Raw genomic sequence first — 111,093 nt, forward strand, 5'->3', positions numbered from 1 at the left:
AAAGTTGGGTATCTTCTTAGCTCGATGAAGATGCTTGCCAGTTGTAGAACGGATTGAAATTTTTTACTTTCTTATTAGAACACTTGCTTTCATTATCAAAGAGTTCTCTACCAGAGTAGTAATTGGAACCCTGACGATGTTAGTGTTTGTGTTATGCTTGATGTCATCGAAATCGCTGATTTTCTTACTGAAGTTGTTGAAGCCGGCGACGAAATTCATCTAGCTCAATATCATGTAAATCTTGCTCACGTTCAACATACCTTTCAATGTTGCATTGATGAGCAGCTTTTTGAAACCATACACTGATGCCAACTAAGGCCAGAGAGGTATTGAAACTTGGACTAAAATATTGAAAAAGAAAGGGTATGTCGGTGCAATCGATTATGGTGAGGTAGAAACCCCACTATAGAAATATGTGATAGTAGTTGGATGAGAAGCAGGGATGAATCACTCTCTTTCATTGGGCGACCACTCCAAGCATATAGCTCTCTCACTCTCATCCACAAACTCTAGGAATCCGTCAAAAAGAGGAGAGAGAGAGAGAATTGAGAGAAGGCAAGAATAATTTTCATAAGAGAATTCTCATTAACCAGTAACTCAAGAATCTTAAGATGATTACAAGAGGAGCTCTAGTAAGAGTATATATAAGTTATACAAGGGGACTCTTTTCTTTAACCTTCTAATATGGAATTTTAGTTCTATTCTAACTTGAAGAATCCTAAGTACTAATTTTTCTAATAATATCAAAAGTTCTCGAAAAGAAATCTTACAAAAATCAAAATTTTCTAAAATTTTGAGATCTGAAAATCAGATTTGTAATACCTTGTAATAGCGTAAAAAAATCTGATTGTAAGGGGTTGTTTTATGGAGTCGGATAGGGAGTCCTTTAGCCCCCAACATCAAACTTTTTTAACTGATACAAAAAAATAATTAATTATCAAAACTTAGACATGTCTTGAGACTTATATGTACGGGACCACAACCTATATAGCTGGGACTTGCGACCCATGGGGCTGGGACTTGTGATCTGTGTTGCATCATATATGTATGTCCTAGGCACTCCATCATCAAATATGAAGAGGAGAAAACATGCATTGAATTAGATTTGCATGGAGGGAATCGGTTGTAAATCTCTTGAAACCTCCTAGCCGCCTCAGAGACTTCAACATCCTCCCCAAAATACCTTTTTTCGGTGATCATCCTCAACACCTTCCAAAACTAGTCCTTGTCATTAGAGTCGATAACAAGCCATCTAAGCAAGACCATGACCTCCTCTCTCCATAAACCAGAGAACAAGTGGAGTCGAGCTGTTGGGAGGATTTTATCGGTTCCGCCAGTTGTTGCCATAGAAAGCCCATACGATGGTAGTGTATTTGTAGCCAAGGTGTTTCACGGCGAGGAGGCAGCATGGTCGGTGAAGATGACATTGTTCTTGGAGTGGCATTCCTCAGTGGCATCGTGGTCTAGGATTCGAAGCGTAGAGAGATAATTGGGCTATAACTGACGAAGAGAGCAGGAAGGGAGAAGCGGAGGGGTTTCTTTGGGAGATGGAGATGGGCAAATATGGGGAGAGAGGGAGGACAAGGTGGTGAGTTCTTGCTTGGTGGAGTAGGGTGAAGAGGATGAGGAGAATTGCTAAGAAGATGGCTGCGTAGTGGATAATATCCATGTTGGTTTGGTTTTTGGACCGTCAAGATTTTTATTGTCTAAATAATTTCTGCAAGAAGATAAGAGTCATTGGTTAGTCTGCTTCTTAGGAGGAACTATATCCTATACGACGTGCTCATTTCTATAGTAATGCATTGAGATGAGCGGTTGATGAATGGAGCTCATAGAAACGAGTGGTTGTGATTGGGGGCATGAATGACCACTTAGTGCACCCCATATGAGATACAATTCCTTCTTTAGTGGGCTGGAATTTCTAGTTATTATGATAATATATATATATATATATATATATATATATATATATATTATCATAATAAAATATATGGCATGACTTCTTTCCTTTTTGTCCAGAAATAAAAGGGGTGCCAGTAAGAAAACCGGTCAGTCTTCTATTTTCTCACAGAATTTTTATATGGTTAACATTTGAGCAAGTCTTCAAAAACTGTTTATTTGGCAGTATTTTTATTAAATTATTTTTTCTTTCCAAAAAATATTAATTTGACAACAGCCTTTAGAGGAAAACTTTATCTTGTTCATTTTTTCTGCACCGCCCACATGCATTTGCTTTGGAAAACTAAACATATATAGAACGTTGTTGGTGCAGATGATATTATTTGTTTTAAAAAAATTAAGTCAAATTAGCTTCAGGGCCGGCTTTATGCTCTCGGTTCATCTCTTTCTTGGAAACCATCAAAACTGATAATAAGATATCTCGTGAGCTGCACTTTTTTTTTCCCTTTCTGCCGTTTTCTAAATATAAATATCCTGTTTGAATTTATCAGTTTTCTGATAACTTGAATATTGGATTTCAAATTAAGAGGAAGTTTGTTTCTCAAAAAGAAAATAAAGGATCTAGAGGGAATATATTTTTAAGCGTTTAGCAAGTGAAGAAAGCAAGACCCACAGTAGCTCATCAAAATAGAAAAATAAAATCAGTAAAATTAATTAAATAAAGATCGTACAGTATGTGTATGTGTATGTGTGTGTGTGTATATATATATGAATATTAGGAGAATGTTATACTTTCTTTCTGTAATTTGGTTGAAACTGTAAATTCATATCGAATATATCATTTATATATTTTAAAGGACTAGTTCAAGTCTGGGCTACAAAGAGAGGAGCTACATAAGGTTGGGCATCAAAATGAAGTAAGAAAGGAGGAGGAGAGGAAAAGAGATTAAAGTAAAGAAGAAAATGTTATAAATAATGATCAAATCGTTTGCTCCAATTCTCTCCAGTTATTTTGTTTGTTCTTAATCTTTTTCTTTCTTGTAAAAACATTATTAATCTTCTTGTTCTGAAGCTATCAATAAAATTGCAAGCTCAAGGGAGTCAGAGTTGGCCATCAACAAATTGGTCCCAGTGATTCTCATGAATTAAAAGATTGTGACTGTTGGGGGCATGTTTGAAGAGAGATTAAGAATTGCTTCCCCTGGTAATCACCAACACACCTCATCATTGAGGTGGTTTGTGGATCCTTCATTGCAGGGCTATTTAGATAGAGAGCATATTTTGTTATGTCACATACCACTACATGTTTCTCCGGGCCGATCGTAAAAATTTTCTATACTACTACCACAAGACCACGAGATAATAATAATAAAAAAGGGTTGCATGTGAGACGGCAAGCACTAAGTTGGAGACCTAAATTTTCCATGCTGTAACTAAAGCTACCGACTCACTGTAGTTGAAGATGAATTGATATTTTTCTGCGAATCTTGTCGGTCCTTCTCTTGGCGTCTTAAACACTAACTTCGATGGTGCAGTTTCTGCCCCCAATATTGAATTGGTAGGAGTTTCGATGGGAATGTATTTTGTTGTTACTTATGGTGATGCTGGATAAAAGGTGATTCCTCAACCATCTGTTGAAGGACATATATAATCCATCTACTAAAGGGTATTATGGCTTGGATGATGACGAGGCGGACTTTTATGGCAACCCATATCTACCATTGTTATTTTATTATCATCGGGAACCTCAATTTCCGAATTTTTTTAAGGTCAACTTCACTCGTAGTGTGACTGGTGGAGCATTATGGACTAAGTTGTTTTTTATTTGGTGGAGCAAATTATCAAATATTTCGATTGCTCTATGTAATATTATATATATATATATATATATGATCTGCCTATCTTATAAAAAAAATAGTCAGACGATAAATTGGTTGGGAGGCCGTGCAATAATTGGAGATTTTCTATCTAGTTTTTGTTTTTATTTTTTCTTTTGTCTGGATCCACAGCTCTGATGGCTGTGGATAAAAAAATAAACGGGATCCTAATGGCCAGTTTTAATGGGCCAAGGGCGGCGCCTCAAAGTCTAGGTTTTTTTTTTTTTTTTAATCACCGAGGTGGTAGCACGATGGAAACAAAACTTTGATTTTATCGGAGTGGCCCAGGTTCGAAATGCTGGGCATCGATTAATTGTGGAGACCGGATGCCCCTCGCCTGATTTATTTTGTAAAATCGCAATCTGGTCTGCTGATATTTAGGTGGTGCAGGGGTGACGTACTCACACGTGGGGTAACCCATGGGTAGAAGAGGGTATAAATAAAATTTGTCTACCCGCATCGAATATGGGGGGCAGTGTGGAGTTGCTACTCGGGAGTAGGGAGAGGCCTTTCTTTTTCCCTTCTTCCCTTTCGTTTATTAAAAAAAAAATAAAAAAAAAGTCCAGTTTTTTTTTAAAAAAAGGACCGAGTGTTAGGTCAAACACAAAAAAACTATATATCGTCATCGCTTACATCACATCGGCTTGAAGTCCGCCTTACACGCAAACGAAGTGATAAGGAGGACGCGGAGGCAGTCCCGTGGCGGAGATCAAAGGAAATGGAAACGGCCACCTTCTACTACTGTGCGGTGCTCTTCTTGGCCCTCCTCTTTACTTCCAAAAGCTTCTTCCAATCCAAGAACGCCCGTCTCCGATGTCCACCCACCGGTCCCCTCGCCCTCCCCGTCGTCGGCCACCTCCACCTCCTCCGCCAGCCCATCCACCGCACCCTCTCCGCCATCTCCGCCCGCCACGGCCCTCTCCTCCTCCTCCGCTTCGGCTCCCGCCCCGTCCTCCTTGTCTCCTCCCCCTCCGCCGCCGAGGACTGCTTCACCGTCAATGACATCACCTTCGCCAACCGCCCCCAGCTCCTCTCCAACAAGTACTTCGGCTACGACTGCACCACCCTCGGCGCCTCCTCCTACGGCCCCCACTGGCGCAACCTCCGCCGGATCGCCACCCTCGAGATCTTCTCCCCCGCCCGAGTTTCCGCCTTCTCTGCCTCCCGTGCTGCTGAGGTCCGGTCGCTCCTCCGCCACCTCTTCGGCGACGGAGATAAAGCCGAGTTCAGGAAGGTGGAGATGAAGTCGAGGTTCTCGGAGCTGACGTTTAATGTGGCCATGCAGATGATAGCCGGGAGGAGGTACTACGGGGCGGAGGCCACGGAGGTGGCAGAGGAGGGGCGGCAGTTCCGGCGAGTTATCGAGGAGGTGTTTTTGGTGGGCGGGGCATCGACTTTGGAGGACTTCTTGCCATGGGTGAGGTGGGCAGGGTGGAACAGTGCCGAGAAAAGGATGGCGAGGTTAGCGAGGGAGATGGACGAGTTGTTCCAAGAGATGGTGGAGGAGCGAAGAAAGAAGAGGGGAAGAGAGGAGGGAAAGAAAACTATTATCGATGTTATGTTGGAGATGCAGGAGGCCGAGCCTGGTTACTACAAGGACGAGATCATCAAAGGAATAATTCTGGTACGTTCATAGTAACTTCTTTGATTCGATCTACTTCTCTCACCAAGAATCATAAACTCTATTCAAACTGTTCTCTACAGTGGAAGTTTTTCCCCGTGAGAGAGACGGGGGAAAAAATGTTTAAATGAATAGAATTCCTTCCTTGTTTATTTTTCTGCCTCCACCGATTCTGGCAAGAAATTAAGGTGGGAAGGTGACATTCATTAAAACTCAAAATAAGTTGGCGTGGTACTCCTCCATCCTCCATAAAATACCAACCACTAAATAAATTAATGTATCATCCATGAATGTACGACGTCAACATTAAAATACAGTAACAGAACCAAAGTCCAAGCAATTGATACCTAACCATGCTGGGAAATAAAAACTTCACGTGCTCCTTGGTCGATGTACCCACGAGTAGCACAACTAGACTCCATCTTCGAGTAATTAAACTTGGTGAGGAGAAGTACCTCACAAACGCTCCTGGATGAGTTTGGGACAAAGTTCATGAGGTATTACTTTATAACATTTCTCATCCATCGGAGACAATTACGGTGATTAGGATGATTGTTATCTCCTATTTGAAATACAATAAAATAAGATAGGAAGCTCACCCATATCCCTTGACCATATTGGAGGCCCTTATTTTGAATCCAGAACCAAGATTAATATCCTATAATAATAAAAATTGGTGTCAGGTCAGTGTGGGCTATATCTGGGATAAAAAACAACATCTTCTTCAAATTAAATTGCAGGAAAAAAAAACAAAAAAATAGGACCTTGGTGGCCTTCATCTAATGATTTTATTTATCTCGTTTTCGCACATCTAACAATGACTATCATTTTATTTCAGAACCTAATATCAGCGGGAACGGAAACTCCTGCTGGAACCATGGAGTGGGCATTGGCCTTGCTTCTCAATCATCCAGAGGCATTAAAGAAGGCCAAAGCCGAGATAGACAAGCAAGTCGGTCATGCCCGCTTCGTCACTGACCATGACCTTCGCAATCTCCACTACCTCCAGAATGTCATCAAAGAAACTCTTCGTCTATTCCCAGCAGGCCCTCTTCTCGTGCCGCACGAGTCATCCGAGCAGTGTGTCGTACAGGGATATAGTGTTCCACGCGGCACGATCTTATTGGTTAATGCTTATGCTATACAAAGGGACCCACGGCTATGGACGAATCCCTTGGAATTTAGGCCAGAGAGGTTTGATGAAGTGGACGCAGAGGGATACAAGAACATCCCCTTCGGGTCTGGAAGGAGGAGGTGCCCGGGGGAGGGCTTGGCCATGAGAACTATGGGGTTAGCCTTGGGGTCTCTGATTTAGTGTTTTGAGTGGAAGAGAACGGGGGAGGAGGAGATGGACATGACTGAAGGCTTGGGGCTCACCATGCCCAAGGCTGAACCCTTGGAGGCCTTGTACAAGCCATGTGGAAACATGACCGACGTTCTTTCTCAACTATGACCATGCTCAAATTTATCTCCCTATAATAACTATTTTTATGATGTATCCGTACTTTAAATTTATGTGAAATATATGCATAAGTTGCAAACCAGTGGAGCATAGAAGGATGAAATCTAATTGAGTGCAATGGTTTTCTTTGGCTAATTTATTGTCTGTTTAGTGAGGTGAGAATTAATGCATTAATTTGAAAGAAGTTGTGCTACTTACTGGCCTTTCGAGCCAAACTTCTTTCATATTGCTGCTACATCTGCTTCACTGAAGTAGCATAGTCTGTTTTGGCGCATAAGTTACTCCTTATTTCCATTGCTTTTGTTGATCTCAATAGTGATTTAGGATTTTGTTTTTATTTTACCTTTGATGAAAGGATATATTCAATTCCTTTTTTTTCTCATACTCAATTCACTGATTGAATCTGGCCTATATATTGAACCGACATTATTTTCCTTTGGAAACAAAACGCTGATGTAGATTATTAATCCATTCAATTTAGCCCATAATTTGTTGTTGCTTGGAGGCATAACTAACCTCATTCAACTCATGTTCACCTATAAATTGTAAACTTAATCCATTCCACAAAGACCCTTCATTTAGGGCCACAAATGAGTTCGGTTAACCCCTATCTTGACCTGGTGCCATCTGGATTTCACCTGGTCCAACCTATTACTTAGACTTGTGGTTCAAAAATATGACTTGCTCGAAAAAGCGGGTCAATCTAGGTCATATATTTTCATACTTTATATGATCCATATAATAGTTGGGCTAAAATGGTCCAATTTATCCTACTAAGCTTGGTCTAATCTGATTGAATCCAAAAACCCTTTGCTTTAAGAACCCTTAACCATATAATTATCGAATTCCACGCAAATGTTTGTACGATGGGATTAAGCTTTTTCGTCTATATCGAAGGTCCAATAATAGTTAAATAACGGCATAGATATATGGTAGCAGAAATTTATATTAATTTTGGTTTTCTAATTCTTTCTACTTGTTATCGATGTCCTTATTTATTCACCTTTTAAATGTATAATGAATAGTATAATTTTTTAAAAAAAGTTAATTTCATTAACCTTGATCCTATATTTGATTTGACATAGAACCTAGTACATTATGTTGGGTCTGCGCACCCACCTTAGCCTGAATTATCAAATTGATTTAAAATAAATTTTCTTATACTTGACCCAACTTGATCCCGTCAGTCAAATGGTTTAATTTGGATCTAGAACTTGAAATAACATGCGGTTAGGTCTAAATCACGCTTTTCCTAGTGACAACTCAACCAAGATACAGGGCTTCCTCTAATCATTACCGAACAATTCGAAAAGTTGATTGGAATGTTAATTCATTTTGGATTCTTAAACTAGATCCAGATTTGGACCCAGGAAGCCTCTTCATCAACTCAAATTCATCTTTAACAAGCTGACAGTCCAAAAAGATTCATCAATGTATAAATATCATTTCCTTTGCTCAAATGGCATATAAATCTGAACAGCCTAATTAAACACCACATCATATACTTGTTTGTAGACATACTCACGTATATACGTTTTCGAAGAAAGAAAAGATGTCTCACCTGCATTGTATCATTTTATATTTGGTCCTATACTCAACTAAATATATGTTTTAAACATAACTTTATTTTTTTTGGAAGAAAGGGAAGAAGTCCCATGCACTTGGAATATAATTATTTAGATCCAAATATTTGGAGATGCCACTCGAGCCTACAGTTGCTCCTTGCCAGGGAGAGGAGTGTGATCATTGTGATAAACCCTATTTTACAACTATTTTATCCATTGTTATGCTCAAAATATTTCATAAAATATTTCACAAATATTTCGTCCAAATCATCGTGACAAACATTATTTGACGACTGATGAGCAAAGGGACGAGTTGTCAACTCCTATTATTTATGTAGACTGGGGCCGGATAACCTGAGTGCTTACATTTCTTTGGAGCCAAGGTCCTGGCTTTCCAGAAATTTGAGCTCAGCTAATTAATTCTTAAATAAGTGAAAAACAAGAGTGAATCCAAATCAAGAGAACCCACTTAAAAAAAAAAAATGCAATCTGAATCAAATCTAGTGAGGTTAGCGGCCGGCTAGCTTGCTCCACGGCACAAGGAGTTTGAAGAGACCCAGCGCATGCAATGGCGAGGAGAAGACCAGGGAGGAGCGCAATGGCGTTTGAAGGAGCGAATTGTCATCTTATACATATGTAAATTATTGTGATAAGTTAGGCGGTTGAATTGTTTATTAGGATTTTTGATAACTTATTTTCTTGATTTTGGAATAATTTGAAGAGGAGAAATCATGCATTGAGTTGGATTTGCATGCAGGAATTTCGGTATACTGTTCCTGTGATTTATTTTTAATTGGCACTGTAAATTTTTTAATTAAAAAATAATGAAACAAACTAGTGGAATGTTTTGAGAGGTTTAGCAGTTGCAATAAAACTTGGTGGAAGGAGGAAAAAAATTGAGTTAGGAAACTTGTCTTTTCGTCTCCATTCTCTGCTACAAGCGTGTGCAATCATCTGAATGTTTTTTTTGGGAGCATGCTGATGATGGCAATATTTCAGTTAGAATCATAAAATTACATGTTGATCCCGAAGATGGATAGAGTCATAAAATTACATACTTCAGTTAGATAGGTTTGTCGATGGGACATACAAAATCACCATCTACTATTGGTCATATTGTTAAAGGGGGAAAAATTTTAACGTAGTTTGTGGAGGTGGAAGTATTATGGACTCAGATCGATGTCGAACCACAAAGAAAATATAAGCTTGAATTCTCATTTTTGAGTTGTCCCTTGGATAAAGTCATAAAATTTGATGAAATATAGATTGGGTGTCTATTTTGTTTATTTTTAGCAGAAAATTCTATGTGGCCTAACAAACGAACTTTGTTTGGTATATGAAGTACCGGTTGATGTAAGTATGAACTAACCACTTAGAAAAGGATCTCTTTTGACAAATTTTTGTTTGCAGTTAGCATTTAACCTCTCAGAGGGTGGGCCTTAATGCAGCGGTAAGGTTTCTCTATTGTGACGTGGGTATAATGGCTTTGAATTACGGGATATGTTTCTTTTCATGCAAAGGTAAGGCTGCATATATTTGACCCTCTCTAGATCCTGCAATGGTAAGAGCCCCGTGCACGAGGATGCCTTTTGGCATTAATCTCTCAAGTAGTATTTGCCGCAAGAACATAAACACAAACTCATTTCAAGATTCAAGGCCAGGTGGTCGGCTAAATTAATTAAAATCTAGACATGACAGTGTATTTACTACCAACCCTATAATGTGTGGTGCAGATTTAATTTGATTAAGGATCCCGAATTTGTATTTACTACCAACCCTAAAGCTAGGCGCAACATTTTTATCTGATCTGAGAGTTAAATATGGTCTTGCTGAAATGAAACTTAAGAAGGACCATTCAAGTTATATAGGTAAATGCCTGTTTTGTAGGAAAACCTAGCATACATATTGAGACTTGATTTAAGGTTTAACAGAAGTACTATAAGCTTGATTATCAATCACTACTGAAAGAATCATTTTTCTTGAGTATTAATGCTCATATATATTGGTCTGTTTCAAGTTCCCATTTGTTGTTTTAATTTCAAAGACCTACTTGTGTAACCTTCTGTGGAAGGGGATGATACCACATTTTTGTGGTATCAATAAATGAAATATTATATTCTATAAAATTTCAGGTGGCCATGTTCCAAAAAACTGGGAAATGGTCTGTTATCTGAGCTTGCAACGTGAGAGATGAACTCACAGGCAAAAGACACTACAAAAGAAAGTAGATGTCCCGGCGCTTTCTTGGGTCTTTACCGACGCTTATAAGCGTCGGTAGATCTCCTGGCCACGCTCCCCGAAGCGTGGGTAACACGTCGGGCAGGTGGGCGTGGGCTCGGTTTAGGCCAACGCGTCAAGAAAGCGTTGTCGACCTATACTGACGCTTTTAAGCGTCGTTCCTCGCGGATGCAACCGACGCTTAAAAGCGTCGGCAAACTTGGACCGACGTTAGGACTAAGCCGACGCGATAAAGCGTCGTTAAAGGCGTGCCATTTTATTTAAAGGCCTGCCTTTTCCGACGCTTAAAAGCGTCGGCAATAAATTTTTTTTGAAAAAAAAATTTTTTGTAAAAGTAATTTTTAATACTCTGTGTACATTAAATTCTAACAAAACAAATACACTGAATCACATATATAAAAAAATACACGTCACAAACAAGAACTTTGATTACATTCATATTATCATATTTGATTACATTGTACTTCAAAAACATTCTAAAAACATACATCTCAAATTCCTAAGTACACAATCTACGATATGTATCAAGGGTCGACGGCATCATCTCTACGAGTAGATGAAGTATCATCAACCTACAAGAAAAAAAAATATTTTAGAAACTAAAAATACGAAAGTCATCACGCTCATACAAGAATACATTATAATTACATAAAATATTCAAATAGATTTAGTTATGTACCGGAGGAGCAAATCTCTGCAAAAAGGATGAAATATGGTCAAGCTGATCCTGCAAAGATTGTATCTTCAACTCTTGGCTTTGCTTCAACTCCGCCATATCAGTCATATGACTCTGCCTCATCTCCTCTATCCTTGTCTCATATGACTGCTTTATCTGTGCCATCCCTGTCTTCAAACTACAAACCTCTGCAGTGCTAGTACCTTGTCTGGCATCTTGGGTATATCGGCTCACTGCAGATAGCTGAGTGGGGGTAACTCCGATACCGTAACCCCTCACGTGACCATAACGTTCTGGGCCCATCAATTCAGCATAGACCTGAGCCTCGACGCGACTGGCCGCGTCGGATGATGATGACTCCCCGACACGCTCTGAAATAAGATTTGTAGCTCTTTCCTATATCTCTCTCAGAAAAAATAACAGTCAGATTAATATTTTAAAAGAAGTAAAATTAATAAAAAAATTATTATCAAATAAAAAATGAATACATACAACTATATCTCTCGACTCACCCGGACAAAGCTGCCATCTCGGTGGGTGTGGGTCATCTTATAAAACTCTACCTCACCAGGCTCCCTTCCATGCTCTACTATCTACACATACGGAAAGTATATTGGCAAACTATATATTATGATACGTGCTATATGTTAGTAAAGTTTCAAATAGTTTCAAAAGAACTTACGAATTCATTTCTACGTCTCGCATAACTCTTCGAGCCTGAAGTATGAGGAACTGCTTGAGATGCTCGTGCAGCTCTACCAATATTAGAATATATCTGACAAAATAAAAGCACACAGTATAATATGATTCAATGTATATATTTGCAATCTATATTAATAATAAAGATAATATAAGATATTGAAACAATATACGTGACCTGTCCTCTTTCAGAAAACCAGTAGTGAACAAGCTCCCTCCACTGCTGAGGGTATACATCAGGAGAAGTCACACGAGCAACCTCTTCCTCTGTCATACCCTCGCGCTTGAAGTCCGTCTTCAATTTTGCTTTATATTCTTTTCATTTGCGGTTGAGGGACTTTAGCACCCAATCATGGCTCTCTGGAGGGAGTACAAACTTACCCTACAATAAGATACAGAATGTTATAATAATATTAAACCTCAAAAGTAAAATTATGGTAGTAAACAAATTAACATACAGAAGGTGTCAAATTAAAAAGAACAAATTCAATTCATTACCTGTATGAGTCTAAGAAGCTCAACCTTATACGAAGGAAGCATGTCATTCCACTTCGTATAGTTGAGCGGACACAGCTGACCCTTGCGTGCAACCGATCCTAAAAAGCTTGATAGAAGACTTCCAGCTCTATTGATGGGCTGCCCCAATTCGTTGCATCGGATGATGATCTTCTCACCCGGAGGAAGCTTCCACACATCCTTTGCTTGAGTGGGTCCCCGTCTCGTCCTCACTGTCCCTTGTCCATCTATTCAAATTAAAAAGTCTTAAAAAGTTGAAGACAAATATGAACATAAAATATGAACTTTAAATCGAATTATTCTGGATCCGAAGCTCATCCTCCGGACAATCAGCAGGAGGCTCGTGCTGAGATCCTGACTCATGCTGCTGGTGCTCACATGGCTGCTGGGACTGCAGGGACTGCTCAGAAGTAGATCCCACCTGAGAATGCTGGAACTCCACATCTCTAAATCGTCTCCCTCAAGGCATATTGTTACCTGGTATGCACAAAAAAGAATCAATATTTGGTTAAATGATAAATTTATACTAAATAAAGGGCTAATAAAAGAGAATATAATATTTGGTTAAATGATAAATTTTACTTACCATTATGAAACTACATTCTCATTCAACATCCATCCTAATCAAACTCATTGGCGCATTTACTTCATCAGTTGGCACAACATTATAAGGCATACACTGAGTATAAGTATCATCATCCTCCTCTTCCAACCTTTTTTCAATATCATACAAGTCCCTAGGTTTCGTCTTAATAACAAGAGACCAATTTTTATCTTTTGAGTCTTGCACAAAAAATACTTGTCAAGCTTGAGATGAAAAAACAAATGGGTCATCTTTCAATAGCACACCTGTATGTATCAACCTTGAAAAATTTACTAGTGTGAAGCCATTTATATCTTGTCTCAAACCTCTAGGTGAGTTTATATCCACCCAATTACATCGAAATAATACTACCTTAAACTTTCCATAATAATCCAGCTCATAAATATCTGTTAGAGCACCATAATAATTTTTCCCATCCGCCTCAACCATTACTCCACTATTTTGGGTTTTTCTAAATTTCTTACGCTCTTTAGTATGAAATTTAAAACCATTTATAATAAACCCATTATATCTGTTGACAATATTATTCAGACCTCGAGCAATGACTATTAACTCCTCAGAACAATTCCTCTCCATCATCACCGGTACTGTAAAACCCCCCCCCCCCCCAAAAAAAAAAAAAAAAAAAAAAAAAAAAAAAAGGAAAGGGGCGGATGGGCCGGCCCGAAAAGACCGGGCCCATCCCCCTTATCACGATCGTGCCTAGGGCACGATCGTGGAAGAAGGGGAAACGCAGAGAGAGGGGGGCGGCGGCATTAGACGGGATCAATCGCCGGAGGAGGCAGATCGTCGGGGGAGGCGACTCGCCGGAGGGGATCGAGCGCCGGAGAGGGAGATCCGGCCGGCCGCGGAGGGGGGGAAAGCCTTCCTCTTTCCTTCGGTGAAGACCCTCCATTTCTCCGCCGATTTCTCGCCGGAAAGGCCGCCGGAGCACCCATCGGACCGAGGTAAGCGTGGATCCTTTCTTTGCACTTCATTGTTTGGATTTTGGGTGGCTTTGGTGGGGATTTGGCCGGTGAGATCATCGAAGAAAGGTCCGAAACAGGGTATCCCTGTTCGGCTCCTCTCTTCCGGATTCCGTCGCCGTCGGCCGCCGGGATTGGCCGGGATCCATGGTTTTGGGCATCGATCGGGTTTTATGGAGATGGGTGAGGGATTTCTAGGGTTTTATTGGGGATGGGGATGGTGGACCGAGGGCGTCCCGCACGGCTCCACCTCCTTCTTCCCTCCCTCTCGCGTCGGCTGGCCACCGGCGGCGACAGTGGCGGCGGTCGGGGGCCACTGGGGTTGCCGTCGGGTGGGGACCGAGCCACTCTAAGGAGGCTTTCGGTTGGAGAGAAGAAGGAGAAGAAGAAAAAGAAGAAGAAGAAGAAGAAAAAAGAGGAGAAAATAACAATAATATAATAATAATAATAATAAGAGGAGAAGAAAAAGAAGAAGAAGAGGAAGAGACTTTTTCTTCTCTCTTTCTCTTGGCCGGCCACCATCGCCGGTGACTGCAGCAGGGGCGGCCGGCGATGGTTCGGCCAATGGTGGCCGAGGGTGGGGAAGGTGAGGGCACAGCCACCCCGGCTGTTGCCCTTGGACCAAAGAGGTGGAGGAAGAACCCTTCTCTATCATCCACCCTTCTTTTGGTCTTTTCATCGGGACCGGCCATCGTCGCCGGCGTGGCAGCGGCCACGGCTGCTGACGACATGGGCCGGTGGTACAAGGATGGGAGTCGGGCCACCCCGACTGCCCTAGATTTGGAGAGATTGAGATGTTTGGGGATCTGGTTATGGACCCCATAGTAAATATCAATTATGGTTTAGAATATTTAAATATTAAATGATTTAGTTTGTGATTTGTAATTGATGCTGTAGGGGAGGAGACAGTGGTGCCAGGAGATTTTGATCAGGGGACTCAGCACCCCAGCGAGTAGGTTGTGACTCGGATCCGTGTTTGAGTCAGTCGACAATCTTTGTAAGAATCCCTACATCTGAGCACTTCTATGCATATATTGACATTTTGGTTGGATTTATTTTACGGTTGTGTTGTTATTGCTTGTGAGCTGATATGACACATATGAGATGAATGTTTATCAACATATTTTCATTATTATGTTGTTATTGTTTATGTGTTGATGCGGCACCTATGAGGCGTGCATGTTGTTTTTAATGAATATATTGAGATATATTCATTTGGGAAGAAATAACATATTTTTGAAAATTTATGAAAATATGTGATGTGATGGGAATGTGATTGAACATGTAAAACTAGACATGTAATATGGGTTGGACTAACCTTGTCATGAGATAGCGGCCACGAGCTGATGCGTGGGATAGCCTACACGGGCTTACGGATAGCGGCCACGAGCTGATGCGTGGGATAGCCTCCACGGGCTTACGCGTGGGATAGCCTCCACGGGCTTACGGATAGCGGCCACGAGCTGATGCGTGGGATAGCCTCCACGGGCTTACGCGTGGGATAGCCTCCACGGGCTTACGGATAGCGGCCACGAGCTGATGCGTGGGATAGCCTCTACGGGCTTACGCGTGGGATAGCCTCCACGGGCTTACGGATAGCGGCCACGAGCTGATGCGTGGGATAGCCTCCACGGGCTTACGCGTGGGATAGCTGCCACGAGCTTATGCGTGGGATTTGTACAGTCTTGGACTGGGACATGATCTTGGTTAGTCCAACGCCGGAAATGAAAAGTTTGAAAACTTTGGAATTTGAGTAATACGGGAATGGATCACATAATGTGAAAAAGGGATTTGTGTATATGTACTGATTACATATATTTGTTGTTTGTTGAGCTTTTGAAATGATGAAATGATATATATATTTTGATACTTGATTATTTTATGATTTTGTTGTGTGTGGCTGTTGGGATTCTTACTGGGCTGGAAAAGCTCATACTACACTTCTATTTTTTTTCAGAGGCACTGGATTCGTAGAATCTGTCGGATGGGACAAGAAGTGAGCTCGATCTGAAGTCAGACTGCTAGATAGTTAGAAGTCAATTTATCTTTTAGTTATGGACATTTGAATTTATGTAATCATTCAGTACATTGTAGCTGGATTTGATTGAATTACATTAATCTTTGGTTTTGGCATTTATGTGGATGTTGTACCTTTTAGGCCTTGCATGATCTTTAGGGCACTGCTCTAGGGATCATGCGGCCGGTCACGTGCCGGACCCGGGAGTTGGGTTCGGGGCGTGACAGAGTGGTATCAGAGCTAAGGTTAAGGTATCCTAGGGTTTATGTTCAGGTGAGTATCAGTGGAGAATTATGATAGATAAACTATCAGAGATTTGGTTTATAATCATATGAGATTGTAACAGAAATGATATTGTAATCTAAGATTTAAGACCACTAGGGACTGTGGCCTTAATGGCATTAGAGTTTGACGTTTAAGATCATTGGAAAATGTGACCAGTTGGAATCTAAGCATATGTTTAAGATCACTAGGGATCGTGACAGAAATATATCATAGCTTAAGATTATGATCACTTTGGACATGACAATTAAAGTCAGTGCTTAAGCTGTAAGATCACTGGGCATTGTGATAAAATGTATGCATCGGTTTGGTTTTCGATGCATACGGAAGGAAAGTATAAATTGTCTTTGATCATGATAAGAGAGGTTTGACCTAAGATAAGTGTAGGTCAACAATGGTATATCGAGTATACCATGTTCAGATATTATTTAAATGACTTGAAAGTTCAAATTTGATATGGGTTTTGATGTGATTGTACTTTTGGTTTTGCTGCTAAAATCATTGGGATTTGCATGTTGATCTTCCATAGTATTGAAGTGAGCTAAGAAGATTTCATATTATTGAAAGGAGTGTCCTTCGAAGTTGAAAATGTGTGGATTATATCTGATATTGGTATGTTGGATATTGCAAATAGGTCTATTTCCTATTGATGTATTTGATTATCTTGAGGCCATAGAGTATGCATATTGATGGGAGAATTCTAATTATTTAAATTCTCATGTTTGGATTGGGCTACTGAATTTTACTTATAATTGTAGAAGACTAATTGATGTGTTAATTTAAAACTCAAGCCTAGGTTTAAGATTTGAGCAGGGATCTTTTGTCATTATTGATGAAGCCACTAATAAATGTCATATTGAGTAGAGACTTCGGTCATGAGATGCTTACATGAATTATCATATATAGCATTACTGATGGATGTAAAGAATCTTGGTGAAGGAAGATCAGGAGATCGATCGAGTTAAATTCTAATCATAGTGTATTGGTTCAATGACTTCTAACCCATTGAATTTGAAGTAAATTCTGTTGGAAGGAAAATCAATGTAGATCTTCTAATTAAATTGCTAAAGGAATACAAGAATTACCTCCCTTTAAATTAAACCTAGATATTTTGGATTCTAAGAAGGTTGTGGAGATCACGTAGTGACCTTAAACTTGACTAAAGGATTGGGGGTTAGTTATGGTAAGTATACTCTATATAAACCGAGGACAAAAAGATCTAGAAATTTTGCTCCATTTCTACTTGAAAATTTAAAATTTGAATTTTCTTAGTCTCGATGCAAAGTGATACTTTAGTCAGAAATCATTTTGTGACTGCTTTGCCTAAGACTCCTCGGGGTAATGATGCAGTGTGGGTGATTGTTGACCGACTGACCAAGTCAGCACATTTCTTGCCTTTCAGAGTTGGTTTTTCTTTGGAGAAATTGGCAAGTATGTACATAGAGCAAATTGTGAGGCTGCACGGGATTCCAGTTTCAATTGTGTCTGACAGAGATACTAGATTTGTGTCACAATTTTGGAAGAGCCTTCATAAAGCTCTTGGTACAAGACTGGACTTCAGTACAGCTTTTCATCCACAAACTGATGGACAGTCGGAGCGCACTATTCAGATATTGGAGGATATGTTAAGGGCTTGTGTCATGGATTTGGGTGGTGCTTGGGATAGTCATTTGTCGCTGGTTGAATTTGCCTACAACAATAGTTATCAAGCCAGCATTCAGATGGCTCCTTTTGAGGCATTGTATGGTAGGAAATGCCGATCTCCAATTTGTCGGGATGATGTGGGAGAAAGAAAAGTATTGGGCCCAGAGATAGTACAACAAACTGTGGATAAGATACAGGTGATCAGAGAACGACTCCTTATAGCTCAGAGTAGACAAAAGAGTTATGCTGATAATAGGAGAAGGGAACTGGAGTTTCAGGTTGGCGATCATGTTTTCTTGAGAGTATCTCCTACTAAAGGTGTGATGAGGTTCGGGGTTCGTGGCAAATTGAGCCCTAGGTATGTTGGTCCGTTCGAAAATATGTAAATATGTAAATATGTTGGTATGTTCGTTTGAAAATTTATGAAAATATGTGATGTGATGGGAATGTGATTGAACATGTAAAACTAGACATGTAATATGGGTTGGACTAACCTTGTCATGAGATAGCGGCCACGAGCTGATGCGTGGGATAGCCTACACGGGCTTACGGATAGCGGCCACGAGCTGATGCGTGGGATAGCCTCCACGGGCTTACGCGTGGGATAGCCTCCACGGGCTTACGGATAGCGGCCACGAGCTGATGCGTGGGATAGCCTCCACGGGCTTACGCGTGGGATAGCCTCCACGGGCTTACGGATAGCGGCCACGAGCTGATGCGTGGGATAGCCTCCACGGGCTTACGCGTGGGATAGCCTCCACGGGCTTACGGATAGCGGCCACGAGCTGATGCGTGGGATAGCCTCCACGGGCTTACGCGTGGGATAGCTGCCACGAGCTTATGCGTGGGATTTGTACAGTCTTGGACTGGGACATGATCTCGGTTAGTCCAACGCCGGAAATGAAAAGTTTGAAAACTTTGGAATTTGAGTAATACGGGAATGGATCACATAATGTGAAAAAGGGATTTGTGTATATGTACTGATTACATATATTTGTTGTTTGTTGAGCTTTTGAAATGATGAAATGATATATATATTTTGATACTTGATTATTTTATGATTTTGTTGTGTGTGGCTGTTGGGATTCTTACTGGGCTGGAAAAGCTCATACTACACTTCTATTTTTTTTCAGAGGCACTGGATTCGTAGAATCTGTCGGATGGGACAAGAAGTGAGCTCGATCTGAAGTCAGACTGCTAGATAGTTAGAAGTCAATTTATCTTTTAGTTATGGACATTTGAATTTATGTAATCATTCAGTACATTGTAGCTGGATTTGATTGAATTACATTAATCTTTGGTTTTGGCATTTATGTGGATGTTGTACCTTTTAGGCCTTGCATGATCTTTAGGGCACTGCTCTAGGGATCATGTGGCCGGTCACGTGCCGGACCCGGGAGTTGGGTTCGGGGCGTGACAGAGTGGTATCAGAGCTAAGGTTAAGGTATCCTAGGGTTTATGTTCAGGTGAGTATCAGTGGAGAATTATGATAGATAAACTATCAGAGATTTGGTTTATAATCATATGAGATTGTAACAGAAATGATATTGTAATCTAAGATTTAAGACCACTAGGGACTGTGGCCTTAATGGCATTAGAGTTTGACGTTTAAGATCATTGGAAAATGTGACCAGTTGGAATCTAAGCATATGTTTAAGATCACTAGGGATCGTGACAGAAATATATCATAGCTTAAGATTATGATCACTTTGGACATGACAATTAAAGTCAGTGCTTAAGCTGTAAGATCACTGGGCATTGTGATAAAATGTATGCATCGGTTTGGTTTTCGATGCATACGGAAGGAAAGTATAAATTGTCTTTGATCATGATAAGAGAGGTTTGACCTAAGATAAGTGTAGGTCAACAATGGTATATCGAGTATACCATGTTCAGATATTATTTAAATGACTTGAAAGTTCAAATTTGATATGGGTTTTGATGTGATTGTACTTTTGGTTTTGCTGCTAAAATCATTGGGATTTGCATGTTGATCTTCCATAGTATTGAAGTGAGCTAAGAAGATTTCATATTATTGAAAGGAGTGTCCTTCGAAGTTGAAAATGTGTGGATTATATCTGATATTGGTATGTTGGATATTGCAAATAGGTCTATTTCCTATTGATGTATTTGATTATCTTGAGGCCATAGAGTATGCATATTGATGGGAGAATTCTAATTATTTAAATTCTCATGTTTGGATTGGGCTACTGAATTTTACTTATAATTGTAGAAGACTAATTGATGTGTTAATTTAAAACTCAAGCCTAGGTTTAAGATTTGAGCAGGGATCTTTTGTCATTATTGATGAAGCCACTAATAAATGTCATATTGAGTAGAGACTTCGGTCATGAGATGCTTACATGAATTATCATATATAGCATTACTGATGGATGTAAAGAATCTTGGTGAAGGAAGATCAGGAGATCGATCGAGTTAAATTCTAATCATAGTGTATTGGTTCAATGACTTCTAACCCATTGAATTTGAAGTAAATTCTGTTGGAAGGAAAATCAATGTAGATCTTCTAATTAAATTGCTAAAGGAATACAAGAATTACCTCCCTTTAAATTAAACCTAGATATTTTGGATTCTAAGAAGGTTGTGGAGATCACGTAGTGACCTTAAACTTGACTAAAGGATTGGGGGTTAGTTATGGTAAGTATACTCTATATAAACCGAGGACAAAAAGATCTAGAAATTTTGCTCCATTTCTACTTGAAAATTTAAAATTTGAATTTTCTTAGTCTCGATGCAAAGTGATACTTTAGTCAGAAATCATTTTGTGACTGCTTTGCCTAAGACTCCTCGGGGTAATGATGCAGTGTGGGTGATTGTTGACCGACTGACCAAGTCAGCACATTTCTTGCCTTTCAGAGTTGGTTTTTCTTTGGAGAAATTGGCAAGTATGTACATAGAGCAAATTGTGAGGCTGCACGGGATTCCAGTTTCAATTGTGTCTGACAGAGATACTAGATTTGTGTCACAATTTTGGAAGAGCCTTCATAAAGCTCTTGGTACAAGACTGGACTTCAGTACAGCTTTTCATCCACAAACTGATGGACAGTCGGAGCGCACTATTCAGATATTGGAGGATATGTTAAGGGCTTGTGTCATGGATTTGGGTGGTGCTTGGGATAGTCATTTGTCGCTGGTTGAATTTGCCTACAACAATAGTTATCAAGCCAGCATTCAGATGGCTCCTTTTGAGGCATTGTATGGTAGGAAATGCCGATCTCCAATTTGTTGGGATGATGTGGGAGAAAGAAAAGTATTGGGCCCAGAGATAGTACAACAAACTGTGGATAAGATACAGGTGATCAGAGAACGACTCCTTATAGCTCAGAGTAGACAAAAGAGTTATGCTGATAATAGGAGAAGGGAACTGGAGTTTCAGGTTGGCGATCATGTTTTCTTGAGAGTATCTCCTACTAAAGGTGTGATGAGGTTCGGGGTTCGTGGCAAATTGAGCCCTAGGTATGTTGGTCCGTTCGAGATCTTGGACAGAGTTGGAGAAGTGGCATATCGTTTGGCTTTACCACCAGCTTTATCAAGTGTGCATAATGTATTTCATGTTTCAATGCTAAGGAAATATATTCCGGATCCGAACCATGTGGTAGATTTTGAGCCTATAAGTCTGCATGAGGATCTGACTTATGACGAGTACCCGATACGGATTGTGGATAGAAAGGATCAAGTGTTGCGACGTCGGACCATTCCTTATGTAAAGGTGCAATGGAGCAACCACTCCGAAAGAGAGGCCACTTGGGAGCTCGAAGAAGAAATAAAAGCCAAACACCCTCAACTCTTTGGTATTCCAGATATATTAATTTCGCGGACGAAATTTTTTTTAGGAGGGGAGAATGTAAAACCCCCCCCCCCAAAAAAAAAAAAAAAAACAAGAAAACAAAAAAAAAAAAAAGGAAAGGGGCGGATGGGCCGGCCCGAAAAGACCGGGCCCATCCCCCTTATCACGATCGTGCCTAGGGCACGATCGTGGAAGAAGGGGAAACGCAGAGAGAGGGGGGCGGCGGCATTAGACGGGATCAATCGCCGGAGGAGGCAGATCGTCGGGGGAGGCGACTCGCCGGAGGGGATCGAGCGCCGGAGAGGGAGATCCGGCCGGCCGCGGAGGGGGGGAAAGCCTTCCTCTTTCCTTCGGTGAAGACCCTCCATTTCTCCGCCGATTTCTCGCCGGAAAGGCCGCCGGAGCACCCATCGGACCGAGGTAAGCGTGGATCCTTTCTTTGCACTTCATTGTTTGGATTTTGGGTGGCTTTGGTGGGGATTTGGCCGGTGAGATCATCGAAGAAAGGTCCGAAACAGGGTATCCCTGTTCGGCTCCTCTCTTCCGGATTCCGTCGCCGTCGGCCGCCGGGATTGGCCGGGATCCATGGTTTTGGGCATCGATCGGGTTTTATGGAGATGGGTGAGGGATTTCTAGGGTTTTATTGGGGATGGGGATGGTGGACCGAGGGCGTCCCGCACGGCTCCACCTCCTTCTTCCCTCCCTCTCGCGTCGGCTGGCCACCGGCGGCGACAGTGGCGGCGGTCGGGGGCCACTGGGGTTGCCGTCGGGTGGGGACCGAGCCACTCTAAGGAGGCTTTCGGTTGGAGAGAAGAAGGAGAAGAAGAAAAAGAAGAAGAAGAAGAAAAAAGAGGAGAAAATAACAATAATATAATAATAATAATAATAAGAGGAGAAGAAAAAGAAGAAGAAGAGGAAGAGACTTTTTCTTCTCTCTTTCTCTTGGCCGGCCACCATCGCCGGTGACTGCAGCAGGGGCGGCCGGCGATGGTTCGGCCAATGGTGGCCGAGGGTGGGGAAGGTGAGGGCACAGCCACCCCGGCTGTTGCCCTTGGACCAAAGAGGTGGAGGAAGAACCCTTCTCTATCATCCACCCTTCTTTTGGTCTTTTCATCGGGACCGGCCATCGTCGCCGGCGTGGCAGCGGCCACGGCTGGTGACGACATGGGCCGGTGGTACAAGGATGGGAGTCGGGCCACCCCGACTGCCCTAGATTTGGAGAGATTGAGATGTTTGGGGATCTGGTTATGGACCCCATAGTAAATATCAATTATGGTTTAGAATATTTAAATATTAAATGATTTAGTTTGTGATTTGTAATTGATGCTGTAGGGGAGGAGACAGTGGTGCCAGGAGATTTTGATCAGGGGACTCAGCACCCCAGCGAGTAGGTTGTGACTCGGATCCGTGTTTGAGTCAGTCGACAATCTTTGTAAGAATCCCTACATCTGAGCACTTCTATGCATATATTGACATTTTGGTTGGATTTATTTTACGGTTGTGTTGTTATTGCTTGTGAGCTGATATGACACATATGAGATGAATGTTTATCAACATATTTTCATTATTATGTTGTTATTGTTTATGTGTTGATGCGGCACCTATGAGGCGTGCATGTTGTTTTTAATGAATATATTGAGATATATTCATTTGGGAAGAAATAACATATTTTTGAAAATTTATGAAAATATGTGATGTGATGGGAATGTGATTGAACATGTAAAACTAGACATGTAATATGGGTTGGACTAACCTTGTCATGAGATAGCGGCCACGAGCTGATGCGTGGGATAGCCTACACGGGCTTACGGATAGCGGCCACGAGCTGATGCGTGGGATAGCCTCCACGGGCTTACGCGTGGGATAGCCTCCACGGGCTTACGGATAGCGGCCACGAGCTGATGCGTGAGATAGCCTCCACGGGCTTACGCGTGGGATAGCCTCCACGGGCTTACGGATAGCGGCCACGAGCTGATGCGTGGGATAGCCTCCACGGGCTTACGCGTGGGATAGCCTCCACGGGCTTACGGATAGCGGCCACGAGCTGATGCGTGGGATAGCCTCCACGGGCTTACGCGTGGGATAGCTGCCACGAGCTTATGCGTGGGATTTGTACAGTCTTGGACTGGGACATGATCTTGGTTAGTCCAACGCCGGAAATGAAAAGTTTGAAAACTTTGGAATTTGAGTAATACGGGAATGGATCACATAATGTGAAAAAGGGATTTGTGTATATGTACTGATTACATATATTTGTTGTTTGTTGAGCTTTTGAAATGATGAAATGATATATATATTTTGATACTTGATTATTTTATGATTTTGTTGTGTGTGGCTGTTGGGATTCTTACTGGGCTGGAAAAGCTCATACTACACTTCTATTTTTTTTCAGAGGCACTGGATTCGTAGAATCTGTCGGATGGGACAAGAAGTGAGCTCGATCTGAAGTCAGACTGCTAGATAGTTAGAAGTCAATTTATCTTTTAGTTATGGACATTTGAATTTATGTAATCATTCAGTACATTGTAGCTGGATTTGATTGAATTACATTAATCTTTGGTTTTGGCATTTATGTGGATGTTGTACCTTTTAGGCCTTGCATGATCTTTAGGGCACTGCTCTAGGGATCATGCGGCCGGTCACGTGCCGGACCCGGGAGTTGGGTTCGGGGCGTGACAGGTACCTAAAAAAAATTATGGAAGTAATGATTAATTTCTCTCTAGAAAATTTTTTTAAAAAAAGTTTAATATATTAGACATCTAACCTGTTTGAAAAGCCATTCTGAAAATAACTCAACCAACCATCGTTGCTCAATCCTTGGTGTAGGACGAATGTTATAGTTGAGACTTCGCTGAGCTATTAAAAATTCTCTGCACGATTAGAAAATAATTAATTAAAAGCCAATATTACATTCTTCTGACATGACAGTAAATTTAGATTTTAAGTAACCGTACTAACCTGTAAGACTCGGATATTATCTCAAAGTGCAAGAACTGGTTTAATACCTATATGAAAGCATATGGTATAATTCTGTCACTGTACAAAACACTGTCCTCTCAGAAAAAAACACCATGGCAAAGAAAAAGTACAATATTTACTAAGGCAGTGAAGATGAGAGTAATCACTTAGTATTCTTCTTTAATTCAAACAATTAATTAAAGAAATGTTGAAATTTCACATGATGTGCAGAAATCCAAATAAATGACAAATCAAACAACCGAGAGGTAACAAGATACAAAAGGATATAAAGTTCTAATGTGCGGATATGTTACCATGGTAACATTTCTTGTGATTTACAATCAAGGAAATACTACAATACCGTGACTATTAGAAGGCATCCTTTAGGACCTGTGACATTAGAACTTTATATTTCAATATTTCTGGTTAGGATGACCATACTGGACATACTTCAATATTTCAAGGAATGTACCTATTACATGTTATAAATCAACATAGAACACCATGTTTTTAACATTAGAACACCGACAGAATCCAACAAATATAGCCTGCTTCCCAGACATAATAAGTAGTGTGCAGAAGATCATCATCAGTGGGCTGAAATTGAAAGAAACAATAGTTTCTGCCTTCCCTTGGTGACAATAAAGCCTAAATTCCACCCAGAATATTGAGAGTATCTTATCATGGATATCTGCAGATGCCTAATTTGGACATGTATTTCCTCTGAACAGTAATTAATGTGTTAATCGTTTTTTCTCCTCTGTCAGTTAAAAGGTGATGCCTATTTACCCCTTCCATAGTGTTTCCACTCATTCATTGTTTCCAAGAGGCCATCTTTATAACTCCTCCATCGTTTCTTCATCTTTCCATGTCTCTTTACATGATCCCTGTATGTTCTTTACTGTTTTTAGCTCTTCAGAATCTCCATTTTCACCAAACTTTCTTAACTTTTGGGACATTGAATATCAAAATTTGCCCTTGCTCTGTGTATTTGATATCATAGCAACATACTACTCCCAACTATATCTCGACCAGGACATTCAATAGCTAGCACAAGCAATATTTCATCCGGTTGGTGACCATGCATGCAGGCTTTAATGGCTGTAGTATGGGAGGTTAAATTGATGGGTCAAAATCAACTCATGCAGTTTTAATAAGCTGTAGGTAGGCTTTAATGCCTACCTACAGCTTATTAATTCCATACTATCCATATAGAAGTGTAAAGCAATTGCATCCAGATGAGCTAATAGTTAAATCATATGCATCTGTTACAGCATCTGAAAACAAAGGAAAATAAAATGACAAGACCAATCACTAGAGAAAACAGATAAAAAAAAAAATCATAGGAATGTTTTCTCTGGGTGGTAATGAAATCCAACCTGGGTTTCCCTTTAAATAAAAATCAGATAAAAAGAACAGTACCTCGTTGCTTCAGGCCGGTCGGTCGACGCCGGTCTCCGAACAAGAGGAATACCGCTCGATCGAGGCTTAAGGCCTGCTCGTACGGCGCCGGAGAGGAGGGAGGAGGAGGAGATCCTCGTGCGGAGGCCAAGCAAGATAATCATTAAAATTTGGAAGAAACGCCAACGAACACACGAACAAAAGGAGGCGGAGAAGGAGGAGAACAAGCGAGAAGGAGGGAGCGGAGGGAGGAGGAGAAAAATACCTCGGGCGGAGGGGTTGGGGTCGGTCGGTCGGCGCCGGAGAGCAGGGAGGAGGAGAAGGGGTTGGAGTCGGACGGCCGGCACCGGAGAGGAGCAAGACGGAAGTGACGATAGCGCCGGAGAGGAGCAAGACGGAACCTAGGGCAGCGCCGGAGAGGAGTACGGAAGCTCGAGCAGCGCCGGAGAGGAGAAATAAGGGCTCGATCGGGGTCGGTCGCTGGGTTAGGGTGGTGTGCTCGCCTTCGACGACGCTTATACGCGTCGTCTAATATCGACGCTTATAAGCGTCGTATTATCCCGACGCATTTAACCGTCGTTGTAGGTCCGGAAGAACAATGACGCGTAATAGCGTCGCCCTATAACCAGTTCCCACGCTTCCGAGCGGCAGTTGGAATTGAGGACTATGACGACGCTTTTAAGCGTCGTGGGTTCCTTTAATTTGCCGACGCTTCTAATAAGCGTCGGCAAAAGTTCTTGAGCCAGCCAACTTTGCCGACGCTTTTCCATAGCGTCGGCATTCAAGAGTCGGCAAAGATCTTTTTTGTTGTAGTGAGACAAAATGTGGATACAAGAACCTGATGGACTTTGAATTTCTAGGGGCATTAAGATGCCATGACACAACACGGTTGAGTTGCAGAAAATGTTGTCTACCTTGATAAAGTTTTGACAGACATATAAAATTATAAAGTGTTAATATAGCTGGTTGTATAATTTGGTAGCCATGTTACAGTATAAGCCTTAGTTACCAGAAGAAGGTTGGGTGTGGTGCCGAGAAGTGGGCCTCTACAAAAATTAATGAGAAAATATTTAGGAACTGGATGCGGTTACAGGTTTCCGAAGAAACTTGGTACATTATAAAAAAAAATAGTTTTTTCCGGCATTTTTTATAGCCTTTACCGACGTTTATTAGCGTTGGTAAAATTCCAGCCGACGCTAGAGAAAGCGTCGCAAAAGCATCGGCGATACCTGAGTGGAAAAAGTTTTGTGATTATAACTTGTATAAGCTTGTTCAAAATCTTACGCAGCGTATAGTTAAAATGGGGGTTTGTGATTATAACTTGAGAGATCCTCAGATCCTTGATTCTTTCAAATTGCTCTATTCATTTCTTTTTCCTAACATGGTGTAACCAGATATTCTTGTTGACAAGGTTTTTTGATTTAGATTTTTCATCATTCTTTCTAATGCCTCTAACCATCATTCCAAAGTTCTGAGTTAAATTAAGCATAGAGAATCACAAACTAATTGTTGTCATAATTCCTACTAGTTCAACTCTTTTCCAGATACCAGTTCTGCCTTGCATTGCTTCTTTTTCATTGCACACATTGTTCCAGCAAACGTTCCTTCTGCCATGTGATCAGTCTCAACTATAAATTCCTTCTTTGCTATAATGCATTAGATGTGGAAAGAAGAACTGAAGGCATATTGAAGCTAAAATGGAGGGAGAGATGGTGTAGATCATAAATATAAGCATGGGTAGGAAACAAGAATGAGCTACGTACATTTGTAAATGTAGCACCAAATGGAAGTGATAAGGCTTGTTGGTTATAGTTAGGCTCTAGTTCTCTTGCTCATTGTGATGCTTTATGATCTCGCAAAATGTTCATTAGTCATTATGCCATGTAGAAGCTGGAGCATAATAAAGAATGAAGCTTAGATCCACGTGAAGCTGAAGAACCACTACAAGAAAAACTATCTTTCCCGACTTTTGTCTGCCGACGCTAAGTAGAAGCGTCGGTAATTTTTTAGGAAGTCTCGCTTCCGCTGACGCTTATAAGCGTCGGCGGAAGCAAAAATCCCTTTTTTTTTATTTTTTTTCCTCCCAACGACGCTTTAGAAAGCGTCGTCGGAGGCCATTATCCCCCCCTCCCCTCCTCCCTGCAAATTCCTCCCGATCCCTAACCTATCCAGCCGCCCCCCTCCCCTTCTCTCTCCGCCGCTCGCCCCCTCCCCCCTCCTCTCTACAAATCCCCTCCCCTCTCCCGATCCCTCAAACCCCCTCCCTTACAAATCTCTAACCCCCTCCCGATTCTCGATTAGATTCCTTCCAAGAAGCGAGAGAGAGAGAGAGAGCGGCCACCCAGGCCCCCGATCCCTCTTCTCCGGCGTCGATGGAGCTCGATGGAGCTTCCTCCCTCTTCTCCGGCGTCGGCTTCATGCCTTCTCAGGCCACCCAAGCCCCCGATCCCTCCTCCTTCTCCTCCGCCAAGGTACCCATCGCCTCTCTCTCTCTCTGTAGGAAGTCGAAGTCGAAGTGGGAGAAGAAGCAGCAGCAGCAGCAGCAACAGGGCTCCGCTGCTGCCTCCGACCAGCCCCCGGCCAACCCGCCGCCCAAAGAGGGCGAATGGCCGTGCGATTCCCCGTCAGAAAAGGATGTTGCCCCGGTGACCTGGGCCGATCTTGCCCTGACGCCGGCGGCCACCCAGACACGTCCTCCATCCTCCGCCGAGGAGCAGGCGAAGGCCGCGGCGGATCGGGCGCAGCAGAGGGGCCTGAAGGCCTGCAAGGACTTCTTCGCCAAGAAGGACGGCTCCGACGACGGGGAAGAGGAGGAGGACTCCATGGATGAGGACGAGGAGGTCGGGGAGGGAGATTTCAAGTTCTTCTTGGGGCTTTTCGAGAGCGTTGGGGAGTTGCGGGAGTATTATGAGAAGAACCGGGAGAAGGGAGACTTCAGCTGCTTGGTTTGTGGGGCGATCGGGGTGAAGAAATGGAAGAGGTTCGGGGACTGCGTTGGGCTCATCCAGCACTCAAACTCGATCTCGAAGACGAAGAGGAAGAAATGGAAGAGGTTCGGGGAAGCGCACCGGGCATTTGCGAGGGCTGTGTGCAGAGTGCTTCGGCGGCGGACAATCCAGAAGCGGCAGAGGCGGAGATGGCGGGGATCATGAGGAGGCGACAGCGGCCACGGCGATGGCTTCGGCGGCGGTTTTCTTGGGTATTTTTATATATTTATGACGACGCTTTAAAGCGTCGCTAATTGAACTGGTTGAGGAATTTTAGCGACACTTAAAAGCGTCGCTAAAAATAACCTTTAGCGACGCTTTTCAAACGCGTCAGCAATTTTTTTTCCACTCCGACATAGCCGACGCTTTGGTGACGCTTTGAAAAGCGTCGGAAAGAAAATTACCGACGCTTATAAGCGTCGGTAAAAGCCTCAAAAAGCGTCGCCAAAGCTCCTTTTTCTTGTAGTGATCAGAGGATACCTGAGAAATATTTAATGCTTTGGTGTATATGCCACCTATAAGCTCTTCAAATATGATATCCAGCATACATTGGTGAAGATAGTTAATTTATTTATTAATGGTATTCTTGAAGTTAGGGCTTAAATTAGTCACGAACTTGATATAGTAAACTTCCAACTTTCTTCATTAGTGTTTTCTTCAATTCTAGCAAAGATAGTTGGACTGTGCCGAATTGGCTGGTTTAGGATGCATCGAACTAGCACAATTGAGCCTTTAAATTCAAGATGGCTGGCTAAGATTTATTAAATCCCCATTTCATCCTCGGTTCGCTCTTATTAACCCGCCCCCTGCTTGTTTTTTTGCTCGCGATGAGTGCTCTGTTGAAATCACCACTTGTCCTAAAAACTTAAACCGATTAGATGAGGTAAATTTATTTATATATTTTATATTTTCTTACATGTCCTCCTCTCGATAGCCGCTCGTGATAGTCTGACAACATCTAGTTTGCCATGGCTTCCCTCCCCCTTCCTCTCTCTCTCTATCCCTCTCCCTCTCCCTCCCTATTGCTCTCCCTCTTCGGCTCTTCCTATGTCGGTATGTCTTGGAATGGCACATATGGATTCGTACTATGCTAAACCAATTGTCAACCAGTACACCATCCAATACTGGTTCGTATTATGGTGCTTTTTTTTTTGTAGAATTTGCTTGCTACTAGTCTAGCCTAGACCAATTAGTGAGTTTCTTGTCTTTTATTTGCCTATGTTTTTTGTCTCAACTTGGGTTCAAAGCACAAGTAAATTGTTCTTTATTTGCCTCACAAGTTCTGTTGCTCATTGTGGAGCCTTCATCAACTCATTAGTCATAATTGCAATTTCATTTATACTAGCATTGCAGTGTTATCAAGGCCGGATGTTTAATGTTATGGTTATCACAGTGCTATCAAGGAGTTGCTTCAAAGGCCTTGCGTCATAGTTGTTAAAAATGTGGCTCATTTTTTAACCTCTTTATTTATTCTATTCACAAAAAAGAGATGCCCGAAATTTATATTCATTTTTTTTGTTAAAACAATTTGTAACTGAGCTAATTATTTTATAATTTTTTGAGTTCGAGACTATACATAATATGTACGATACTGGTGATTTGTTTGTCCTCCAGTATAATATAAAAGCTTGTTCTATCATTATCGTCTTCAAGGGTAGAAAAATATAGTTGATTGGATCAGTATTTTAACAAGCATGAAAATGATGCATTGGTGTAGATCTTTCTTCTTAAATAGTGATGGTTCTATTATTGCTTCGTAGTATCAACCATTGAAATAAGAATGCGTCTAAACAGGGTTAATTTCAAAACGTTACTGCAAGCTACCAATGTGTTTGAGTACTTTCTGGTCTGCTAAAACAACAGTCTTCTTGTGCTCGCAGAACCATGTTCATTAGGTGACAAGAACTTTCAGTTGCTTTTTATGAAAACTCTCATCTTGCATGCTATATTGTTCCAGTAGTTTCTCTTATATCATTAGTCCATCTGTTCTTCTTGTTGATTTCTTGTCAAAATCAGCTGAAAGAAATTTAACTCAGGCCTATAATTATTGGATTGTCTGCATTAATACTTAATTTCTGCTTATGCAAGCAGAAGTCAAATTTGCTATCCACCAGGAGGATAATATATCATTCATTCAGTCATCCGTCTCTTTTACGTCTGGGCCACCAGCTCGGTCGCGTTCTTTGTTAGGTAGAACCATGGAAATTATTTGATGGCATGCTAATTAGTTGTATAAATTATCTCTTTTAGCATGACTAAATGTTTACTTGCTGTTGACTGCATGCCACCTACCATCTTTTAACAAGATAAATCTAATGTTTCTTTTTTCTTCTCAATTCAATCAAGCAACTAGTTCTTCTAAACAGCCATGATGACTTCTTTGGGGTTTATATAGGAGACTGATCACATTATATGCTTTCTTATTGTATGACAAAGCTTGAAGGTTGTTGATGTTTTTTATCCAGGGCAAAACCGACCCCAGGCATCTTGTCAATTATTGACACATCTTGACGTGTGTGTGTGGGATCCACAACGAGTCACTCTCTCTTCTTTCTTAGTCGTTGGGGAAGTCGATTTCTTTTGTTTGGTGGGATGTCTCCTCTAACGAGTGGGATCGCCTCAATTTGTTTGAGGTCTTCCCCATTTTCTCCGCTAATGAAAGTGTGGCAAGCTTTTCAGGCCAAATATGTATTCAAAAAGGCCAACGGGGTTGTGAACTGAATGGCTGCTTATGTGGCCAACCACTCTAGAGGCACCCTGTGTGCTTGGGAGGGGAGCTGCTTTAGACACTCCGTGATATGTTATTTTTTTTATTTTGTTAGATGTATCCATATTCGTATTGCTTGAAATACTTGCTTTAGCGAAAAAAAACAAAGTGTGGCGAGGCATGAAGGCCATCTCTCATGAAAGAGAAGTATTGAGCTCATTTCCATTGCACCAAAGGTGCACCCGGTCAAATCATCTACCCTCCATTTTGGTGGGTCCGATAAATCAATAATAGCTAGATATGCGGTTGGGTCTACTCTAATGCATGCTCTGATTCCAAGTAGCTTTGAGATCTCTTGTTGACCTCAGTGAGTATACATACAGAAGAACTGTTTATGTAACAATAAGACCTCATCCAAAAAAACTAATCGGTTTGTTCTGATACTATTTGTAATAATCTATGATCTCATCCAAAAAAGCTAGTTGGAATGTATTATTTGGATTCCATAATTTTATATAAATACCTAAAATCTATTTAGTACATAGCTAGTATGAGACTAAATACACACTTTTACAAATTTTCAGTTTAATATAATTTTATGACCAAAAAAGTTAAAGAGTCCAGCTTGATTGATGTAAGAGTGGAATATTGTTATTTTCCTGAAGAGCTAGAAGGCTGTCTTCACCAATCAAGGAAGGTCGTTTTCTTTTTGGTGGAAATTTTCACAAGGGTGTCGGTGGTCCTTCGACCGTGACAGGGATAACCATGGCTAAACCGGCCTCGTGACCAAGATTCGTCTCCTTCCCTATGGATGCACGTCAATTCGACAGCAAAACCTACCTAACTGTCTCCTAGTCCGAGATCATCGAGGGTCCAATTTTTCCTGTAAGCTTTTTAAGCCTTGGAAGTCCGAGATTCAAACTCATTTCTAACATTCCTAATTGCCTTAGTAGCTAGTGCTGCAGCTTAGAGCCCATGCTTCCTGGTTCATATATAACCCACTAGTTTTTTGTATTTATCTAAGGCAAATGAAGGCATGTTTTTATGGTTATAATTAAGCTAACATTTAACATTAATGGTGAAGAGCATATGATTATAGACACGGCAGTACAGCATGCAAATAAGATTAGGATTACAATCAACCCCACAAGTCTCTGTCCAAGGATTTTATAAAGGGGCAGGGTGGAGCCCAAGTGTCAACAAGTCATACAATTAAACATGGTACGGTGTCTTTAACCATTAACCAAGTCAAGCACCAAAGGCTGATAAACTTGAGTCCCTTTATTTTCTAACTTTGAAAAAGAGCGAGGAACAAATGCATGTACTTATTGTAATCAAAATCCATTTAATTCCAAAGCATGCATTAAAAGATACACACACACACACACACACTTATGATAGAGTAAACCCCACAAAAACAACAATGCTTCGCTTCTTCCGAGTGTTAACATGCCCTTTGCTACAGAACCATAGCATATATATATATATATATATATATATATATATAATGTTCAGGGATGGTCCTTTGTATACCCCTCCGTATTCCCTTCTATTCTCCTATAAACTTTCTTTCCTTTCTTTTTGTTTTCTTGATAGATGAACTTTCTTTTCTTCTGTAACTGTTCCCTGACACAAAAAAACAAGGAAGCAGCAGCCCAAGGCCGGGAGTTGAGCCCCAAGAGTGAGGACACAAGAAAAGAAAAGAACACAAGAAACAGTCACTGAACCCAAGAAGGAACGCTTGGAAGAGAAGAAATTAAGAGTGGCCTAATGCTTGGTAGAGGAAGAGGAAGAGGAAGAGGAAGAGTTGGAGCAACCCATGGCTGGGAACCACAAATCAACGCGGTTGCTGTTTGCCACGTGTTCCGTGCATGACACTGGGACTAGGCACAGCCCTCGGCTCCTTAGATCATTTGTCCTCGCCTCCACCCCTCTCCCCTCCTTCATTATAGGTGAGTCCAAAGAAACAAAGTGCCGAGATTAGTAACAGAAGAAGAAAAGAGATTTAGAGAGAGAGGAGTGTGGCCTTTACATGCAGGTGGGCAGAGGATGGCAGCCGTCGCAGGTAAGGAGAGCTCAGAACCTGAAATAAAAGAACAGAGAGGAAGAGGAGGTGAGACCGTGAGAGGAATAGTAAATGAGAGAGAGATGCAACACACGCACCTGGACTTGCTCGTGGAGGAACCGGATGTAACCAAGGGATTCGTGTAGAACCGAGGCCGTATCCGACTGCGTTCCCCACAGTCAAAGTCAATCAGACCAGAAAATTTTGCACCAACTAGTTTCTCACTAGCTAGCTACTACTAGTATTCTAGATTTCTAGTAATAAAAAACAAGAATTTCTTGCATTTAATTCGGACTGTAAAGAAGAGAAGAAGGAGAAGAAGAAGAAGAAGAAGCAGAGAGATGCATGCATTAAACTAATTTTAGAAGGGATTGATGAGATCATTCACCTTGCCAAATGGTGAAACCAATTGCTGCAATGCTATAATTCTCTCTCCTAGCTTCTCCTTCCTCACCTGATCCCCTCTCCCCACCATGAACATTTTATTAATTAAAACAGAAATTTTACTATAAACGAAACCGTTAATAGTTCAACAACCATGAACCACAAAAAAAATCATAGATAAAAAATTAAAGAGCAAACCTTGATTGAGCCGTGGCTAGGGGAACCCTCAGTCTTAAGCTTCTTACTCGTGACAGAAGTGTCGGCAGTAGAGTTACTAGCTGTGGTTGTCCTCCTTCCTCCACCTCCACTAGTCCCAACTTTTTTCTAAGAAACCAAGTTACTTTGCCCACCATCAGCTATTTTTCACACTCAAAAGCCAAGATTAACTAACGGCCGGAAACGAAAAAGACACAAAGCATACCTTTGATGACTTAGAGCTGATGACGGTAGCAGGGGTAGTGGTAGAAGAAGGAGAAGAGGAGAGGGAGGACAGAAAAGAATCACTTGATTTCTGGGCAACCCCATGAAAGGGAACAGCGTCCTCCTCTTGCCCACCGAAATAGAGCATATAAGCCGTCGTAGGAGGAGGAGGAGGAGGAGATATAGAAGAGAGTGGCCCAAAAAGGTACCCCTCTTCCTCTCCCGAGCAGCCCAACATCGCAATCAAACTACCCTCCTCCATTTCCTCCCCTCTCTCCTCCATAAAAAGAAGCTGTAGAAGAAAGAAGACCTGTCAAAAACCAAGACAAAAAGAACAGTGTTCTCACGATATTTCAAGGGCTTTTAGCTCTCTCTCTCTCTCTCTCTTACGCACACACACGCTTGTAGCACTGTGGACGCCTTGGAACAACCCGGTTTGGCTCGAGAAAAAAAGGAGTGGGAGTTGGAAGGAGTAAAGGGATGTGGGCTTTTTCTTTATCAATTCCTTGCCTAAATTTCGCTTCGCTCCTTGCAACTTCCTTCCGCCTCTCATTGCCGCGGGTGGACGTATGGACGGTCGTGGTACGTTGCATGGCGATGGGTGTGTATGCGTTCGAAGTTTTTTTTGGGTTGTTGGTGAATTTATAACTACAAGAAAGCCTCCGGGCCCAACGCCGGTACCATGCGAGCTCCCTCGCCGCGTATCACGTAAAGATTGGTTATTTACGCCATAACGCCGTGAATTCTACCGATAAACTCACATCATACGGCATGGAGCTTTCTCTTGGGTACATTGTTTGGGCCCCGTAGCAGCACTTGATTTTGTTTTTTCTTTTTTTACAAAAACGAATGACTCTTACCATTATAATACGGACAGATTTAAAAAAAAATCAAAAAAATAATAAATTTCAAAGCACTTATGAAACGATCCAATTCTCAATTTTATTGGACTTTCTGTAGATATGCTTAGCCTAAAAAGCCACATCGCCACCGACCATAGTTCAGATGTCTCATGGATGGCACCCACCTGTCTTATACCGTCAGTGTCTCCTGAATCCAGTTGATAATAATAGCTGTACCGTTTGCAAACAGTACTTCTCTAGCCCACGATATGCGCCTCGAGGATAACGCACCACTTGGCTTTACATGAGTTAGATTCGGATGCTTCGAGGATGGCTTTGGGGTTGGTGTCTCTCCTCTCGGTCAAAACCGCCACGCTAGTCCTATAGAACTAGAAACCGTGCCCCAGTGTCTCATTTGACTGCAGGCTCATGAATTTATTTCTTATTTATTTCTCCTTTGTCTCGAAACTCTCGTTATGGGTGGGGGTCTGGGGGAGTAGGAGACTAGTTGTGGGTGATCGATCACCTCCCTAATTAAATCGTTGCTTCTTGGCCCGGGGTTTGACAATTGAGAGCTAATAACACCAAAAAAAATTGGGAGCTAATGACCCATTATCGCCAGATTATCAGCAACTCTATTGATGAGTCGTCAATAACGGTAGGTTTCCATATTTGATTTGGTCCTTGTATATTATTTGATGTGGAGGTGATAGAATTGGTTTAGCCTATAAATAGCAAATATTATACTCTAAGACTCTAAGTGATTTGATTTCCTACGTTTATTTAAAATTAATTATAAATTAATTATTTGAGTGGACTACCTACACCACAAATCATGGAGTTGGAGGCTTCTAGCTAGCTCGAGATTATAAACCAGATGCTATATATAACAACAATGTGATGGCTATTATAAGCATTACAATTATTTTAATCCAAAAATAATATGAGAGAATATATTTGGACACGCCTCTCGTCTGAATTATTTTTTTTGATGGAATGTGGAGGAAGTAAGGTATTTTTCCTAGTCAATTTAATTAATTTAAAGTGAGTATATGTACAAAAGAAAAGAAGATTCGAAGAGATATAAGGAAAGAGAAAAAAAATTAAAATAAAACTAAAGAGGATACATAAGTCCAAATTTGACGGTATCCTTCAATTATTTTCTCTGACCCCAAGTGTTTCCAAAGATGAAAAAAGTGGACGATATCCTTGAAGGTTCTCTTGCTCCGGTCGAGCCAAATATGCCAAAACATAGACATGCATCATCCCTTGTTTTTCTTAAGATTGGTTAAATATACCTTTTCCTCGAAGGCATCCACAAAGAATGAAGTTTAGGTGGCCATCCTCTTAGTCTAGATAGTTTTGATGAATGAACATCTAATGCAAAGATGAGAAATACATTCCATATTACAACTACAAAGAGGGAAGTTTGTACTGATAGTTCATCCCTTTTTGGTAAGGATCTCGTTTGTGTGAAGTTTGTTCCCTTTTTTTTTGTGAACCGGCTTCTCACTGCATACGTCGGTGAGAGAGCCCAGAACAATCACAAGACAAAATATGATCTAATGCCTGTGGCACACGATCGCAAGTACCCCAAAATACATACCTATAATGATGGGTTGTATAGGAGGCGACCCAGAAGAAGTTTGTACTTCAACGCATGCGAAAGAAATAGCTTGGCCTCCTTTGGCACTGGTGCCTTCTAGATGACTTTGCAATAAGGGCAAACAAGTCCATCACTATCGACAAATCTATAGTAAGAGTCAACTGTGAAAAATCCATGTTGTGTGAGCTTCCAGATAACATTGTGCCCCAAACTCTTGCAGTATATTAACATTTCATGAACATATAAGAAATTCTCAATGATATAACAACCTTTGATGAAGGCTAATTGGGCCTCATTCATCAAGTGGGGAAGGAAACCAACCGGTCTGTTTGCCAGGACCTTCGAGATGATTTCGTAGAGGCTATTTATAAGGTTTATCGGTCTCAAATCTCTAGCTATGAGTGTGCCCTCTTCGTTTGGAATAAGGGTGATGAAGGCATATTATCATGAAGGAGATTCCAATATTTTTGACAAAAAGAGAAGGCAAACCTATCCAACTTAGGTGCCTTGGAGCCGTCTAATGAGAAAACTGCTCTCTGTCTTCTCCGTGCTGAAGTTCTCTGCAAGTATGCTAAGATCCCCAGCCGGTACCATATAGTTTACCCCAATTCACCGCAATGGAAAGAGAAGAAGAGAAGCCAAAGAGGTCCATACAGCCTCACACCTGCATAAGACTACCATTGTAGGTATACTCTAGGACTGCATATTATTAGCATTCTGGATACTTTGATGGACATGTTTACAAAAGAATCATGCTAGTTATTAACATTAGTTGTGTGATGCACATATCTAGATATATTGATGAATATGAGAATTGGAATCTCTTTCTTAATTGCCAATACATTATCTTTTATTTCTTAGTAAAGATGTTACTATATAGAAGCTTATTTCATAAAACAACAATGTTTAAAAAATTATGGATAGCAATGTAGGAGCACACATATATGTTTTAAACAGTAGAGGAGTCTAGCCTAAGGTCGCAACTTGGACAGGTTGGGCCGAGTTGAGGGCAAATCTAAACCCAACCCACCCTATATGTCTCCCAATCCTAACCCAACTCAAATTTAAACCTTAACTTCATCCATTGAGTGGTTTCCGTGGCTATATTCGGGTTGAACCCAACACAAATTGCACCTATTGTTTAGCATGGTGAGGCTTCATGTGGTAGGTAGATGGCTAACATACAAATAGTAGGGACAGGATACAATTGGGCAGTGTCACAGTACTCGTCCAGGTATTAGCTCCCACGAGAATAAAAACAAACAAACGAATGAAACCAATATATAGGAATGCACTTTTGAGAGAAGATATGCAACCCATTGTAACAACCTAGCATCTCACCCAAAATGGCTAGCCAGTATTATTTGGGTTTCTTGATTCTGTATAAATATCCAACATCTACTCAGCGAATAACCGATATAGGACTAAATATATACTCGCACAGAAATGTATTATTTGGTTCCTTGATCCTGTATAAGTATCCAACATCTATCCAGCGAATAACTGATGTAGGACTAAACATACGCCCGCACGGTCCTCACACCCCTGCAACAGTCTTAATCTTTTTTTATTTAATTTTCTAAGCACATGATCCGGACTCCCCTTCTCATGAGATAAGTGCCGACAATGAATTGGACTTCGAGCTTTTCTCATCATATACAGTATTAACTAGTCTTTAGCATGCGCGTTAGAGGTTTTCTCATCATATACAGTATTAACTAGTCTTTAGTATTAATTAATCAAATGAGTTCTTGGAGGAGGAAAACAGGCATACCATACCGCATGCCAAGAAGAACAGCAGAAAGCTTCAGCCTACTAGACTCCAAGCTCAAATAATAAGGAGAGGCTTCAAAGTCCATTTCATATGCTAAATTATAGCATTTCCCATTGCCCCAATAGTTAATAGAGATTTCAAGCACATCCAATCCATCCATGCATGATAGATATTCAAAAGTTTAATCTCATACTTTCCTATCTATATAAAAAGTTTTGATGAAAAGAATATTTGTAGATTTAAAGCTTGCATAAAAACATTGAAGCAAGCATTTAAAGTAGATGGATGATCGAACATGCGCTCTGCTCAAACTATGCGTAATTGTAGCCATCTCAGCAATTCAATTTGAGTGAACTATAGTATATGAGATAAGTTGCTTCGAAAGCATTTACAAAAATGCTAATTCCTAATTATAGAAATGAGATGCGACTAAATCATGGATGTTGCCCTTATCTAGCATCATGAGCTACCTTGTCCTGGATATAATACATGGTTTAAGTATTCAAAGCATCCACTTAGTTTTAAGTATTCAAAGCATCTGCTATCAGAAGTTAATGTAAACTGCAACTCGAGAATGGTGATTAGATAGAATCTTATGGCATGTCAACCGTTGATCCAAGTTCGAACCTTGTTTTCATGGATATTGCCATAGCCAGAGCCTGCACAAAAAAAAAGCAAATGTGAGTACTGAACTTATCTTGAATTCTTCAAAAATTTTGGAATCCTGCTAATATGTGCGGGTTTGTAGATTTACATTTTTGTTAAATGCATGCGACATGAAATAGTTTTCTTTTCATTTGTATCAAATATTAAGGAAAAATAATATTCCGTACCACTATATTCACTATCTACATGGTTTTAATTCATTGCTGGATCTAAGAGAAAAGAAGAGAAGAAAGAAGAGAGTGATGATGACAACTCTTCGTTCGCAAGCTGTCATGTGAAACAATTCTCGTTTGGAGATGTTAGGATTTACTGGTGGAAAAAGGAATGAAAGGGTGACTGAAAAGAAGAGATCAAGAGACAAAGACGAGGAAACCTGAAAAGGTTTTTTTGTAACTGAGAAACCACCACACATGAACAGGTTATTTAATTGCATCTCCTAGACTTCACTGATGAACCAAGGGAAAGATATAATAGAAGAGAAGATTTTCTTTGCTCCAGAAAAAAGAAAGATAACAGAAGAAAGAAGAAGAAAACAAAGGAATGAAAGGTGGGAACGAAGACAGCCCGTCTCCCTACTAAAGATTTGGAACAACTGCTTCGGACGCAACCTTTTGATCCTATAGTCGGACTTTGCTTGCTAGAGTTCATGAGACCTTGGAGAGGGGAGCCTGAAAACTACTTTCTCATTTGAGGCTCACTTTACAGATCAATTGAAACCCGGGCCTTTAAATGTCTTGATGCATACCTTTTGTTTTTTTTTCTTCCACAAAAGATTTAGAGCTTAACATCAAATGAAATTTACAAAGTTATTTTCTTTCTTTGCACTTTTCTTCAATTCACTGAAGAGTTGGGTCCTGTCAGATTAGCTAAATCCATAAAAATCCAGTCATCTCACAATCAATCGATTCAGAAAACATGACATCATTCCATTCTTAGACTGATAATAAGAATCTAGGTATGCACTAATGCTTTCTAATCCTGTACATGAATAGATGTATCAAAAAATTTGTTGTCACAAGATTCAGCAACTCACACATGATAAATGAACTCCCTTACTGGTTCTTCAATAAGAAATTCAAAAGGAGCTGCCCACTCTGTAGTTTTTCCATTTCTCAGTTGGAAGCCTAGAAGATTATGGCCCAGGCATAAGCAGTGCCAAGCAGTTACAATCTGTGCCTATACTCAGTCATCTACTCCAACCCCTTTCTTTTCAAGAAGAAGGAACATATGAGAAGTGATCCACTACGTTTCATGAAGGAGCACTGGAGCCACGAATGATTGGGCGGATTGCAGCCTTAAAATCTTCGTAGAATTTTTGCTCTGAAAACCTCTGAGCATGCTTTCTTGCAGCTGCCACGATAGCAAGCCTCTTAGTCTCTGGCATCTTTAAGATCTCAAGGATAGCATCAGCATATTCTTCTTTGTCTGAAGCTAGAAATCCTGTTTGATGTCCATCTTCTTCTAGAACAATATCCATTTTTGGCCCAGCTGAATTATGGGCTGACATGGAAACGGTGTTACTGGGTGTCATGAAGAAACCTAATTTTTTATGAAAGGTGAAAGGGATGTTTCAAATGAGGATATCATCACACACTCACCAATAGGAATAGCACCAGCAGCCATGTACTCCACGACACTGATGCCAAAATGTTCATCTATCATAGAATGAAGCCCGGCTACAGCACCTCCCAGAAGCTGCACCAACTCCCTGTTTGAACATAGGAGGCAAAGAAACCAGAAATATAGCAATTGATAGGGAAATGGAATTCTCTGAACAGAAGGGAAATGGAAGTAGATCTCTATATGCGCCAAGACCACTGGAAGCAAATAACTGAATGAATATGAAACTGTAACGAAAGACAAAATAACATGTGCATCACACACCCATGGCCAGAGGTGGACTTGGGAAGTGCAAGTGACTTGCTTCTTCCATATCCCATATGTTCCAGTAACCTTTTTTTTTATTTTTTTTATTCCTATTCAGAAAGGTGGTGGGAATGTTAGTGCCCTGGTTTGAACTTAAGACCTCTCCCTAGTGCAAGCACCAAGGAGAGGAGTGCCAACAGCAGGAGCTGATGCCTGTTGAATCCAACTAATCTAAAATCAATCACCTTTAAGTTTATCTTAGTCCTTCCTATTGCCATCCATCATTCAGATTCTCTCATCTGAATTTTTATATCAAATGGTTCCATTAAATTGGTGTTCAACTCAGAGGAAAAAAAAAATACTCATGTGGCTTGATGGTCCTTCCTCTGCATATGCAGGGTTGCTTTGTAGTGGTTAAGCTTGTTTAAAAGGTTGTGGTTTGTGTGACAAGGGACAAGAATTTCCCACTGCTTCTGCACTAATAGCATCTGTCACTGCAGCTCTCAGGATATGGCCAGGCCAAGTGAAAGAGTTATCACTGGGTCTGGACAAAAGTCTCTTCAAGCCTTAAAGTTCAGTTGCTAAATGACTACAAACCAGCCTCATATATGTAAAATTTCAAACTTCCTTAAAAAAAATAATGTAGAAACTAATACAATGGAGTAAATGTCAAAATCTAATATGGTGCACATTTGCTTAAAATCTAATAGATACATGTCATCTATGAAAACTTGACAGTAGATGTGATGATTATTTTTTTAATCATAATAATAATAATATTATGATTGCAAATGATGATGATGATGATGAGCTGACAGTTTTTGAATTAATGTAGACAAAAGAGGTCAGGATGCCATGCCAACCTGTATGTCACATCCTTGTGGAACTCCACAAATTCATCCATGTCTAATTCACTAGATCTATCTTTAAGCTTTTGTAATCTTGCTTGGTCCTCCTTATTTCGACAACTACCGACAAATTGGAGCTTTGGTCTAGGTAACTCGAGGTCTAGTCTTTGAACAGCAAGTGAGAATGCCTCCAGCTGAAGAGCATGAGCCTGACAGAGGAAAAAGTGGTATGATGGTAAATATCAGGATATTCTCCAATCATGAGTGCTCAACCCATGAACATAAATATAGTAATACAATATTTACAAATGTACCTTTTCTGGGCGAAATTGGGCAACAGATATAATGACAGGAGATTTGGCTGGCCTTTCCAAAGGAAGCATCTGTTAGAACATCCAACAGTTACTTCTCATGAGCGATGGTTAAATGCAACCAGACTAGTGGATGACTCAAATGGATCTATAACTTAGGGTGAAACAATCTTCACATGACTGCATGTTATTTAAGAGACGAGTCCACATTTCAAACATCTACAGAGAGCATAAAAATGTACCTATTTAATAATTATTATAAAACCAAATATTGAAGCTATAGTTACCTGAGATTTAGATATATGGTAGCATGTTATAGTTACTCAAGACAAACTATAATTACTCAGAGAACTTTAAAAACAATAAACCATTTCTTTTTCTGTAGAGGTTGACCTCGTAATCGTTAGTCACCCCATGCCAAAGCTGCTAATTGATCATAGAGTTTCCAAATAAAAAGCTTTAAACTTGCAAGAGACATGTACAATTTTCAGAGACTGGTTTTATTATGTACAGGAACTTGTTACTTCTAACAAATGGGGGAGTTTTAAGCAAAACTAGAAGAACTTCAAGGAAACTTTAAGCAGTTTTAAAGAACTTGCTTTTTGGCAAGCCAACGTTTCAAGTGTTGGCTTGTCAGGCCAGTACTGGTATCCAGCATGGCTCAGCACCATACCTGTTAAACTCTATTTTTCATTTTTTGCAAAAATATTTTAAGTACTTTTTCTTTTCTTGTTGTTTTGGCACAGAATGGCCATGATATGGCACAGTTGGCATAACACACCATCTGTTGTGCTGGAAGGTGACCGGCATGGGTACTAGTGCTGGCACTTGATTTTAAAAATAACCATGGGCCCTAGTTACTTCAGAGGAAGAGACTTCGAAGGAAGTCACTGGTAGTACTCCAGTCTACAAGGCAAACTATCACAACTTTGTTGACTGTTTCACTACCAGAAACATATAATATCATTTTGCAATCGTCTAATGGAGCCCTAACAAAGTTTATAAGTGTTGTTAGCATTTGAAGTTAACATTTGTTAGCATGGTTCGCCGTACCGGCCTGAACCGGGCAGTATGGGGTATACCGTACCGGTTCGGTACCGGTACCTAGTATGGGTGGCATATCGATACTCGGTACACCGAAAAGACCCCGTACTGTACCGTGCCGATAGTGCTAGTGTAGCACTGGTACCGAGATGGCGAACATTGCTTGCTAGGAAAGCCAATGATGAACTCAAGCCTCACAACTATCTCTTTTATATTATGAATATAGTGTGTAGAATAATAAAGATCTAGTATACAATGGTAATTCAAATTAAAAACCTTTTTACGAGTCACATTTACCATCACCATGCTTGAAAGCTCTAATAGACATAGAAGACAAGTGGGGGAAGAAATCTAATAACCAGTGCTTTATCTGTCAAGGGAAAAGTCACTAAATAACAGACCAAGAAGCATACCAAAAACATATGAACAAACATACCAGAAGAGCTGAAGTATCACATGGAGGATATACTCTCCTAATACGTTCAGGAATCCTCCACAACCTTTCAATATGAGATCTTGTCCACGATGAATTCACCATTGCAAGATGTGCACAGGATCCAACCAACCCATACAACCAACTAAAGAATGTATAGTAGAGGACTTTGCATCGGGATAGCCAAAAGCTGCCTCAAAATAAAAAGACCTATAAGTAAGCTAAGATATGCATGTAAATTCATTCAAGATAAAATCAACTATATAAAGCACCAAAGCTACTAAGACAAATTTATTCTTAAAATTATGACCCTCAACAGGCAAATTTTGGATTTTTTACAGATGATAAGGATTATCATTAATATTTATCTTTTTTGGGGTTTTGAAAAAGTGAAAGTTGTATGCGCCAGCCCTCATTATATCTATCAATGGTGACAAATGAATGGAACATAAATGAAAATTTGGTAAATTATCATTACAAAAAATAATGCATAAAATGGCAAGATGCTCCAAATGCGTTATTGCCTCCCTCTGAGAAGCCATTTAGTATCCATAATAATGCTAAAAAAAATTCTTTCACCTCTTTATGGTCTGGCTAAAGTTGCAATTTTACTGCAACTCATCTTATATACCAGGAAGAACAGGTAAAGCTGTCCCCATATAAATTTTTAGTATGTTACTGTTGCTAAACACAATGAGGTTCGGAATATAAGCAGTACGACCAAATCTGAGTAAAACAACTTATCACTCACTGAATCTCAACAGACAAGAATACATGCACAGACACACACACTGATCATTGTGGTTATCTGACTGAAGGGTAACAAAATGAAATTGAAGGCCATGTGCCATCTTTGACCTTTCTAAAAGACAGTATCAACTTCTCTGATGAATCATTTCTTTAAGAATTGGCGTGATCAAACATTTGTACAGTGTAATCTAATTAAATGGGTGGAATATGAGGGGTAGCATGCTTTGCATGTCAAGTCCAAACAACAAGACAACAGAGCGGATCCTAGTATAAGATACACACCACGCTTCAACACAGAAAGAAGAGAAAGGATCGGAAAGAGTTGGAAACAACAATAGAAAACATCTCAAGTAGAACTAACAAAAGCTGGAAAATGAATCCTTCAAAACTTTGGCTCATCATAGATGTATTCTTAGCCTACAGCCTCCCTAAAAGAATTTGTAGGGAAATAGAAGGAGGAGGTTTTTCACAACCTAATAAAGACAAGAATAATCCCATAGAAACATCGTTATCGACCAAACAACTTCTTTCCATAAATCATTTGAAAAAGTTGGCTAAAAGATAATGTGAAATTCAATAATATAACCAGATAAAACAATTCCCACTTCGATTTACAAAACATTCACTAAAATTTTCTTACTTTAGCGCAGGAATTTCTACACAATATTAATGAAGGCAACAGGGGCTGGAGTTATGAAAAAGGAGACGGAGCAGGTTGAAATAAGAAGAAAGGTAGTCCTAAATACAAATGCATGGCAAATGAGGATTAGTAAAACCAACTTATGGTTATGGTCATTAATTTGAGCAGGTACAAATCTTCGATTGATAATGAAGAAACTTACAAATAAAAGAACTCGAAAAAAATTATGATCAACTAACTACCAAGATAGCGTTCAATTACAAAACCCAAGTAGATTCAAGAGGACTCAGAATGAAATCCCTATTCCCCTTTAACCTCAACATGGTGAAAGATAACACCATACCTGCACAAGAAACAGAAAACAGAACCATCCAACAAAAATCACTAAACCGAAATGCACTTAATTTTCTCCCAAAAATTAACATGTCTGTCCTTGAACCAACAACTAAATTTCTAAAGATCTCAAAAAATATTGACTATTTTTTGTTTCTTCGGTTAAGTGGAAATACCATTCTAGCTTTCCAGAAAGTTAACAAGGTTCTCTGCCCCCTCCAAGATATATCAAATCATTCTCTCTCATCAAGTCATGTCACAATACCCTAGAATCTTGGATGTGCTTTCATCATTTACAGCACAGAAAATATATTTCCTATCATCTCTTAATCCATTTCCTAGCAAGTAAGGACATTCTCCAAGGATTCCAATCAAGAGAAGCTTTAGAGTTTGAACTTTCCAAGTTACTTTCAGGTTTCCAGTTCAAAATCCTATGTTGTTTCCCACCGAGTCTCTGACAATCAGGAAACCACAAAGGACATACCGAGAGAGCCTAGTCAGACAACCATCTCCAACATCTCTTGTTTTCACCAAAAATGACAGTGATCAAGACCGGATGAGGTTTTGCAAGGCACCTAACTTCTTAACTTCAAAAATTTACAGTGTTCATTCCAAGGACTGGCCACCATACCATCACATCAACTCTCTGTTCACAAAAACATGAAAAGAAGCCTCTCTTGCCAAGGTAATGAACTAGAGTTTGCAAGAAGTGCTCTACAAAGCAATAGAAGAAAACCACCGACCTATGTAACCATACTTAATTATTTTAAGTGCTATGTCATCATATCATGCTTTCTCGGAAGAATGACATAAGAATATATTGTTGTAACAAGAGAACAATATTTTGAAGGACTATAAATGTCAACCAAGCAGCTAGGGGACCACCTAGGCCCTAGGTTCTAGGCAAGCATCTAGAGGTCAAGATGGCCCAAAAATAATAAATCGAAGATAACCAGTAAGTATTAGGAAAAACCTAAAAGAAAAGGTAACATATGACATCAAAATAAGATGCAGTAAAAATCGAAACATCAATTAGCTAAAGCTACTAAAATTTCACCCCCCATAATCAGACATGATGTAAAATGTCAAGATAGCTACCTAGGCAACCCGACCTAGGCAGGTTGCCTAGGCAGTCAATGTAACATCTTTTAGCACATTGCTTGAGAATTTTCTTCCTACCATCCTAAATAAATAAACTGGGTCCTTAGTAGACAAAATATTGGTCTCCTAGAACATCACGCATTTAGTTTAGAATATTCAGTTGTCAAACTTGTCCAATTTCCTCTGCTTTCAAGTCATTCCACTAGACATTTGATATTAAATCATTACAAACTCAGAAAGCTCCAATTATGATTTATCAGACAGCAATATTTTATGCAAGCAGGTTCCATGCATTCCCCTCTTTCTTATCAATTTCTGGGATAACTGGTGCCCCCCCTCTTGCACTCAAATCCACTCTAATTTCGATATTTGCTTGATGCAGCTAAAATAATTATTATACTCATACTCTTATTCCCACAACTAGGATCCTTATGACTTAATAGGAATGGCATGTAGTGTTTTCAAATTTAAAGGGCATCTTTGGCATATACATTACTAATAAACTTGCAGATGGATTGTTAAGATGTTCCAGTTCTTAGAAGAAAATTCCAACAATCAATAACTTCCAAAATCATAAGAACTAGTTTCAATCTCTGTCAATATATTTTGCATTTGAATGACATACCTTTTGGCAACCAGAACATCGTTGTTGTACATTGAACTACGTTGGCGAACACGAGAGACCATGTCTGAGCTTATAGTTGGATAGTGGGTATAGCAAATAACTTTGCACCCAAACACCCGAGCAAGTGGGTATGTAAAAGCATAACCACTCGTGTCAAAATAATATTGGGGTGTAAATTTGCGTAGAGCCTCCCACGAAAGATAAACGGAACCAAGACTCTGTCCAATCATAGTGAAATGGGGATAGGTCCGTTCATCAATCCACTTCCTTCTAGACAAGCGAACAACCTACAAACGATAGTAGGCATAACAAGCGTTCAGTTGATTTAAACAAATCAAAAGCTATAAAATAAACAAGCACACGAGGTGTCCATTTATCAAGTTCCAATCTTGAATTTTCCCTTGAGAGTTTTAAATAGCAATATAATGGTAATATGAATAGATATTCTTTTACCTTGCTTGCATAGAAAAATTGCAAGACTGATCACCATGTTCATCAAGAAGAACGTTAGCAATCAAACTAACTGAAATAGATGCAGCCAATCAGTTTTATCAGAAGACAACTCTATAACTATCTGGTGGTAAGGCAGGATCCAAAGTAGTATAAACAAACAAAAGAAAGTAATTTGTTCTTCCCAAGTTGGCCATATCAAAGCCGCCCTAAAACCTTTAATCTATAAGGAATGAAATATTAGCCACAACCTTCAAAATTCCACACCCGAATCTACAACTTCAATCTAAAGCAAATTGCATAAACTTAGAAGTCGACTAATAAATAATAAGAAATCATAGAATCCATTAATTAAGTCACTGGAAATCCAATGAAAAGTGAAAAAGATTCGATTTTTAAGCCAAAGAAGCAATCTTGGGAGGGATACCTGAGGTGGGCGAAGGAGCTTGACACCGAAGCGATCGAAGGCCCGGGCTGCGAGGCTCTGCGGCGAGGCGTCGTCGCCGGTGTAGACGGCACAGTCGAGATCGGGATTCTCCTCCTGGACGGCCCGCACGGCGCACCAGAGCACCCTCTCCCCGCCGCCGCCGTCGTTGGTGTAGGGATGGAAGAACCCCACGGCTCTCCGCCGCCGCCTCCGCCCCGAGATCACGGCCGCGAAGAGTGAGGCGAGCGTTAGGGCCAGAAGCGTCGATACCAAGGTCAGCAATAAGGCCCAGATCGCCATCTCCTCACCCCTTCCCTTCTCTCGTCTCGACGGCGACGCAGCGAAAAGGGCGACAAGATTTGGCCTTCCGGTAATGCTAGGCGGCACCCTACAGACACACAATTGGAGAAGGGGTTGATCGTTTCATGGGAGTTGACGCAATACGCCAGCTGCCACGCCAACATCGCGTGGGCCCGAGGAACATCTTATGTGAGTGACCGGCGCTCCATAACGCCGGAAGTGGGTGGGTAACCAGAAGAAGTCCGAGTCCAGACTTCTAAGATAACGGAGTGGAGAGGGCCAAACCGCTATAATTCTATTCTTTCGAAATTTATAAGCGGAATTTACAAGCGCTCCGTCTTATTCAGATTGGGGAGGGGTTCCAACCAAACAAACAATGTCCCGCTGTAGTGGTAGCTAACGGAGCCTCACTTCCAATCATGTGGTTCCGAATTTAAAATATGTAGACGTGGATTAAATTGAGAAGACCGGATGCTTCCTGCTCGGACATGAAATTTGAAATGACTACTGGTCCATTAGTAGACTCGATGGTGCCAGATATGACGTACTCACACGGAAGATTCGTACCGGAGTCTAGAGGGGTCACCGAGCCGGCTCACGGATGGAGAGGGTATGAGTCAAACCAACCGGGATGTCCAACACACGGTCATTTCCGCATGCATCGAACATTCTCCTGACGGGGTGGGAGCCCAGTGGAGGCTGCTACGCGGAGGTGGGCTTGTCCCTTCCTCCCCCCTTCCCCTTCTTTCAAAAAAAAAAACAAACAAACAAATAATGTGCCAGCCAAAAATAAAAAATATCTCATATTTAATTAATTCTTAAAAAAATAAAAAATAGTTTTTTATAAAAATAAAAATTTTATATTTTATAATATATATATATATATATATATATATATATATATATATATATATATATATATATATATATATAGAGGTAGGTTATGAAAAAGTCTCATTTTTATTGGCCAAGAATTGAAAAAAAAATTTAAAAAATATTTTTAAGTTTTTAGATAGAATGTAATAAAAATTTTATTAAAAATATAAAAAATATTTTATATAATTTCTTTAAAAAAATAGATGCTCAACTAAATATAAAAAAAATATAAAAATTCTATGCATGAGCTAAAGGCTTGTCTGATTCGCGGAAAAAGAAGGGGAGAAGGTGTGGTTAACAGAAAAGTAATGAGATGTCTCTTGTTTGGTTGAAATTTTCAAAGAAGAGAAACAGAAAAATTATATTCCTATAAAAATATAATTCTCACATCTTATAGGAAAGTCTTTCACATGAGAAATATAAAAAAGTTACTTTTTCGTAAGCCAAAAATCACTTTATTTTTATTTTTTTTCAAAAAAACCCTTTAATATTAAAAAAATATACGAGCCCTTCCCGCGAACCAGACGATCCTAAACGAATCCTAAAGTTAGATAATTTTCCGAGCTTCACCGACCTAACTTGGATGTCTATGATTGGTTGAAAAACACCAGAGGCCCAGCGGCCGCCATCTACTCTTCCCTGCACTGCACAGGTTATCAATTGTCATCACCGCCTTAAATTTGTAATTGGCATCCCAAATCACCATCTAGTATCCAGCACCCTGCAAAGTTCACTTGGTTTGCTTAAAACACAACCTAGAAACACATAAGAAAACATTAGACGCGTTATGGACACATCACAACTCCCACATGAGCGTTCAGCATACTGCAAGATCCGCCCGGTCTGCTTTCGATATTAATAATCATCTAACAACAACGTCGCTGTACGTATAAGATTTCCAGCTTTCTGCAGCAGATTTTCTTCAAGAACTACTACAAGCCTTTATGCATGACAAAATTCACATTTTGGCATCCATGCAATCTAATATGGCACAACTGAACGCCTCCGTATCAAATCATATACATTTGCCAGTCAATTCTAGACTTCACTTTCATCACTCACAACTCAAAATAGGATATGGCAACAGATCATTTTTGGATACGAGAGGAAGAGGATAAATTCAAACAACTTGGATGAAAAGGCCAGTCTACTTTTGTTTACTGAAGCAATCAAATAATGCCGATAGAAGAGTAGCAAGTCATGCTTGTTTGATTACTATTACATGGATGCTCCATCAACAGCCGCCATACATTTGAAAACACAGGCGATAAACAGCCGCCATATATTTGAAAACACAGGCACCAAAAACATACAAACACAGCCCAGAACAAACTTGTGGCAATTAAACAGTACAGTGTGTCTTTAAGTAGCAGTTTCAGCCTGTTGGAAAATGCAGCACGTACATGCTATCAACAATCTAAGCATGATCCATGACCTTTCTCGCGACAAGTTTTCATTGGATAAACATACAGATCTTATACACCTGCAAGAGTTCCTGTGTGCAAGAGTTCTGCATGGAAGGACAGGTTGGGTAAGATAACAAGCCTTGAAAGTAACTCAAGGAGGAGGCATTATATGCACCGGGATGGAGAGTTCAAGTGCAAATGAAGCATTCAACACCCTGAATGAAGCTACTATGCAAATCTTAATTTAGGCAATAGGCTAAGCGATCCGTAGCAAACAATCTGTAGCAAGAATATACCAGCATAGTATGGCTGTTGAGATGAACCAGTAGAGATCTATGACATTCATAACAAATTACCATCCCTCCAGCATCAAAGAAATCTGACCATGTCGACCATGCAAGTAGGCATATGAGTGTGATATGAAAATATGAATACAAGGATGTACAACTTGACAATCCTGCAGGCAGCAGTCAGAATCGCTCCCTACCTCATCTCATAATAATCACCTAATTACTAATCTACACGACTGCCTGAGCTTGCATAAGACTCATATTTCCTGGCTTCTAGAACTTTTGGCTCAGTGTGAAAACAGATTGCAACAAATTCTATTTGTTTTTGTGTGGGATTGTTCTCCAACAAGGAGATCAATAATGCTTTATGGCATGTCCGTTTAAAATGAGATGGCACCATACTTTTGTGCTGGTAGAAATATTTCATCCACGAAGGAAGAGACGAAAGTCTTAGAGATTAACTATCCATCTAATGCTCTCTCATAAGCCAACAACAGAATTAGCCTGGAAGCTAGCATGTGCAGGTTGAGAAAATGAAAGAATGGTGCAGCTCCAAACAATTGAAATGTATTACTGAGTAAAAACTAGACTGGGCTTGTTTCCATGGTACATGAAATCACCTGCTAATTTGGTATCTTACCTGAGAGAATAATTGCTCGGTAACAATTTAAAGAAGAGTAAACATTAAACATCAAATCACCCGCCACAAGCCACTTCCCTGGTGACAAATTGTGATGTCAGATGGTATTTTTGTATCCTACTGTGGCCCCATCCATTCTGCCTCAAGGAATAAGAAACTAGAAAATAAAGAAAAGAAGAACAAATCCAATTTGTCAAGTATAGGGGGAAAAGTAGAAAGTATTGACTGCAAATTCATCTTTGACCACTTTAACATTAAACTCGTACATGTCCCATCTATTTATTCACTCATCCAATAAGAACAATAAGTCACAACTAGGGTTCATCCCAAACTTTCAAACTTCATTGTTCATGCTACAGTTTTTAGAAAGTAATCTAGACACACAAACATAAACCAGAACTAAAATAAAAACCATTTCATTTCGGTACATAAACCAGAACTAAAATAAAAACCATTTCATTTCGGTAGGACACTAACCAATGCCAGTTTTTAATCCATACCACATTTGATTCAGTAATATTTCCAGATTTTTTATCTACATGACAGCAGCTAAGAAAATGTTTGTGCTGCAAATTATTCTGCTCATGTTCCATTAGTTTTCCTCCAACTAGAACTTAGTGAAGTTAACTATGCAAAAAAGGAAGTATTGCATTTCTGGTGATATGATCACAAGATGAAGAGAAGAAAAAAAAAGCAGAATATGTCGGATTTATAAGAATGATGAAACAACCAAACTTGACTAAAGTTTGCCAAGAAAACTTTGGGAGTTTACATATTATCAGCCCAAATATTCATAATATAAACTACACTACACAATGCCCTTGAGGACTCCGCCCTTGAGGACTCCTCTCATAATAGTAAAATCTGTTGGCCAAGTTACCTAGAAAATATTCAAAAGTTGTAAATAACTGATCTTGAATTCATCTTTTGAAAAAGGATTTGATTATCAAAACCTAATTCCAGGATGTCAAAACATCCTTAACTTCGTGAGTACACTAAAACTATATTTGATTTCCAACTGCTGATTTGATGAATGCATGGTTTATCCAACATCTGGCATTCCCTTCTATGAGAAGGAAACGATGGATATGATGTGAAGGAGGAATCTATCTCATCATGATATTTAATCTCATCATGACAGTATAATTTCACAACTATTATGAGATACAATCAACAAAGCAACTAGGTGATCACACATACAAAGCGATCTAAACCAAGTTAGAACTGGCTAAAATGACGTAAAATCAGCATTAAAGTTATTTTTTCCAGAGATCAAATAAATATTTTATTGATTTAGAAGAATGGATATGATGTGGAGGAAGCCTTGTTATGATATCTGGCCTTTCATTCATCTGACTTCTTTCTCTCACATAAAAGATCTCTTTAGTAAATATGCAACTTCAAGGAAAATGATGCAAAGAAGACATGCTTTCACAAGAAGCCCCTTTGTGGAGAGCTTAATATCAACCAGAATATTGCTATTTCCGCATTTTACACAATGACTAAGAGTGGGCTAGTAATCTTTCTCTACATGATATACATATACCACTCCTTCATGAAAACATCTCAAATTAATATCCATGAGAATGTATGGAATAAAATTCCTAGTGAAAATGAATTCACTTATTATTCAACCAAATCTAGAAGCATAATGGTATAATTTTACAGCTATTACTACATACAATCAACAAAGCATCTAGGTGTTTTCACCAACAAAATGATCTAAACCAAGTTGGAAATCAGTAATGATGGAATAAAATCCACATTAAAGTCAGTGATCTTCCAGAGATCAAATAAAATATTCTCTTGGCTTAGCTTTTCTCCAAGAATAAACTGCAAACAAGATCTTTCTGTATCAGTGGTAAGTAGTTTCCATACAGTATTTAAAGCACATGATGTTACAATGGATGCATAAATTAATCAAGGTTTTACATTTATAGATCTATATTACAGAGGCATACTAACAAACACCACGAAGCTTACATATTTATGGAGGAACCAACCTTCCAAACCTTCCCTGCTCACTGACGAATCACGGAAACAACATGCGGGACCTTGCGATCATCAAAAGGGAGGCAAACATACTCCCAAGCAAACTCCTCAGCAATCTCCTCTGCCAGCTCCCCATGCAGCGCCTTACAGTACATATACAACACCACATTGGTCACAAGCCCATACAGCAGCAGCACCGCCGTGATCCCAGAGCCAAAGACAGTCCTTGCAACCACTGGCACGACCTCCTTCCAATTCCCTGTCGTCTCCACCGGCCTCCAGAGACTAAAACCCCACAGCATCACCCCAATCCCGGTGACAAAGAAGAGGTAGAGACACAACACCGCCCACCTCATCCCCTGCACCAGGTGGGCGCTCCTCCGGAGCGGCCCGAAACCCCAGCTTGATTCCATGACAGCGATCGCGCCGGCAAGCGACCAATTGATCTGGAAGTAGATAACGGAAAGGATGGTAATGGCGGCGAAGATAAAGCAGGTGAGGGGAGCGGCGTGGGGGAAGTGGAAGAGGTGGGGGCGGGAGACGGCGCGGAGGGAGAGGAGGAGGAGAGAGGAGAGAAGGAGGAGAAGGGCGGCAAGGGGAAGGAGGGAAGCGAGGAGAGTGAGGAAGAGGCGCGCGAGGGGGCCGGGGAGGGAGCGGAGGGCGGGGAGGAGCTTGACGGGGCGGCCGAAGAAGCCTCGGTGAACGCTGCTCGCGACAGCGGCGGCGGCCAAGAGGGCGACGAGGAGGGCGGCGGCGGCGTAAGCGAGGGCGAGGGCGGCGTCGGCGGGGGAGGTGGAGGGGAGGTGGTGGTGGAGGCGGAGGAGGGATCGGGGAGGGGGGAGGGGGTGGGGGTGGAGGGTGGATAAGTGGGAGAAGGGGGGAGGGAGGGGGCGGCGACGAGGAGGGAGGAGAGGGGGAGGAGGAAGAGGACGGTGAGGGCGAGGAAGTGGCGGGAGTGGGCAGCAACGACGCGCTTCGTCTCCAAGATTACGCCGGTGAGCATGTCCGGCCACGACGAGGCCACGGTCACCGCGTCCATGGTGGTAGTGGTGGTGGCGACGGGCGGAGCCGCCGCGTGGCTCGAGGTTTTTGCTTGAAAGGGAGAGAAGAAAGCAAGGGAGAAAAAGAGGAAGGAAAGAAGACGAAATTGGCAAGAGGCGGACGGCACACGAAAGAGATCGGCGGTTCCTGGTACTTTACTTTATTGTGTTATATGTCTTCCAGAGAATTTATAAATATTACTGCTTACATTTGGAAGAGAAGAGTTTAAGGACGGACATGTTGGGTGCAGTTATCAGTTCCCTGTTTCGTATTTTTAATTAACCTGAATTTTTTGATTAGATCCGATGCGCGATTGACCTTCTGATTGGCTTACATATGTGATTCTTGAGGCGTGATGTGTGGTTGAAGATCTATTTGGATATGATGTCGTCCGGCTAGACTTGGAAGTGATCGAGCGTCCTCATTGATTTTTTTTTGGTACACTGACTTCTCGCACCACATATATATATATATATATATATATATATATATATATATATATATATATATATATATATATATATATATATATATATATATATATACACGAGTAAAACCAATAAAATTAAAAAAAAGAAACTGACTAAACAAATAGAAAATACCTGCGTGATTCATCCAGAGAAAACTCAGGAGTGACTTTGTTGATTCCTTAATTGGAATCGGTTGCAAGTATAGATGTGGACAGGAAAATAAGCATATTTTATTTTAATAGGAGGAATTTTTTTTTTTTTTTTAAGCTATAGAGGGAGAGGGTCTATGGGGCCTAAATTGTTCTTGCATGGTAAAGACCTGGATTGGTCCTTCTGTTTTTTTTTTCTTTCTGAAAATAGAATTTATTATATATTTGCAGAGGATTATAGGATTCTGAAAACCTTTTGTTAGTCTAAATGGTTTTTAACAAACAGAAGAATATATGGCCGCAACTCTGTGCTCATTTTATGAGAAGATAAAATTTGTGGCTTTCATATAATTTGTGAACCACTGGAGGACCCATCACAAAATTTTATTTTTAAGGCTTCATATATAGGGACCACATAATAGTTCTATAGTGACCATATGGAAATATAAAATTTTGATCCTATAACCAATAAACAGCAAAGCAACCTATCAAAGGACTAATAGTGGATAGTCTTGCTAATTATATAGATGCGCAAAACTTGAATTTAAATATAATTAATGAATTACATGAGAATCTATCAAAATTTCATTACTCATGCTTCATATAATGGCTGCAAAACAATTTTGTGATAAATAAACTATAGAAAGACCCATCATCATATTTTATTTATTGTGTTTCATATAGTGATCAAAGAGTGGCTCACTCTAAGCAACAAGAATTTTGAGTCTTCATATAATTATTAAAATACAAAGGAACATGTCTTTAAATTTTATTTCATATGCATCACATAAAAATCTTGAAATATAGAATTTAGATTTAAATATAATAAGTGAATCATCAGGACGGGAAGAGGGCCAGGCTGGCTCGATGCCCCTCAAGTGGGCTGGCTTCAGGTTAAATTGGGCTAGACCCAAGACAGTTTGGGTTGTTTTAAGTATAAAATTAGGGCCACAAAGAATTCTGAGCGAGGACCAATTCAAATGCTTGGCTCGGCCTGAGCCTGACTCGAAGCTCAAGCACAAACCAAGCATGAAGATCAAGCTAGAATCAGGTCCGAAGCCAACCCAAAACCAGGTTCAAATATGACCCCAAGCCCAATCCAATCCTATATCCACCACAGAGGAAGGTTTAGGTGAAAGACATCGGCAGCATGGGTGGCTGCCACCTTTTGCTCCGAAATATTCGAGCTATGGTAGGTAGAGATATTGCCTTCCAGGCCAAGCATGTCCACAGAAAAGCCAATGGAGCTACATATTGGGTGGCCTCGTATGTAGCTGATCACTTTGGAGGAGCCCTCTGGGTTAGTGAGAGGGAGCTACCTAGAGCACTCCAAAAGTCGTTATCTTTTTACTTTTTTAGATGTCTTCATACTAGAAGTATATGAGTCATCTATTGTAGAAAAAAAAAAAAAAGGTATGTTCCTAAGAAAATATCAAAAGTTAACTAGTAGATTCATCAAGCATAAGAGGAGCTTGCAAACAAGGTTGGGATAACACCAAATCTAATGTTATTACGATGTCATGAACACTATTGTTTGCTACCATCAAACTGCTGCTCATCCATATCAGTGGAAGAAATGCTATGTCTAGTATGTTGTGATATTTTTTGCTCATCAATATGGGCAGTGCTTACTTTCTTCAAGGTTCTTTTGGGCACTTCCACATGCAATTATGTCACAATCTTAAGGGCAGAACTGTGAATGGTTAGGAGGCAAAACCAAAGTTTTTTTGGTTTAATTTCCTGCCATGTATTCTTGTTCAGCTATGGGAAACATAATTTTTCACAGTTTCAATATCAACTATTAGAACCAATTCAATCAAAAAACAAAAAAATCTACTATTAGAAGAGATTTTGCTTACTTCAAAGAAGAAAAAAAAGAAAGAAAGAACAATAGTGTCAACTCATCTTTTCATATATTGACTCATTCCATACATGTAACAATCGAAGATGATGAATAGAGTATCTCCACAGTATATCAAGGACAAGCAGCTCTTTCTCATCACTGGGGATGCCTTGAAGCCAAGCAAACATATTGGAGAAGCCCCATAATGTTTTCTTAGTGAGGGAAACTGGGAAACTAATGACAGGAACTGTCCAAATCTTGCTGAGAAAGGCCATGCCTAATGAACCCAGCTATGACGCCGTTAGTTTAGTAGTTGGCCTATCATTCTTCAAGAACATCAAATCAATACCTCCACTCCAAGTCTGTAACCAACGCTTGACCCAGGGGACCCACCCTTTTCCAAAGTTAAAAAGGCAAAGTGGGGAAAATCCAATCCTTCCCTTGCTTTCTTGTACCAACCCTTTTTCCACTCCAGCAATTTCCAAAAGACAATCTGTTGGCCGTATTACACAGAGAAATTGCAACAATGCAATAAAATAAAAAAATTCAACTTTAATTTATATCTAGGAAGCTCTAGAAAAATCAGTTTGATAGACAAGATTGAGACAAGACTTGCCCCCTCTTGCGAGACTGTGATGATCTTATTCCCAATATATATAAATTATAAAGGCCAATATATGGGTAGAAGAAAGAGAAAGAGATGAAGGATCGGTCTGGCGCGGCTTTTTGACTACCCTTTCCGACGACAATCCAAATAAAGGATTTCAAAGAAGAATCGTTGAGATCGGTGGCAATTCTTGGAGAAATCGTGAACAATTTTCAATGAAGAAGAAGGAGGTTTAAGTAAATGAGATCCCCAAGTTCTAGATAAACTCGGATTTTCTCTGAGAATCTTCGATTTTCGTCAGAATCGGAGGATCAGAGTCTTCTCCCTGTCTTCATCATGTCACAGGGCATGTTATTTTTGGGCCTGACCTCTTCGAGCTAGCCCATAGGTCCATGAGCGGGGCTAGTCATAAGTCGGGCTAGGCTTGGACACTCCGGACCAACCCACAAACTCTACAGAAATCTAGGTTATTACCATTTTCGAGCTCTACAAAAGCGATAGAGTGGTTCCGGCCCTACGTGATGTTTCGAAAATAGCGTAGCAACACGACGAGATGTCTGACAACAAACATATGTGCTCCACCTTGCCATGTGACATGCACGGTACGGCTGGCGAGCAACGCTTTGTCGAGTGTGCGCACACATATGGTTACTAGTTCAATTCCCTCCAAGCCCGACTTGGCGTCAAAGGATGAAATTTCTATAAAAGCAATAAAAAATTGCTTTTACATTTCCAACATGGAACTAAAAAAAAGGAAAGAGTTCTAAGAAAGGGATAACGATCTCTAGCAAGACGCTACGCTTTTTCTTTTGCAATGTGAGACCAATCTATATCCCTCCATTCAGGAGAACGCCCACCCCACCATGGGCACGGCCACCACTATCGTAAGAAGCTCCATTCATGCTTTGTTCCAGAGCTACCGGTTCTTCACGTCCATTGCCACCTTTTTCGTCTTCCCGGTCTCAGCTTCCCTTCTTCTCTCCCAAGCACTTATCCCCACTTCCACCGTCATCCTACCAAGCCGCGGGCTTTCCTGTCTCCCAATTCTTTTCCCTTCTCAACCTCAAGCTCTCTCAAACCATCTTCTCCTTCACCTTCGCACTCCCCTTCACCCTCACCTTCGTACTCCCAGCTAAAGCATCCATCATTCAAACTGTCCGTGAATTCCCCCGCCACAGGCACGCCCCTCCCCCCTTCTCTTCATTTCTCCACCACCATTGCTCGCTTCTACTGACCCATCTCTTCAACACTTTTGTCATCCTCTCAGCCAAGGCCGCCATGTTTTCCCTCTTGTTCCCTGTCTTCAATGCTGTGGATATCCTTGGCTTCTCCTCAAGCAACTCCCTCCTCTTCCTCTCAGCAGCTGCTGCGGTTCTCTATTCCGTTTATCATTGCCATTGCAACAGTAATCTGCAACCTGGCAATCATAGTATCAGCAATGGAGAACAGCAGTGGGTACCTCCCGGTCGTCAAGGGCTCAAGGCATGCATGCATGCTCATCAGGGGCTGGTTCGCAACTGCATTAGCCCTCGCCCTGCCTGCCAATCTGGGGATGGCGGCCGTCGAAGCTTTGTTTCAGTACAGGGTAGTGAGGACATACCATCTGTCAGAAAAAATCACTCTATCAGTTATCTAGGAGCCCTTCTCGATCACTTACATGTATTCCCTCATTGTTGTTATTGATATCATCATGAGCTGCATGTTCTTCAGGAGCTGCATGTTGGATTGGGAGGGTAGAAGTGATTGCCAAACAGAAATGGAACCAGAAAAGACAGATGCTCCGCAAGTCTGAAGTCAGACATCATCCCTTCTCTCTCTCTCTCTCTCTCTCTCTCTCTTCATGATCCTCAGCTTTCAGATTGTTCATGGACTTCAGGAGGATCCACATCCAAGCTACAGCAGAGCATCATAATCATCACATAGAACACTACTCTACAGATGCTGCTTTGATGAGGCAAAATAATCATGCCAATCCAGGAGAAGCATACAGAGATTTTTTTTCCCGCAAACTTCATATGGTGTCACAGATCATAGAAGCAATGGGAACAAGAGAATTTTTCTAGGTAAACCTTTTTCCTGTTGCCTGAATTATAAGAAGTGTAATGAATAACTTTCCACCAATATGTAGCAAAGAAAAAGGCGAGTTCTCTGCTAATCTGACACCAAATTTCCAATAGTCCGTTGTTGTTGGTTCAAGAAGAGGGGCACCTTTTTAGGGAAGCCTCAGCAAAGACTTATAGCATGCGTACTACAACCGAACTCTGTTGTGGAAATTATTCGTGCAATTGTAGTAGCTGCAGAGATAATTGAGAGCATAAATAATGCCATAGAACTTGGAAGCAGATTTCTCATGTCCAGCAGAAGATGCTTGGAAGCTTGACAAACTTGATGTTAAAGCCGGTGGCATGGATCCAACTTGGAATGCCAACCAAAAAATTTCCTTTATAATGGCAAGCAACAGAGAGGCAATAAAGTTTTGGAGTACAACAGGAAACAAACGTATAAACAGAGCACAGGAAAGGCAAGAAAAATAACTGCTAAATTTCAAGATTGAACATAGCAAACCATCCGGTACAGTCTTGACCACAATTTCTAGGCCAGATAACTCTACATACGACCAGAGCACCTGTAAACCGAACAATTTTTTTTCAGAATCTCAGGACAGAGAATGGCGATCAAGTCACCAACTAAAATGATTCCAACAGCACACTGACTTAGCAATCGCATGATCTTTACTCCTAATGAAATGAAAAGATACAAACCTCAGCCACTATGTTTGATCAAAGTAGTTGCCTGTCAGATTGCATGCCTGCCAAGGATGATACTTCCGATTTATCTACCATGTAACCCTGACCTGAGTTGAAGATCAGGTTACTCCAATTGACAGATCTATGCACAATTCTGGATGGGACCTGATCACTGTCTTCGCCGCCGGATGCTTCATACCCATCACTGGTTGATCTTGAGAGCGGAATTCCCTTATGGACAATGGCACATGCCGAGAAGGATTTGGGGCCCTTTGCATCTTCGGCTCCAGAGGAAGAGACACGGAGTAGATGGAGATCGGGTGAGCCCAAACTGCTATCTGGAGAAGACGCAACCATTCCCGTAGATGACATGGCTTGGCTTGTCTGGAAAGCATTCCTCGCTTCGAGCTGCAAAGGTGCCAAACTGCTGGATGTTTCCAGAGCCAGGTCACTGCAGTTACTCTCAGTAGCACCGGCAGATATTTTCGCAAGGGGTTCTAGAGGGATGCCAATAGGCATCCTACCTCTCTTGTTAGCCTTTCTCCGGTTGTCAGTCTTTATAACCGTCCGATCGCTGCTGCTGCCAAAGCTACTATCTGTTTCTTGCCCCAGTGGTACCTCTTGTCTTCCAATAGGCTGCAGGATTTTAGACTTCTTCCTTGCTTGTGCAGCTGCTTTTGAAACTTTTTCTGCATCCAATCGTGCCAAGGTCCAAGGACTGATTTTCACAGTTGCAGCATTCCTTTTCCTTGCCGACTCTTCTGTTACCATTTCCTTGCTGGCAGAAGTTGTGGACATGCTAATTTCGGGAGGAACAACATCAAACTAGAACAAATGGAAATGTTAATGTTAAGTCCCTATTACAGAACCTTGAGAAAGAGGCAGCAATAAGGTGAAGACAAGTTCATATAAGAAAATTTTCTCTTTGCAAGGCAAATATTACACATGAAGGGACTAGAAATTTTTAAAAGGAAATAACAAATTTCATATCCTACAACATGCTGAAGTTGAACAATGGTGTTGCTCTTTCTCATCTTCTTTTAAAACATTGGCTGTTCATAGCATCAATTCACCTACTCAACAAAGCTGTAGTGCTTAAAAACTCACCTAGCTCACTTTTTCTGCGCATAACTTATTCTTGCATATGACGAAAAATATATTGGGCTTCTCTAATGTGATAGGTTTAAGCCTTTAAGGTGATTAGCTGAGTGATGAACCTGAAGTCAACATCTCAATAGATCTTTTGGTTGTAGAGGAGGACTCTTTATACAAATCTGTTCCCTAATCTCTCAACAAATACCAATAAGTTACTCTTCAGTACATAAAAGGAAAAGATGGACTGATAAGTTGGAGAATTTGACTTAGAAGAACTTCGAAGACCGGGAAGTGAGCAAGTTATGGTTCATCTTTTTTAAAAAATATAAGTTCAAAGACTTCAAATTGCCCTAAATTTGATGTAAAAGTCAGTACCAATCAAGGATCGCCGAACTGGTACCGGTAGCCATACCGGTCGGCCACTGGACCGGTTCGGTACTGGTTTGGACCGGTTCGAACTGGTACCAAATCGGTACCGCTGGTTCGGCCTCCAAAAGCTCAAAAAAAATTTGGTCTAGCCGATACTAGCCGTTACGGGCCGGTTTGGACCGGTACCATTTTTTAACGCCGAACTGGTACGGGTTGAACTAGCCGGTACGGGCCGGTTCAGCATTCCTTGGTACAAATACATAAGCAAAGATTAGTGACTCAATTTACTCTCAACACTTCTTTCTCAAAAAAATAAATAAATAAATAAATAAATACTCTCAGTCTCTACACTTTCATTTTATGATAGGTGGAACATTTTGAGTAAAGCTACGATTGGGAGGCTGAATTTTCTTCTTAGATGGGGATTACTTTTTGAATTTACAAGCAACATTTTTCAACTCGTATAAGTATTACATTACTTGTGCTCATCAGTTTGAAGTTTGCCATCACATATAGTTTTTTTGGTTGCTTAGGTTGCATCAGCATACACAAGATCCTTGCCTCCTTGATATTGAAGATTATGATGTATTACAAAATATCCAATATATCACCACGTATTTGAAAGGCATGGAATTTAAGCACGTGGCAAAAGGTATTCGAGGACAAATGACTTGGTTGCTTTAAGGATGAGATAATCAGAACTTATTGATATAGCTAATAATATTTACTCCCTATTAATCAAATATTAGTCAAAATAGAGTTGAATCATCTGCTTCCTTTAAAAGGCCTACATTCATAAGTATGTTTGCTCAATTTTACTTGATTTTGATGGTTTGAAGACTTAGGGAAGTGTATCTAATATTCGAGTCATAGATTGTAACAAGTTTGAATAGAAATTAGATTTCTATTGCACAATACAATGGAATAAGAAGAGATGGGCTATCTCAATCACTAAGGGGCTATTAGGTGGCGCTATGAGTTTTGCAAAATAGAAGATCATAAACAAGATTCTCTGCAAGAGAGAGTTCCCATAAAAACAGGGGAAGACCTTTCTTTATTTTTGACAGATGGGAGACCCTTTTTCACAAAACTCATTTTTCAGGTTTTATGATTCGGCCAATTTGGACAAAACAAGTTTTATCGAAAGAAACCAAACAAACATTCTCGGAAAACTCGTTCATTTTGTGCTTTGAACAAATCCATTTTAGTAAAACTTATCAACCAAACAGCCCATAAAACATAAAATGTTCTTTTGGAAGCCATTAGGACGGCATTGAAAGTTGGCAGAGTGGTCTATAAAGAGTGGATTAATGTGACAAAAAATATAACCAACTTCTTTCACTCTTTATGCAGAACAATGGCATGGCTGGTTCATGGAGAAGGTGTATAGATCTTTTAATATAAATAAGAGTGGACTGATGTGACAAAAATATAACTTCGGATGGTATCAAATTGGGTCTGATCCAGGTTTCACTAAACCCAGACCTATACACGTTGAGATTTCAGGTCTCGCTTTTGGTCCTCCATTGAAGGATTGGGTCAGGTCCAGGTTCAGGTAATAAAAATGTGCATTGAGTTTGGGTTAGGTGGAGGCCGGGTCCAAGTAACCATCAGGTATCAAGCAGTATATGTTGACGAGTTAATCAAGCTAAAGAATCCATACTTTCAGAAGTTTCTCAATGCAACATCCAATATACGTTACAAAAATTAAATGATGAACAACAAGCAGTTGATGTTTAACCATACAACAATGATGATTAAAATTTGAAGAGATACACTTAGACTTAGGTACGGACACCCAAACATGGTCGAACATGTCATTACTTTTTATTCTTTCTACCCCTCTAAATTATAGAACAAAATTTCATATACTAAGAGTTTACAAAATGAAGGATAGATAAATAAAAATTATATTTTATACATGCCTATCTATGTGGGTATGCACATATGTGTGTGTGTGTGTGTGTTTTAATGTATGAAACCACGCAATTCTGTGGGTTTTGGTCAGGTCAGGTCTAAAAATATCAAATACATACCCAACCCCAAAGTTTCAATGGGCCTGACTTTGGATCCATACTCGACCCATTCAATATTGAGATTGGGTCTCGTCTTGGTTGGGTACTGAGTTTGCAGGCTGGAGTGGGCCCTTAATATAACCAACTATGAGATGATTGGTTTGCTCGCTACCTTGGAGACACAAAAATTTCTCTGAATATAGGAACTATATTATATCATAGTGCTTTTTTCTCTTTTTTCCCCCCTTTGATGGAAGTCGAGGGGAACCCACCCAATCATGCTATATCATAATGTTGATGTTGCAGATATACATTTTGACATTTGACAAAAGTTAATCTTAATAAAGTTCTTTTATCTTAAAAAATAAAATCTTAAAGAAGATAGGACAAAGAAAATACCTGATCCTCAAGAAATAATCGTGGAGGAGTGCACCATGCACCACGATGAAATGTAGTGAAGGAACTAACACTGCTAAGTCCAGTAAGAGAGCTGACTGGAGACATTTGAGGGCTCTGCTGACCACCAACACCTTGCTGCTCCTGCTCCCTCAAGGCTATGATGTAATCATATGTGCTGATTCCCTGCTTCCCAAAGACATACATGCCACCTTATTTACCTCAGGAGAGAGAAAAAAAAAACTATGCTGGTCTTAATAATTGTAGAAATCATAATCAGGACGGACAGGACATTGGCAGTTCATGTAGTTAGATGCAACCTTTTGATTTGTTCAAACAATTTTGACTTATCATCATCAATAATTGTACATTCATCATTCAACAAAAAAATGAATAATGGGATAAAGAAAGCAGTATGCAAATGAATTGTTTTCCCTTTTTATATACTTTCCTTCATGTTTAAGACTGTATTTATTGTGAGTAAACAAGGAAATTTTTAATCAAACAGTACAAAAAGGCAAATGAACTGAAGCCAGAAGAGACCAGCAAACAGATAAGAATACAAAAAAAATTCTTGAACTGATTAGAAGAGAACATGATTCACATCACTAAGTTTGTTTTCAACTCTGATGCACCCTATCATGTGTCTGGGTAATTGAAGATCCATTACAAATTTCAATTCATAAGAGGAGAAAATCTAGAGAAGTGTACTGGTTAAAGATTACCAAGTTAAAACTAGATTGTAAGTTCATATTAGCACTTAATGCAAGAAATACAATTAATGGCTTGCGCCCATGTCAATGCATGTCTAGCACTTGTGTGGCGATGAAACAAACCAGCTATTACATAAAGTAGGAGAATATTAGGTTCAGTTTTCACCATAAGAATGCAGATAATGCCACAGTTCGTCACTAAAGATTACCTTTTTAATCAGAAGAACATGGAAGAAGAAAAGTTGAGCAAGCGGCAAAGTGGCAACCATTGCTAAGAAGGTGCAAAAACCCTGCCAAACATACCATCACAATGTTAACCAACAAAATCAGTATACCAGGACACCGTCCAGAAATTGCACTGTTGATTTTAATCTCAAGTCAGGAATTTTAAAGAGAAAATACGGAATTGTGACATTAATATATTTTTTTTGGAAAAAGAATTGGTGTGTAACTTAGCCAAACATATTAGCATTATCCAAGTGGATCAATGGATTCTTAAACAAATGGCAAGGCATCACTAGAGTGGAAAAGGAAGGATTTTACAAAACTTACCACCACAACAATATATGGTACTAAAGAGAAACTGCTTCCCAACTTTGAGGCTATCTCTCCAGAAAATCGCTTCCGCTCAATAAAACTAAGAATCAACACAAGGACTCCTATCGACCACTGTAGAATAAGCTGCAGGTTCAAGCCCAAGGTGCATAAATCACGCAGACCTGTCAATAATCAACCAGAATGAAAAGGACCCAGAACAAAATGCTATATACAACTCTAGACTGCCAGCTAGGGGTGCAGGTCTAGGTCGCCTCATCGGGAAACTGGACATAAATGTGCAGGTCACTACAAGGACATGAACACCCAAGGGTATGGGATGTTTTCAAATGCCATGGATCCTGACAAATGAGGGCTTATGCTTACCAGAACAAGTGCACAAACCATGAGAATGAAGAACCTTCGATAATTTCTACTGCCTATACAGTTGTTGAGCCACTACAAGAGTAATGGAGTAGAAGACGTTAGGCTGTCACCATTATTGGAAAAGGAAGGAATGGAGAATATTATGGTAACCAAAATCCTGTACCCTGCAGTGATGATCAAAGCCATCAACACATTTGTCACAAACTCTACAGTGCTTACTATACTTGAACACCTGCACAATGTCCACCAGAGATTGTTCCAAATCATAACCACATCTAATATAAGAGGCACATTTTTCCCTTGAAAGGGAACATGAAGCTTCTGTTACCATGTACAAGAGAAAGGTATGAAAAACATCAATGCAACTCATATATCAGTTACAATACCAATATGCAAGAAGAGTTGAAAAGGTACGTGATGGTGAAGCATATATTCTAGGTCTATGCCTCTGCACTGCATGAACATATATATAAAGTAAGCAAACACAATCATTTGCAATGATATGAAGAACAAAGCTGTGGATATATAACGGTCCAAAGGTACATTACAAGCTATTCAGTTGATATCAGATAAGGAGCTAATGAATTTTCTCAGCACAAATGCGCCAAAAATACAATTGCTAGCAAGGAACTCAGACAATTTTTTGGAAGGAGTTTGATGAATTAAATTGAATTCCAAGGGAGATATGTGTCATGTAAATAATTATTTAAGAGATAAGGTGATATATGGTAGACAAGGTTTGGGAAAGATGAATTCAGAAGACCTTAAATTACTTGTAGCCTGTGAGTGGGATGAACATCTAGGGAGTTCCAGAAATATTAGATGCATTATGTATATAGTTTATGTGAAATATGCCATCATCATTATAACTGACAAACCTTAACCAGACCTTTTATGTAACACAGAAAAGAAGAAAAAGGAAATGTTATTTTGCTGCAATTTAAACTAGAACAACTGCATCACCAAATGAAAAAGAAATAAGGTGGCAAGAAATTGTTACGTACGAAGTGCAAACCAAACAACCTGCATAAGAAAATTATTCTGCAAATTAGACAGTACACAATTTTCGAAGGACAAATTAAGAATGTTGCAGTTTATAGGACCCAAATATTTAACCATAGATCATCAACAATAATAAGTATAACTGCAAGATGCCTGGTGCATACCTCAACTTCACAAAGGGTGCAGTAAAACATGCCATCCTCACTTGGTTGTCGCTCAGAAGAATGCTCGTGTGAATGGCGCTGGCTACATACAAAAGAAAGAGGGCGCCAGCTGAACAAAACCATCAATATATGCATACACAAGAAGATGGTTTTTCCTTTTCAGGTTTGTCAGATGACTTTCCGCCAGTATCATCAGCGTGGTCCCCTATCAAGTGGTTTAACTCCTGTTGTTGTCACAGCATGTGCTTCATTGATTGAGGAAATTAATTCAGCTCCTTGTCAGCATATCTTGGGCTGAGTCTGCTTTCCATTGTCTTCTATATTAAGAATTACTTCTTTTGACTTGAAAATTCCTGGGTCCCCAGGATCTGTGGCAGCACACCAAGCGTACAGACAAAAGACGCATGTCCACCTGAAAGTTCCCACTACATCAATACTTTTGCTTGTTGCAACAGGTATCTATCTTGCAATACGATCACCCCAAAAAAAATAAATAAACTTCCAGAACATGATTCCTAGTATTCCTATTTATTGACTTTTGTTTGAGAACGGCCATTAGTGTGCAGCGAGTTACTCCACAGAAGTGATGCAAAAATGACCAGCATCAAGACTCAGAGATCTAATATTTTAACATAGAACTCCTCAATTTGGAGTTAGGCTTTGCAACCTTTGGGCTATGGTGCAGTTTGTCCAATATATTGATTTCAAAGATGCTTCAGAAATATATAATGATATCATGCTTATGAATGTCTTCCATGAAATAAGCAATATAGCATGTGTTTCAAATAACATAACTATCATATGATTGCACGTTTGTTTAACCCATTGTCTACTATAACTAAAAAGCTGGAAAACATAGAGATTACTGCAAATCAGGGTAAATGTATCATTCCAGGATACTAGCTATAATCTGGACATTCAACGTTACCGACCGAACCCCTGAAACTTCTGCAAAAATTTAACATATGAACACTTGTGGACAGAGTTGGTAGGTCTGTCTCCCAAAAGAAATTCTCTATAAGAATCTGCTCCCCAATTCATGCAAATATCTTGTTAAGTGATTGTACCTTGCTTCCTTTTCTTCTGTTGTCTCTCAGACTAGTAGGTATGCTTGTGTTGAGCTCATAATTTTATGTTATCAATTAAATACTAAGCCTGATACAAGTATCTAATGCAATGCTTGGAAGAAAATGATATGGTACGCAACGCATACTTAAGGAAATTATACACTGTAGTAAGATGTCCACAAAACTACCACCAGGTGCACATATCAATCTCAGAATTCCTAAATAATTATCCTTGTAAAGAATATCTAACACAGACTTCAGCAGCATGCTAAGAGCATCAATCCCTTTATCTTATATCATGATTGAGCTAAAACAAGCAATGTGTGGCGTGATTAGGCAGCAAATGAATATAATGAGAACAATTAGGTTCATACATGAAGTTGTTATTGTGAGGACTCGTGCGGGCGTGTGTTTAGTCCCACATCGGTTATTCGCTGGATAGATCTTGTAGTTAGTTTACTTTTCTTTGAAGTCGATGAACATTTGAAGATCTTGTAGTTGAACTTAAATTAATTATCTGGACATGTTGGATATGTCAATTTGAATAAATTAATCAGTTGTGGTTTATTGGATTTTTGTTTATCTTAGGCCTTGCATGATCTTTAGGGCATTGCTCTATGGCTCATGCGGCCGGTCATGTACCGGACCTGGGTGATGGGTTCGGGGCGTGACAGTTATCTAACAAAGATCGGGAAGCAAAGATTGCCAAAGTGTCATCTAACTGATTTTGTCTTTCAGAATCTACTACAGGAAGTTAAACCAGTTACTCGAGAATAATCAATTTTAGATGCTTAAGCTTTCTGAATCATAGTCCAAATCAACAAAAAGAGGTACAAACTCAAAGCCCTGAGGAAATGTGCTAGCGGGAAATAGTTATGAGAAGGTGAGTGGGAATTAAAGATGAAACTGTTTACAGGTATTGGCATGGAGCTGATCCGAAAGATACCCAACTGTAAATTTTTCCATCAGCCACAACAATAACTAAGCACCAAACCCCTGTGGCCTTTGGGCTAAAGTAGCAGACACATTGAGGCATCCCAGCCATTGATGAAATTTTGATAGCCATCAAAACTGAAAAAAGGGGAAAAACTACAAATTTTTCGCCAAGCGTTCTTTTTGTCAAATTTCACAAAAAGCTCTAATTTTTTCAATTATTAGATGAAATCCATATCAGAGGGGTGTTAGCATAACATTCCATTTACCCACGTTAGCAAGAGAGTACCTTCGACCGGATTGGTTCATGCAAATGTAAATCAAAGAAGAAGAGAAGCACAATAAAATTAAAAAAAAAAATCAAAAAAAAACCCAAGTTAATGAAGCAATTAAAACAAAAGAAGAAGAGAGCCACAACAACTGACAGATTAGCAAAAAAAGGGGGAAAAAAGTGAAAGAACTTATAGTTTCGCATGACAAATGAAGATAAAAAAACAATGGAAGAAAAGGTTACAGGGATGAGCAAGAAAATTACCAATGGAGTGTAAAGCCCGATAATGACATACTCAAAGAGCTTCCTTCCCACGAAGGGGGCAAAGAACACATAGAAAGCAAAACCCAGAGCCAGAAAAACAGCTATTGCCACCACCTACACAAAGAAATCAGAGAAGAAGATCACCAACCATTTCCAAGAAGTAGAAGAAAGAGAAACAACAAAAGGAAAAACTTAGGAACACACCTGAAGAGGATGGTAAGGAAGCTGCCACCCATGCTTCCTCATTTCCACCTTACAGAGAGAAATGGGTTCACTCTTCTCTTCTCAAGAAGAGATGGGAGTGATCACAGCTGCAACCAAGCAAGCAGCATTCTTATAGTCTTTCCAGTCCAATCAGTGGGAAGGAAAAATGAGCAATGGGGGGTTGGGAGGAGGAAGGGAAGAGCTGAGGGGAGGAGAGGAAGAAAGGACATGAAAGACCACAGAGGAGAGTACTTCACTGAGATGTTACACTATAAACCTTCCTAAGCCAATAAGAGATTTATGGGGCTCTTCTCTGCTCTCTCTCTCTCCTGCTTTTCCCATGGGAGCAAAGACCTGTCAGGTGTGCCTGATGTTAATTAGTACATGGCTGGAATTACTTTCTCTTTTCCCTCAGTTCATGATTAAAGTTGCCAAAAGCCCCTTCTCTCTCTCTAGGCTCTTGTCATTACTCCTGTCTCTCTCTCAGGCTTTGCGATACGACTGGCTGGTGAGGGTGTGAGGAAATGCAGTGACTTTTAGCCATTGCACAGTCGCACGCTTGCTTTTCTTCTCAATCCACCAGAACTTTGGTCAAAAAGGTGGCACGGACGGCTATCACCTCAAGGATCCTATTCTTGCGATCTTTTCCCGATTTTTATGCGTACATGGCTTGATCCTTGGGGTGAAAATAGAGGGAACAGAAACACAATGCTGTGCTGCACTTTGAATGATGCAAGTAGAGCCTGCTGCTAAGAATAATTTGCTACCGCTAATCTTGGAACTAATTAGACTTGGACGCCTGCTCTCCATGGAGTAGGGAAGGTAGGAATCCAGTTCATTGCACTGGTTTCTCCTGCTTTTTCTTCGGACGCAAACAAAAGCTGGCCATTGTGAAGTATGCTGTTTCCTTGCTGTATTCCTGTAACCTCGTGGAAAGTTGGTCAAGACTTGAGAGCAGGACTTTAATTGTTGAGGCATAGATATAATATAAAGCTTTACACACCAATTGGGAGGGTGTGTTACATCTTCTTCACAAGCGCGGATCATTTCGTTGATACGTATGAAACAGGATAGGCTCTTTGTGGGCCTTGTACGAGGACTCAAACAGGGCATATTAGTCCCGCATCAGCTATATACTAAGTAATCTTAAATTTAAATATAGAATAAAAAATCCGAATAATACTTTTTGATTAATTTTTTTAAACGAAGCTCTTAAATTACAAATAGTATTAAAGTGAACCTAGTCTTTTTGAATTAAGCAAGAGTTAATCATAGTGATTATGGTTAGATTTATGGTACTTGTGATTGGATTTGAATAGATTTGGATCCTTAGCCTGGCTGAAGAAGTATGTGAGGATCTATATGAACATGTATTTAATCTCGTATCGGCTACATAGATAGATTTTGAGTAATTAGACAAGATCGAAAAATCCAAATAATATTTTTCACCTAATTTTTGTAGATAAGATTTTCGATTGTTACACCTTGCAAGGTTGAAGATAAATAGTGACTAAGGTTTGGGTTGGATGGACTTCACATGGCTCTGCGCTTCTTTTGGCCATTTCTGGTAAGCGATGGAGCTTGCTCACGAGAAAGGACCAGGGACAGTGCAAAACTGAGACCTGGCTTTGTAGCAGCCCATGTCTTCTACTGCCTGACAGTCTCTCCTTCCACCTACTGTGTCCTTGATCCCACCGTGTCCCCCATACGATGGACCACATACCCTCCTTTTTTTTTTCTCTAGAAAATGAAGGGAGGAAGACAAGCTTTCCCCTCACCAGTTTTACTATGTACTGTTTGAAGGGGCTTTAAACAATCACAATGAAAGTTGTAAGCATAATCCAAGAACTAAGCTTGCCCCATTCTTGATATGACCAAGGACCCTCCATGAGTTTTGACTGATAGGTGTAAAATAATTGCCAACATTGTGTAGTTGATTTTAATCTATAAATTAGCACACCCTGGTAATTACATAGAACTAGAGCTGATTAAGTTGATACATAATGGTAGATTCATCCTTGTACTATAATGCACTGAGGACAATGCACTTTGTTATTGCATAATATTACAGTGACCTCATGAAGTAGGGATGATGGTAGCTGCTAATGCATGCAGTGAGGTCCTGTTTTCTAATTGCTATGGCATCATTTTCTTCAAGGGCACATGATGAAAATGGCTGTCATCGATTTTCCAAAGAACTGGAGAATTTTTCCTAGATAGTATATACTGTTCTGAGGAGTGTTATGATCAAAAGTGAGAGATGATCATGGCATGATTGGAGAGAAACTTGTTAACTGTTTGTAATGACAGAGTCTAATTGCCCCAACAATATACCTTGTGCTGTCCCCTGCCCTATTGTTTGGATTGCAGAATTTTAATGTCACGGATTTGAAATCTCCTTGGCATATCAAAGAACTAGCAACATCTATTTGATTAATTTTCTGTTGGGTTAAAAGAAAATGTGTGTGCGCTTTTGATTCTATAGGAACTATCTTGGCAAAAGCTTTGCCTCTTTTTGAGACAGTTAGAAGACCGACATTTCAGAGGAATTTGCTTTTTTAGCGCCCAAGATATTCTGAATTATTGATCAGCACATGATATTCCCCTCCATAATTTCATATCTGAAATGTCAAGTAGCTGCAAAATAAAAGACTAAGACTCATTCCACATTTTTCGCACCTTTGTGAACTTATTCGACATCAATAGTGTCAAGAGCGTTGTAAGTAACAGCTGGTTACTCAAAGTGGATCCCTCAATTTACTGATGAATAATCAAATATTTTCACTTTTAGACTTGGTTACCAATGGAAAAGATTCATGTATGACACTTGAAATCATCTTCACCCTTAATTGTTAGGCCACCGCCATGGATTTTGTTCTTGGTGTAGCTTAGGGTACTCTTCTCGAATTTCTGAGGACACCTATATCAGTTAGTAGAACATAACATGTCCATAGATCTCAACGTCCTTGCTTTCTCCCTGCCCATGAATATCAACAATAGCCATTGTCATTCATCTGATAGCATATGAAGAACCAAATATTTCTCTAGCAAGCAACATTGAAGTTCTCAAGTAAAAGTTATTCAATTAAAGAGAAGGAAATGAATGATAAGCCAAATCCAAGAATGTTGAATTCTACTAGTTTGACAGAATATTCTAACTAACATGCCAGACCCATAAGCATATAATCATATTGTTTTAGATGTACCGCCTGCAGAGCATAATTATCAGTTCAACAGCGATTCATATTTATGACTCCAGTCACTGAGATCGCAATATCTAATCATTTATGTTGAGTAAGGAGCCAAGAAGTGTTGCTTTTTTTTAAAAGTGTCAAGAATTTGGGCTGATGTCGTGGCTCAAAACCATGACCAGATTGACTTTTTGGTAGGTGTAGGAAGGATAAGTTAAAATAAGTGAAGAAAACTCAGTCAAACTCAGTAGTAAAAAGGAGATAGTGGTCATAATGTCAGCGAAACTGCTTGAAAGTTCTGGTCCTGCATAAGCATAAAAACGATCCTGATGTGTGCGTGTCTGTGTGTGAGAGAGAGATGAATTGAAGTAGTGAAAAGGGATTTTCAGACAATTTCCATTTCAGATTACATTATCTCCACATGACGCTAAGGCGAAGGGAATATTTGTCACCACAGAAAAATGAGTACACACATGAAATGCTAATTGCAACTGCCTTTTGAAATGAGACGTCACTTTTACCTTTCTGGAACCATGATCTGCGAACAGCTTGGCGGATCTGCCGTTCATGTTTCTCTAGAAGTTCGTCAATCTTATGAGTCTGAGAAAGTAGAGGCCCAGAAAACTCAACTCTGTCTCGATCCTGGTACTCCTGAGATTTTTCAAGTGGACAGTTAAATTCTAGCTATATTGACAGAGTAGTAGGAAAAAAAAGGTAGATTAGCTGGACCAGTACCAAGATGCTATGCTTAGTTGATTTTGCATCTCTCTTGTAAAGTGCATCCAATAAATCCCGAGAATGATAAGAATCACAGGAATCAAATGAGTCTGGCTTTCCTGGATGCGACCATTGGTTCAAAATCACATGCTTTGCAATCTCATATTGCTCTGGAATTTCTGGTTGTGACCATTGTGTGAGTGTCCCATGCTTTGCAATCTCATGTTGCTTGCAGCTGTTAGAATTCAAATGTGGTGCATGTCCAGTGTCTCTGTTAGCTTGTCCCTTCAGGTTGGAAGGAATTTTTGTTGGCAAGATATTCGAATGATCTAGTGCACGAGATGTGTGGCTTCTTGAGCTGAATCTAGAATGAGAATTGATATATAAACGGTTTTCTTTTGGTTTCTTGCCCATGCAAAGCCACTAGAAGCAGACACCTGCAAGGGACCTGAGGAAGGAATGTCTTTTCGACAGGTCTCCTTTAAATATCGACCCTCATCTGGGGGATTAATTGCTGGTACTGGCTGCAGATCTACAAATAGTCTAGTGTTACTTTTTACTGTTTGATCTCTCTTGGCACCACTATTATTGCCTCCATTTGTTTTCCATGAGTCCTGCAGGAAAAAAAAAAATTCTGTTCTCTGAATCATGTAACTCTTCAGAGAAAGGGAGTGAAGGTGGTGGTAGAGAGACCTTTCGGCAAGATGCGGCTCTATTATTCCCGTCTGGTTCCTGTGAAGTTCTATACATTCTTGAAGTTTCTTGTGGCTTCTATACCACATGGCTTACTGTTGAACCCTTCTCCTAAAAGAATTCATAGAAAACTGGTTAAAAATCTAAAAGGCAAATTGTCTAATGAAGGTATCAAAGATAAGAATTTAGATTTCCTTTACTGACAAAGTTGGAATAATGGTAACTTTGGCTTTGACAATCACATCCTCATTTTATGAGTCACTCGATCAAGGTCGCCGTCTCGGTACCGGACCTCATACCGGTGTCACACTAGCACAGTGTCGGTACGGTACGGTAGTACGAGATCTTTTTAGCATATCGAGTGTTGTACGCCATCCGTACCGGATACCGGTACCGAGCCGGCACAATACGGTACGTTCTATACTGTCCGATTCGGGCCGGTACAACAGACATGCACTTGATACATTAATAACCACTGATGGAATTTATAATATTCAAATATGTTTCATCTGATTTAGTACTTATGTGCGGCTAAGTTCACATAAGGGTTCACTTAATTGTTTAATACAAAAAGAACAAGAGAAAGTTTCTGGTTTTGCAACTATGGAAGCAAAATATTGTAAACCAAATATTTGCATAGGATCTTAGATGCATATGATGTTAAATTTTGATAGACAATCAATTTTTTAAGGTTAAATATCCATGAACTGAATATAACTTGCAAAGCATGAACCAGACAATCTAACACATCAAATAGGAGAACAGTTGATAATCATCTTTCTAGAAATCAGCTTCCTCTTCTTCTTTCTCTTTCTCTTTAGGAAAGGATTTTTTTCTTGTTTTGGAACCTCAAAGTAATAAGACTGTTAAAGCTTACCTGTGCAAGTCCTCACGGGCTTTTGCATCAATCTCCTTGTTAGGTGGGTATTTTGGCAAGCTCGATGGATCACATGCGTATGGTTTTGACTTGAAATACTGAACAAGAATGAGGAAAAAAACATCAAATGGTAATTGCAACTTGACACACCAACATGATGCCCAAATATTTTAAATCGGAAGTAGTTATAATAGAAAATAAGGTAAAAAACAGAAAAATAAAATCTCGGACAAGTAGCCGCAAACATCACTGTCATATTGAGGCGATTTCTTATGATAGATAAAAGCAGTAAAGGAGAGAACATTCTAGCTTAAGCATGCCTTCTGGGGCCAAAATGCTATCGTGTACAGTCATATGCTGAGCTTTTTATATGCCAGAGCTTGGGCTACCACCTAAGTTTGTAGTTGTAACAAGTTCTCCTAGATCTGATAAAGGTCATGAAAGTCCTTGAACTCCTGGACCCCTTTGCTTCAAAGATTAAAGACCATATTCTTACTCGGAGAGAGAGAGAGAGAGAGAGAGAGAGAGCATAGGGTAAAGCTTCTCATATTGTCATAGAGGTCAGCTTGAAATAGATATAAGTGGCCATCAAAGTTGTATTCCCTTTGCTAACCAAGTAGCTGGATTGAGGTCATGACCAGTAATAATTTGGAGCGGATAGGATCAGTAGGCATTGTAGAACTAACATTAATATATGTTGGAAAAAAACTTTCCCACAAATTTATTGTGCACTAGACAAATATATATTTTTTTTGTTGGGGACTGAAAATTATGACCTGATCCTTTCAAGTCTAGCATTTAAGTGCCACAATGCATGATTCCATCCACTTATACATAAAGAAATGCATACAGACATATGATCAACTGATCATTAACCACTGTATTAATGTGTCATTGTCGCTTACTTTGCACATATTACTTGCACTTAATTGGTAGTTAATGCCTCAAAGGACTATATAGTCACAAATGAACCGCTTTGAGACTTGGCCAATCATGCAAGCAGCTAGTATCCAAGCTATGGACCACCAATAGTACTAGATAAAACTGCACCACCTGCTGCTTGTTTGCATTTCTCATGATGCAAGCAAGTCATCCCACAACCACGAGCCAGATGTGCAGCCACCAGATCATGCTCCAAACTGACATCCTTCCACTCACATGCAACATGGTTTTAAGGTATATTGTCTCTGAAAGAAGGGCACTTGGTAGTATTTCTTTTGACTATTCACATGTCATCAGTTTTGATAATCAGAAACATCCATCTCCAAGTATATGTGAGGACTTATGTAGGCTTGTCTTAATACCGCATTGGTTATGTACTATGTAGATTTTGGATATATATACAAGGTCAATGAATTCAAATATTGTCTAGTCTTTTTAAGTGAGGTTCTGAATCATTACAAATAGTATTAGAGCAAACTAGGTCCACGGCCCATATGGACTAGGGGTCATTGCAGCATGGGCCCTTTAGGATTGACCACAAGCTAATTATGGTGTTTGTGATTGGATTTGGACTTTTTGTCTAGCAAGAACGCTAGGACTTAAATGGGAAGAGTGTTTGAGAACCCATGGGAGCATATGTTTAGTCCCATATTGAGTTATCCGCTGGGTGGAACTTGGGTATATATATAGTATCAAGAAACCCAAATAATACCTTCCGGCTAGCCTTTTTGGATGAGGTTATGGGTCATTATAATATGCATATCAATAGGGATGGCAGACACAAACGAGAACAATGCTAGGTAGATCACTCTACCATACAAAAGTTGTAGAGTATTGTTAGACCACAGTTGTTTCAGCTTGTAGTTGATTTCATATTGCTTAATCTAGGTGCTACCTGATGGGAAATTTTGGGGGAGACCTTCTCCAGCAAATCTCTGGAGAACAAGAATGTAGAAGACGCACTAGGAAGAATTCCTCGACCAAGAAAAAGCCCAGGCAGGTGTGGTCTAGGAGGATATCAACCATCAAATCTCTAACGAAGACAGCATATAAGACATTTTAGGCAGAATTCCTCAACAAAAGAAAGACCAAGCAGGTGGGACGTCGGAGTAACTTTTAGATGCTTGAGTTGTTCGGAGAAATGTACTAAATCTAAAGTTAGAACAGAGCACAACCATCAAATTTTTGTGTATAGGTTCTTTTTCCATCAATCCGGATTCTTGTTGGGAGCGATGGAAAAAATGAGCTATTTTTGGATCACTATTTGGTTCCTCTGTGATTCATTATATCCTCTTCGTTAATGTATAATTCCGTATCAGGTTTCATTCTTTTTCAATCAAAAACTGCTGATCAGAGATATTTCATAAAAAAGTGAATAAAAAATAAAACCACTGCAACTATATGCATCACTGCAATTAGACAACTATATGCTAAATTATCTCATATAAAGCATCATAAGAAAGAAAACCACACTATAAGAACCACACTATAAAAGATGAATATATACCAAAACAGGAGAAAAGAATTCCTATATACAAAATTACCTCAGATGCAAGAGCTGTTGAGGCTGTGCCACGCTTATATGGTTCAATAGACAGAAAAGTTTCTAACAAGCTAAAGGCACTTTTTGGTAAAAAGGTAAGTGTCCCTCGAAGGCGACTCTCATAAGGTTGTTGGGGTTTAAAAAGCGTTGCATGGAGCAACTTGGACTTCTTCCAATATTCATCTGGTGGAGAACCACATAGCTTAAATATCTTATGTATTTGTTCAACCTGAAAATAACAGAAAGATAATTAAACTTCATAACTTAACATAAGGTAAGTTATGAAAGAAATATTAACACAAATTAATATGTGTGCACATATATAACGGAATGTATTCAATTGTATATAAAGGAACAAGCTGTTGGATGGTAAAAAATAGTTTTCGCAACTATCAATCGTATGTATTCCACTGCATTGCTAGATGGCTGGTGCTACATTTTTAAGAGTCATAAATGCAAATATATTATCTAGTTTTTTTAGTACTATTCTGAATCTATTTCCTGTGGTTTATATTATGCACCTATATTCCTGAGCTGTAAATTTTGGAAACAATTCTCCTCCTATGTTTGATTTCATATAAATCTTGTTGAAGTCAGACATGCACCCATTGCAATTGTCATCATTCAGGTACTGTACTGATCAACCCTGGCTAACTCTGCAATTGAGTGATGGTATGTTTTCTTCACTAGTTTCTCAGAATGTATCTCATTAAGTTGATATGTTCGTAATATAGTCCATAACCCAGATCCTTAAAGAAACTACAGGATGAATTTTACACTGGAAATGCTGGGAAGATTCGACATTTGCATGTTGAGCTGCCTTCCATTTACTACCGAGAAAAGGAAGGATCTTTTATTATCTTTTTCCCATAATATGTTGTTCTCTGGTTCCTTTTCACTTCTAGTCATTTTTTCCCTTTTTATGCTTTAGTCAATTGAATTCTGTGGTATTATTTAATTAAAAAAGAAAAGAAAAGAAAAGAAACAGAATTGTCATGGTTCTGTCATATCATGGCTAATCAATGGACTTGTTCTTATCCCTAAAAGTAGGAAGATAATCTGTTGCATTTTAAGAATAAAGGAAATATGCATATGATATAAATAATATAATAGAAGATTACAGCTAAGATGATTACCTCAGTTCTCCCTTGTAAGATAGGCTTCCCAAGACACACTTCTGCAAACACACAACCAACACTCCACAGATCCACAGATGCTTCATAGTCTGTCGAACCCAGAAGAAGTTCGGGTGGGCGATACCATAGGGTCACAACACGGCTAGTAAGCGGTTGTTCTTTCCCAGAATCACAGAAGTTTGCTAGACCAAAGTCGGCAATTTTCAGGATGCCCTCATTATTAATCAGAAGATTTGCACACTTGATGTCACGATGCATGATCCCACGTGCATGGCAATGTTCAAGTCCAGATAGTAATTGTTTCATATAGCATTTGATCTACAATACATATACACAGTAAAGTATTTTTCTGCTTAGGATCGCCTGTTCCAATTCTTCACTTTATAAATTTCACATACTTGTTGAGAATGTGGGCAAACCTGTGATTCACTAAAATTGATGTTAGGACAAGCTGACAACCCAGCAAGATCATGCTCCATATAGTCGAAAACAAGATATATACTAGAGGACAATCGAGAAGTAATCAGTCCCTCCAATTTGACAATATTGGGGTGGTCCAGCCTGCGGAGGATCTGGATCTCGCGTGCCATAAACCTAACACTCTCGGGCTCATAAACATCAAACCGGACCTTCTTCAAGGCAACAATCTTTCCTGTGTCAAGTTCACGTGCTTTGAACACACTGCTATAGGTACCTTGTCCGATCTTCAGATGCAGTTGACATTAAATAAGATCTTATCAGCAAATAGACATGTAAAGAAGCAAAAAACATAGAATGTGTAGATGCAATGTACAACCACTTGATGTCATCAGCAAGAAAATCATCCCAATATCGTACAACAAAACAGTTGTCGATCTCAAGAAAACATTAGCCGAAATCAGAACATAAGAACATCTCGCGGTCTCCTAACCAGTTGTGGAGATTACCAATATATACATCACTATTTTCTGAAAAATCTTGCAAACCTTTCGGATCTTTTTGTTGATTTAAGTCTATAATGATGCATTACAATGGCAAAAACATAAATCGATATTCTCTCATAAATCACAAGCACTTTTTCCATAGCTGTTGAATATTGATGTTGAGGCCATAATAGGACAATAGACAACAGAAACATCGAAGAACCACTGAAGCAATAAATCTAGAAATGCGCAGAACTTTATCATAAATCCATGCTGCACCTAATATAGAATTCGTTCGATGGATTGATCTTTAGGTGATATGTCGGATCCCTAATTTTCCTAAATCTTCCATGTTTGCATAAACAATCTTGTGATTCAACATGCATTAGAGTAACAAAATTGCTTACCGTAAATTCTCCTCAAAACAACTGCTTACCATAAATTCTCCTCATTACCTTCTCCAATTTCTCAAAAGACTCAGCTTTACGGGGCACCCATCCCTGAATGGCTTCTCCAGCAACAGTAGCGAGCCAAGCAGGCCACCCGGCAGCAACCTGCTCTCCCTCGATGTACCGATGCAGATTCCCCAGCCGAAAGCTCATCGAATTGCTGGTGCTGTTGATCTTCCCTGACTCCCCGGACTCGCTGCGGTCCCCGAACTCATAGCTCCCGAGCTTCGGGCGGTTAAACAGCGATGACGACACCCCAAGAATCTCCCCTGAGGCGTCTAGATTTCCCGACACGCCGGCCGAGTCGATGACCGGTGTCACGGGGGCCGCATTCTTCGACGCCACGCAGCCCATCGCAATCTACGTCTCCTATGGCATCGGCGGGGGGTGGGGGGGCGCTAGCGGCGGCGGCGGCGCCGGAGGACCTATACCAGGGAACAGGGGGAATGATGAGAGAGAGAGAGAGGGGATCCAAGAGAGACCCAGGTGAGATAATGGATGGAGATGGGAACAGAGCAGAATCGGGGCGGCAGAGGATGGGGGCGGGTCACGGCATGGCTAAAGATAGGAAAGGCGGGATTTTTATCGGCCGGGTTCTTCCACCTTGTGATGATGGGGTGCGTCGCCCTGTATCGGATTTCCACCTCGGCCGCGAGATTGGCGGGAAACGGGAGGAGAAGGAAGGGTGTGATAGGTGGGATTCTTCAACGAACCCACCCCGATATCAACGCGGGAAGTGGAAGATGGATCAAAGGCCAACATAGCCGTTGGAGGCCGGAGGCAATAATATAGCCGTTGGAAGTCTGGAGAACCAAATCCTCTGCCATCTCATGTGCAGTGTAATGTTTGAGACGAACATGGAACGCCAAGAACTTGGAATTGGGTTTGGTTGAATTGTTTGTTCTGTTAATGGCACTGGTGGGAGGAAGAGAGGAGTCAAGAGGAGGCCCAAGGGAGCATCCTGCTTTCCAAGGACTGAGGTTGAGCTCTACTGACATTGGGGACCATAAAATATAGCTTCTGTGTGGGCCCATCTTTTGCCTATGGCTAAGAGGCAGAAATACCTGCCACAAAAGCTTATTTGTGGGGTGGTTGGGTTGGGAGTTGAGATCAAAAACACAGATTGCTGTTGATTATTCTAGTCACTGGGTGATGGGCACCTTCTTCTTAAAGTGCATGCACCTACTTCTCATAAGCTTGTGGAGAGTGCAATATGTATATATATATACACACACATACATACAAGTTAGATTTGGATGATAGGGTGCTCCATCTACTTTCTAATATCTTAACTAGGATAAGAAATTTATGCTACTTTCACATCTAGGCATGTTTCTGTTCATCTTCTGCACCAAAACCAACCAATTGATGGGTCATCTACTTTTAATAGTGCTGCAGGGAATCTGATTAAGACCTCCAATTTCTTGAACCAGTCTAGGTTTGTGAAGTTAGAAATTCCTGGTTAGTTTGCAAAATTGTTCCTATGAGTTTGGAAAGGGTGAGATTCTACACCAAGAGTTGAAGTAGGTACTTATGCACCTACCTGCTCTTTATGTTTAACTAATACATTCGACACAGAACACACATCATGGATGCCTCGAGTAACCCAATGTTATGGGTGTCCCATGCATGAGTCCATCAATGCCGACACTATAATATGCAAAGAAGAGAAGCTCGAGAACTTTGGCACATGCATCTCTTTATGCATCTTCTTCCTTTTTTTTTCTCTGATGTTTTTTCTTTTATTTTCTTTTAGTATTTTGATCAGGTCGTTCATCCAGTATCAAGTTATGAGCTGACTTGGATGCTTTAAAGTAAAGAAGTGGACAAGGTGGGTTGGTATCTCTTGACATTTTGCTCCCGACTGACCATGTCATGAAACAGAAAACTATGTATGGTACCATGGCTTTGTCACTCCAGAAACCAACTCTATTTACCAAGACCAATTCTCATAAAGGTATCTTTCCCATTTGAGGATTGAGTTTTCCTGTAAGAATCAAGCTTTTAAAATAGATCTTCTGCTATACCAAGTCAATTGATTCATGGATTCTTTCCATACCATGAAAGCTCAACCATGGATATGATAATTTAAACCATGGCTAGAAGTTTTTGCTCAAAAAATACAACCATGACTTGCAGTAAATTATTTTGACACCTTTTTGTTTCAACAATTGGTTAGGATATGAAGGATGCTAAATATTTCCTGCAAAAAGTTAAGATTTGGCATTCAAAGTGAAGGGTAGACTACTCTTCTTCTGTAACCTTCAGCAAAGCTCCTTGGTACCTTTTCTCTGTAGGCACAGCACTCTGCCACAATAGTTCTTCCCTCTTTTGCTTTTGCTTTTGCTTTTGCTTTTGCCCTCAACCTCCTCTTTCAGGTAGCATATGACAGGATGCAGAGACAAGTTATGCAGGAGGACGAACACAATATGGAGACATAAGAAGAAGAGTTCTTAGCAAGTAAATGGAGGAATATGACCTTACCTTTGATTGCCATTGCACTAACCAGCTGGTCCAACTGAATGGACACCATTCACGCCGACACAAGGCTCGCCGTCTTAATACTGGACCCCGTACCAGTACCATCTTATTATAATATTGGTACATGGTGCTATATTAGACGGCAAGGCGTATCAAATGTTGGTATGATGCGAAACTATGTACTGGCTAGGTAATAGTATGGTACGGTACCGATTAGTATAGCAAATCTTGCACCTATATCTTATGAAATGGAGAATAGTTTTGAACTACATTATGCTCGCACCCACTTTACCAGGTTTGAAATTCATAGTATGTGAAATGTGCCTTGCACTGCCCTCGCCTGTACCTGCCAGGCAAACTGAATCAGTGGCCCCATAAAATACTCGATCAGATGGTTAGCAATCTACGATGCATGTTATAATTTATCAGCCTGCATGACACATTGGAGCAAACATGACACCATCAAAAAATACTTCATTGCAACTGAAATGAGTATGATCCTACGACCAACAACCACAGGTTGTTGTCATTTCCTATTGTTATTGGCTGAAAAAACAAACCAATTTTTTGATGAAATAAAAGTTGGTAATATTTTGCAGTCATATTATCTAATCATCCAACTGCAAGCTTCATGATATCACAAGCTAGCACCTTCTTGTTCAAGGACAGAATCACAGCTCATGTTAAAAGTCCATCTTACCAACAAGATAAGGACTGGAATTGCATGATGTCCTCAGAGGAGGGCTTATTTTCCAAACCCTGCTCATTGGAGTAGCACTAAACAACTTTGCATATTTAATACTGAGAAGCTGGAATAAAAGAAAATCAATAGCAAAATTTTGAAGCGTGAATCTGCAAGACAAGGAAATCAGACATGTCCAAAGAACATAAATGGGATCATTGGTCTTTAGCATAGAAACTGAGTGCTATTAAAAAAAAAATAAAGGCATTTAATAGAAGTCATGATCAGATTATGACTGAGCATATGTCTTAAATAGCAGTTCAATTAGTGGCAGTGGAGGAAAATTCTATAGATCTCATGCTCACAAAATGTATACAAAATCTTCATCCAGATGTTATTATCATTACGTGGAGAACCCGCAAGCTGTATCACTTTAATCATCAGCATTCTGACAAGAGGATGCAAAAAAGAATGGACAAAAGAAAAGAACAACAAATGCATCAGGAGTCACCGAATCAGGACTGTAGAAAATGATAGGCTTATTGACTACAACAATACATGACAATCATTTAATTACAGGATGCAACCATCCCTTCAAAAAATTTATCCATTTTCTCACTCTGCTGCCATTTTGGTGTTAAATTAAGGCCTTCTTTAGTCTGTCATGATTGCAGAAAGTGTTTGCACGACATTCACTCAATAACACTCATCCAGGCACAGAAAGTCTAAGCAATATCATGCTCCTTTTTGAGTGGATGAACTGCAATTGGCAGTTGGACATTATTTCTAAATTCTGTTCTCTGAAGGGAAGGTTGGTTGTTAGAAGTGGTATTTTGTGCTCTTTTTTTTTTGGCACAATGTCTTGTGCTTTTGGTTGTAGACTGCTGGTAGCAGCACCAGCATTCGCAGTGGCATGGATGCTGTTTCTAGCTTCTGGCACATCATGGTTATGTTTCCCCTCATATGTTGTAATAGCAGTTTTAGGATCTGTTGAAGACCTTTCAATGTGCTTCCACACATTGCATCCCACATTAGTGCACCTGTAATAACTCCTGCAGATTGCAATAGAACTATCAGCTATCTATGTTTCTAAAAAGATCAAATGTTTTTTTACCAAGTCAAATTAAGACACATGAAGTACATATATAAATTGGAAATGTCAGTGTATATGCTTCCGATGAATGTCTTCACGTAGTGGAACTGAAATCTACTCCTAGTACTGGCAGTTATAGCATACGAGTCAGATTGGATGTGCAACCTTGGGCAAGGATTTCCTTTGACCACTTTCTGTCCATATTTGTGCCACCTCTAACCATCATCCAAAAGATCAACTTCACTTGTTGTTTGCACAATAATCCCTGGTTATGTTACCGTCTTGTGTGAAGTTGATTCCATCACCCTGGTGTCCATGTTCCTGCCCAATGAGAACCAGAACTTTTCAGAATACCAGGTGCAAAGTAAGCATAATACAGTTATGCAAACAACCAAACTTTCAGCAAACTAACTATACCCCAGATGGTGCACCACTCCTCCATCTGGGAGGAAGTTCTGGGTTCAAACCTTCAAACATGGTTCCCAAGTGTTTGGCTCAAGAAACACTAAAGGTGGTGCAGTGGTGCCCCTGCTACCATTCTTGAAAAGGAAAATAATAAATAGAACACGACCTTCGTTTTGGATCTTGCATGCTGTCACCCCCTTCGTCCGTCCCTGGTTCACCATTACCAACTTCACCTTTACTAGCATCTGACAATTGCTCAGGTGTCCCATGGCTGGAATCTCGATCTCTCTTAGATGTAATCTCAGTTGATTTGCTGAAATGTGCAGTGCCAGTTTTAGGATTAGCAGGAAAATGGAAGGTCCCATCGAATTCATCGCATCTGCTTGGCGAAGTACCAACATTCCTTGCCACACCTATCTTGTGGGGGCAGCAGATGATTATGCTGGCCCTTATAAATTATCTGTGTTACTTGGCCATCTCTTGACTGGGCAGTTTAAATTGGATATGTACATTTGTAGTAGCTTCTAGGAAATTCACCATCTTTCACCTACTTTTGCCCGTATTTGAGCCAGTTGCAGCCATCATTGGCCGGATTGCCAACGTTGAGAGATGTATGCTGAGATTTATGATCAGAATGGGAAACATCTGCAGATTTGACAGTAGTGCTATTTGCATCTAATGACAAAGGTGGCATCTGTTGCTGTGATAATGTATTGATCAAAGAACAAGCTGGCTGTGTGAAGGAGGTTGACATTGCTGCTGAGACAGATGGATATTCTGCTTGATCTTGCATGTAAGAATGAGACTCTGCAGCCTGCCCTGTGATCTGTGCCGGGGCCTGTTGATGAGGTAAACCGAAGTATCCATGCAAATATCCCACAGACTGACATGTGAATGCAAGTTATGAACTTGTTTCCCAGGAACATCATAAGTAGAAACTTGGGCCGGGAAATGTTCTGTGTTTGAACTCAAATTTGGTCTTCCCACTTTCTCACAAAAATAAAATAGAATAAAATAAATAAAGAGACAGAGAAGATATAATAATCAGGATAATATCCAGTTACTTCAAAAACTATGATAAGTTCCTTCAATGTAATGAGAGCCAAGAACTCCAAAGAATTTTAGCTGGAGAAACCAATCTGAGGGGTCATGTCAGCTAATTTTTCCATAAGCTCACCAATTTCCTTAGGACAAGGCTCTCAAAATGAGCACATCAAAATTTGGCTTGTCAGTAGCGGCTTACACCTTGATAATTAATCAACTTCTCGACTCCAGAGAGGGCAAAAGTTATCTCTAATTCTTAAAATCAGTTAACACAAGCAAGTATTTGGATTTTCCAAAAGCTTTTTCAAGTTCGCATCTTTTATAACTTTCTTGTCATTTTGGAATTTACGCCATTGACACCAACATGAAAAGAAGGTTTTTTCATGGGAACTCCCCTATCCACGACCCAGCATTCAAAATGAGGCTTAAGAAGTGATTCAAATAGTAAATGACCAATACTGATGGGTTCGTAGCTTTCGCATCCACTCCAGAACTTTCTCACGTATGAAATTAATACCAACTTCCAAGAAACTAGGCCTCCTTTCAGTGTCACCTTTCTTTAACACAGTTAGAAATCATAGGTCTGATAATCAATAAACAAGCATCTACTTAGTATATGTGAATGGACTTACTTTTTGTTTTAAAAAAAGGTTTTTTAATTGTTACTAGTAGGATCCACAGAACTAACAACCAATTCTCCTCTGCCATGGTCGTCGCCGGCGGCGGCGGAGCTCCTCCGTCACGCTCCGCCATCTATCCTTTTCGAGTGCTCATGGCGGAGGGAATAAAAAGACTCTATTTTTATTTCTTTTTCAGTTATGAGTTTGATGTCGAGGCTTCGATCGAAATTGGATTCGGTTTTGGATTTTTTGGACTTTGTGGAAATCGGAAGCCAATGGGAAGTCTACGGCGCGCAAGTTTTAGAGAGTGGGAGGGGACGGGGGTTAAATTCCCTCCCAATTAAACTCAAATGGAATTAGTGACGTTGACATGAATATTATATGGCGGAATTATCCTTACACTGATATTTCTCAATTAATAACTTCTCTCTCGCACATGACTTTATGTGTACGTAATATCTTTTATTTTTTGCCATTTTTCGTGTTAACACGTTTCCTTATATAAAATCATAAAAGAATAGCTTGGGTTGATTGCATGGCTATATTTTTATGATTTTATATAATTCGTAGAGATTAAGTTCTAATTATGTAAGTCTATATGTTTCTGAAGTCAAAATACTAATAAAATTCGATAACTTTTCGTCTCAACAAAATCTTAAAGGTGATGATTGTGATGTGTTTTCACTTGGATCTCTCATTTGACTTTATCTTTTAAAGATTATCTGATTTGAAAAATAATTAAAAACTTAGATTAGAAAAAAGTAGAAGCATCTATGTATGCTAGATTAGTTGCCATGCTTAGCATGTAAGGTTCAACCTCATTGTTGCTAGATAATTTTACTGGAAATATATGATCGATATACCAACTTGTTATTTTGTTGGTATAATATGCTCAAAAATATATAAAAAATAAATTTTTACTACATAATATTTAATGATTTTAATTTTATATGGCAATGGGATTGGTAGAATTAAAAACATAGATATAAACTTTTTACCAATCAGGCACCAATCAATGAACATAGAGTCAAATTATGTCTTGTTTGAAGATCATAATGCATGATTACACAATGGGGTCAGGCAACTTGTAACCATTTGTCAAAGAGCGTTTTGCAGTTGATCTACCAAATTGAGACATTGAGGCTTTAAGTTTTGTTCAGCTGGGAGCTTCCATCTCCGAGTTTCTTCAATGTCAACTTCGACGGATGCATGTTAGATGGCAGCAGGAGGGGCGATGTGGGTTTCGATTAGAGGCCTAGAGTATAGGCTCCAATCAGAGACCGAGACTCCAAAGTAATTGTTGCTGGTGGATAACAGATCTTTGACATTTTCTGTTCTTCGGGCGGAGATGAGGGCAGCTTAGGCTGATCTGTATCAAGCCCGGCGTATTCTACGGGTTAGCGCAGTTCTGCTCGAGGATGACTCAACTACGGTGATCGGCTAGATCCAAGAGGCACCGGCGATATGGGTGGCTGCCACCCGTTGCTCCGTAATATTCGAGTCATGGTAGGTAGAGACGTAGCTCCAAGACTTGTTATTTGACTTCCTTGAATGTATTCATACTAGAAGTGTATGAGTCATCCGTTCTAACAAAAAAAAAAATTGAATAATGCATTGTTCCACTATAATAGTCGCTCATCAAAACCATTATTGACCATTAAGTAATTTTTCAAATTTTTAATATCAATATGTTCAGCAAAATAATAGCTGTTATAAACCCAGGCCATTTGTAATTCATTGGTGGAAAGTCTAGATTCAATAATTTTCCAATCCCAAAAAAAAAGGTCCTGAACCTAAACCAAGATTTGAATAAAGACATGATGTCTACATAATAGATCTTACCAAAACCAGCATCGACTCGTATAATAAATGATTGCTATTTATTCAACAATGGATGATTTTATTTTTTTCTAATGACTATTGTAAAAGTCACTATAGTAGCATTATAATGAAAATATATTTGAAAATTACAAAATAATGACATTATTTTTTTAAAACATTCTTTATTCAATAAAATATATAGTTTTTCTGATGGTATTTTTTTTGGAAAATACTATTTTATTTGGTAACAATATAAATATATTTAAAGACCATGATATCCCCCCACAACCCGGATTCCTAAAAATAAAATTCAATAGCTATGTTCGGGGTTCTCCAATTGGAGTTGTCAGTAGGATTCCAGTTCAAGACGAAATGAATGCATTGCAAATTGGGCTGCTCTGCGTCACGCGGTGATTCAATTAGGTGTTAATATTATATAGCTGTAAGGTGATTTGAGACAGCAATTTCATGAAAAGTGGCACAGCCTTGGTATGCCGATATTCATCACACGCCATTGTTTACCCTAGCAAAATGAAAGTTACACATATAATGTGTGAAAACAATCAATCTACATAAAATGTAGCCGGTTTTCTCTGTGCCATTGTGTAACAAAGGATATTGTAGTGGCCAACTGTGAGGATTGTGATTTTGCTGAAGGAACCCAACCACTCTAGCACACCACAAAAAAAAAATAGCGAAACTTTGGATCAGTCTCCATCACCAAGGTAAGAAGTTTTCAATATCTTGCTGAGACCCTCAATGGGGAAGCATATAGCAGTCCTGATGATTGGCTTGGTACCATTATCCATCTAAATGATCTAGAATTATTCTGAAATTATTATCAGCTAGCCATTGTTGCACTTTTTTTGTAACATCATTACATTGAATACAGCTGCAACTTTCACTTCGATCCATGAGGAACTTACAAAACGAAGACAACGACCGTTGCCAAAGAAATACGATGTAAATCAAAGCTCAAGTCATCCAAGCATGCCTTCCATGTTTCTCACTAAAGCAAGTTCCCAAATCTACACTCAGAGAGAGCCACCAAGGATAAGCAAGAAAGCCTCCTACTCTCCACAAGTGGCGAAGCAAAGGGCCTACCTTTGCAAAAACAGTTATAGTACTATTGAAATTATGTCAGGAAGCAACTAAAGACGTATTATACCTTGCAAAATATAAACCAAGCTTCATCATAAGTAAGAACTCCTTGTGTTTACAAGCATTTCCAGGAATGTACTAATATAGAGGCACAAGAAAAAAAACAATAACTAATAAGATGGATATATTAGGGCACTAGGACCTTACGGAAGGAGTTTTAGAGATGGATTGTGCAAGGATCACCAAACATTGCCCGTGGTTCATGTGACAAAAGCCAGATTAAGCCAAGGAAACAGTAACCACTTATATATCTTCAAATCTGAGAAATCTCCATTATACCCCTTTTGATCAACAACATTCTGAGGTGCAGAGACAAGTTACTTGGGGCCAATATCCTTTAGCGCACAAATCTGTTCCTCACCCATGGCAGTCATCACAGTCACGACCAGATCTTTTCCTTCGGCAAACCCATCTTTGATCTATTTTTCAATGGCAAATTGATGTCAGAAGAGAACTTTTAATTTCAGAACAAATATGATTTCTGATGATTTTCATCCCAAAACTGTTAAAACATGTTCAAATAATCAAAACTAGTAAACTATAAAAATTCAAACAAAAATGCAAAACTAGTAAACTATAAAAATTCAAACAAAAATGCAAAACTAGTAAACTATAAAAATGCAAAACTACTACTTTTTGTCTTTCCTAATAAACATATAGGTTCAGGCAACCAGAAACAGCACAGCAAGTGGCATCTGACTAAAGCAGAAAAAGAAAGCTTGTCCAACAAAAGAATCTGAAGATAGAGACTACCAGAGTTTAATGGTTATGGAATGCAGCCAGTTGAAATAGAACATGGAACATCACCCAGATTGTAAATGAAAAACTACAAGCTGAACAATAAAATGACGCTTCAATATAGTGAATTACTTCACTAATCCTGTCATTTGTTTAGCAGTCACATCTGGGTTAGATGATAAGATGAAGTCATGGCTCAAAATTCAGATTGTTTAGAAGTTACAGGGATGAGGCTCAACTCAACATGCTTCATGTATAACAGAGCCAATTTGAGCCCAATTCACATATTCTATATTCCAAAATCCATAATCCGTTATTAACTATATTAATTTATTAGCTAATAAGCAGGGTAGACTCCCAGCAACCAGAGAATGCAAGGAGTCCTGGCCATTGTATAAATACCCAGGGCGGTCCCCACCATATTATAATCACTTCGGGTGAGATCTTGAGGATGCACCACTAAAGATCCACACATATCAAAGTGGAAGGGTATGACACTGAGGCAACAGTCAGGTCATATAATGCAAGCAAGTTAGGTCAGCCTTGTACCAAGTCCTCGAAAAGGGGCATGAACAGAAGAACAGTGTAATTTTCTTTTAACTCAAAAGGGGGGAGTATCAACCTTATGGAGTAGTAAGTATACCCCTGCTAGTACTGCCGCAATGATGCATCATTGAATGACAATTGTGCAGACCAAGTGCATGGACATTTTCTTTCTACAGACAACAAGCATCTTGTCAGCAAATAGCTTAAACAGCTATGAATTTGCATGCACCTCTTCCTTTGCACATAAAAAACAAAGGAGTTCATAAATAGCTCAATAAACCTTCCCGCAATTATGGAGGTGTAGACTGGGGGTGACTAGGTGTTTGAACAATGATCTAATTTATGGCAAATTTGGATGATTCAAGAATTATGAGTTCCACATGATATTATTTTTGAACAAAAAAATTCACAAAACTTATGTGGATTGTAACTCAACATATTTCTTGCATCCTTGGACCTTGCACCCTTGAACTTGTTTACACATGAACAACTGACCATAATTGAAAATTCTAAGATCTTATTCACAAGTTCTATATACTCTGGCCATAAACAACTTGCAAGGGCAAGGCAGCATAGACATCACACATCACCAATGTGGTCCTATCAAATAATAAATAGAAAGTGGAACCCACAACATACATTAAATATACTAATTATTTTACCATCAATACCAGTACCAAAGAATTATTTCCATAATTCAAATATTGAAAAGATTGAAGCTGAAGAATAGTGAAATTTAGATTTCTTTTTATTTTTATGCTGAAATTTGCAACAGTTATGCTTTCATTATATCCTCAAGCTTACTTCCCCAAATTCCCACTCCATATTTCTACAATTGAATGAACTGTTTCATGGATTTTCATGTTTCATAAATAACTGTTCCCATATTTCTAAAATTGAATATGCATGACTGACCTGAGTAAGAAGATTCTCATCAGTTGGGAGTCTAAGATCATCTTTGGTGTTACCATTTTCAGTCAGAAGACTCACCTGCATTTGCAGTCAAGTGTCAAATACATATATGAACCAAGCAACCGACACTAAATAACCAAGAAAGAAATTGAGACTTACAAAACCATCTTCGGATATATCAATCAGCTGATAGTCAGTACGAGCGACATGTGGAACCTGCAAAAGAAAACCAAACATATTATGATGTCCCATTGAAAAAACAAGCATTCACCTAAGATGGTATTAACAGCAAATTGATGCAAAGATACTAACATCGCAATTATGAGACGAGGGCACAATATCCTCAAGCTTTTTTGCAGTGAAGATGTCTATGCCGACAAAGTGGCATTTTGCATGACCATGCTTCCCAGTCTTTGAGGTTGAAACCTCCACAACCTGGAAATACAGTAACAGAATAATCACTTACGACATCACAAAAATCCAAAAAAAGAAAAATATGGCAGCAGATCACAAAAATAATGACTACCCCGCACATAAGTACCTTCAAATAGCCTACAGGCAATGCATAAATTTTGCAAGTCTCCCACACAAAACAATAAACAGGCAAAGCACACGCACATAATCAAAATATAGGATACATAATATTTAATACATAAAGTTAACAGACAGTCACATGCCTCAAGAGAATATACAACTGATATCCTCTCATACTTCAAAGAAATATCAGATAGAGCTGAAGGTAGTATTAATAAGGAAATTAGATAGTTCTTTTTCAAATTTTTCTTCAGTTCATTTCAAAATATAAGAGCTGACCCCAAAGAGCTACGAAAAGGCTAGATTGTTATAGTTATAGTATAGTGACATCCCCATAAACCAGATCCAGCACCACAGCCTCTTGCCCTCCAGATCCAACTTGGCAATCTCTGCATGGACTTCCCTCACAATAAGCATATAAGGCTCCAAAGAAGACAGCGGTATTTGGACAGATATCAAATATCATAGAGACATACATGAGCCCAATCACTTGAGTGTGAACTAAAACATTATTGTGGTCCACTATTTATAAAATCAATTCTCAGACCAAAATTAATTATGTTCTAGCCCATAACCAAGTATGCCTCGTTGGGTTTCTAGTTCTCGATTTTTCCCTTGTTCAGCATAATTTTCAAGGGACAATCATATTCGGACAGAATTATTCTCAAGAACAAAGCTCCAAAATGAACCAAACCAAGTTATAAAGCTCCATGGTTATCAATCCCAATGAACTAAGTTTTGCAAACATCAAATCTGACAGACCAACTAATCCTAAAATTATACACAATATTAAATGCATCTAGCATCACACTATTCTACAGATGCAATTAACTGCTAACCACATGCAAGTTGCTTATCTAGGGGGGGGAAATTATAACAGATATCATACTCATATACAAGTTGTCCTTTTCCTCAAAACATTTGTCCCGCTTCAACACATACACCTATCAACAAAAGAATTAAAGACTAGAAATGTCACTCCAACGTATCATCACTAAAATTAGGAGGAATAGAATCAAAACACCCGATCCAGTCAAGCTGCCTAACTAGAAACCCAAACAAAACATATGCAGCCAGCGAATGCATGAATTTCACTAAATATTCTCAATATCGGATAAAATTCAAGCTAAACCACAAAGTCCACCATAAAAAGAGAGCGCAAAGAAAGGGCGATAAAAAACATCGAATCATCTCAGAAAGCGATTTCGTCTCGAAAAAAGATAGCCGACTCAAAGAAAGCAGAGGACGAAAGAGATCGGATTGAATCGAGAACAAACCTTACACGGCCTCCCTTTGATCACTATGTACCCGTTCTTCCTGATCGTCCCAGCCTGCTGAGGGAACGTCTTCGACGCACCTGCATCTGCCTTCGACTCGAAGTGGTGCTCCTCGTCCGACATGATCCCTGAATCGAAGAGAAGTAAACAAGAAGGACAAGGAAAACAGAGATTAGATCAAGAAGAGATCCAAAGATCGGAGAAGAGGAGAAGAGAGGAGGCACGACAGCGGCGTCGGTTACCTAGTGGCCGTGGAGGGGGGCGATGCGGGAACCGAGGTGATAGGCTCTGAGACGGAGAGTGCCCGGGATTTGGCCGCGACCTAGGGTTTCAATAAAGCAGGCTGGCTCTTAATATCGCCTCGCGTCCGGCGCATATCGACGGTCGGATTTGAGGTACACGTGGATGGCTGATCTTGGGAGGCATATTCTCTGCGTCGCAAGTACGCGGCGCAGCGCCGTGCACGGCGCCAATCACGACCGTTCATTTCTGCCGGCTTGATTATAAAGTGAACGGTCGTGGTTGGCGGCGTGCAAGGCCACCTGGTGCACACCACGTAGGTATGAGTTTTTGGTTATCTGGAATGGGACCCACCGTACTATCTGAATGGAAGCTCACGTGGCAAACGATGAAGTTCGAAATGGGAGTCTGCTGTCTGCTCCGAGTTTTAGGATCGTCGCGCCGGCAAACGGTGGGAATAATGGAGCCCGTGAGATGGCCGTTAAACGGTTGACGAGGGGGACGTGGCGGATGCGGAAGCGGCGGCAGCGACGACGCTGAGGTCAGGGAAGATGAAGTTGGACTTGGAGTGGACGCCGGAGAAGACCGTGTCCTAGAGGTCTGAGGTGAGGCGGGTGGAAGTGGAGGAGGTCGAAGGGGAGCCTCGAAAACGGTGGAGTGTGAGGAGGCGGCGATATCCTCGCACACAGTCTTGAGCACGACGGACACGTCGCGCTCGGTGGTCAACTGCTGGAACACCTGCAGCACGACGAACTTCACCAGGAGCCCGGCGTCGAGTGCCGCCTCCATGAGGTACGCGTCCGCCAGCTTCGCCACCTTGGCCAGCGCCGCGGCCCCACTCCTTGCCATCGCCGCCAGGACCTCCTCCGCCCCGACGAACCGCTGCACCAACCTCAGCATCAGCCCCACATTCATCAAGAAGCGACCATCAAGGCCGCGCCCGCCAATCGCCCTCCTCCTCCTTTCCTTGCCTGTACATTTCCTTTTTCGCCATGTCTTCACACCATCCATGCTACGTCGTCCCATGATCCTTTGGAGGAAAGATTTAGTAGAAGCGATAGAAGATCACTATCAGTAATCAGTATATCATCAGCATACCCAAAGTGTTGTTGCTCTTGGATTTGAGGGTAAAGAGTAAATAATCTACAATTGATTGAGTGAAACCAGCCTTAGCTTGTACGCACACATCCATCATTCCTAATTCCAATTCCCAATGTTAGAGAGAGCTGGGTAGGAGGAGAGCTCCAGATCGGTTCAGGTCGTTTCAAGGAGGGTGGACTGGGGCTCTAGAATAGCAGGGAAATGAGTCCGCGTATGGCAATTGCTTCGAGCTACGAAGGGGATGGAGAGCTCGGGTGCAATGATGAGTTTGATTTGTTTTGGGGTGAGCAGTTTAGAGGTAAGGGCTTTTGGTCCATTGCTTTCATGAATTCTCTTGCTGCTTCGATCAAATTATGACAGTACAAAGATATCCTTCCCGTCCTGGAAGGTGCTTGAATCCATTGCATGGGCATGATGTTATAGGCACAATTTAGATTCGTTAAAAATTTATGACGAAAAGCCTAGATAGCGAACCCCTTCATGCATTCTTCACCAATGAATCCGTTGCAGATATTGATGTGATGCCGTATGAGGTACGGTCTCTCTTTGACATAAATTAATTTATGGTAAACACCAAAGTTTCTACGGCTAACTAAGCTTCAAACGTTATAGTTTGCCCTTTGTTTGACCAAACAATGCAGCATATATCGTAAAATGTACAGAGTTTTTTACTGAAGGCAGTAATAGAGGCCCAAATTAGGACTGAAGAACATGTACACCAGCATTCCATGACTATATTTACCTCTCAATTGACTCTCAAGTAAAATTCCTGTTCCTAATTCTCTCTATGAAATCATTAATGTGAATATGGAACAGTTAGAGGAGAAGAGACATTACCAGGTGGACATCTTGGTCGACGGCACCGCCTTGTTGTCCTTCCCCACCCTATCATATTTCTCCCATCAACTTCCAGATCAGTGTTAATGGGATCCACTGGTGGGGAACTGATCTGAGTGTCTGATAGGGTGACAACAAAACTTCTAGGCTGCCTCCTTCCCTTTGCTTGGGAATGCAGGCCATTCCGACCAGCGTCCCTTCTTGTTAAGCCTGTCTTCCAAGACTTGCCTGATGCTTTCATCAGTCCTCCAATAGTTTGAAGGTCCTCTGCTACTTCATGCCTTGACAGTGATGCAAGGCCTGGTAGAATATCTTTCTGAAAGTCCCTTTTCTGCCGCCGCCTTCTTGCCTGGCCTCTCCGAGGCCTCATCAGAAGCAGCGAAGCGGCACCAGTTTCTCCTTCCTTTCTATTCTCAAACTCTTTTGGCTTACAGCAGCAATTGTCCACCTTAATTTCTTTGAGCTTCAGTGTCATAGCCTCGAAGGAATCCAATCCGTTATCATCTGAAGATTCATATCTACCATCTCCACCACTCCTTGGAACTCCTTTGTCTGCATTGGATGAAACCACCTGTGCAAGCCAAAACAAGGTATTCCATTGACCGGGAGGCAATGGATGACATGTGATTTCCTCTAAATGGCTATATATATCCACTGACATAGCAACAATATTCTCTGCTGCCTCCCTTACAAACTTGTCATGAGAGCATTCTGTTTGTTGCGAACCATCTGTTTTGCTCGGTGGCGTAGATCTGTGATGGGACAATATATTCCCCTCTTCCTGCGAAATTGGTGCTTCCAAATTGTTCTCAGAAGCGACTTTTTCAGAAACTCTTTGTACCGGGAGTGGCAGTGGACCAGCTGCCTCACTTTTAGGTGAGAACTCTGATAGCCTTGGGTCATCCATACAAGTTAGTTCAGCATTTAGATTGATGTGGTCCCTAAAACTCATACTAATGTTTTCAGACCACTTTTCCGTGATTGAACTCCCTATGGAGATTGGTTTCTCAGAACTGCGCTCCTTCATGTCACAGGTCAAGTCAGTGAACCGTATGTCTTTCTCAATGCACATGCTTTCATCAGTCAAAGAGCATTCCTGGCGTGAAACAGCACCCTGCTGAACCTTCTCAAGAATAGGAAAGCCAAGAATTCTTCGACTGCTAAAATCATCAGAAATCTCATTCTTCTGCACACTAATCTCCATGTCCTGCAAAATTGACGTAGAACCCTGAGGATTACAGAGACTTAGACCAGATTCCTTATCTTGTTTCCTATCAGATTTTGGAGCCACAATATGGGAACTGGACATCAGCTGAGAATGACCATGTGTGAAGCCCAACTCCATCTGAGATGCATGTTTTTCCAAGTCAATAGATTCATCACAGGCTGGTTTCTTACTGAGCCAAGAGATTCCTTTCGAGGACTCCTCAAATTTCTGCTCTAGATTACATACCACTACATGCTGTTGGGCGGTAAGATCAGTTTGAATTCCATCTGGAAGTGCTGGGTTCAGATTTACATCTTTTGGTGACTTCACATCTGTGCATTGCAAATCCTTAGAACACTTTTGGGGTCCGTGACCTATGGAGTTTCCATAAGCTGAACCATCGCCAGTATCATTCTGGTTTGGCTTACCAAAAGTGATTGATGGTAGCTGTAAACATGGTGCACATTTAGAATCCAGCCCAAAATCATCAAGTGATCTATTTAGATAAGGGGATGCCTCGCTTCCAACTCTTGGGCGTGAATTTGAATCCCTACTGGTTTGCCATTTTTCACGATCAGTGCCTATGTTCTTAATAGTTACATTGGATATCCTGTTCTGCATACTCAGAGTTGTTGAGCCGTTAAAGCATGGAGGTGCTCGAACTGCAACCGGAATGTGGTTTATGCAGTTCACAGGCTTTGTCCAAGATGAAACCAGGGAAGGTGCAGTAGTGGAGTCCGTCTGAGGAAGAATTGAGAAAGAAGGCATTGAAGGAAATATCTCTGCTGAACTTTTTGAGGTGGCAAGATGAGTACTTCCAGAGGTTTCAATACCATAAGTTGGCCTTTGTCTGAACCATGTATCTGTTTTATTTTGCTGTGGTAAAACAATTCCATGTGAATTCTTAAGCTTCAGGTGTATGGTGTCAGATGACATGAGGAATTTATCATCGGAGAGACTTGGACTGAAAAAAACTGTGCTGCTCCTTCTTTGCCCTGTGAAATTAATTGTCGGAAAAACAAAGATGAAAAAGATAGAAACTCACATATAGAGCACAAAGTATCAACAGAAAAGAAATAAAGATAAGAGTCTACTTATGCGCTACCCTAAGATTTAGACAAAAAAAAAAAAAAGAATAAAAGAGAGAGAGAGGGAACCATATTCACTGAGAAAAACAAAGTGTCTGGCAGAATTGAATGTGAAGCTACAGGTCATTAATCTTCAGAGTGGTTTTCAAAATAACAACGCAACAAATGTGCACAAAGATGAACATCCCACAGCTAAAATTTCCCTACTGGTTGAACCACTGCGGTTCAAAATATATACCCCACTTGATACGAGTCACATTTATATATAAAACCAGTGGATGTAACAACTTACTTTTCTTCTTCAAATCTGCATGTTCATGAACTTCACAAAGCCAAAAAATAAATGTAAAACAATAAGTGGCAATATATTAAGCATTGATCTCGTCATGTATCAAGGCAGTAGTTGGTAACAAACCCCAACCCTCCTTCCATGTGAACCTACAACAAGCAGTTGGCACATACAGTGGTACTGACTGATGCAAACTGTAGTGGAGCATGAAGGGCCAACATGGCCGGATACATGGCAACACAAGGACCAATATGGTCGGATACATGGCAACACTAGGACCAATATGGTCAGATACATAGCAACACCATTTAGCATGGTGATACTAAGACATAACTGAAAAGGGTCCTCATTCACTCTTTAGAAACTACTTCTACAATCATTCTATCAAAAAATTTAGTAGATTCAAATACAAAAAGAAGACATTCTGAAATAGGGATCGACCAGAGACTCAAAGAACCAAGACATGGTTCTAATAAACTTTATCATTTAGGTTTACGTTAAAGTGGTAGTTTCATTTTTTTTTTATGTTCCATCAATAAACCAATCAATATTATACCTACCTAAAGAAAAAAAAAAGACTAAGAAAACTCAGCTAATATACTGATATCGTACTCACTTATCTCTTGGGATATACTGGTTTATATCTCCAGGATAATAACGGCTGAAATTATGTACATACAATGTTAGTGAGTGTGCAATATCAGTGCGGACTGTTATCTCGACGGAGATCTCAGTTGAGATGAAAAATTTTGGTTGATGCAAGTGAAATGAATGCACTCTGTACCCTTTGCAACATTGATTACAGAAAACAGATCAATCATGCCATGCTCTACATTTGTAAATCATTGAATCACCCTTTAGGGTCTAAGAGAATTCAGATGATAATATATATATATATATATATATATATAGCCAAAAATAAGAGAATTGTCACTTCTGATGAAATGCATTTATCCAGGACATGTTTAGAAAGGGAACTACAAAAGTGATAATGATCTGGACCAAGGTACGCTGAACCGGTTCGGCAGACCATGATCTGGACCATTTCAAGATTAACATCAATGGAAAAAATAAATAAACTAAAGGCATTATTTTGACACCTAACTTCCCCAAAACAGGTCAGCAAGATCTCACCACTTTCACTATTGAAGAATGGCCATTCCTGTCTTATTTCCTCTTTATCTGCAAGCAAGAAGTTTGAACTAGACCCTTCATCACCATGCCTGTCTTTAGAGAAAGCACCATGTAGGCCTAGGACATTTGTGTTGAATCTTGTTGACAACTGATGACCTTGATTCTTTTCACTGTTAGTTCTCAGGCCAAGAAAATGAGTGGAAGTTGAATTTGCTTCTCCTCCTTCAAACCATATATCTTTTATAGGTTTATGCAAATCAGCCAAGCTGTGAGCTGACAAACTATTTTGTGTCCATGAATCTGGTACCATGTTGTCCTTTTTGCAATTAAGACCCTCGCTAGTGCCTAAAGTAAGCTTTAGATCATTCTCAGGATCAGAGCCGAAAGTTCTTCCAGGCGGAACTGTAACTCTAGATGATGAATCAGCAAAACTTTTCTTTCCTGATCTTTCAGAATCTTCACCATCAATATATACATCTGCTGGAAGTTGTAGGTTCAACATTCTCCTAGGAAATTTCTGAAGCTTAGAGTCGAGCAATTCACCATCTTTGATAGAGACTCCATTTTTTATTGAAATAGGACCAGATTGCAGATTACTCTCCTTCAGAAAGCTTAAGGAGGACCTTATGCCATCAGTGCTTGCAAAAGGTGCTCTGTCATAACTGGTGTTCGCTACAGGCAGGTGAGACATCTGCCATATCTTTTTGGTGCCTTCACATGGCATTTGAGATGAAAAAGAATTTGATTGAGATGTAACAGATGGTACAGAGTTTCTGTACAACCCATCCTTTTGATGCTCATCCATCAGGTCCCTCTGTATTCTATAAAGACGGTGCAGTTCATAGACCTAGATTACAGAACAAGACTGCAATTTCAGTGACGGCAAACTTATTGAACAACTAATTCATATATTATGAAGAAAAGAAGAAGAGAAACCGAGATTTATGCTTTCTGAATTTTGTTTTCTTTTAGAAAAAGAGCCTATGATGCTTCATGAAGTGCACAGGAACTTAAAACGAGTAGGAACTTTCAAACTCAGTCATATCATGGTTCAATTGGGTTCAAAACCATTAAGCTTTAACTAAGATGCGACAATCAAGTCATGCTGCTCAGTCAACAGGGATGACCGGAAAGATAGAAGCTAACAAAATGGAGCATGTTTTTCCACATCAGTAACAAAATCATGGTCTTAAACAATTTAAATTGGAAGTGTGAATATGCTTACCTGCTTCCTAAATATGGCTTCATGTTCGAGCATCGTCTGCTTTAGCATTTGTTTATCATATTCTGAATATTCATTCACTGGCCTCAACATGAAACCACTGTAGAGATGTCCACTCAACATATTATCTTCGTAGCACCAAGACCAACTACTGCTTACATTCTCATTAAGATCGCTCATGGGATGATATCCTGAAGGTAGCTTTTGTACTGTACTTTTGTTCCCATTCCTGCAAAAATTATGAAAAAGGAGTCAGCAAAACCTCTTAAGAACATTATTCCAAAGAACTTCAACATAAAATTCTGACATAGGTTGAGAGGATAAAATGTACAATCTTGAGGTCTTGGAATACATGTGGGCAACTCTTAGAAAAAACAGAAATGTCTATTAATGAACAAAAACATTCTGCAATTAAAAAGAGGAAATTTCCAGTTCAAGACAGAAACCACAGGAATTCCTACTAACAACAACACTAACATATTCTTTTCTTAATTCATAGTTTACTTTGCAAGAAACATGATATAAGAAACTCAGCAAACAAATATGTATTTCTCAGAGATGATGCTTGCTCATTTTTCAGCATTCATCACCCAGGACTGTAACTAGTTTAGAGTCCACGGATACATATGCATGCATCTGTAAATACATATCGCGCGATAGGTACCCTAGTACATTTTCAAGTGTCCCAGTTATTTCCTGAATAATGTAAAAGAAGACCTGATGGAGGTTGTATTAAAGAAAAAAAATAAAAAGATGGGAGTTTTGCTATGTGGAGAAATGAAAACAAGAAGCTATAGGAGGCACCATAATGGTGAAATGAGAACATGGAGATACTTGCAACCCTGGTCACAATAAACATATTCGAAAAAAGATCACAGGAAACAGATAAAAAATCAAGAAATTGTTACATAGGCTTCTTTCTTTTTTGGCCATGTATGCCCCATCCACATCCAAAGGTAATTATCTCTTCATATGCTACTAATTGAGTGACATGAATTCTTTAAAACCATTAATTAAGCATAATGTTATGAACCGATGGATGTATGGATGGATAGACAGACATGTACATAGAGATGGGATAATTACAGTGATTATTTTTCTTGTTTCTACTTAATGTTGAAAAGTTTTATTTAGAAACTTGAAATCCTAGGCCTCCCCCTTTAAGACCTATCCGAGAGACAAATTTGCTCAAATTAATGTCGCATGCAAGCATATATATATGTATTGATCATAAACAATATGATAATTATCAAAAAGTAGGAGTTAAACATTATCCTATGTAAAAGATGAAATAAGTAATCAATGAGAAGGCAACAGACACTGGAGACTTTTATAATACCATGATGCATATTGCCATGTCCATAAATAAGTCACTACAGTTACCAGAATTAATATTATCAACTATCTCAACATTCTTGAGCAACGGGCCTAGCTTAAATTATATAAAGATATTATGGTCAAGGGGGAAATGATAAACTTAGAAAATGACTAAAAGCTGGCTAACTTAAAACTTTCAATGCTGCCTGATGGACCATTGACTTATGAATGACATATCTTTATGTTGATCAGTAAACCGACTAGTTCATAAAATGACCTGGCAAAATCATGACCAAACTATGTACATATTCCGACCTACCATCATAGCATATAAAATAAAATTTGTGAATGCATATCTTGATTGGTAGTGCATATGGTCCCTGCCATCATGTTAAGAAATGGTGGATTCAACCTGATCTTTTTAAACTAAGTAGAACAATTTAGCACTTCAGATAAGTGGGCTTCTTCATTCAAGATATTTTGAAACGCCAAGGTGTACGAAGGTGTTGAATTATAAAATTCCTATTAATGAAAGGAGACTGTTAGCACTTGTTCAATACTTAGCTGGTATAGCAAAAAAAAAAAACAGCCCATAACTTGTTGGTATTCAGAATTTTCTTCCCCAAAGTGCAGTAGTTTAGTGTTAAAGAAAAAGCAGTAAAATATTAAGAGATTTGATTTTCAAAAGCAATCATAGTTCTTGCTCCATGACTACAGCTCAATCCTGCTGAAATATTAAGGAACGATCATGTTTCTCCAGCTTTCCTCAGTCTCCCGCATTGCACCATCAACTACCGATGATGCAAGCAGATATTTTTAGTAATTGTGGATTATTCTAATTCAAACTTATGTATAAAATTGAATATTTGATCTACAACTATGTCTTGATTTTGGTAACACTTGTTTCTAGAAGTTCTGGAAGGATCCTGAACAGGTTTTTTGTTAAAATTTTCTTTCCAAATTCTTATGCTTTTGAGGTTATCTTCACATTATTATGCACGTCTATTGTAACCCAACAATGAAAATCTTTTTGAAGTTTTACACTTCCTTATTTACAATATATTTAAATGACTTTATTCTGGAAAGCTTATCGAGCTGACAGCCATTTTATTGGGATCGGAATATAACAGTTTTAATTTGTTATTTTCATTTATTTTATACATTTAAGATTTGCTTGGCCAATGAGCTAGATTTTGTTTAAATATTCCTTCATAAAACTTGGATAAAAAAGAAACTTGTAAGTTGTAAACTTGTTGGTGATAATTAAATTAAAACATCTATATAGAGAAAACAGAAAACCCATAGGTTTTTTTTTTATGTCAATGCATTGTTAATGGCATAACTCCGTCATGACATTGCTCAAAATCTTGGTAAGATGCACAGTCAACAAAAGGGATGACATATTGGGGTTACTCGCTTATGCAATATATATATATATATATATATGAGAAGGTGAAGGGAAAATTTTGTGAATATTGATTTTTTTTCCTCATGTTTTGCACACTATGCTGGGGAGAGGAAGCCTTTGCCTCTGCTGCACCTGAAGTGAGGAAGAGAGCCAGATAGTAGCAACAAACGAACAAGTGTTCATACAACAAAGCTTTTACAAGGATGGCCCATGAGACCGGTGAATCCTCCTAATCTATCCAAACAAATAGATATGGAACCTATGTCATAAGTGTGCACCATTATTTTAAAGAAAATCCAGTTTCAGGTCAAAAGCCACCATATATGCTATGAAATTGTATCACCATTCAAATTAATAAGACAAAAGAAGGCATACAAGTAGAAAACAAGGGTACCTTCGGATCCACCTCCTACTAATGCCAGACTTCATCCACTCTTCTATAACTGCTGGCGAATCATGTGTGCCCTACTCTCTATTGAGATTTCACATATTTATAAGGAAGCCAATAGTGCTGCAAACTAGATGGTGAGCTATGTGGCTGATCACACTAAGACTACACTTTGAGATTCTTCAACACTTCTTCTGCCTCAATTTTTGAATATTTTGTTTTTTGATTTCCACAGATGTATTTTTACTCATATGATTTAATTTATCCGACTTACCAAAAAAAACAAGGGTGCCTTCAAAACAATTTTATGGTGGCTGAGGGTAAAAAAACTCGAGAGAATAAATAAGGAAACTTAGAAGAATAGGCAGAACCTACCACAGAGATCACTTTTGCAGCATAGAAAATACTATTGGTTTTCACTCAGTCAACCCATCAGTTCCACATGACGAACATGGTGATGGCATAGCACATCATGATTCAACCACCCTCTTGTGAACAATTTTCGAATTACTGTGAAACACCTTCCAAATCCCTGTGAATTCTGCCACTCCCCATGTGCCATGCCAGCATGAGGAATTGACCAAGAGATCCTGTAGCATCCACTCTTTTGACAAAAAGGTACCTCCTTCACACCAAGAATATAAACTTCTATCAAGGTTCAAAATATTGAGGTACAGGGGTGTATCCTTGGAGGTGGGCACAATAGGCACCAATTGAGGATCATGCCAACATAGGGGATCAATGGATGCATATGGATACGAACGCTGCACCCTTATTATGGTCTTTTTTATGTTATTTTTGTATCTACACAATTTTGGATGTAGGTTTAGGGTTTCAATCCAAAAACCTAAAAATCATTTATTTTGATCCTTAGTTCATGCTTTAACACAGAATGATCAAACAACATTCTGTCCATATCTGACAAAATATCCCTATGTTTTTTTTTCAATTAAACACAAAATTCCACTTTGACTTTCAAGGGGAAAAAATGAGGAGAGAGAAGATTTACCTAGCTAGAATAATTTACCAGTCCCAAAAGTCGAAAACAAAGCTTCAATCCTGCAAGCCAATCTTTCCAGGCAATCTTCCATTCTCCCTCATTTTGTTCACTCCATGAAATGGTGGTGAATGACTTAAAAAGGGGTTATTTTAGTTATCCTGAGTGGTAGCGTTCAACTTGGGGCAAACCGATCTTGATCCCTCTCCAACTACTCAATCCGGGTTTAGTTTGAGCAGCTCAGGGGTGCTTTGACAGTACTTGCCCGAACATATGCCTCTTTGTACTGTCAAAGGATATCTTTTTATGTACCCTACCGACTGGTAATTCAAATCTTTACATCTACTAGCAACTTGTTGGCATATGTTTATTTTAGAAGAAGTTACGTTTCTTTTATTTCAAATTATTCACCACATCACATATGGCAACATGCTTCAATCTGTTAAACTCGCGTTTCCGAGGTTCTCAATTAAATCCTGAGTTATGTTTACAGTCAAAAACAAGTAGGCAAAGTAAAAACAAGTAAGGATGAAAGTTCCTGAGTGCTTTCTCCTCCTATCAAGAAAGGAAGCATACATGATCAAATACAATGTCCTATTTCAGAAATTTTCCCCCATGATGACTTCCCAATTTAGCAGTTCTGCAATGGCATAAACCTAATGCAAAACTAAAGGATTTCAAGCATTTCATCTTTCAGTAACAAGAAAATGCCTCTCAAGGGCAATACATGTATCATAATTTAACTAAAAACGCCTTACTCGATCTGCTGTCAATCCCTCATACCAATATTCTCTCACTAAAACATCATAATTCTATGTACTAAAAAAAAACTCAAGGAAATAAGGAAAATCAATCTTTGCACCACTATTAAAGCTAAAATACAGCATTAAACCTCATCCTAAAAAGGTAATTCAGTAAGAGTAGGGTTTTTTTCCTTTTCATTTTCATTATCAACTAGGATTTCTACATGGTTCACGAATTCTCAATGCATTAATAGTTCCATACATTTCTAATCTAGCAACCATGAGTTTCTGTTAACTTGAATCTTAGTAAGTAAAAAGTGAAAACAGTGGCATAATATGCAGGCCAGAGCATTATATTGTCTAGTTCACCACTTCATACACCCCATGCCCAAGCCTAAAACCAACATACAGATCAAACCTGCCCAGAAACATACACAAATTTACATGATCAGCCTCATCTAGATTTCTATAGTAAAAGAAAAAAAATGAAAAGTTAAAATTGCAAAATCCCAACCACAAAAGTTTATAGTTAATTGTCATTGTTAGCACCCATTTAAAGCATCTAATCCAGATTCTTATACAAAAAGTTTTACTTGGATCCAAAATTCGTCATCTTGGTACCAGACCCCGTACCGGTGCCACACTAGCACTGTGTCGGTACGGTATGGTACGGAATTTGTTTGGCGTACAGAGTGTTGGTACGCTATCCGTACCGAATACTGGTACCGAACTAGTACAGTATGGTATGCTCTATACCGCTCGATTCGGGCCAGTATGGTATACCATGCTTAGATCAAATGTTTACCATGACTCTAAATAAAACCTCTTGGACGTTTCACAGGTAGATACAAAGCAACGTTGCAGCTACAAAACTTAGAAATCTTCTACTAGCAAGGGAGCAGCAGAAAAGCTCCTATCAGGCAAGCTACTAAATAGTAAAAGGGAACAAACTCGAAAGTAAAAAGGGGAAAGAAAAAACAATGTACTTCAAATATCACTTGAAATTGTATCACATTATTTACTTCAGGAAAAATAAATAAATATTAAAGATTACCGAATCAAGAAGGAAACAGCCACTTGCAAAACTTTCCATCAAATCCTTCATGCTCACATGCCGGCATCATTCAGCAAACTAGTAGCAAATCAAAAAAAAGCAGGTCAGCTCAAGGGAAGCTCACTTTCTAGAAATACATCCAATCCAGAAGATTCACAAGTCAGCCGTATGACATCCAATGTCACAATCAAGCTCCACCAAGCAGTGTCATGCAAATCAATTACATCAAGCAAATGATATCAAAGTTCTCTATCAAAACCAAAAATCCAGATTGTACACCAAGGTGAAACCTAAAAAATGCGATACATTAGTAAGTAAATAATTAGAAGCAAGAAGGTGATAAGCAGTATCCCTGCATTCAAACAGATAACGTTTCTATAATACCATTAATATGAGAGAGAAGTTACATGTAAAGCAATGTGCTACAAACTTCATCACCATGTATCCCTATTATACAACAGCAACAGCACAACCCCGAAATAGAACAACATAAATTATAAACAACCAAAATTTACAACAAAATCTTGCATGCATCACAGTTTCAACCGCAATTAAAAGCTACTTAGATTCCGCAACCAGGAATTCAAAAATAAAATAAAATAAAATCTCGAAAAAGTAGAGAAAGGATCTTGATTTCAAGTCGGAACGATCATCATATAAATGCAATCTCTAATCTATGAATGGAACCTTCATCCAGACCATCAGATGAAAGAATCATCAGCTTAAGAGCTAAGGGAAAAAGGATAAAAGAAAGGAGAACTTTGAACTCAAATCACTAAAATCATCAGATATAGAAATTTAGCAAGCCGCAAATTCGGATAATTTAACAATCGAAAAGCCATATCTTATATCAATATTTTAAACAAGAAGAAAAAGAGCTCACAGAAGCCATGAAATCCGAAATCCACGAGTACAAAGCATACCAAGAGACTAATCACCAAAAGATCAAAAGATCTCACCAACCTCATCCCAAACGAGAGAATAACGCATCAAAGAACGCGAATTTACCTCAACCCACGTCATCGCCTCTCGTCATCCATCTCTGCATCTCCTTTGCAGCGGATTCAGCATCAGAGCCTGGAAAATCCAAAACCCGAACGGCCGCCCCACTCCTTCATCCAAAGTTCCCAACTTGGAGCCAAGAGAAAAGAATCCAAGCGAAGAGAAAGCGAAAGCAGTGAGAAAAAACAGAACTCGAGAGAAAACAAGAACAAAAGGCGCTCAAAGGGCACTAATGGGGGAGGATTGCGCCCATCTCCACGGCCATTGCAAGGACATGCAGCTGTCGATCGACACCAGATTGGTAGATTTCGATCAGCCGGGCCACACACACACACACACACACACACAGAGAGAGAGAGAGAGAGAGAGAGAGAGAGAGAGATCCGCGATAAGAAAATCTCTCACAAGAACAAACGATCCTCGAAGAACGGCGACAGAAGATTTGTCAACATCTGGTCCTTTTATTCTCTGCCTTTTTCCCCCCACCCCTTTGATTTCTCCTCTCCTTTCTTTCAGTAATCAGTATGCACGTACCCTTTATTCTTGGTTTTTTTTGAGAGGAATGATGATAAAAATGGGATTTTTATTGCCCTGAAAACCCTCCAAATCCACAACACCATCCATCTTTCCTTATTTTTTTCATTATCAAATTATCAAGTCATGCAATACAGTATGCTCATAAAAATAATAGATCAAATTCCTTTGCACTCAACTTTTTATTGAGAAAATTATTTTTAGTGGGGTGTTTGATTCTAATTATCATTGTTTGCCCTTGTAACTGACTAAAGTAGTGGGATGATGTGGGGGCCACTAGGGGTTGGGATTTATGGGGTTGGTCAGAGAAAAATTGGGTGGGAGTGGTAATGCCATCATAGTTGTACAATATTACCATAATAAGTAGCGGCAAGGCCCATGTGCTTTCTCCACAAATAGATCACTTTTGCAAGAAAGATTTGAAAAGAAATATCAGGCAAGGTAGCGATCAGATATGGATCCAATAGATATTATCCATATCCATTTTATATTTATCTAAGAGTGCGGGGAAGAGTAGAATTAAATTAGACAGATATGATCGGATATAAAGTAACAAAAATTATTTTTTTATTATTTAAAAAAAATATGAAGAAATATATATATATATGGATTGGATTCATATCTACTTCGGATTTATGTCAGATAGAATCCACCCGCTCAAATTAAATTGGGTCAGGTGGAGCGGAGTAAACCGCCATCCAACCATCCATACCCACTATTACTGGTTTCAAATGAAAGGTTAGGGTTGTTTGGAAAGTAGAGATGTTTCCTTAATGAAATAAAGAAGTGTCTATGGGAATTCTTAGACCATATGTAAATTCTTATAGCCATTGTTGGGCTTCTTGCATGCTAGGTAGTGGTGACAAGATATGATTTAAAGAGGATGCAACAATTGCAAGGTCCTTTTGGTTGATAGACATCAGCTCCATATCATAGCAAAGTTGAGCGTATTAAATGAAGAATGATAGGACTACTTCCATTCTAAATCAGCCTAATCAAACCACAAGCTTTGTGACCAATGGAGGAGATATTTTACCTATGGTAGCGAGAAAGTAATGGAGCTCATTTGATTTATTTTTCAATTAAGGACTTTAGGTGCATGTACATGGCATGCTATTAATTAAAGTAATGGTACATTCTTGTAAAGGGGGTGAATTTTCGCAATCAATCTTTGAACTAAATTAGTTAGGCTTGAGAGCATGGAATGGTCCGCTGCTCAACTTTGGTCATGTAGAAGGCATGAAACTTTCAAATCACTCAGGGGTTGTAGATGGTTGAAATTTGGAAGTGGTGGGTAAATAAGTCCATGCCTCTATAGCAATCTCGAATGTGTATTGTAAGTTTTTGGAGCAAGTGATTGGCCAAATTTTTATACATGGGTATTTTTATTTTTTGTTGGTGAGCTAGATAGGCCTTGATCCCACTTGGACATGACTTGATTTCTAAACCAATTGGAATCAATTGAATGGAACCTTGGTTTGTTTTCAATACAAGCCAAACATCCCATATCTAGGCTATGAACTATGATGTTTCATATTACTTTGAAGTTGTTGGCATTAATTTAATTTGCACAAGAAATATCAATGAATTATAATCCTATTGAAAACAAGAGAGTATTTTTTTTTTGTTGGTTGGCCTACCAATTTTACTGTTTGCGGTGGACATTGCGCAACTTAGATTGCAAGATTCAAACGGGTTAACCCAATGCATGACCATTGATGGAATGAAATATTGGCTTAAGTGTTTATCTAAGGGTTTGCCTTAGCTATTATTATTATTATGATATTAAATGTATATCTAGAATAGATTATGAACAACTTAGTGAAGATATAAATTCTTGTCAAAAGCAATAGTGTAAGAATATAGCAAATTTGGAAAGTTAGAAAAGGGTCAGATTCTTATGGGTGGATCACTTTATAAATGGCTATGAATGTGCTTTTATGATTAGATAGATTCATGCGAGAAGTTTAGAGTTAGGTTAATTTGTATCAACGACATGTCTCCAATGTGTATGTTGCTTCGAAAAATATGATACATATTGTGTTGCATCTTTTTTTATATTGTGTTGCATCTTTTTTGATCCTTAGAATTCAAAATTTCCAACGAATAATCTGTAAGCTTGCTCATATAAAATTGAAAGAGTTGACACATAGTTTTAATTGATGATCTATTGATGTATTTCTCCTTCACGGTTTGAAAACATCTTCTCAACTTACTTTGAAGTTTCCAAGGCACTAACATACCATAGAGAAAACAAATTAGCATATTCTTCAACCAATGTTGAAGTAGTCCCATCATCACAGGAGTTGCAACTTGCAAGAGTTCCTAAATAGTCTTCTTGTTTCAATTTAAATTCAATTAAGTGAATTGCACATCTCTTTAAATTGGGAGCAGTTTGAAAAGGCAATAGGTTAGATCAAATGGTTGTTGTACACAAAAGCCACCCTCCACACATAGCAACCACTTGATTGAAGGCTAGAAT

General features: G+C 39.7%; 6 protein-coding genes, 2 long non-coding RNA genes and 4 pseudogenes across 12 annotated transcripts; 5 read left to right on the plus strand and 7 right to left on the minus strand.

Moving 5' to 3' along the window:
• The first annotated feature begins 4,433 nt into the window (after positions 1 to 4,433).
• Positions 4,434 to 7,094, plus strand: LOC103704574 (cytochrome P450 81Q32-like). The gene is made up of 2 exons (XM_008787928.4): positions 4,434 to 5,400; positions 6,236 to 7,094. The coding sequence occupies exons 1-2, from the start codon at positions 4,495 to 4,497 to the stop codon at positions 6,710 to 6,712; spliced, it is 1,383 nt and encodes a 460-aa protein (XP_008786150.2). The 5' UTR covers positions 4,434 to 4,494; the 3' UTR covers positions 6,713 to 7,094.
• Positions 7,095 to 13,805: 6,711 nt separating this feature from the next.
• On the plus strand, positions 13,806 to 15,257 carry LOC120104530. The gene is made up of 2 exons (XR_005506919.1): positions 13,806 to 14,104; positions 15,020 to 15,257. It is a non-coding gene; the product is annotated as an uncharacterized LOC120104530 (long non-coding RNA).
• Positions 15,258 to 21,995: 6,738 nt separating this feature from the next.
• On the plus strand, positions 21,996 to 23,443 carry LOC120104531. The gene is made up of 2 exons (XR_005506920.1): positions 21,996 to 22,293; positions 23,206 to 23,443. It is a non-coding gene; the product is annotated as an uncharacterized LOC120104531 (long non-coding RNA).
• A 4,089-nt stretch (positions 23,444 to 27,532) lies between these two features.
• Positions 27,533 to 29,419, plus strand: LOC120104545. The gene is made up of 3 exons (XM_039115849.1): positions 27,533 to 27,538; positions 27,627 to 27,643; positions 28,733 to 29,419. Exons 1-3 carry the CDS (start codon positions 27,533 to 27,535, stop codon positions 29,382 to 29,384), a joined length of 675 nt encoding a protein of 224 aa, XP_038971777.1. The 3' UTR covers positions 29,385 to 29,419.
• Positions 29,420 to 33,189: 3,770 nt separating this feature from the next.
• On the minus strand, positions 33,190 to 35,364 carry LOC103704435 (transcription factor bHLH113-like). The gene is made up of 7 exons (XM_026803573.2): positions 35,190 to 35,364; positions 34,797 to 35,087; positions 34,574 to 34,699; positions 34,380 to 34,445; positions 34,090 to 34,155; positions 33,959 to 34,009; positions 33,190 to 33,867 (listed from the first exon to the last, which is right to left on the minus strand). The coding sequence occupies exons 1-7, from the start codon at positions 35,346 to 35,348 to the stop codon at positions 33,694 to 33,696; spliced, it is 933 nt and encodes a 310-aa protein (XP_026659374.2). The 5' UTR covers positions 35,349 to 35,364; the 3' UTR covers positions 33,190 to 33,693.
• A 3,965-nt stretch (positions 35,365 to 39,329) lies between these two features.
• On the minus strand, positions 39,330 to 49,094 carry LOC103704436 (GDP-Man:Man(3)GlcNAc(2)-PP-Dol alpha-1,2-mannosyltransferase). 2 transcript variants are annotated; one of them, XR_603611.4, is made up of 8 exons: positions 48,512 to 49,094; positions 47,635 to 47,921; positions 44,189 to 44,375; positions 42,712 to 42,780; positions 42,413 to 42,606; positions 41,282 to 41,391; positions 40,717 to 41,183; positions 39,330 to 39,676 (listed from the first exon to the last, which is right to left on the minus strand). XR_603611.4 is itself a non-coding variant. In XM_008787705.4 (7 exons), exons 1-7 carry the CDS (start codon positions 48,809 to 48,811, stop codon positions 40,933 to 40,935), a joined length of 1,398 nt encoding a protein of 465 aa, XP_008785927.2. In that variant the 5' UTR covers positions 48,812 to 49,094; the 3' UTR covers positions 40,589 to 40,932. The 2 variants fall into 2 exon arrangements, 1 of the variants encoding a protein (XP_008785927.2); XM_008787705.4 differs by lacking the exon at positions 39,330 to 39,676 and having other exon boundaries at positions 40,589 to 41,183.
• A 1,722-nt stretch (positions 49,095 to 50,816) lies between these two features.
• LOC103704438 lies at positions 50,817 to 55,195 on the minus strand (annotated as a pseudogene).
• Positions 55,196 to 58,782: 3,587 nt separating this feature from the next.
• LOC108511192 lies at positions 58,783 to 60,380 on the plus strand (annotated as a pseudogene).
• A 247-nt stretch (positions 60,381 to 60,627) lies between these two features.
• LOC103704439 lies at positions 60,628 to 71,233 on the minus strand (annotated as a pseudogene).
• Positions 71,234 to 72,889: 1,656 nt separating this feature from the next.
• On the minus strand, positions 72,890 to 81,730 carry LOC103704440 (protein IMPAIRED IN BABA-INDUCED STERILITY 1-like). 2 transcript variants are annotated; one of them, XM_008787711.4, is made up of 10 exons: positions 81,340 to 81,730; positions 80,743 to 81,161; positions 79,805 to 80,089; positions 79,386 to 79,703; positions 78,251 to 78,478; positions 75,765 to 75,862; positions 74,888 to 74,998; positions 74,213 to 74,808; positions 73,999 to 74,128; positions 72,890 to 73,263 (listed from the first exon to the last, which is right to left on the minus strand). In XM_008787711.4, exons 2-7 carry the CDS (start codon positions 81,088 to 81,090, stop codon positions 74,980 to 74,982), a joined length of 1,296 nt encoding a protein of 431 aa, XP_008785933.2. In that variant the 5' UTR covers positions 81,091 to 81,161; positions 81,340 to 81,730; the 3' UTR covers positions 72,890 to 73,263; positions 73,999 to 74,128; positions 74,213 to 74,808; positions 74,888 to 74,979. The 2 variants fall into 2 exon arrangements, with proteins under 2 accessions (XP_008785933.2, XP_038971685.1); XM_039115757.1 differs by having other exon boundaries at positions 80,743 to 81,730.
• A 2,474-nt stretch (positions 81,731 to 84,204) lies between these two features.
• On the minus strand, positions 84,205 to 87,704 carry LOC103704575 (annotated as a pseudogene).
• Positions 87,705 to 90,017: 2,313 nt separating this feature from the next.
• Positions 90,018 to 108,779, minus strand: LOC103704441 (eukaryotic translation initiation factor 5A-2). 3 transcript variants are annotated; one of them, XM_026803574.2, is made up of 11 exons: positions 108,084 to 108,779; positions 107,076 to 107,153; positions 101,172 to 101,397; positions 99,947 to 100,793; positions 94,293 to 98,430; positions 94,051 to 94,178; positions 93,663 to 93,717; positions 92,552 to 92,674; positions 92,399 to 92,455; positions 92,243 to 92,317; positions 90,018 to 90,462 (listed from the first exon to the last, which is right to left on the minus strand). In XM_026803574.2, exons 3-5 carry the CDS (start codon positions 101,346 to 101,348, stop codon positions 96,188 to 96,190), a joined length of 3,267 nt encoding a protein of 1,088 aa, XP_026659375.2. In that variant the 5' UTR covers positions 101,349 to 101,397; positions 107,076 to 107,153; positions 108,084 to 108,779; the 3' UTR covers positions 90,018 to 90,462; positions 92,243 to 92,317; positions 92,399 to 92,455; positions 92,552 to 92,674; positions 93,663 to 93,717; positions 94,051 to 94,178; positions 94,293 to 96,187. The 3 variants fall into 3 exon arrangements, with proteins under 3 accessions (XP_026659375.2, XP_008785935.1, XP_008785934.1); XM_008787713.4 differs by lacking the exons at positions 93,663 to 93,717; positions 99,947 to 100,793; positions 101,172 to 101,397; positions 107,076 to 107,153; positions 108,084 to 108,779 and adding an exon at positions 91,404 to 91,497 and having other exon boundaries at positions 94,293 to 94,403; XM_008787712.4 differs by lacking the exons at positions 93,663 to 93,717; positions 99,947 to 100,793; positions 101,172 to 101,397; positions 107,076 to 107,153; positions 108,084 to 108,779 and having other exon boundaries at positions 94,293 to 94,403.
• Between the last annotated feature and the right edge of the window lie 2,314 nt (positions 108,780 to 111,093).

This window comes from Phoenix dactylifera, unplaced genomic scaffold, assembly GCF_009389715.1.
Source record: "Phoenix dactylifera cultivar Barhee BC4 unplaced genomic scaffold, palm_55x_up_171113_PBpolish2nd_filt_p 000007F, whole genome shotgun sequence".
Lineage (NCBI taxonomy): Eukaryota > Viridiplantae > Streptophyta > Magnoliopsida > Arecales > Arecaceae > Phoenix > Phoenix dactylifera.

Coding starts and splice junctions, on each gene's coding strand:
- LOC103704574 (XM_008787928.4), top strand. CDS start 4,495: ATGGAAACGGCCACCTTCTACTACTGTGCGGTGCTCTTCTTGGCCCTC. Junction 5,401..6,235: donor TCATCAAAGGAATAATTCTG/GTACGTTCATAG, acceptor ATTTTATTTCAG/AACCTAATATCAGCGGGAAC.
- LOC103704435 (XM_026803573.2), bottom strand. CDS start 35,348: ATGAGAGGCGGAAGGAAGTTGCAAGGAGCGAAGCGAAATTTAGGCAAG. Junction 34,446..34,573: donor CTAGCCACGGCTCAATCAAG/GTTTGCTCTTTA, acceptor AGAGGGGATCAG/GTGAGGAAGGAGAAGCTAGG. Junction 34,010..34,089: donor TCCTCCACGAGCAAGTCCAG/GTGCGTGTGTTG, acceptor CTTTTATTTCAG/GTTCTGAGCTCTCCTTACCT.
- LOC103704436 (XM_008787705.4), bottom strand. CDS start 48,811: ATGGCGATCTGGGCCTTATTGCTGACCTTGGTATCGACGCTTCTGGCC. Junction 44,376..47,634: donor GATGTTCTGGTTGCCAAAAG/GTATGTCATTCA, acceptor ATTTTGAGGCAG/CTTTTGGCTATCCCGATGCA. Junction 42,781..44,188: donor GTGATACTTCAGCTCTTCTG/GTATGTTTGTTC, acceptor ATGTTCTAACAG/ATGCTTCCTTTGGAAAGGCC.
- LOC103704440 (XM_008787711.4), bottom strand. CDS start 81,090: ATGGGCTGCGTGGCGTCGAAGAATGCGGCCCCCGTGACACCGGTCATC. Junction 80,090..80,742: donor CTTTTGAGAAATTGGAGAAG/GTAATGAGGAGA, acceptor CTGCATCTGAAG/ATCGGACAAGGTACCTATAG. Junction 78,479..79,385: donor TCTTACAAGGGAGAACTGAG/GTAATCATCTTA, acceptor TGTTATTTTCAG/GTTGAACAAATACATAAGAT.
- LOC103704441 (XM_026803574.2), bottom strand. CDS start 101,348: ATGAGCGATCTTAATGAGAATGTAAGCAGTAGTTGGTCTTGGTGCTAC. Junction 100,794..101,171: donor AAGCCATATTTAGGAAGCAG/GTAAGCATATTC, acceptor TCTGTAATCTAG/GTCTATGAACTGCACCGTCT. Junction 98,431..99,946: donor ATTCTTCAATAGTGAAAGTG/GTGAGATCTTGC, acceptor TTAATTTCACAG/GGCAAAGAAGGAGCAGCACA.